Source organism: Sciurus carolinensis, chromosome 3 (genome assembly GCF_902686445.1).
Source record: "Sciurus carolinensis chromosome 3, mSciCar1.2, whole genome shotgun sequence".
In the NCBI taxonomy this organism is placed as follows: Eukaryota; Metazoa; Chordata; class Mammalia; order Rodentia; family Sciuridae; genus Sciurus; species Sciurus carolinensis.
The window spans coordinates 79,478,993-79,600,310 of NC_062215.1; the positions used below are offsets into that span (position 1 = coordinate 79,478,993).

The 121,318-nt window shown below is 40.6% G+C and overlaps 2 protein-coding genes, 1 non-coding gene and 1 pseudogene across 6 annotated transcripts; 1 reads left to right on the forward strand and 3 right to left on the reverse strand.

The window, feature by feature from the left end:
* Positions 1–6,418: 6,418 nt before the first annotated feature.
* On the reverse strand, positions 6,419–11,435 carry Dbi (diazepam binding inhibitor, acyl-CoA binding protein). The gene is made up of 4 exons (XM_047545548.1): positions 11,279–11,435; positions 10,071–10,188; positions 8,065–8,127; positions 6,419–6,713 (listed from the first exon to the last, which is right to left on the reverse strand). The coding sequence occupies exons 1-4, from the start codon at positions 11,285–11,287 to the stop codon at positions 6,640–6,642; spliced, it is 264 nt and encodes an 87-aa protein (XP_047401504.1). The 5' UTR covers positions 11,288–11,435; the 3' UTR covers positions 6,419–6,639.
* Positions 11,436–11,481: 46 nt separating this feature from the next.
* On the forward strand, positions 11,482–74,925 carry C3H2orf76 (chromosome 3 C2orf76 homolog). Of its 4 annotated transcripts, none has more exons than XM_047545547.1 (7): positions 11,483–11,543; positions 42,426–42,495; positions 44,131–44,275; positions 58,152–58,202; positions 62,023–62,060; positions 66,074–66,155; positions 67,091–67,137. In XM_047545547.1, the coding sequence occupies exons 2-7, from the start codon at positions 42,475–42,477 to the stop codon at positions 67,099–67,101; spliced, it is 348 nt and encodes a 115-aa protein (XP_047401503.1). In that variant the 5' UTR covers positions 11,483–11,543; positions 42,426–42,474; the 3' UTR covers positions 67,102–67,137. The 4 variants fall into 4 exon arrangements, with proteins under 4 accessions (XP_047401502.1, XP_047401503.1, XP_047401499.1 ...); XM_047545543.1 differs by lacking the exon at positions 67,091–67,137 and adding an exon at positions 74,756–74,925 and having other exon boundaries at positions 11,486–11,543; XM_047545545.1 differs by lacking the exons at positions 11,483–11,543; positions 67,091–67,137 and adding exons at positions 14,278–14,365; positions 74,756–74,925.
* On the reverse strand, positions 18,658–18,926 carry LOC124980209 (non-histone chromosomal protein HMG-17-like; annotated as a pseudogene).
* On the reverse strand, positions 22,320–22,475 carry LOC124981549 (small nucleolar RNA SNORA29). The gene has a single exon (XR_007108059.1). It is a non-coding gene; the product is annotated as a small nucleolar RNA SNORA29 (small nucleolar RNA).
* Positions 74,926–121,318: the final 46,393 nt, after the last annotated feature.

The window sequence follows — 121,318 nt, forward strand, 5'->3', positions numbered from 1 at the left end:
GATTACTAATCACTATCATGTATTGATGCTCCTGTTGTATATTAGGCACTTTAATATCCTCCTTCAATCCTTCAACTTAGGAATTATCCCTGTTTTATAGACAGAGAAAATAAAGACTTGTTCTAGACACACAAAGAGCAGAAGAGGTTCTGCTGCAGTTTAAACTCAAGTCTGCCTGCAATGCCCACCCCAAATACTGCCTGATAAACTGTTATGGCCACATCCTTTAGGGGTACCTTGGGCAAAACCATGCTAAATGCCGGCATAATCAGCCCCTGCAATCCCCTCCCACTTTGCATTCCCATTTTCTTATGGCAAATCTCCTACTGAATGCTGATGGTTGTGCTGGTGAGTGACTTCCGAGTGTGGCCACACTGGTGGGCAATCTTAGCTCTAGCTCCTTCATTCTTTTTTTTTTTTTTTTTAAACTGGGGACTAAACCCAGGGGCATTTTACCACTGAACTACATCTCCAGCCCTTTTTTATTTTTTATTTTGAGACATATCTCACTAAGTTGCTGAGGCGGGGGTCTTGCTAAATTGAGGCTGGCCTTGAACTTGAGATCTTCCTGCCTTAGCCTTCTAAGTTGCTGGGAATAGAGGCATGCACTACCATGCCCAACTTCTTTCAGAAAAGCTGTAAACTGGGCTTGATAGTGCATGCCTGTAATCTTAGCTACTTGGGAGGTTGAGGCAGATTGATTGCAAGTTTGAAATTATCCTGGGCAACTTAGTGAGGCCCTGTCTCAAAATAAAACTTAGAAAGGGCCGGGGATAGAGTTTAGTGGTAGAACATTTGCCTAACATGTGCAAAACCCTGGGTTCAATTCCCAGTACTACTCCCTACAAAAAACAAAAAACAAAAATACAACAAACAAACAAAAAACAAACAAACAAACGAATGAACAAAAAAAAAAAAAAAAACAAAAAACAATGAAAACAAAGAGAAGCTACAAAGTGCTTCCTTCAAAAGTGCTTTGAGACTTGGGTACAATCGCCAGTTCCAACGGTGGTGGGGGGATGTGCTGTGCGAGATGGAGGAAGAGAGGGAAATGAACGTACTGGGGAAAGAGATTGATCAAATTATGCTACATGCAATATGAATATGGCAAAACGAATAATGAATCTCACTATTATGTAAAATTATAATGCACCATTAAAAAGTGCTTTGAGAAATCGGTTACATTCATGTAACTTTTACTATAATAAACTGTTACAATTGTTCTATTTTATTGTTACTCTCTTCTGTGCCTAATTTATCTATTAGTGTATCACAGGTATGCGTGCATAGGAAAAGCACAGTATCTGTAGGGTTTGGCACTATCCCTGGTTTCGGACATGGGGGTCCTAGAACATATCCACCATGGTTTGGGGGGGCCACTATAAGTAATTCATATTTATAAGCAGAGGGGTTAGGACTTGAATGTGTATTTGTGGGGTGGGGAACACAACTAAACCCACCACAGCAGGGTATCTGGGGGACCTCATGATGACCCCATTAGGCTACTCCACATCTCCACACCCCCCTCTTTAGTACAGAGTCCTGTGCTATCTTTGATACTCAGTGATTTCCCTGGAAAGACTATGGTGCTATCTTTATTAGCTACAGAAAAAGGAAAGTATTTTCAGTTTAGACTTGTGCTCATCTCTTACTTAGCAAGGCTACTTTTGAAAATCACAGGCTGGAGTTGTGGCTTAGTGGTAGAGCGCTTGCCTGGCATGTGTGAGGCACTGGGTTCAAACCTTAGCACCATATAATAAAGGTATTGTGTCCATCTACAACTAAATATTTTAAAAAATTCACAAAACATAAGAAAAAGCTGTAGACTGATTCCTGGTCTTCCAAGCTGTACCAAGGAAAGGGATGTTGCCCAGCAGAGGAGTCTCTGCTTGGAGCCATCACTCCCAGGGCAGTGATGTCACACTGTGGTTTGTGGTTGACAGCTCTTTCAGGGAAGGGGTGCATCACACCCTGGGGTCCAGCAGCACTTCCCTTATCTTTCAGTTTCTTTTTAGCTACCCCACATCCTCTCTAAGGAGAAGTAGAGAGGGATCGAAGAAATAGGTAAGGGAAGAAACACTGAGGCCTTCTCTTCCATGGTGCTGCCAAGGGGGCAGGAGGATCTTGTCCCAACCTAGACCCTAAAGGTACGACTCTGAAAGCCTGCCCCCGCTGGTGGCCTCTCTTGGTTCATCCTCTACCCCAAGTACCTATAATTTAATTTTAAGCACCTTTAATCATATGGCTGTTTATACCACCCCCTCACAACTTCCCAGCCTTTCTATGGTCAAGCCAGTTACCCCAGGGGCCTTCTCTTTTGCTCTCTGGCTTTCCTGGGACACATAACCTTCTGCTCAGTCCCATTTTATTGATGAAGAAACTGAGACTTACAGAGCAGACATAGCTTGCCCTGTGTCTATTTAACTTGGGCAGTGGCTGAGCCAAAGTTCTCTAACTTATAATCCAGTGACTCTTCCATGTTCCTTTGAGATAACTGGTTCTGGATCTTGGAACTACTTTGGTGTGGGGAGGACATCCTTGGATGGCTGAGTCACCAATTCTGGGAGCACTGTCAAGGCAAGGCCCAGCACTGTGAGGCACTAGGCCAGGACTCCTCCAGATGGTGGGGAGGGAAGTATGGAGGTGAGTATGTGGGCTAGGACGACCTCCAGTTCCTGCCCAGTAGGCATTGTGCTAAGTACTTTTCCTGCTTTGCCAGCCCTGTGAGGTACAGATTGCACCCATTTTCCAGATGAGGGAAATGAGATCCAAGAAAATGAGAGATCCAGTACTTGAGAATGAAGTAGAATTCATAAGTAAGTCTGTCAAAAAAGTCATAATTGAGGTAAGACATGCTATGGAGGTGCTGTGGGCTCCTCTCAGTGAAGATGAAAATGGCTGACCCCCCAACTGCAATCTCATTAACTCCCCCATGGCACTCTGGGGATCACCCCTGTGGTCGCCACAGAAGCAGAACAGCCCCTGAGGCTGGAGCTGACGCGCTCCCAGAACACCATGCCAACTTTACTTTCTGAGAAACCAGTACAACCTGAGGTTCTTCAAAAGTACAGCGCACCTGGGCCTCACTCCAGCTCGGAGACATGACCTGCTTTTGTGAGTCGCTCCTCAGGAATGGGTCCCATAGCTGAGGGCAGGATTTCACAAGAACATCTTACGCTACTCTTGTAATCAGACAGACGTGAAGCTGCAGAGCTGAGTGGGAGAGGGAACGTGAAGGGGACTTGCAAGGCATTCCCATCCAGAGTCCTGGGTGTGGACCTCAGACTTAGTCTTCTCATTTGAATAATGGGCATGGCAATCCTCAAGTACACTAGTCTCCCTTATCTGTGGTTTTGTTTTCTGTGGCTTCGATTGTCACAGGGCTACAACCAAGGGCCAGAAATATTGAACAGAAAATTCAGAAATAAACAAGTCATAAGTTTTAAATAACTTACAACTTAGAGTATATTATCATAATTATTCTATTTTTATCAGTTAATATCTTACTGTGCCTAATTTATAAGTTCAACTTTATCATAGATATATATGTTATAGTTTGGATATGAGCTGTTCTCCCCAAAGCTCCTGTGTTAATGTAGGAATGTTCAAAGGTGAAATAATTGGATTATGAGAACAATTAACCTCATCAGTGGATTAATCCACTTGATGGATGAATAATTTGAATGAACGGCTGGATGGTAACTGTAGGTAAGTAGGACCTAGCAGGAGGAAGTAGGTCAGTGGGGTGTGGCCTGAACTATGTCTATGACCCCTTCCTCTCTCTCTCTGCTTCCTGGCTGCCATGAGCTGAGCAGTTTTCCTCCGCCATGCTCTTCCATGATGATATTCTGCCTCATCTTGGGCCCAGAACAATATGGAGTCAGTCAACCATGGACTAAGACCTCTGAAACCATGAACCCAAATGCTTTTCCTCCTCTAAGTTGTTCTTGTCAGGCATTTTGGTCACAGTGACACAAAGCTGACTACACAGTATATCAAAGATAAAACAATTTATATAGAGTTTGGTACTATGTGGTTTCAGGCATCCATGCAACATCTTGGAATATATTACCAAAAATAATGAATGATTACTATATGAGGTATAATTCCCATTATCAGAAGACTGAGTGCTTAAATGCAAGAACTGAAGTGAAGAACTGGAGTCAGAGCCTGGTCCTAGCAGGTCCTCAGTATATCATGGCCACTACCAGACTCCACAGTGGCTGTGGCCCTGACAGGTTTCAGATCCAAGGCTTTTCATTTTTTCATCCCAAAAAAGAGGAGCAACAAATAGTCAAAATAAGGTCTCAGCACAGTGTACCTGGACAGCCAGACTGAGGATTTCCTTAGACCCTTCTTTGATTCTGGCCAGTGGTGAGGTCGAGATTTTGTGCCTGGGATTCAGTCTGCCAGTTCAGCTGCCTTGCACAAGCCATAAAGAGATCAGAAACCTAGGCAGGCGTTTCTGAATCCCAACAATTGTTACCAGTGGAGAGATGCCTGCTCATGGACTAAGTCCTCAATGCATGTAGATATTGCAAAGGTTTCCAGGGACCAGAAATGGTTTGAAATCTGGTGGGGACAAGATTCCTGATCAAGTGCCAACTTGGGTACATACTCCATGCCAGGAGCTTCTCATACTACCTCACTGAACCCTCACCACCCTCTGGACAGGTGTGCTTGGACTGAGCCTGGAGCCAGATCTGGCTAGACAGGAACAACAGCTTGACTCCATTTAAGGCTATTTCTCTTTTAACTTGTTGATTTTTTTGGCCTGGGGAGAGGACCTGGAGCCTTGTGCATGCTGAGCACATTTCCCTCTGGTGAGATATCCCCTCAGTTTACTTTACTTATTTATTTTTTGAGATGAGGTTTTATTATCTTCTGTTGCCTGGTCTGGTCTTGAACTTGGTCTCAAGTGATCCTCCCTCCTTAGCCCACCAAGCAGTTGGAACAGAAGATGTGCACCACTGCACTGGGCTCTTTTGATTTTACTCTTGAAACAAAAACTGAGCAAAGGAAATGATCCAACATGGCCACATACTTGGTAGCTGTGGCTCCCCATTGCTGCCCTTGGAGTTCATGGACGTGCCTGAGCTTGGTGGTGTTGGCAGTCTCACTGGAGTGTGGAGGCAGGTGCGGGAAGAGCAGGGCAGTGGGCTACCTGTCAAACACTCACTCAGCCACATCCATACCCAGGAAGACTAACTTCCTCGCAAATGACACTGCCATTCTGGAAGTTTACTCCCTTGGATGCATGGGTGGGTTTTGGACCTTGGCCCATTTGCTTTCTTGGAGCAACTTCCCATCTACACCTGAGTGGCCGGGCCGGACCTGGGGGCATCACTATTCTCCACAGCTATTGATTTACTCGGATTACCTTTTATCATAACTGCTCCCGGGCACTCCTCATTGCCTAGGATCTAAGTCCATCCTTGCAAGCCCCTCCACTTTTGAGTGCTATTTTACAGAGGGTGTGCCATACCCAGCCACACTAAGCAGTTGTTCCCTGTGTTCCTGCCTCTCTGGAGGTTCAGGCTGGGAACCAGAGTGATCTGCATTTGAAAGCTGGTTCTCAGTTCTTTTGTCACTAGTGGGACCATGGGCAAGTGATTCTCAGGCCCACGGTTCTTCTGGGGATGAGGCTGAACTACTGTCTAAGACCAGGGCATGGGCTATGGAGGGAAGAAGTCTGAGGACCATCCAGCCTCAGACAGCATCTCCTGAATTCCTTTCAACCTCAGCATCCTCACCTGCAAAATGAGAAAACCATGACTCATGTGAGACTGCAGAAGTGGCAGAAGGGAAGCATCTGGCAACTTTGATCTTGTCCACTTTTTCTTCCTCCTTCCTTCCCAACAACCAAAGTCCTCCAAACCCCAGTCTTTCTTCTCCGTAGCCTCCTGGAGTCCTGCTCCTGCTTCTCCCTACTAAGGAATTCCTTGGCTCACTGACCAATCTCACTCCCACTCTTGCTGGTGGCCAAGCTTCTGTAGGAACTAAACCTGGGGAAACCTTATGCCAGATGTGTACTCTCTTCCTGATGGGGGCTCCAACTCTTGCTCATTTGTTTGGATCCGTGGACTGGTTGGACCTTGGACCAAACTCCAAAACTTGTCAACACCACTTCCTTCCAAACCTGAGGCCAGTCATGTCCCTGACAGATGGCTGGAAGTATCTGTACACTGAAGTCTCAGCTAGCCTGCCCGATCTTCCTCAGTGTAGAAGAAGCCACTTCTCAGCCAAGGCTGAGTCCACGAGGGACCCAGGAACAAGTGAGATCACCTGACTCACATTCCAGCAGGATACAGAGGAAGGCAAGGTCAAAGAGCTTCCAGAGAACATCTTTAGAAAAAGGAGGTGAGGATGAGAGATGGGAACACAGTGAATCAGCTCAAGAATCCAGATAACTAAAGACTTCAAGTAACAAACATACTTTTAATAATCTCAGATAAAAACTATTCAGGGAGGGTCAGTCATCAATTCTGCCCCTAATCTGTTAAGAGTCACATTCTGGAAAGCCTTGATAAACTGGGTTAACTGATTATTTTCACTCTTTGCATCATCCAAGGTATTAGAAAAAACAAGGCATTACATCATTTTAGGTTCAGTGTGTGGCTGGCAACTGAATCCAGTCTTTTACATCCCATATTTTTTCTTTAGCTCTTCTACTTTGTCCACGTAAGCTTTCATGGCACTTTCCTTGGAAGTCCCTGGAAGGAATCAACAGGATTATTTGTCAGGGAGGTAGCGTGGTAGAAAAGCAGCAGGCTTTAAGGCCCTTGTCAGCTCTGATTGAATTTTCCAGGGCCGAGTTTCTCTCCTGTATGGTGGGGGTTTACCTACACCTCAGAGACCTGCTGAGAATTAGATTTAACAGCACCTGAGAATTGTGACCCTGAGTTATGCTCTATAAAACACTGAACTCATGGTGCATGGAGAGGCTGATCCAATGCCTGTCCCCCATGTGTCTCCCACGACAGGGTGGCCTTGGCCTTCCAAGTCAGGCAGGCAACTGTTACCACGGCGACTTTACTTGTCCAGTTGATTTCATGCTTGGCTTTATTCAATGAAGTATTTCTGTGTTGGGCTCTTATCTCCCAGAGCTGCTAAGCTGGCAGTGAAAAAGCAAAGCCAGCCACACTCTTCTCACCAGAAAGAAGCTATAAGAGGTTCGAGACTCTGAGCAAAAGCAGCTGATTCTTGAAGGGGAATGAGGCAAATCTTTTTTTCTCCCTGCTGTTGCATAAAGACACTGAATATATCTTCTGAGACAGTCACACCCAGTTCCCTGGATTCTCTGGTAAAAAGAGAAGCCCTCTAGGACTTGGGACTTATTCTGAAGTGCTTGATGAAAATGAATGGTTTCAGGCATTCCCCCTGCTTATAAATCCTAGGAGTATATTTATTGCATTGTGGCCTTTTCTGAATTCATGGACTTCTCATTTGCAGGAAGACAGAAGGCTTATTCAGCAACTAGCTAGTGTGGACACAAAAGCTGCTAGGAGCTTTGATGCCAATTCTGGGTCTTGCTGCCATGGAGGCACGTGATTCAATAGGAACTTGGATACTTGTCGGCTGTTGGGGCTCAGCAAATAATAGCTCCATTCACTGAGCCTACCAGTGGCTGGCCAGGCATTACCTCATCCCCTTTTTTCATGTGCCCTCCTGGCTGGAAGGGAACTGGGGAGGGCCATTCCAGCTAAGGGGTCACTGCCCGGCCTTACTGGAGAGAAGGAGGTGTGGACAGGAATCCACCCTTATTTTGAACACATCCAAAGCCCATGCCAAGGACTTTACCTCCCAGCCTGCTTCTTAGTGGCCTAGACCCCTAGCCCTTCCTCTCCAGATGATACCCTTGTGCAGAGATGGCTCTTTTAGAAAAGACATGGAGAGTATTAGGAGAGAAAGTAGGTGGCCTACTTTTCCCACTCTGGCACGGGTCAGGCTGATTTCCAGTGTGTGCCTTCTGTACTTTGTTTCCTTCTTGACCCCGTGTACTCCATAATGAAGAGTCTTTCATTACCGGGCTTTACAAGGAGGGAAACTGATTTGAATAGTTACCTTTCAGCTGATTCCAGGCATCCCACTTGGCCTTGCCTTTGAAGTCCAACATCCCAGGCCGTTCTTAAACATGCGAAGGAAACACATTATTAGAGTTCTCAAGTTCTAACACAGAATTTATCAGCTTTCTTTCTGTGAAAGTCATCTTTTATTACACGGATTCCTTCTAGGCTCTCCCATGGAGTTTAATGGGTCTTGCACAGTGGGTTCTTCCATAAGAGGCCCAGGTGTATAGAAACCCAAACTTAAAAATCTAAAGAAAATAGGAGGAAAACTGTTCTCATTACAGGACAGTTTCTGAATTGCAAGTTACCTTCAAAATTTATCCTTAAAAAAAAACACTTAAAAAAAATTAAAGATCCATTCACATGGCTCAGAATTAAAAAGCTACAAAGGTTAACACTATCAAAGTTCCTCCTACCTCTGCTCTCAGTCACCCAATTTCTCTCCCTATGCATCGTTGTTATCAGTCTCCTGGGTGTTCTTGTATGTGAACTGTCTGTTCATTTCCTGGTCCCATTGTTCTAACAAGTTGTTAGACTATTTCCAGATGGGTAATCATCTGTAGTTGAGAAACACTCCCTGCTGCCCTGCTGACCTATTTCACTGCCAAGGGGAATAACTGCAGTATCCATAACCTGGAGAACTGTATTGAAGAAAATATCAGGTGCTCCTGAGTGCTTTCAAGGAAGCATTCCGCAGGGGTCCTGAGAAAGTCTCTACCCACAAAGTAGTAATCACCAGAACCCCAGAGCTGCACTCTTTGCCAGTCCTTTATACCTCTGTGGAAATGTACATTAGCAACACCCAACTCAGGAGTCATTTGCCACTTATGGCAACTAAGTTTCCCTGAAACATACCTCATGTGGCTAGCAACTGAACTTTAGACATTATTTAACAATTTTCAGTTCTAATGTAAATAGTTATGTGGCTAGCGGCTACTGTATGAAAAGTACAGCTCTAGAGAAAGCTAATATCTTCAATCAGGCAGTGATAGATGTCAACATACCCACCTTTATATGAGAGCAGGTCCCTTTAGCTCTAACAGAGGCCATGCTCTGTGAAAACACTGTGTGGCAGAAAAGTATCTCAGTTCTCTGGCCACACCCACTTCATCTCTCCTTTCCCTCTCTGGGAGGATACAGTTGATACACCCACTGTAAAACTCAAGTTTGCCACAAGACCTTCCTTAACGAAGCCCTTGATGTGAACCACAGCTTTTGATTTGGCATTGCCCAAGATTCTTCATTCTGGGCATTGCAGCAGCTGGCCAGCTGCCAGCACACCTGCTCCACGCTGCACCCTAGTTCCAATGGAACTGGGGCCATGGTAGCCCTCCTCCTGAACAGTCTGAAGGTCACTTCCTTTGATGCTGACAGGACCACTGACTTTTGAGTCCCTGCATGAAATGCATTTGTGCTGTTGCCTCAGTATCCAACTGTATTTCAGGAACTTGGGGACTGATTAAAAACTGCCCAAGGCAGGAAAGATAATATTGTAGATGAGAGTAGTTACAAAACATAGCTTCAAAATCTGTGCCAAGATTTTTGGATAGGGAACAAAGTCATCAGGAAGGTACAGACTGGTTAGCAGAAACACTTCTGACTATCCCAAGACACCAGGTGCTTCTTGGTTCCTCCATCAGGCTTGGTGGAAGGACTGTCTACCCGGGGTGGAAGCAACATGCTCAACAAAGCTACTTCTCAGATGAGAGCCTGGGCAGATCTCTTCTCCTGGTTTTTTGCTTCCTCCCCAGTAGATGGAAACTGCAGGTGATAATCAGAAAAGTTCTTCTAAAACCAGGATTGGAATTCTGCTACCTGAGACACTGAGGATCCAGGAAGATGGTCTTTGGGGAAATGGCCTAGCTTAAACCTCAAGAATTGTGACCATCTGCACCTGAAGAGTAGGGCCTCTGGCAGTTTGAAAGTGAAGTTCCCACAGACTTCCAATTAAGGACGCCCAGTCACTGGCAAGCCCCTGCTATGATGAGCAGTTCAGCATACCTGTATTTATGTCGCCCACAGTTGCTTGTTTGTAGTGGCTATAGATGAACAGCATCTCATCATCTGCTGGCTGGGTCTTGAGATGCTTAACCTCCTCAGCAGCTTTGTCAAACTCGGCCTAAGTGGGAGGGAGGGGAGAGGAATGAGGGTGGCTTCCAAGTGGGAGAGAGCAGAAGTCCTGCGTGATGCGTGATGGAGCCCAGGGACCAGATGAGAGGATGGAAAGGTGGCACTTCTGGTGCCATGCAGGTCAGGAAAAGCAGCCCCCCTCAAGAGTGTCTTCCATCCCCAAAACAGGTTCAGTAAAATAAAAAGGGGAAGTATATCAGTTTGCTCATTCAATCTACAACTACTATCTGGTGCTCCCACTACAGAAACATCAGGCTTTGAAAATACAGTGGTCAGGGAAGCAAGCCAAGACTTGGCCTGCAGTGGATGGACACTCTGCGGAACAGTAGCACCGCCACAACTGGGTCACACACCAGGGAATGGCTGGAGTCCCCCTGAAGCCCTAACCTAAGGACAGGGGTGGCACACCATGCTAGAAACATTTGATAAAGGGACAGGACACAAATACAGTATTCACGCAGGAGTCTGCTGGCCCCCTTCCCATGGGGCCTGGGAGTTCGGCGCTGACCTCTGTCCCAGTGCCCCGAGTGGGGAGAGGCAGGTGGGAGGAGCCAGAGGTCGCCCCACATAGCTCGGCGCCAGGCAAGGGTCTACACTGAAGGGCAGGGAAAGGCCTCTAGGTCACTTCCACCCGAGCAGCGACTCTCCTCTCCCCATACGCCAGTCACCTGGCTCCTACTTCTCTTTGCATTCCCACTTGGCCGTGACGTCGCTCCCCCACCGCCACGTCCCACCGGGTCCTTCCAGGTGTGGGGCTCAGTCTCCGCGCTCCTTCAGTCCACCCACCCCTCAATCGCCCCATCTTTCTTCAGAGGACCCTAGCCTCCCACCTCTATGCCTGCTGAACCACGAAGTCCACCCCATGGACAACTTTCCAGCAGCTGCGGCGTCGGTAGCAATTTTAGAAATCCCCCAAAGGAAAGTTCCGCTCACAAGGCTCTGTGCAAAGAATTAGGGCTGGGCATGGGTCCAGGAGCAAGAGCAGGGCATCCGTGGGAAGGACTCCGCGAGCCGGACGATCCCAACACTGGCCTCCCGCCCCGCTCCACCTTCGCAGTTTGGCAGGGCTCGCGCTGTACCTGAGACATGCTGGCGGGATCACCAGGATTCCTTGGAATGGAGAAGGCGCGAGCAGGAAACCACAGCTAAGAGCTGACTGGCCGCGCCTTTAAATGCACAGCCTCGGGAGTCCCAGTCCCGCTCGGGCGAGCATCAACAGCCAATCAGAAATCGGTTCTATTTCGGGGGCGTGTCTAGGTCCGTCCCCGGCTCCAGCCCCGCCCAAGCCCACGAAAAGCAGAGAGCGCACGCGCAGGGCGGAGCCGCAGGGGACGTCGGGAGCAGGTGGGGAACGCCTAAGCGTGGGGTGCTTGTGAGGGTTGTAGGTCCGGAGCTGGTTGGGGGCTGCACACGGGTCGAACGGGAGGAGGCTGAGGCCAGCGGGCAGAGGCTTTAACGTTTTTTAAATCTCGTGCCCGGCGCGAGGAGGCCGGAAGTTGCATCTCCCAACAAGTAACTTCTCAGGCCTGGGAATTGCAAGTGGAACCCGCTGCTCCCAGGCTGACCCTCCGGAAAGGGTCCCTGGTGAACTGCGTGGTGGTGGCAAGCTGGACTTGTCCCCAGAAAGGCCAAACTCAGGACTCTTCCTCTGAACTTTGGCACGTTCTTTGACCTCGTAGTTTGCAGTCCTTATTTTAAACGCATGTTTGTGGTGCCATGCTCTATCTGGTACTTTAAAGGCAGGTACAGTGGCTTGTCTTAATGCACTTGGACAGGAACAGGTGCTTAGCAAACCTTTGTGAAGTGAATGACACTTCATTCCCAAATGTTTATCGAATTTTTGTCAGCTAAGTTGCACCGTTCTAGACCTGGTGGATACATCACTGGACAAAACTGATGTATCCCTTTAATCATGAAACCTATAGTGGGATAATAATGCAATAAGTTGTGAGTTTTAAGCGACATAGAGTTGGAAGTTTTAAATTGGGAGGTGTAGAGAAATTGACATTTGAGCAAGTCCTACAAGGAGGGGAGGGAACGTTCTGGCAGAGAACAAGTGCAAAACAAGAAGTGGGCAGGATATAAGGGGGGGAGTAGAAAGGCATGAGGCTGGGGAGGTGGCAGACTAGCTAGATGATGCAGAGGTTGGCCATTCTAGATTGGACCTTCATCCTGATGGAGATGAGAAGTAATCAGAGGGTTTTGAGCAGAGATGATGAGAAAGGGGGACATGTCTTTGCAAGGTGGGTGCAGAGAGGAGAGGCACAGGTGAATAGAAGAGTTTGAGGGTTGGTGCTTTGGAGGCCAAAGGAAGAATTTTCGGACAGTGGTTACAAGAGAGTTGATGAAGGCAGGGAAATGATGGAAAGTGCTTTGGAGATCATTGACAAAGAGAGATCATTCCGAGAATAGGATTAGGATTCTCTGCCAAAGGCAGGACAGAGCCACCAGAGGCATCACCTGGGTGGTGGTTCAGTCTGAGGAACCTGATCAGATACCAGGGGTGAAGGTGGTGTCTCCCCACTCCTTCTAGTATTGCATGTAAGAAAAAAATGACTTGGCATGGTGGCCCATGCCTATCATCCCAGTAATTTGGAAGGCTGAGGCAGGATAGGAGGATTGCCAGTTTGAGGCCATCCTCAGCAACTTAGTTGGTGAGACCCCATACAACTTAGTGAGACCCTGTCTCAAAATAAAAAGGGCTGGGATGTGGGCTGGTGATTAAGTGCCCCTGGGTTCAATTCCCAGTACAAAAAAAAAGATCATTTCTCAGCAATTTCTGATTTGTGTCAAGAGGGCAGGATATAGATCTCACAGATCTCCACTTTTTCTAATCCCCTCTCCCACCATTTATAGGTCTAGGTGTTCAGAAAGGAAGGCCAGATATAAACTTTTAGATGTCGCTTCATAACTTAATGGGAAGAAGTGGAACTTTAATTGTAGGGAATAATTCTAGAATTGTTAGTCTATGAATAATTTTGTTTGAGAAAACATATCTAAATTAACATGAATCTTGGGGTTGAATTTGGGAAATTTACATTCCAGGTGTAAGAAATGCAGGCTTCCACAGTGATTCTTCACCTCAAAACTGTTTTTCTTTTTTGAGGCCCAGATGAATACCTGTGGCATATTGAAAATATTAGATAATCTTGGATGATATTATTTTTCTTATCATTTCTCAAAGATCAGTGGTGTGATTGATTTTTGACTGGAGTCAAATGTAGAAAACAGGCTAGTGGGATTATTGACATAAACTTTGCCATCTCTAGTTCAAGTAGGGTCGATTTATTAGTTGCTTGTTTGGAATCTGCTTCACCCTTCTACAAGGATTTTGTCTACATGATGGTTTTGTGCCCCCTGATGAGTCTACAAAAGTTATTTAAAGTAAATGAAGTATGAAATGAGTGAGGTTTATGGATACCAGGAAGGAGGATACTAAGTGGCCTTGACTAGGAAAAGGAAGAGTGCTTTTGCTTGTTGGAGCATACACCCTAGGCCAAACTTCAAAGTAGCTGGAGGTGTTCTTTTTAGCATACTGTCTGCTTCCTTTCCTTACTTCTCAGTGACTGTTTTTCTTACCTCTGTCTAGGGAAATTCCGATGTAAGCCCTTTACTGGATCCTTATACTCTAGGAAATAGGAATGCATTCAAACTGCCACCTGGGATTTCATCTTTTTTGGGGGGGGTGGTAAACAAGGTGTTTATCACACTTTTAGCAACAGAAGCAACAAGAGCAACAATTGAACTGTGCTGTTTACAAAATTCATTCTTGCATTTTATTCCACTTATGAGGCACAAGAAGTCTGATGGCTTCTGTGTTCAATTCATAAATGGTAAAAAAAACAAGCTAGATGGATCAACTAAGTTACCTAAAATAAGACATGCATCCTGTGTCCTAGGGGTTCAGATACTTTTTTTGGATATCTAACAGTCCTGGCAGTAGGTGTAGGGCTGAGCCCTGTTTCTTCCTCCCTTATGTACACATGGGATTTCATTTTTAAATATAAATTTTAGGGTATATTTGGGGTCAATAGATGGTGTGAGTTTTTTATTCTGTATTTCTTTAGGATTGGAAAGGATCACTACTCTTCATATTCCTGAGAAGGTGCAAGATCTGTCAGGCACAGTGGCACACGCCTATAATCCCAGCTACCCAGGAGGCTGAGGTGGGAGGATTGCAAGTGTGAGGCCAGTCTCAGCAACTTAACGAGAGCCTGTCTCAAAAATTATAAAGGACTGAGAATGTAACTCATTGGTACTGATTCAGTCTCTAGTATGGGATGGGTAGGGAGGAGTACAAGATCCTCAGTTCTGTTTATGTCTCTACGAGCAACTATCACATCTTGTAATTATTTTATTTACAGTTACTTTAATTTTCTACTTTTAAGTTTTCTCCCCTACATAAACTAAGGGAGGATGGGATCACTGTGTATTGGCCATTGCCTTATCTTCAAGTGCCTGGCACTTAGGTACTCAACAAACGATTGTTGGATGAATGAAGTACTTTTCTCTCTCTGATGATTTGTCCCTTCTGATTAGCTGTGAACTTGGAAATCAACTACATTTGTTAGAAATGAACGTGAAACTCTGGGCTTGAGTAAAGCAGATGAACTCTGGTGCAAGATCCACATAATCTCTTTGTAGCACTCCCAGTTTTGGAAGCAAGTGCCTTGAGGTTAAAGGAAGTTAGGAAACCTGCCCAGCCAACTTGTCAGCCAAATGGACCTAGCCAGTTATCAGGGAGTCCATTGTCATTATTGTACCTTGCTGTTACATCCATGGGATACCATTTTGATCACCCACAGGCTTCACTTGCTGACTTTCAGCTTGATAGGTAAGATATGTTAACAGGTATAAGTGGTTCTTGCCCCATGGTGAACAGTAGTTTAATATTAGTTTTCTTGGTATAAACTAAACCTTTAATTTCTAAAAGTATTCTGATTATTAAGAAGCGAACTACAGTTACAAGAGAGCTTTACTGGAAGGAAATGCATTCACAAATGATGAATTATGTTCATTCTGTATTTGTTTTCCTTTTCTTGGAAGTGACTCCTGTGGCAGGGCTTCAGCAAAACTGGGAGGAGGCTTTGGGAAATGCTTCTGGGACCACAGAGGGGAGAGATAGGTGGGGCAGAGGGTTGTGTGAAGGCTGAGGGGAGTCAGGGCTGAGAGTGGTGGGGCAAGAAGGCTGCTTGGCTTTCCTCATATCTAGTGGGAGGAGGCTGGGCAGGGCCCTCTGTCGTTCATATTCTCGTCTTTAGAGGAATTGCAGCAAGGGGCCTGGGATGAGGGTGAATGTGGGTGTGTGGGTGTGGCATGACCTTGTGTATTATTTTTCCCTTTCCCTCCTAACCAGGCAACATGGGCGGAGTGGTAGGATTGAGGAGAGAAGAAGAGATGGCTTGAGGGTGGGAGATTCTGGTAGGGAAGTATCCTAGGCTGACTGGGGGTCAGAAAGGACAGAAGGCTTCCTTTAGAATTGCTTATCCATAGATTGGTCATCCCCTGGTCAGGTCCTGCCTGTATGCTGTAGAAATAGTTATGATTATAGGGCAAAAATAATGTAGTATGATGTAAAGTATTTTGAGTTTAATATATAGTTCTTGTTCAACCTCACTAGTAGCACATATTCTACAATATTTTCTGCATCTTTGCCTGTTTCCTAGTTGCACATGACAAGCACTTGGTAAATGCTTCCAAGCTAAGCTATTAGGGATGAATTTCTCTATCTCTCTCTCTCTGCCTCACACATGTTAAGGCAAGTGCTCTACCCCTAAGTTAACATATCCCTTTTAAATTTTATTTTGAGACAGGATCTCTCCGAGTTGCCCCCAGGCTGGCCTTGAACTTGGAATCCTCCTGCTTCAGCCTCCCAAGTAGCTGGGATTGCAGGGGTCCACCACTACACTCAGCGAGATGAATTTTCTTAGCTCTTTTATTGCTTGCCAACAAGGGAATTAGAAATATTAAATTTGGTGGCAAATGCTTTGCAATACCATTATAAGGAAACTATTTTGAAATGCCATTTTAATTAAACCTAGTTTTTGAGATAACTAGATTCAAATGTAGTTATAAGAAATAATACTGAGAGATCCCTTGTACCCATCACCCTAGTTCCTCCCAATGGTAATTGCTATGGTTTGAATATGATAATGTCCCCCAAAGGTCCATATGTAAGAACTTGGTCCCCAGGGTGGCATATTGGGAATTTGGTCCTAATTGCAGGTCCTTAGGTCATTGGGGGTGTGTCCCTGAAGAGGATTGTGAGATCCCACATGCTTTTCCTTTTCCTGTCTCATGATGTGACCACTAGCTCCAGCATGTCCTTCTGTCATGATGTATTGCACTTGACAGAGCACCAAACCAATGGGGCTGCCCTATTTTGTACTTGTATATCCAGATCCATGAGCCAAAATAAATCTCTTTACTTCATGAGTATGCTGTGTAAGGTATTTGTTATAATGATATGAATCTAATCCAGTAACATCTTGCAAAACCATATATAATGTCTAACAGACTGCACTGATATATTTCTGTAAGACAACAGAACCTTTCCATCAACAAGTATCCCTTGTATTGTCCTGTTAAAGCCGTGCCCACTTGCTTCCTGCCTCTCCTCCTTCCTTAGGCCTTATTTCAAGACTGTTATTTAAATGAAAGCATGCAGCGTGTAACCTTTTGGGGTTGGTTTTCACTCAGTAGTTCTCTGATATTCCTCTAGGAGTATGTCAGTAGTTTGATCCTTTTTGTTGCTGAGAGGTCACCTGGATGAACCAGTTTGTTTAACCATTCTCTCCTTTAGAAGGACATCTGGATTGTTTTTAGTCTTTGACTTTTGTGAATAAAGCTGCAGCTAATCATGCATACAGTATTTTATGTGAACGCACATTTTCCTTTTTGTGGAATAAATGTCCAGAGTGAAATTCTGGGCCATAGGTGGTGATTTCATGTACAGTTTTGTAAGAAACTACCATACTCTTCCAGAATGGTTATGCTATTTTAACATTCCCACCAGCAGTGAATCAGAGACTTAGTTTCGTCACATCCCTGCAAACATGGCGTCATTACTATTTTTTTTCTTAAGCCAAATTATCCAGCTTTATTAAAGATATTTGTCATAAACAATCATGTTATTTCAGGCAGGACACAGGCAGACAATTGTTAACAGTGTACAACAACTTTCAAACTCCCTTCTTGGATGGACTACCAAAATCAAAACCACTCAGCTATCCCACTCTTTGGCCTATACCCAAAGGACTTAAAATCAGCATACTACAGTGATGCAGCTACATCAACGTTTATAGCAGCTCAATTCACAATAGCTAGATTGTGGAACCATCTAGATGCCTCTCAATAGATGAATAGATAAAGAAACACACACACACACACACACACACACACACACACACACAATGGATTATTACTCAGCCATAGAGAAGAATAAAATTATGGCATTTTCAGGTAAATGGATGGAGTTGGAGAATATCATGCTAAAAGATGTTAAGACAGTCTCCAAAAAATAAAGGCCAAATGTTTTTTCTGATAAGTAGATGCTGATACATAATGAGGAGGTGGCGGGGGGAGGGAAGAATGGAGGAACTTTGTATTGTGCAGAGGGATATGAGGGGAGGGGAGAGGGCAGGGAGTGGGAAAGATGGTGGAATGAGACAAACTTCATTACTGTATGTACCTATATGATTACATGAATGGTGTGACCACAAAGTGTACAGCCAGAGAAATGAAAAGTTGCACTCCATTTGTGTACAATGAGTCAAAATGCATTCTGCTGTCATGTATAACTAAATAGAACAAACAATAAAAATGAAATCTTCATTTAATGCTCTGAATAGGGACAGTTTAGATGAGGGTTGATATTTCACCTTTAGCTGTTGTTTAACAACTTCATGAACTGACCCTGACTTTCAGTAGATGAAATGAAAATGGCAGAATTATTAATCTGAAGATTCACAACCTAGAAAAGGAATTGCTGCTCTTTGGAGGGACAATATCTCAATGATGTCACTGGGAAGTCCAGATTGCCCAACACATTGGTAAGACCATTTGGTGCATGTTAGCTCCTAACAGGTCTATGGGTTCAGGAAAGATGCAGATGGCAGAGAGGGAGAGGAGGGCGTAAAGATGAATTTGAGTGTTTCCACACCACAAGGCATTTGTGCCAAGATGGCTATGTGTGCCAACATCAGGGAATTCCTCCTGGGAGCCTTGAGGAAGTCTCTCAAAACCAGAAGGGAAAGGTGTTTTCCTCCTCAGCAATCCAGGTTTGGAGATATTCTATCAGTGACATTGGCTCCTCCCCCACAAAACAAGTGTTCTGTGTGCTAGCAACATAGCTTAAAAAAATAAAAGTAAAAATCTGTACTTTTATAAAGCTTGATAAAAATAGTATTTCAAACTGTATAGTCACCAGAAGTACACAGTTATCAAAAATGCATACACTTCATCTGGCATCTCCAGCACCCTCAGCTTTCTGTGCCTGGTCTGTTTTAGTATCTCCATTTTTTGCAGGGTTATTTGCATCCTTGCCAGTGTCTGCTCTTCCCCTTTTCCCTTTGAGTACCTTCTCTCTCTTCTTTGCAGGGATCTTGGCTTGGGCTTCGACTTTGGAGGAGCAGGTTTAGCAGACAACCTTACAGATTTTTTCTGTGATTCATCCTTCACCTTGGCTTTATCTTCTTTAGCATCTCCTTCAACCTTTCTCTTGGGCATGGTGGCGACGGCAGTGGGACGCAGGCACTGGACATGGAGATGCAGTGGCATATGGTTTTGGTCAGTCCAGGGGTTATTCTCACCTCTTCTTCACACTGCTCCATGACTGTTTTTTATTTTCTGATGGGTGTGTGGTGATATCTCATTGTGGCTTTAATGTATATTGCCCTGATTGCTAATGATGTTGAATATCTTTGCATGTTGTGTTTGCCATTTATCTGTTTTCTCTTGGGAAATGTTTTCTCATGCCTTTTGCCCATCCTCTCATTTGATTTTTTTAAGTTGATTTTTTAGCATCCTTCATATATTCTTACCTATTCATAAAACTCGTCCTTTGTTGTATAGATAGTTTACAAATATTTTCTCTCAGTTTGTAGTTAATCTTTTTATCCTCTTAGCAGTTGTTTCACAGCGCCTACATCTTTAATTCTTTTTCTGGATTGTACTTTTGGTGTTGTCCAAGAGCTCTTTGCCTTGTCCTAGATCCTGAAGATTTTCCATTTTTTGATAAACATTCAGTAGTTTTGAATTTTATATTTTACATAATCTATCTTGAATTAATTTTTAGTATAAAGTATGAGATTTAGGTTACAAACCAGGCACAGTGGTATGTGCTGGTAATCCCAGCCACTTGGGAGGCTGAGGCAAGAGGATCACTTGAGCCCAGGAGTTTAAGGCCAGCCTGGGCAAACTTGCCAGGCTCTTAAACAAACAGAGTATTTGGATTTAAGTTTCTTTTCCCCCCTGGATGTCCAGTTGCTCCAGCATCATTTGTTGTGGAGGTGTTTTTCCTCTGTTGAATTGCTTTGGCACCTTCGTCAGTCGTCTGTCGGGTATGCCTACATGGTCTCTTCTGGGTTCTGTGTTCTGTTCCATGGATCTCTTCCCCTTTCCTCCACCAGTACTGCACAGTGTTGATTACTGGAACTACCACCATGTAATGGAGTCATGGTTTTAAATCCACTCTGCCTACCTCTTTCAGGTGGTGTGATTAGACTATTTAGATTGAATGTCATTATTGATGTATTAAGGCCTGCCATTTTATTTTTTGTTACTTCTGTTTTGTTTTATTTTTCCTACCTTTCTCTCAGTTACTTGCACTTATTGTAGAATTCCTTTCTTATTTGTCTGTAGTGTGTTTGTGTTTATGGGGTCTTGGTGGATGCTCTATGTAGTGTGTGTTATCTGTCAATCACAGTCTCTTAGTGCCATCATTTTATCAGTCTGAGTGAAGTGTAGAAAGTTTCCCTCCATTTATCTCCCTCTGCCCCTTCCACTGTTTATAATTGCTCTAAATATTTCCTCTGTATATATTTTGAATCATATCAGGTAGTATAATAACTACCTTGTATTTACTCTTTTATTATAATTTTGAAAACTCAGGAGGAGGAGGAGGGCCTGTTGCATTTACCCACGTTTTTGCTTGGTTTCCCTCCATCCTGTTGGTTTGAGGCGCCTTCCTTACTGCTTTCTTCTTGTTGAGACTCCTGTAGCCATCCTTCTATGTGCAACGTGCTGGCGATGAGTTCATTTAGTTCTCCTTCATCTGAGAATATCTTGATTTCCCCCTCATTTCTGAAAAATATTTTCATTGGACAAATAAGCCTGGGTTGAGTCTTTTCCTCTCAACCCTCAAAAAGTGTGTGTACAACATTTTGGCCTCCATAACTTATGGTGAAAAACCCACCGACATTTGACTTGTTTTTTTTTCCCCCCCCTACAAGTAATAGGCTCTTTTGCTCTAAGTCCTCTTTCAAGATTTTTCTTTTACTTTAGTATTGAAAGGTTGTGTTATGTTTTGGTGCAGATGTCTTTGGTTTGTCCAGTTTACTGTTCACTTCTCAAGTCTATTGGTTTATATCTGTTAACAAATTTGGGATGTTTTCAGTCTTTACTTTTTTAGGTCCACCCTTTTTTTTCCTTGTTGGAATTTCTTTTTCTTTTAAAAAAATTGTTCTTTTTAGTTATACATGATAATACAATGTGTTTTGACATATTATACACACATGGACTATAACTTACTTTTCTTTCAGTTGTACATAATGTGGAGTTATACTGGTTGTGTATTCATATGTGTACATAGAAAAGTTGTGTCCTGTTCATTCTACTTATTCCCACCCCCCCTCCTTTTCCTTCATTCCCCTTTGTCTAAACCAATGAACTTCTGTTTTTCCCTCTCCCTGCCCCCATTATTATGTGTTAGCATCTACATGTCAGAGAGAACATTTGGCCTTTGTTTTTTGGGGATAGACTTTTTTCACTTAGTATGATAATCTCCAGTTCCATCCATTTACCAGCAAATGCCACAATTTTATTATTTATGGCTAAGTAATATTTCATTGTGTATATGTTCCATATTTTCTATATCCATTCATCTGTTGAAGGGCACCTAGGTTGGTTTCATAGCTTAGCTATTGTGAATTGAGCTACTATAAACATTGAAGTGACTTTGTCATTATAGAATGCTGATTTTGAGTCTTTTGGGTATATACTGAGGAGTGGGATAACTGGGTGAAATGATGGTTCCATTCCAAGTTTTCTGAGGAATCTCCATACTGCTTTCCAATTTGCAGTTCTACTAGCAATGTACAAGTATGCCTTTTCCCCCACATCCTAGCTTACATTTATTGTTACTCATATTCTTGATAATTGCCATTCTGACTGAAATGAGATGAAATCTCAGTGTAGTTTTAATTTGCATTTCTCTAATTGCAAGAGATAATGAACATTTTTTCCATATATTTGTTGACTGATGGTATTTCTTCTTCTGTGAAGTGTCTCTTCAGTTTCTTTGCCCGTTTATTGATTGGGCTATTTTTTTTTTTTTTTTTGGTTTTAAGTTTTTTGAGTTCTTTGTGTATCCTGGAGATTAATGCTCTTCTTGAGGTGCAGGTGGCAAAGATTTTCTCCCATTCTGTAGGCTCTCTCTTCACATTCTTGATTGTTTCCTTTGGTGTGAAGAAGCTTTTTAGTTTCATACTATCCCATTTGATTCTTGATTGTACTTCTTGCACTTTAGGAGTCTTGTTGAGGAAGTTGGTTCCTAGGCTGACATGATGTAGATTTGGGCCTACTTTTTCGTATATTAGACACAGGATCTCTGGTCTAATGCTCTGAGTTGAGTTTTGTGCAGGATGAGAGATAGGAGTTTAATTTCACTTTGCTACATATGGATTTCCAGTTTTCCTAGCACCATTTGCAATTTTCTCCAATGTATATTTATGGTGCCTTTGTCTAGTGAGAGGTAACTGTATTTATGTGGGTTTGTTTCTGTGTATTCTGTTAAGTCCACCCTTTTGCCCCATCATTTTGAACTCTGTGGACAGGAATGTTAACAGTTCACAGGTTCTGTTTTTTTTTTTTGTTGTTGTTGTTGTTTGTTTGTTTTGTTTTCTTTTTCTGTTTAGCTATTTTATATAGGAGAACACATGAAAATCTTTCCTCTTCAGATCATGGTAACTTTAATCTATCCCACAGGCATAGCCACAGGTTCTGCTTATTCATTTATTTTTTAAGTATTTCTTTTTCTCCATTGTTCAGATTGGGTAATTTTTATTGCTTTATCCTCTTGTTCACTTATTCTTTTGTTTGGTCCTTTCATTCTGGTGTTGAGCCTACTACCCATGGAGTTTTAAAATTTTGGTTATTGTATTTTTTAGTTCTAAAATTTCAGTTTGGTTCTTTATAGCTCCCATTTCTTTGATAAAACCTCTTTTTTATTTGTTTCCAGCATATTTGTAATTGTGTGTTGAAGCATTTTTATGCTGGCTGCTTTAAACCTTTGTCACATTATTCTAACATCTCTTAGTGTTGGCATCAGTTGATTATCTTTTTTTGTCATTGTTGTTGTTCAGGTGATTTCCCGGTTTTTAACATCTGAAGTGATTTTTGCCACTTCAAGCCTGGACATTATGGTTAGGCTTCGAGACTCTGGATCGCTTTTAAATCTCCTCTCTTAGGACTTTCTTTGACACACTCTGGCAGAGGAAGGAGATAGCTGATTTGTTATTACCAGGCAGAGACAGAAGTTCGGGTTCTCCCCTTGGCTCTTGTTGACAGCTGAGGTGGAAATGAGAGTTCTGGCAGATTAGATGCCTCTGGGAGGACAGGAGTGCCTTGCTACTGACATATCTTCCAGGGTCACAGAGATAGCTGTGCGAGGGTGGCCTCATCACAATGGGCAGCAGTGTGAGTCTTGCCTCTCCAGTAGGCCTCCCCTGACCCCACCCGATCGTGGAGGGGCAGAGGCTCTCCTTACCTGGAGTCAGGGTAGATGTATGTGCTCCCCGTGTGATCTCCACTGACTCGGGGAAGAGTGGGAGTCTGGCTGGTTATGGCCTGGCTCCCTGCTGGGCCTTCTGCGGCACCACCCTGGCAGGGTCATGGGACCCCTCGATAGGGAGCCTGGCAAGGGTGGAGGTCTCAGCTCCCCACTCAGGCTTTGCTGGTGTGGGTGGTGGTGGGACCACAGTTTTTCCTCATTCCTGACTGGAGTAGAGCAGTTATTGTCTGAGAGTTTTCTGACTTGCTAGGCTGCCCTTTCCTGGTCCTTTGGCTAGAAAGAGCAGGCTTTTGTTGAGGCTCCTCTTTTCTACACCTGTTGGTATTTCCAGTTGCTGATTTCCTTAATTACAATCTGAGACCCAGAAACTCACCACCATGTCAGGTCTTGGGTCTTGAGTTCCCTAATCCATCTGCCTCCTCCTCCTCATGGTCTCCTTAGGTTCATTTTATAACAATACCCTCAGTTTTTAGTTGTACTTCACAAGAAGTACAGAGAAAAGTACATCTTTCTCACACAGGCCAGCACCATTTAAAGTTTATTTTTGTTATTTCCATGAAATACATTGGATCTTGAATTTGTAACTTTTGTTGTGGCTATTAAAGTCCAATAAAGACTCAATGTTTTCCCATTTTCTACAGAACATTAGTGTTGGTGTGGTCATTGGGAAGATGTGGTAAAATTTGAAGATTATTGTCTATTAAATCTAATAGAATTTTTTTCCTTAAAAATCCAAGTGGTCAGACATTTATTGGTTTGTTCATTAAACATGAGTTTTAGTAAAGCCAAATCTAATTTTAGCTAGTATTTAATAAAATGTACATTTTTGAGTAATAGCTGTAGAAATAATTTAAAAGTCATCCTTTCTGGTGTGGGTATTGCCAAAAGAAAGTTTCAAATTTATCTTTCCTAATAGTATTTTCTGATTGCTACAATGGAACCAGTTGTTCTTTATAGTGTGTCAAATACTTTGTTGCTATAATACAGGGAGTAGCTCTTGATGGAAGTCAGAAGACATGTATTTAGTCTTGGCTTTGTTACTGAATTAGCATCATTCCTAGCTCACATGGCTTTCATTTCCTTACCAGTAAAATGGGGGTAATTATACCTACTTTGCTTTATTGTTAAGTGAGGCTTATGGATGACATATCTGAAGCATTTAGCATCATGTTTGACACATACTGCGTAACTGTTATTACCATAATTGATGAAGCTTATTGAAGCTCAAACCTTGAAGCAAACTCAACAAAACTAGGTCAAATAACTTACTCTGGTTCTTATCATAAAGTCATGGAATTGAGATTAAGGGGTTTGTGGCCTTTCTTCATTGATACCATTGTAATTTGTCAGGAACTATTCTTTTTAGCATGGATTGGTATAATAAGATATTTACCTTTTTTTTTTTCTTTTTTTTTTTTTCCTGGAAGGGGGAACTGGTAGTGAGGCCTCACTGTAATGTAGTCCTATTTTAATAGGTTACTTTAAAAAATGAAAGTTTTACTTATTTATTTATTTTGGTACTAGGGATTGAATCCAGGCCTTCATGCTTGCTAGACAAGCAAGCTACCACTGAACTACACCTGCAACCTGATATTTTTAATTTAAATAAAGAAACACAATATTAAAGCTGCCATTCATACTCCTTTAGCCCTCCATCCCCCCTTAGAGTCCTTTCACTTAAATATTTCCAATTTGGCATTTGTGTTAGTTTCCTAGGGCATACAGAACAAAGTCACACAAACAGGATGGCTTGAAACAACAGAAATTCACTGTTTTACACAAGGCCAGAACCAAGGTGTCAGGAGAGTTGTTTCCTTGTGAGGATCCTGAGGGAGAATCTGTTTTAGGCCTCTCCTAGCTGCTGGCAGCCCCAGGTGTTCTCTGGTTTGTGGGTATATTACTTCAGTCCCCATTGTCACATGGTGGTCTATACATGGTTGTTTACTTGTAAGAACTCTAGTCATACTGTTAGTCTATGCCTGCTACTATGACAAAATGCCAGAGACTGGGTAGCTTACAAATAATAGTTTATCTCACATTTCTGTGAGCTGGAAAGTCCAAGATCAAGGCACTAGCAGATTTGGTATCTGGGGAGGGCCTGATTTCTGGTTCACAGGTAGTGGCTTCTAGCTGGGTTCTCACATGATAGCCTGGGCAAGGCAGCTGTCTGGGAACGCAGGGAGATTACAAGGTACTAATCTCATTCAGAAAGCCTCCACCTCAGGACCTAATTACCTCTCATAGGCCCCACTTCCTAGTACCATTACATTAGTACTTAGGTTTCCACATATAAGCTTTGGGGGGAGTTCTCCCTACTGAGTCAAGTGACCACATCCATTTTTAACTCTTTGCATCTGAAACTGAGGTTGAATAGCCATAGCAGACCAGTGGATGTCATTGGATTCCAGCTTAGCCAAGCCACCTGTGAATGAGGATGGTCTAGGGATTTAGAGGAACCTTGGTGAATTAAGAGTCCTTAGGAGACAAAAGCTTCACTTCAGGTGGTGGAGTGTGGCATAAAGCTTTCCTCAAGGGGAAAGCTGTTACTCCTGCACTCAAGCTGATAGGCTGCTGGATGGCCAACTGTGTTCTTGAAGACATCATTTCCATTTGAAAAGTGAGCTTGTCTGGCCCTTCCCACCTTAACAGTTAGAGTACTTGCTCCACAATGGGCATTTCAGGCTGAAGAGTAGCAAGGCTCTGTAGGTTAGTATTGAGTTTTGCCAAGAGCTGGTTGTAAGCTCATAGAAGCTTGTCAGAAGTAGTGATCTTGGTGGCTGTGTCAGGGAGGTGAGGCATCTAAGACCTAAAGGGGCACCTCTAGATGGAAGCTGCCTCCCTTTCCTAGAGACTCTAGTTGACAAAATCATCTGCCACAAAGACTGGCCTCAGAGAGATCATTAGGGTTGAGGGCCACCAAAAGCAGAGAATGTGCCATAGCTTGCTGCATGGCTTCCAATATAACCAGTGGTTTAGACACCATTCAGAATGCTGGCTTGTGGGTTAGTCAATATAAATGACCACATAGAATGTTCAGATGTAGACTGTTGTGGTCAGAGTTCAACTGGAAAAGCAAAACCAGTAAAGAAAAATATAAGACACCTGTACGCATGCTTGCAGGTGTGTAGAATTGGCTTACTCATTTGTGGGTGCTGGCTGAGCAAATCTGAAGTCTAGAGTGGGAGTCACAAAGGGTTGATAAAGAGCAGGCTGTGCCCCATAGGCTGGAGCTGATGTTTGTTGTTCCAGACAGTAGTCAGGAGAAGGACCCAAGGGAAAGGGAGAGAAATGGCAGACCCAGCTATAGTTTTGTTTTCTCTGGGTTAGGGAAGGCCTGTATCCACCTACAGGGTCAAGTGAGTCAGACGTACCAGGATAATCCCCTTTTTGACTACCTTAAGGTCACCTTACTGGAACCTTGAACCACAGTTCCACCCAATCTAACTCTCAGGAAAAAACATCCTTTCTTGTCCACCTGCATCAGAAACACACTAAAAAGTGGGGAATGAGAGAAGAATGGGGGAACTTTAGAATATGTAGAAGGAAATGAGAGGGAGGAAGGTATGACAAATGGTAGAATGAGACAGACATTACCCTATGTACATGTATGATTACACAAATGTATGAATCTACATTGTGTACAATCATAGAAACGAAATGATGTACCCCATTTGTGTACAATGAATCAAAATGCAGTCTGTAAAAAATTAAAAGCTAAATTTAAAAAATCAAAAAAAAGAAAGAGACACACTAAAAAGTGCATTTTGTGGACAGCCTGGCCAAGCTGACACATCACAAAGCCATTTCAAGTATATCCTGTCTCCAGTACCTAAAGAGTCAGACAAGTCTAACAAGGTGCTAGGCTTCCTCCTTGGTAGTAGAAACTGAAGAGACAGCCATTTCTCCTTGATAGTCAGAGGGATTGTGCATCTTTCTACCCTATAGTCCCAAGAACCTCAGCATGAGGCATAGCCGTTGCGTTCTGCTGCTGGAGATGCAGTCACAGCAATCAGGACTGCCAGTTCATGGAGGCTTCTGAAGCGGCAGCCAGCATGTCATCATTTTATACAATGCATCCTCGGGACATTGGAGGGTAGAGACAAGTTCTTTAAATCCTGATCCACCCACTGGTGACAGGTGGCAGGGAGTTTGTCCTACTAGTGTTTCTTTACCTGCTGCTCTTCCTGATTGTGAGAGCCTCTTCTGGATGGACAGGGAAGTGCAAGTATGTTTAACAGGTCATTTCCTACTATACTTTCAGATATCGAAATGGCAATAGTATATTGCATTGGCACAAAAGACCCTGTCATTAGGACATGTTTCCCTCCCTGTTATGGTTTGAATCTTGAGTGTTTCCCAAAGGCCAATGTGTGAGAGAATTGGTCCCTAGCTTGGCACTGTTGGGAAGCAGTGGGACCTCTGAGTTGGGGGCCTAGAGGGAGGTCTTTGGGTTATTGAGGGCATGGCTTTGAGGGGGATTGTGGGACCCCAGTCTTTTATTTCCTCTTTCTTGCTCCCTGGCCATAAATTGAGCAATTTTGTTCTACCATGTATTCCCACTGTGATGTTCCACTGTAGGCCCAAAGCACCAGGGCCAACAAATCATGGGGTGAAATCTCTAAAACTGTGAGCTAAAATCAACTTTTTCTCCCTATAGTTTGATTTTCTTGAGTATTTTTTTTTTATAGGGATGGAAAGTTGACTAATGCACTCTTCAGTTGTGATTTCTATTCAAACCCCATTAGCTGAATCTGAGTCCTTTCCTGAGGCCAGGATAGTGATTTTGGGCCCCTGTCCATAGAACCGTGAAGTCAAGTTCTCTGTGCCCACTCAAGCCCCCCAGCATACTTGGATAAATACGTAAGGCCTCAGTTCCTCTTAGGGACCAGGATAACTGTGGCCCATCCTTACTCATCTTTCTCCTTAAAGCAGATGTCAGGCTAGAGGACAAGGAGAGGGATCAGGGAACATGGAGGAGATTGATTTTGCTTAGTAAGCAAGGCACAGTTACTTTCAGTTTGAAGTAGTCTGATGGCTATTCTTGGCTCGACATATTGCCCTTTTCAATCACCCAAAGATATCTATCTTCATTGCTGACATCATTCATTTCAACTTTGGGGATTCCTATACTCAACAGTCTCATCAAGGGATATGGGGCTTGATGCCATATTGTCATGGTAACATCCCTTCTTGCTCCTGCCAGAGGAGAGTGAACAATATCCACAGTACCCACTGGTGGAGCAGCTTGTTAAATCCTGCCCCTTATTGCTTACCCACTAGACATTAATTAATTTTACTCCCCCAGGCCTACCACTTGGACAAGAACATTTGCTATTGAACCCTAAAGAATCTTCTCATCTCCCAAATCTGTAGACCCTCGCCAGTTCTGTTCTAGAAAACCATCCTTTTCATCAACTGTCAAGAAGTGCGAGGGGTCTGAGATTTTATCCTGCTTGCAAGGTGACAGCTCTGCCTGGCAGTTTACTGGATGCTTTCAGAAGACACAAGACTCCTGTGCCAGAGACAAAGAGCTCTATGACTTGTGGTACAGCCAACAGTGTGAACTCGTTAAATGAGAAGCTTTGGACAAACTTTAACGTGATTTGTTTGAGTAAAGAATGATTCATGAATTGGGCAGCCTCAGAAACAAGAAATGCAGAGAGCTCCACTCTGGCTGTGTGAGCCACGGGCTTTTGTAGGTCAACACACAAACTATAGAAATCTCTGATTGGCTACAGCGAGGTGTTCACCTTATTAGGTATGGTATAATGAGGCATTTCCTTTATTTGAAAGTGATCCTAGGAGAGGTCCCTAGTTGTATAAGCAATCAGCAGGTTGACTGTTCTGTGATGGGCTGCGGCTTGTGTTTTTGTGGTTGTTGTTTTGTTTGTAAAGTTTCCAAGTTAAATTCTCAGTTGTTTACCTAAGAACTCTGGTACAGAGACAACTTTAGGCTAATTGTTTCCCTTATTTGCTTCAACAAGTTTTGTGTTTTATCAGTTCCTCTTTATTAAATCGCACAGGGACAATGTTGAGTGGCTTTGATGGATGCTATACATGTAGTGGGTTTTTATCATGGTTGAAGTGCCTGTATTTAAGTAATCCAGATCTTTTTGTTGGCAGAGGTCATACAACAAAGGACTGTCTTACTCATGGTAGAGCCAACAGCAAAGCTTGTTTGTGTCAGTTCCTCTTGCTCCATTAGTCCCTTATGACCAGCGTAAGGTGACCCAGGTGGCCATTGCACATGCAGTATATTTGCGTTATAGATATAGAGTCTTCAAGTTTAGGTGATCCAAATCCTTTATAAAGGGCTACAAGCAACCTTACCCTAGAGAGAGATATTGTCTTTATTTTACTGGACAAGTAACAAACCTACTCTTGGTCTAGTGGAAGATACTATGTCTTGCTAGGCTGTTCACTATATGTAAACCATTCAAAGAAAGTTCAGAACAAAAGCAGCCAATTCTGCTCATAAGACATGCAGAAGTGCCAGAGGCCCATGGAGCAATGTATCCCCCAAAGCAGGCAGGATTCACACTCTCCCTGATGATTGCGAATCAAGAAAAATAGAATTTATATGCAGCATGCCTTGTTTAACCTGTTATAAGTCCTATTGTCCCAGATGTGGGACACCTATAAAAACTTAAGTTGAACAGTAAATATACCACTTATGGTAACTTTTGAAATAAATGCTGTTTTTAGAGTTCTGTTCTTTTGAGAAAAGTAGGTGAATGAGTAGAGTGTTTGAAAATAAATACATATATTTCATATATATTTGAAAATACATATAAAGGATATGTAAGCTGTAGATTATGATTTTCAGCTTATTTTTATACACCTGGGTAAATTTTGTTGAAAAATTTTCAAAATTAGAAGCTTGGGACTTCATAGGTTAGGATCAAAGCGTATGACATGTTCTTTCCAAATGGTCTCTAACACTTTAGAAAACAGCCTTCCAGAATAATTTCCTGACTTTTACATGCCTGGAGTAGAGAAAACAAATTGTGCTTTGGGGTATTTTCCCCAGATTGTCACAATGAGTGCAGGTTCAGGGAACTGGAGGTAATGGTTGTCACGAGGTGGTATATTCTAGGTGTGGGCAGTAATCATGGTTTATTTATTTAGCATTGATTATGATCCATCCTCAGGTGAGGCTGACTGCTAAGGTACTGTGCAATAAACAAGTAATACATGTGTTAGTTCTCAGATTTAGTTCATATTTATTTTGGACCTGCTGTGTTACTTAAACACCTACAAATAATTTTTTTAACCTGCCTAAAAAATGGTTGAGGTCAAAGACTTTGAAATGATTCATAAATTATTTGTTGAAAGGACATTTCTTAAAAGTTTTATCAAACTGATTAAACTAAATTTTCTAAAATAATGGCACTTTGGTTTGTATTATACAAGTTAAAAAAAGATCAAGAAGTTTTTAAATGTTTATTAAATCCTCACATGGTCCTAGTTTATAAATGTATGTTTAGTTTCGTATATTAAAATTATGCTTTTGAAAAAACTTTAAAGCAAATTCCTGGTACCTTTTTTCTTTTTCTTTTAACCAACTTTTGGTTTCTCATTGTTACCAAGTTCCATTTTTAGAGGAAAATTTTGTTTCCATTTAAGAGTTAAAAGAAAATTGTGCTGTTGAAATAAGGTAGAGTAGATTAAAATGGAATGAACATTTCCCTTTTAGTTGTAGTGTAAATGTGTTGATGATAATTGATCATTCTTTTGAACTTTAAACTGAAATTTTATATAAAGTTATATTCATTTTCCAAGGTTAAGTTCTCTTTAAAAGGTGAACACTTACCACTTACCTACTAGCAGTACGCTGGTTGCTGAATATTTTTAGAAAGGCTAATAAAAAGAATGTAGGTTCTCCACCACCCTGGCCTTAGTCTATTTTTTTTTTCTTTGTAAAATGACATTTGAAAGATATAATGATACAGAACCTAAGGATTATTTAGTCCAAAATCATTAGGGTGTAATTCCAGAGTAGAGTTTTCCTCTCAGCAGAATTCTACTCTCTCTGCCCGGATACCCCTGCCCACACATACACACTTTTTCTGAGACAGGGTCTTACTATGTTGCCCAGTCTGGCCTTGAACTCCAGGGCTCAAGTGATCCTCCTGCCTCAGTTTGTCAAGTCCTTGCAGCTCTAGCTGTGCCCACCACACCTGTAGTCTTTCAACTTTTGTCCCTACTCATCTTTGATGGTTCATGTACCTAATATGAAAGAAAAAAATGCTGTTTTCTTTTTATTGATTTATTTGTCTTTAAAGGAAGGCAATGGACTTTTTGACCTGCAACACTAGTTCCTAACTCTAGAGAAAAAGTTAACATTTAGGGTAAGATGCATGTATATTTTTGTATAAAAAACCTGTGGGTAGAGCCATACTTTTTTGAAAGTTGTGTTTTTTTCATATAGTTAAGACCAGTTTTAGAGCAAACTTTATATGTGACAATTTTGATTTTACTGTACTTAAGGGAGTAGATATAACTTTATAAAATGTTTCAGTTTTTCAAAATAATTCCTCTAGGAGTCTTTTAAAACCCTGCTTCTGTTGGATGAAGGAAGGTCAGCCAGGGTGCTTCCCTGCCCAGTTACTGTGGAAGTTTTCTCCTGTTAACTGGCTGAGTGCTTGAGTGCTTTTCCAGTGCTTTGGTTTCTAATCATTAGCTCATTTTGGATTCCATTCTCAGAGAAAGGTCAAGGGTATGCTTGTTTCACTGGAAGGCAGATGTATTGTTATTTTGGAAAGATAGTCCTAATTATTTGCAGATTCTGTGTTTGCAAATTCATCTACTTAGTAAAATTTACTCACAACCCAAACCCAAAGCAATGCTTGGAGTGTTTTCTTTGTCATTCTTGGACATGTGCAGAGCAGTGAAGTTTGAGTCACCCAAAACCCGCGTTCCAGCTGAGGTCAAGCAAGTCTGCCTTTGACCTTCTTATTCTGGCTCCTGTACTACAAACGAGCATCCATTTTGTAGTCTATGTGGAGCATTTCTTGCTTTTTATTGGCCAGGTGTAGTGCTTTTGAATATTCCTAAGTGCACCAAGGCTGTGATATGCCTTACAGAAAAAATACGTGTGCTACGTAAGCTTTGTTCAGGCATGAGTTACAGCACTATTGACCATGAATTTGATGTTAAATGAATCAACAATATATAGAGAGATACAGATAGATATCTAGATAGATATAGATACCTATATCTATCTAGATATCATAACTAAAGTCTAAACAGAAACATGAATGTAATGAGGTTATGTATTGATTGACTTGAAATGTTGTAACCAGAAGCTTCCAGGAACTTAACCCTGTATTTCCCCTAGAAATAGTGGTTCAGGATTTACTAATTCACTGTTCATAGATAATGACATAGACTATAACTACCACAAATAACCAGAATTGACTGTAGTTACGACTTTTGTTGTTGTTGTTGTTTTTAACTGATAGAGATCAGTCCAAAGTCAAGAATCAAGTATTTTGCAAGCAGGCATGTTTTGTGTTTATTGTAATGCTGGATTCAGAGGTTTTCTGTGCTGTGCTAGTTTTCATCTCTCTGGTTTATGGCTTTTCAGTTGGGAATTCTGCCACCAGGAGAGGATCCAACTTGGGAAGGACAGTAGTTGGGAAAGTTAGGGAGCCTGGTGGCAGCTTGCCTGCTTTCCCTGGTTGCTGAGGTTCTACCACAGGCGCTGAGAACTGGAGGCTGAAAGCCCATCTCAACTGTCCCTACTCCCCAAACTCCCAAGCCGTGTGTCTCTCTTCACCATGCTGGAGCCCCAGCCAGAAAGCACCCTTAATTCCCAGGGAGGACCAGGAGATGGATCTCTGGGCTGCTTTGATGCAGTGATACTGGCTGGGGAGCTGGGAGCTCCATGAAGGGAGTTCTACGTGGATTTCGTTTGTATTGTTTGTTTTTTTATTTGTAAGTGTTTTGTTTTGCTTTTGATATGGGGTTTTCTTCATTGTCCCAGACCAGCCGGGTAAAGCAGCAGCCAGAACAAGTCTGTGGACAGGGAGGTCTAAAGCCCTTCCTACGCCCTAGGCCCTCTTCTCACGGCCCCACCCATGTCATGGAACGTATTAAAGCACGCCCATACCCACATCACATTGAACCTATATTAATTATGAAGAGGGCTGAGTGATGCTGAAATATTATGTTTTGTAGATATTTAATTAAAAAATAATGTTGGTTTTAGAAAATGTTTTCATATTCTGAAGCAGTAAAATTTTTTTCACAAGGTTCAGTCTTTTCTGTTTCTCTATCTTTTGCTCTTTCTTTCATTCTTGCCTGCCTCCCTCTGTCCCTCCCCTGTCCCCTTCTTTTTCTCCTTTCCTTCTCCCTCTGTTTCTTTCATGCTGGGGTGGAACACAGGTCCTCTGCACATGCTAGCAAGTACTCCACCACTGAGCCATACCACAGCCCCACACAGTTTCCTGTGTCTGTGGGGCAGGATTGCTATGTCAGTGTGTCCTTTAGAAAAGGAAGAATTTGGATTTTCCTTAACCCTTTGGTTGCTCATCAGTTCTGCAAACATTTATGGTGCCTCTGATGTGCCTCATGCTACACAAGTTGCTGGGCACAGAAAAATAAACCAAACAGTATGCTTTCCTTCAAGGGCCCATGGGCTAGACCCCTTAGGTGACCTCAGTCTGGTAGCAGACAGAGGGTCCTGTAACTCAGCCTGGGTGATGCGGAAGAGGAGCTGACCTTGAAGGTGTCCTGCAGAAGAAGGTCCTTGGGTCAAGACTTGAAGGATGCTTGTATTGGAAGGTAAAGCAGATGAGGGTGGAGGGAGTTTGGGGAGAGCTTAGGGTAAAAGGTGTGGCACAGGCTTGGTGGCAGTGTGGTAGGTGTGGGGAGTATGAGCCATCACTGCTGTTACCACACCTGGAAGGATAAGTGAATAGTAGATAGTGATGGTGACAAATACCATCTGAGAGTCAGGGAGGGGCTGAGCGTGGAAAGTCTTTTGTGCCATCTTAGACAAGTTCAGACTCCTTCTGGGCATGTGACCTGCTTCTTGAGCCTCTGATTGCTGAATGCTTTGGGGGTTTATTTGGTATTTCTCAATACATAAGGAGTATAACCAACTGGTGCTAAGGACTGAACCCAGGGCCTCACGCTTGCTAAGCAGAAGCTCTAGCTCTGAGCTACACCTCCAGCCTAGGTCCCACCTTCAGAAGGTCCCCCCATCTTCCCCATCACCACGTGAGCAAACCCAACACATGAATGCTTGGGAGACATGTTTAAACTGCATCTAAACCACAGTCCATTGACGCCTTTCACTTGTTAATTTACACAGGGTATTTTATTTTATGGAGTGACACATTTAACTAGTTCTCCACTGATGGACATTTACCTGGATTCTAATTTCATTAACTATTAGAAATATATTAATTCTTTTTTGGGGAGGAACTGGGAATTGAACTCAGGGGCACTCGACCCTGAGTCACATCCCCAGCCCTATGTTGTATTTCATTTAGAGACAGGGTCTCACTGAGTTGCTTAGTGCCACTCCATTGCTGAGGCTGACTTTGACCTCAAGATCCTCTTGTCTCAGCCTCCCGTGCTGCTGGGATACAGGTGTGCACACTGCGCCTGGCAACATTAATTCTTTTTTTTTTTTTTTTATTGTAAACAAATGGAATACATGTTGTTTCTCTGTTTGTACATGGAGTCAAGGCATACCATTTGTGTAATCATAAATTTATATAGGGTAATGTCGTTTGATTCATTCTGTTATTTTTTCCCTTCCCCCCACCCCTCCCACCCCTCTTTTCCCTCTATACAGTCCTTCCTTCCTCCATTCTTGCCCCCCTCCCTAACCCTAACTCTAACCCTAACACTAACCCCTCCCACCCCCATTATGTGTCATCATCCACTTATTAGCGATATCATTCGTCCTTTGGTTTTTTGAGATTGGCTTATCTCACTTAGCATGATATTCTCCAATTTCATCCATTTGCCTGCAAATGCCATAATTTTATCATTCTTTATGACTGAGTAATATTCCATTGTATATATATACCACAGTTTCTTTATCCATTCATCAATTGAAGGACATCTAGGTTGGTTCCACAATCTGGCTATTGTGAATTGAGCAGCTATGAACATTGATGTGGCTGTATCTCTGTAGTATGCTGATTTTAAGTCCTTTGGGTATAGGCCAAGGAGTGGGATAGCTGGGTCAAATGGTGGTTCCATTCCAGGTTTTCTAAGGAATCTCCACACTGCTTTCCAGAGTGGCTGCACTAATTTGCAGCCCCACCAGCAATGTATGAGTGTACCTTTCTCCCCACATCCTCGCCAACACCTGTTGTTGCTTGTATTCTTGATAATCGCCATTCTAATTGAGGTGAGATGGAATCTTAGGGTGGTTTTGATTTGCATTTCTCTTATTACTAGAGATGTTGAACATTTTTCCATATGTTTGTTGATTGCTTGTAGATCTTCTTTTGTGAAGTGTCTGTTCATTTCCTTAGCCCATTCGTTGATTGGATTATTTGCATTCTTGGTGTAGAGTTTTTTGAGTTCTTTATAGATTCTGGAGATTAGTGCTCTATCTGAAGTATGATTGGCAAAGATTTTCTCCCACTCTGTAGGCTCTTTCTTCACATTGCTGATAGTTTCCTTTGCTGAGAGAAAGCTTTTTAGTTTGGATCTATCCCAGTTATTGATTCTTGCTTTTATTTCTTGTGCTATGGGAGTCCTGTTGAGGAAGTCTGGTCCTAAGCCTACATGTTGAAGATCTGGACCTACTTTTTCTTCTATAATCTGCAGGGTCTCTGGTCTGATTCCGAGGTCCTTGATCCATTTTGAGTTTAGTTTTGTGCATGGTGAGAGATATGGGTTTAGTTTCATTCTGTTGCATATGGATTTCCAATTCTCCCAGCACCATTTGCTGAAGAGGCTATCTTTTCTCCATTGCATATTTTTGGCACCTTTGTCTAGTATGAGAAAATTGTATTTATTTGGGTTTGTGTCCGTGTCCTTTATTCTGTACCATTGATCTACCTTTCTATTTTGGTACCAATACCATGCCATTTTTGTTACTATTGCTTTGTAGTAGGGTTGAAGATCTGGTATTGCGATACCCCCTGCTTCACTCTTTCTGCTAAGGATTGCTTTAGCTATTCTGGGTTTCTTATTCTTCCAGATGAATTTCATAATTGCTTGCTCTATTTCTGTAAGGTGTGTCATTGTGATTTTAATTGGAATTGCATTGAATCTGTATAGCACTTTTGGTAGTATGGCCATTTTGACAATATTAATTCTTCCTATCCAAGAACATGGAAGATCTTTCCATCTTCTAAGGTTTTCTTTAATTTCTTTCTTTAGTGTTCTGTAGTTCTCATTGTAGAGGTCTTTCACCTCTTTTGTGAGATTGATTCCCAAGTATTTTATTTTTTTCGATGCTATTGTGAATGGGGTAGTTTTCCTAATTATTCTTTCTGAAGATTCATCACTTATGTATAAAAATGCATTAGATTTATGTGCATTGATCTTATATCCCACTACTTTACTGAATTCACTTATGAGTTCTAAAAGTTTTCTGATGGAATTTCCTGGTTCCTCTAAGTATATGATCATTTCATCAGCAAATAGGGATAGTTTGAGTTCTTTTCCTATTCGTATCCCTTTAATTTCTTTGGTCTGTCTAATTGCTCTGGCTAGAGTTTCAAGGACGATGTTGAATAGAAGTGGTGAAAGAGGGCATCCCTACCTTGTTCCAGTTTTTAGAGGGAATGCTTTCAATTTTTCACAATTTAGAATGATATTAGCCATGGGCTTAGCATACATTAATTCTTAATATCATCTAATACAATGCAAATCAGGACCCAGAAAAGGCCTAAATGATGCATTGCTTGATATATAGCTCTTCTAGTCTCTTCTAATTTAAAAACTTCCTCCCTGTCTTTAGTTCTTATGTGATTTATTTGTTGAAGAAGCTGAGTCATTTCTCCAGCAGGCTTTCCCACCAATTGAACTTGGCTGGTGGCCTCTTTGTGGTATCACTTAACAAGTCTTCCACACCCCTCCCCACATAGCTCATAACCTGGGAGATCTGGAGGCTCCTTTCATTCCTTAGAATTGGTTGGAAAGTTCAGGTGTTGTCAGCCCCTGCTGTCTCCCTTCCAAAGTTCCCCATCAGTCTTCTCCCTGCCAGTTTTCGCACCATCACTTGATGCATTATCTCCATTCCTTATTTTGTTAGTGTTTTCAGAATGATACTTTTTAGAAATGTTTTATTTTGAGATAATTGTAGTTTTACATGCAGTTCTAAGAAATATGAGAGTTCTCTTATACCCTTTACCCACTTTCCTCCAGTGGTAACATCCTGCTTGAGTATAAATAAAGAACCAGGGAACTGACACTAATGCATTCCATGGTCAGTGGAGAAATCCACTGACATTTCACTACTTTTACATACCCTTGTGTGTGTGTGTCGACGCATGTCAGTGTGTGCAAATGTTCTGTGCAGCTTTATCACATGTATAGGCAAATGTGGGTAACACAACAGGTAAGAACCAGAACCAGGATCCATCACGAGGATCCCTTAGGTTACTGTTTTGTAGCCACGGCCACCTCCTTCTCTCCCCAGGAAACACTAATTTGTTCTCCATTTCTATAATTTTGTTCTTACAAGAAAGACAAAGGGAATTATACAGAATGTAATCTTTAGAGGCTGGTTTTTTTTCATTCAGTTTAATTCCCTTGAGATCCATCCAGATTTTTGCATGTGTCAATGGTTTATTCTGTTTTATTATTTAGCATTTCTAACCATGCATGTGTCGAAGCACATTTGGGTTGTTTTCAGTGTTTGGGTATTGTATGTCAATATGCTACTAGCATTCATATACAGGTTTCCTCTTGCATAATATCCAAAAATGGAGGTGCAGTGGCACAGGTCTGTGATCCCAGCTACTTAGAAGGCTAAGACAGGAGGATCACAAGTTTGAGGCTAGCCTGGACAAACTGATGAGAGCCTGTCCCAAAATAAAGAGGGCTGGAATGTAGCTCAGTGGTAGAGTGACCCTGGGCTCAATGCCTAGTGCAAAACCAAAAGAAGAAAAACAAACAAAAAGCCCAAGAATGCAATTGTTGGATATATGATAAGCATGCTTAGTTTTGTAAGATATTGCTGTATTCTTTTCCAGAATGGCTGAACCAGTTCGTATTTCCATCAGCAATGAATGAGATATCTAATTTTACCATTTGGGGTTATGACCGTACTTATTTTAGTCATTCTGATAGCTTCATGAATGACAATTTTTAAATTGTTTCATTTGTTCACTAAGGTTGCAATTCTTCTGTGAAGAACTCTTCTTCATCAGTTATTTGGTAATTCTGAAATAGTCTGTGTAAGAAAGGAAGAATAAAATGGTTTTTTTTGTTGTTGTTTTTCTGTTCCCCTCCCTTAAGCCAATTTGTAGAGGAAACAGATCAGTGCCCTGCCAGCCTCCAGAGTGACTAATTAGCTATATTTTTAAAGGTATCATTATGAAATCATGGATTTTAAAAATATTTGATGTGGTTATCTTCTCAGGGTAAATTGTTAGAAGTTGTCCTGTGAAAGGGTAGACAGATTTAAAATTTTGATATGGATCATCCCTCTCAGTTCCAGAAAGATTATACCATTTTGTGCTCTTACCAATGTATAAAAGTATTTATTTCTCCATATCCTTGGCCAACACTGATTTGACCAGTTTTTTTATTTTTATTTTTTTTAATGTTACCAATCTGATGGTAAAATTGATATCTTACTATTTCTATTGCAATGTTTAGTTAGAAGTGATGTTTTCACATTATTGATTTTTTTAAAAAATTAACACATTGTCTGTTAATTACCTTTACCTGGTTTCTTTTAGGATGTTAGTTTTTTTCTTACATTTTTATTTTGTTACACCTATCAATATTTTCCTTGATGATTTTTGCTTTCTATTTGCTTAGAACCTTTCCTATCCTAAGATTATGAAAATATATTTTTCTGGTGCCTTGCTATAATTTTATAGCTAAATTTAAATATTTGTTCCATGGACAGCTTATTTTTATATAAGGTAAGAATCCAGCATTACATTTTCCCAAATGTCTGACCTATTTCCCAATGCCAGTGTGTTAAATAAGTTATCTTTCCCCACTAACTTTGTTATCAAACCCAAGTTCATTTATTTGCCAGTCAGAGAGAGGCCCAATGTATCAGCAAGGCAGCGAAACCAAGAATATAGTGGACCACTGCCCTAAAAAACCATCTTAACTCTATAAGTATAAATTTCAAGCTCTTTCTATCGGTAGGCATGGGGGAAGGAAGGAGGGCTTGGGTCAGGAAAGGACTGATGACTGGGGACTTCTAAGGTGCCACTCTTGTGTATGGAACAGGATGTTGTGAGACCTTGTGGTTGGCAATCTATCAGTCATGATGCCTTTTTAAATCTTGAAAGTATCTTAGTTACTCTCATTTTGGCATCTTCATCATTGAAGTGGAAAGAGAAAGATTAGGGAAGCTTCAAGTAAATCAGCCTTGTACTACTAATTCCAGACAAAGATTCCTTAAATGACTAACATGCATCCATGCGGAGTTGAGCAGCTGTAGGCTGACCCGAAGGTTAAGGCAGCAAAGCAGGCCGATCTGAAGGCAGAGAGGCCACGCTGTCTTGACCTGTTTCAGTCACCCCTTGACACCTGCGTAGGCCCAAGTGAAGAGTCAGTGCTTTTGACAAAAGCATTCTCCAAGTGCCTGAGAAGGACCCTAGGCCACTGTGCATCATGAAACACACATCAGAGATGTCATCTACAGCAAGGCTTGTGGGGAACTAATAATGCATTGCCCCCCTGTGTGGCCCCCAAATTAGTGATTTTTAAAGTCGGCTGCAAGCAGGTGAAGCTGGAAGGTTTATCCTTGATTACAACTTGAAATGCCACTTTTATGCTCAATTCTCTAATTTTGAGTCTATTTCTGAATTTTCCGTTGTGTTCCACTGATAGGTCTGCCTATGGCTGCTCTCCTGTCACAGTTTATATTACCATAGCTTGATTTTCCTTTAACATTTTTGTTACTGGAATTTATGAAATTTTGGAAATCATATGAACTTATTTATGTATGCCTGTTGCTTTATAATGTTTAATGTTGTTTTTGTTGTTTGGTTTTGCAGTGCTGGGGATCAAACATAGGGCCCTGCACATACTAGACAAATGTTCTACCACTGAGCTTCATCCGTAGACATTGTGACTTGTTCTAATTACTGCCAGTCTCTTCTTTTTTCTTATTTTATGACTTTGCTGGCAATGCTCACAGATTCATCCAAGTGGATTTGAAAATATTTGTAAAGTTCCCCAAATACCTTTTATATTTTATTTAAGGGGGATTGATTTTATAATTTTAAACTCTCATGGTTAAGAATATAGTCTTTCATTCATTTAAATCATCTTTTGTGTCCTTCAGTACTTTTTATTAGCTTATTTCTAAATTTATTATTGTTGGTTTCTCTCCCTTTGTTTGAGGAATGCCTTTTAAACTTGATCAGATTCAATTTTTTTAATGAGGTCATACCTTCTGGGAAAAATGTCAGACTTTATTATCTGTAATATTAGCTTTCTAAGCTGCTCCCTAAGCCGACAAGCTCTATTTCCCACTGTCCTTAAGGCAAATTCAGTCATAGTTTCCTTCTGATAGTCACTATTGTTTAGTTACTGAGTGTAAATTACAACAAATTTCTGAGGAAGATGATAATACATTGTTGACCAAATTTAAAGACGAATGCAAATTTAGAATTTTAAATTGAAAACGTCAATTATTTCATTACAGCATTCAGGCGACTTTTTATTAAGTGACAAAATGAACCTACAATTATAAAAGATTTTCACAAGGCATGTGTCTGCCAGCCTGCCCAGTTTTCTTGGTTGTTCTATTTATAGGATTCATTTTGTTGTACCTGGGAATTTGTTATCTTTTTCTGCTACTTATATGGGCTGTCTTAATGCTCAAGCCTGTTTTATCCCAAGTAGAGTAGTAAAGATAAAAGCAGCTACAACTTACTGAGATTGGCCTGTGTGCTAGGCACTATTTTACATGTTTAATATATGTTAATTTCTTTAATTCACTGAACAGCTTTCTAAGGATTTCTCATGTTGCATATCGGACAGTTGCAGATAGGAGGTAAAGTTGAGAGTGAAGTTAAATCTGTGCAGCTCATTGGGGTCTCAGACTACATTACAGGTTCCTGTTGTGTGTGGGTTTGGGCAGATGTATAAATGTGCCTGCATTTTGGAGGACTTTTTAGTTTAGAGGGGTGAGAGGAGAGAGAAGTGGTCATAGTTTCAGCAAACCTGTTGACTTTGCTCGTAAAACACAGAAGCCTTTTATAATATACCATCTCATTTCCAAGAACTGTTCCTCATTAAGTACCTTGTTATGTTTTAAACTTCTATTTTGTAGATGTTTGCTAAACTGCTATTATTTGGTAGATTCTAGGACCAGTTTTCAGGGGATTTTGTAAACCAGTTTTATTAAGAAATAATATAATACATATTGGAATTATCATAAGATTTGTTAAGGTTATTAACAATAAGACAAGATTGTAAGGTGAATCCTTATTTGAGGGGGAAATCTATTTTCAGTCCTTTAAACCTACTTAATTACAAATAATATGCTAATTATAATTACAAATTATTCATTTTCTCTCTTTGCTTTTCATACATAATATGCTATATATTCTCTTAAACTTAGTAAAATAACTTTAAAATAGCATTCTGTGATTCAGAGAAACTTTCCAGGGCAAATCAATGTGGCTTGTTTTTGTATGCTGTAAACTATTTGAGAAACACTAACAGGCATAAAGATAATATCCTACCCCATCTAACATGTTGTTTGAGGTATAGAATGTTACCTGTATAACTGAAGTCCCTCCATACCACTCCTCAGGTGCATAATTCTTCCTCTGTCTCAGAAATAACAACTAATTATCTTTACAAATTATAGTATATGCTAATTGTTCTGTAGTTTGCTTTTTTTCATTCAACATAATATTTTTGAGACCCATCCATGTTGACATGTAATTCTAGTCTGTTCATTTTCACTGCTGGTAATATTATGTTATAAAAGCATGTCATCATTTACTTATACTTTCTTCTTCTGATGGACAGATAGTAGTTTCCAGTTTTTACACTTAATAAAATGTGCTGCTATCAATACTCTTTTACAGTTCTCTCTGTGCTTATATGTGAGAGATTCCTTGGAATACCTGCCTATGAATGAAATTGCTGGATCAAAAGGTATGTATCTTTTTAGTTTTGCTAAACATTGTCAAATTATCACCAAAGGTAGTACCCATTTAGATCCACACCTTTGCTCTACCCATACCAACACCAGCTATTGTTAAAGTTTAATTTGTCATTGAGTGATGTCTCGTTGTTTTGAATATTCTTGATTATTGCTGAGGCAGACCTTCTCTTCTTATGTTTATTAGTATTAAAGATATTTCATCTTATTACGTTTTCCCTCCAAATCTGTGGGTTCTACATCTGTGAATTAAACCAACCACAGTTAGAAAATATCTGGGAAAAAATGCATCTGTATTGAACATGCAGACTTTGCTTTCTTTTTTTTTTTTTCTGGACTAGGGATAGAACCCAGGCCTTCCACATGCTAGGCAAGTTCTCTGCCACTGAGATGCATCCCCAGTCCTTTTTATTTTTTAATTTTTGTTTTGAGACAGGGTCTTACTAAGTTGTTAAGTCTGGCCTCGAATTCGAAATCCTCCTGCCTCAGCCTCTGAAGTAGCTGGGATTATAGTGAGTGCCACTGTGCCCAATTAGGTAGACTTTATTTTCCATGTCATTATTCCCCAAACAATATAGTATAACAACTATTTACATAGCATTTTACTATATTAGGCATTATAAATAATCTAGAGATGACTTAAAGTATACAGTAGAATATGTGTAGGTTATATGCAAATTCTATGTCATTTTACCTAAGGGACTTCAATATTTTGACATTTTGGGATCCATGGAGTGAGGAGTCCTGGAGTCCATCCCCTGAGGATACCAAGGGATGAATGTACTTACTGTATTGTATATAATGGTTCAAAGCGACATGCGAATTTGAAAGTAGCATATTGTAGCTACTACTAGATAGAACTATACCATACTTTTATCCTTGAAACATTAGCAATTTAGCAGATTCTTTGGAAGATATAATTTAGAGTGGTTTCTTGATCATATCTTTTAAAAAGCATGTACTTTGGAATTGATGCTTGAATTGCAGCTCCATTATTTATGGCTTTATGACCTTGAACTATTTATGTAATCTGAGTGTCTACCTCTTCATCTTTAAAATGGTTTGATGACAAAATGAGATGTCATTAACACCTAGCACATAGGATTAGTACATAGTTTCAGAATGAAATATAAATGCTCCACTTCAATAATGTGAAAGATGGGTGATATCATGGTGTAAATGTGGATCAGTCCTGGTATTTGTCAGCATTTGTGAGATTAAAAGACTGCCTGTTGATAGTTGACTTTAATATAAATGTACTTTAATCTCAAGCAAGGAGACCATTGGCATAGAAAATCCAGAACCATCAAGTTTCTGCACTGGACTGTCCTAGTTTTCCCTGCAAACCCCTCTCACTTTCCTCATCTTCTGTGTCCTGTCAATTTTATGAAGGTCAGAATACAGTGACAGAACTGTGTAGTACCACCCACAGTGGGTGGGTGGGCATAACCTCAGGCCCCTTCTGTATGCCCTGCAATCTGGCTGTATTTGGGAGCTCGGTCAGTAACCATCCAGCATGGAAGAGATGGGCCATGTGCCAGAGAGCCCATGGTGGAAAAGCAGACAGGTCAGTTGTAGATGATTGTGAGTTGGTTTCATTTGGATTGTTCTCATGCCTCTTGCCACAGGAATTTCTTCACATGGCTGCTGAGGAAGTGACCATTACAGTGCGCCTCATTCGTTCATTTGAGCACCGCAATTTCAAGCCCGTAGTGTATCATGGAGTTAATTTGGACCAAACCGTAAGGGAATTTATAGTATTTCTAAAGCAAGGTATGAGATATTAGAGTGATTTTGGTTTATTGGTGTTAAGTCTTTTTTTTTTTTTTTTTTTTTTTTTGCGGTACTGGGGATCGAACTCAGGGCCTTGTGCTTGCGAGGCAAGCACTCTACCAGCCAAGCTATCTCCCCAGCCCGGTTTATTGGTGTTTTGAAAATATAGTTAATAATAATCTTTTTGAAACACAGAGGTACGGAAGATATTAATCTCGGTTCTGAGCCAGGTGGTAGACTGGCTTCTGTCTGGGGCTTGGCATCAACCTGCTCCAAGATTTCTCAATCAGCTCTGTGAGTATCCTCACCACAGATTGTCACCATCAGGTTTGACTTTAAAAAAAAAAAATTAAGGTCTGTGTTTTCATATAATGGACCTGTGTCTCTGGAGGTTGATTAACAAGGAAGTGTAGTGTGGCTAATTGTTTCCCAGCTAAGTACATAGGACCAAGTTGGGGGCGGTGGTGGCAGGAAGGAAGCAGAGGCCCACACAGCCAGATCATGAAACTGTCAGTCATCGTGGTCACAGAAATGGTGACCATTCTGATGGTGGTGGTTTATCATTTTGAACTTAAGAGTAGGCATAAAATTAGTCTTCATTTTGATAGGTCTTTGATGGGTTTCTCACCTCCGATTTTCACTATTGGATCATCAACATTCGATAAAACAGCATGAGCTTTTTTATTTTAACTGAAGTGTCATGAATATGTAGTGCAATGTACACACCTCACTGTATGGTTCCATGGGTTGACAAATGTATCACTTTATATCCAACTTAGTTTTTTTACTTTGACATAGTTTCAGATTCACAGACAAGTTGCAAGAACAGGGCGGAGCAACCCTGGCTGCTCTTCATGCAGATTCCCCAGAGGTTAACTTACATCACTGTTAAATACAATATTGTTAATATAGGTTAATATACAATACTGTTACAGTGTTTTTTATCTCTACTTTTTTCTCCTTCTCTCCTCTTACACTCCTTCCACCCCAGTCCCTAATTTTTTTTTTCTTTCCGAACCATTGTATTAGGTTTTCCTGACAAGAACAACTTAGAGGAGGAAAAGTTTATTTTGGCTCATAGTTTCAGAGCTTTTAGTTCATAAGTGGCTGACACCATTGCTCTGGACCTGAGTGGAGGCAGGACATCATGGTGGAAGGGAATCGCGAAGGAAAGCTGCTCATCTTCTGGCAGTTACAAAACAGACAAAGAGGGAGGAAGGGGCCAAGGGATAAGTTACAATCTCTGGGGACATACCCTCAGTGGCCCACTGCCTCTAGCCACGCCCCACCCAGCACAGTAGCCCTTTCAAATTATTAACCATCAAGTGGATTAATCCACTGAATAGGTTATAGCTTTCATAATCTAATCATTTGACCTCTGAACATGTGAAATAGCACAGGAGCTATTTGGGATACCTCCTGTCAAAACCATGACAACCATTTAGAAGACACTGCTGACATGATTCCCCTTACCTTTCAATATTTCAGTATGTATTTCCTAAAAACAAGGAATTCCCTCTCTCTTATGTAATCATATTAGAGTGATCAAACTGAGGAACTTAATTTTGAGACAATACTATTTCTATTCTTTCTTTTTTTTTTTTTTTTTTTTGGTACTGGGGATTGAATTCAGGGGCACTCGACCACTGAGCTACATCCCTAGCTCTTTTTTGTGTTTTATTGAGAGACAGGTTCTCACTGAGTTGCTTAGTACCTCGCTAAGTTGCTGAGACTGACTTTGAACTCGTGATCCTCCTGCCTCAGCCGCCTAAGCTACTGGAATTACAGGTGCATGCCACCAAGCCTGGCAAGACAATGCCATTTGATCTACAGGCCTTATTGAGATTTCAGTTGTCCCAATAGGGTCTTGTATGACAAAAGGTCACACATTGCATTCAGTTCCTTTAATTCAAAATACTTCTGGAGTCTTCCTTGCGTTTCATCACATGGACAGTTTTGCACAGCACAGGCTGGTCTTTAGAAGCTCTGAAGATAGGTTTGTCTAATGCTTTCGCATGGTTTAGATTTGTGTCATGTCTTTCAGCAGGAAAAACACAGAAGTAATGCTGATGTCTTCTCAGGGCATCACACCAGGATGAGTACCATTGATCAGGCAGTGTTCACCTGGTTAAGGTAGTGTCTGCCACGTTTTTTCACTGTGATTGTAAAGGAAAAGTAACTTATAGGGGTATAGCCTGAGACTAGATGAATATCCTGTTACTTCTCAAACTTTCATCTGCCATGTTGGCTTTCTTTGATGATTCTTGACTCAATCATGATGATGATGACTGACAACTAGTGATTTTTCCATTTTCATCCTTCCTTTTACATACACTAATTGGCTCTCTATAGAGCGTTCTATGTCCTTTCCCTCTTTTATTTAATCATTCATTTATATCACTGTAGATTCATGTATTTGTTATAGGTATTTATTCATTTATTGGTACTGGTGATTGAATTCAGGGGAACTTTACCATTAAGTTGCATCCCCAGGCCTTTTAATTTTATTTTAAGACAGGGTCTTGTTAAATTGTCCAGGCTGCCTGGAATTTGGTGATTCTTTGGCCTCAACCTCCCAAGTAATTGAGATGATAGGTTTATGCCCACCATGACTAGCATGGATTCTACATTTAAAGGACTGTAATTCTTTATTATCTTTGGGAGCCCTTTCATTCTGGCTCATGTGTACTTTTAACTTGTCCCCATCATCTTTGAGTACTTCCTTACTTTTGGTGAAACAAGTTGTTCCAGACTTGGCCTGTTCTTCTCAAACCCTGGGATCAGCCATTTATCTGAGGAAGTCTAATTCTATTATTGGAGAAAGATATTTGAAAATCATGTCTTTTTTTTTTTTTTGTGGTGCTGGGAATTGAACCCAGGGCCTTGTGCATGCGAGGCAAGCACTGTACCAACTGAGTTACATCCCCAGCCCAAAATCAAGCTTTTGATTTGTAAGTGTGCAGTATGCGTGTAGCTTACTATTTATTTATTTATTTATTTTTCAGTGTTGGGTATCAGGGCCTCTCACATGCTAGGCAAGTGCTCTACTAGTTAATCTTATCAAATGTAGTGGATCAATGACTTTCACTTCCTGTTTGACTTTGTAAACAAAACAAAACTCTTCATTTTAACTTTTTAAATTCCCCTTATAAGTTTAGGTAGTTATACTGCCCTTTGTAATACTCCAATAATTGGAGTAAGGAGTAGGCTGAGGATATAGAGCTGTAAAGAAGACTCACATTGATGAATTGGTAACAGAAGGAAAACTTAAATAAGCCCCCTGGCTTCACATGGTTTTATTTGACTTTAAAACTCACTAATTTTGGAGATCATGCAGCTGATCTCCAAATATATTAGTAGATTCCCACTAGTAATAGATGCGAATGACACCTCTGGATGTATGGATTATGAGATAAGGTGGCTGTTGCTTTTCAGAGACTTGAAGGCTCTCCTTTTTTTTTTTTTTTGGTACCAGGGATTAAACCCAGGGGTGCTTACCCACTGAACCACATCCTCAGCCCCTTTTATTTTTTATTTTGAGATAAGGTCTCGCTAGGTTGCTTACAGCTTCACTGAATTATTGAGGCTGGTTTTTTTTTTTATTGTAAACAAATGGGATACATGTTGTTTCTCTGTTTGTACATGGCGTAAAGGCATACCATTTGTGTAATCATAAATTTTCATAGGGTAATGTTGTTTGATTCATTCTGTTATTTTTTTCCCTTCCCCCCCACCCCTCCCACCCCTCCCTTCCCTCCATACAGTCCTTCCCCCCTCCATTCTTGCCCCCCTCCCTAACCCTATTCCTAACCCTAACCCTAACACTAACCCCTCCCACCCCCCCATTATGTGTCATCATCCACTTATCAGCAAGATCATTCGTCCTTTGATTTTTTGAGATTGGCTTATCTCACTTAGCATGATATTCTCCAGTTTCATCCATGTGCCTGCAAATGCCATAATTTTATCATTCTTTATGGCTGAGTAATATTCCATTGTATATATATACCACAGTTTCTTTATCCATTCATCAATTGAAGGACATCTAGGTTGGCTCCACAATCTGGCTATTGTGAACTGAGCAGCTATGAATTTTGATGTGGCTGTATCTCTGTAATATGCTGATTTTAAGTCCTTTGGGTATAGGCCAAGGAGTGGGATAGCTGGATCAAATGGTGGTTCCATTCCAAGTTTTCTAAGGAGTCTCCACACTGCTTTCCAGAGTGGCTGCACTAATTTGCAGCCCCACCAGCAATGTATGAGTGTACCTTTCTCCCCACATCCTCGCCAACACCTGTTGTTGCTTGTATTCTTGATAATCGCCATTCTAATTGAGGTGAGATGGAATCTTAGGGTGGTTTTGATTTGCATTTCTCTTATTACTAGAGATGTTGAACATTTTTCCATATGTTTGTTGATTGCTTGTAGATCTTCTTTTGTGAAGTGTCTGTTCATTTCCTTAGCCCATTCGTTGATTGGATTATTTGCATTCTTGGTGTAGAGTTTTTTGAGTTCTTTATAGATTCTGGAGATTAGTGCTCTATCTGAAGTATGATTGGCAAAGATTTTCTCCCACTCTGTAGGCTCTTTCTTCGCATTGCTGATAGTTTCCTTTGCTGAGAGAAAGCTTTTTAGTTTGAATCTATTCCAGTTATTAATTCTTGCTTTTATTTCTTGTGCTATGGGAGTCCTGTTGAGGAAGTCTGGTCCTAAGCCTACATGTTGAAGATCTTCCAAACAAAAATTGAACAAAGAAACCATAGATCTCAATAACACAATCAATAATTTAGACTTAACAGACATTTATAGAATATACCATCCAACCAAGAACGAATACACTTTCTTCTCAGCAGCACATGGATCCTTCTCTAAAATAGACCATATATTATGCCACAAAGCTAATGTCAGCAAATACAAGAAGATAGAGACACTACCTTGTATTCTATCAGATCATAATGGATTGAAGTTAGAAATAAATGAAAGAGTAAAAAACAGAAACTACTCCAACACCTGGAGATTAAACAATATGCTATTATATGATGAATGGATAACAGAAGATATTAGGAAGGAAATTAAAAAATTCTTAGAGGTAAATGAGAACAATGAAACATCATATCAAAATCTCTGGGACACTATGAAAGCAGTACTTAGAGGAAAATTTATTTCATGGAGTGCATTTAATAAAAGAAGTAAAACTCAACAAATAAACGACCTAACACTACAGCTCAAAGCCCTAGAAAAAGAAGAACAGACCAACACCAAAAGTAGTAGAAGACAGGAAATAGTTAAACTCAGAGCTGAAATCAACGAAATTGAAACAAAAGAAACAATACAAAAAATTGACAAAATAAAAAGTTGGTTCTTTGAAAAAATAAACAAAATTGATAAACCTTTAGCCACACAAACAAAGAGAAGACGAGAGAAAACCCAAATTCACTAAAATTCGGAATGAACAAGGAAATATCACAACAGACACAACTGAAATACAAAACATAATTAGAAGCTATTTTGAAAATCTATACTCCAACAAAATAGAAAATTTCAAAGACATCAACAGGTTTCTAGAGACATATGAGGCTGGTTTTGAACTCGCCATCCTCCTGCCTCAGCCTCCTGAGCCCCTGGGATTATAGGTGTGTGCCACCAAACCTGGCAAAGCCTGCTTTTTTTTTTTTTTTTTTTTTTTGTTGTTGAAAGCACTGACTCTTCACTTGGCCCATGCCGGTGACCAATGGGTAATGAAAGCAGAGTGAAAGCTTGGCATCTCTGCCTTCATGTTGTCTCTGTCCTCTTTGCTGCCTTAACCCAGATTTCTGCTCAACTTTGCCTGTAGCCATGTTAGTCATTTAGGGAATGTTTGTATGGAACTGGTAGTACAAGATTGATTTTGCCCTAAATTTACCTAATCTTTCTCCTCCCACTCCAAACCGAAGGCACTGAGATAAAAGGAAGATATTTTCAAGATTTGCAGGGGCATCATGATCCTGTGATTAAGTGTGTACCAGCCGCTAGGTTTCATAGTGTCCAGTTCCATACCATGTCAGTGGTGCCTAGAAGTCTCTAGTCATCAGCCCTTCCCTGATGTGAGCCCCTCTCTTTTCCCCCAGGCCCAAGAATGGAAGGCACTTGAAACTTAGGCTAAGATGTGTATTTTCCCAGGGTGCTTCCTGGCCTGTCATCATGTTTTGCTGGCATTCTGAATACATCTTTCTTCTTGCCCAGGAATCTGTCCCTGATTCATTGGGTCCTTTTAGAGTGGTGAGTCAACAGACCTAGGTTACAGAACTGGTCTACTTTGTAGTGAATTATTTAAAGGATTTTTTAAAAAGGACATAATTACTTATAAGGCAACTTTATTGACTTACAGAGAGTATGTAAATGTTTTTGCTGTGTTCTTAGGGGAGAATCAACAGTTGTTACTAAAAGGTAATATTGTAGGGGAGGAAAAGTAATTTTTTCTCAACCCAAATAAGTTCTTGGAAGAGACACCATTAACAAAAGACAGGTTAACAAGAGAAAACCAAACAAGTTTATTAACAAGTATATTTCATGTGTACACTGCAGATGCCCAGGGAATGAGTCATTCTCAAAGAGAAGGGTTTGAATTCTAGCTTATACAGCATCTTCATCAAAGAAGAATAAATTAGTAAGTTTTGAAAGAAGTGACACAAATGAAAAGGACTTTGAATCCTTGCGGGTGGCAACTTTGGGGAGGGAGCAGATGAAAGCTAGTTAGTAAGGTTTTCTAAAGCAGATCCCTCTAGTACCATCGCAGACCAGTAAGGGTTAAAGTTGTCTTCAGTGGCTGCCGTTTTTCTCCCTAGTAGAGAAGGAAAGAGGAATATCCTTTGCCTTTGTAAATCTGTGTCCTACTTTTAGATAAATTGAGGAAAAGCAGAGAGCTTTTTTTGCGCTTTCTTCTTAATTGAGACTTTAGCTTAAAACGATCCTTATGCCAAAGAAGCACATTTTGAGGTGGCATTTTCTGGTCCCCTATGATGTTGTTTACAAAGTGTGCTGCATTTGAGAGTTCTTCACCCAAAGCATGTTGAGGTTTTGAACTAAAAACAAATGCCTTCATTTTTATTTCATAATCTGTACATGTACTGAGGGTTACAGTGTTTTTTGGTATTGATACAGCGAGTGCTGTGATGTTCTTGGTACAGGCAGAATAGGTTCCTCTTGAAATCCTTGAGAAGAAGATGTAGTTTCCTAGCTGCTACAAGGGCGAGGGAAGTTTTGGACCACCCCCCCACTGGGAGGGGCCACTGAATGCCTCCCCTGCAGAGCAGCGGTACCCAGCACCACTGGATGCTCGGGCCTGCCGCTCAGGTCTTTCTCCTGAGTTAACACTGCATCACCACTGCTACTTTCAGTTGTGCACCTGGGGAAGCGTGTATTTCACTGACTATAAAAGGTAAACTTCAGGTACAGACTCCTGAGCTGTGGGGCCTGTGACCAAACTTGTCTTTGCCATATGATTTGAGATCCTATGGAACTCAGAACAGTTGGCAGCCCATATATTTGCATTTTATGAATGTGAACATAACAAAAAACAAAAGATTTGACAGTGAGGCATTTTGAAACTGTAAAAGGATAGCTAACATTGCTGGGTCAGGTGCTGGGCCAAGAACTTTACCAGGGTTTTCTCATTCATGTTCACAGTGTCCCCTTAGAGTAGGAATTGTTATTATTCCCATTTTATACATGATGAAACTGAGGAACAGAAAGGCTAAGAAACTGACCTGAGATTACATGGTGAGTAAAATGCAAAGCTGCAAAGTGACCCAGGCAGTTTAATTATGAAACATGTGCTCTTAAGCACTACCCCAAATTGGCCCTCTATCTCTTGTGTGTCACTTGCTTAAGTAGGATCTTTGCAATAAGTAGATTCACTTGGTGTCAAACGAATCTTTGAATTTGTTAATCTTGATCTAGTGTTTTGAATGTTGAAAGCTGGAAGGTTGGTTTGACACTGTGGTATAGCGAATTTTGCCCAGAGATGGAAATCGTCACTGGGATACATGATCTTTTGGGGTTATTTTAGATGCCTTATTGATTTTTCTCACTGTTCTTTGCTTACCCTAGTCACTTTTGTCATCTGTGGCTTAGCCTAGTTAACTGCCACAGTTGTCTGTATTTGCCCTGCAGCCAAGGAGCGTTGGTTACATTTGATTCACTCTCTATTGAGAATCATTGGCCTTAAAGCATCATGCCATTAAACAGGGAGTTGTATAGATACAATAAGTATAAGTGTGTATAGTTATAAGTAAATATAAACATATAAGATGTATTGAGATATATATAATTATATATAATTTTTTTAAAAAATTTGTGGTGCTGGTGATTGAACCCAGGGTTTTGTGCATGCTAAGCAAGCGTTCTACCACAGAGCCACATCCCCAGGCCCTAGGATGAATTTATATAACTAGTAAATACACTAAACCTATTGTTGACATAAGGAATAGATATCAATCAGATATTTTAAGTACAGAGGTACCATGATATATTACCTTGAAAAGATGACTAATTTTCTAGATTCAGAATAGGACACAAACCATTTATCTAGCCAATAAAAAGACATTTTCATTATTCTTTGATTTGAAGCATTTCAGTGCTTTGTCATGCTTGAGGTCTTACTTCTGAATATAAAATCATCTCATCTCTGAAAAAAGAAGAGTGCCCCCGAGGTGCTACCCAGCCTTCTAGCTCAGATTCCTTCCTGGTATCTTCTTCCTCATGCTGCCAGGTTGCTTTGTAAAGCAGTCTTTTCTGTTGGAAAGTGCTAAGTGGCTTGATTTTCTTTTTACCTTTTTATCTTATTATATTTCTTCCTATCTAATGCCTCCCATTTTCCTCTGTTTTTAACAGTGTACATTAGTATGCTAATATTTGTTACAATTAGTGAATCAATATTGACACATTATCATTAGCTACAGTCCATAGTATATTTGGATTTCCTTAGTTTTTACCTAATGTCATTTTTCCATTCCAGAAGCCCATATTCCATTTGGTTTTCATGTCTCCTTAGCTTCTTGGCTGTGATATTTACTCAGGCTTCCCTTGTTTTTGATGATTTTGACAGTTTTGAGGAGTACTGGTCAGGTACGTTCTAGGTGCCCCTCTGTTTGGAATATTTCTGATGTTTGTCTCCTGATCATGATGGAGTTGTCGGTTTTTGAGAGTATAAGATCAGAAAGATAAGTGTGGCTTAGATTTATCAGAACACGTGCATTTCATATAATCCATCTTTTGGCAATACTAGGGATTGAACTCAGGGCCTTGTGCTTGCAAGGCAAGCACTCTACCAGCTGAGCTGTCTCCCCAGCCCCATATAATCCATCTTGATCCTACTGTGTGTACAGGGCTGTGTACTTTCCACATGACTCATGGTTGGAGATATTGCCCTTGATTGCTTGATTGAAGGAATGGAAGGCTTTGCCACTGTAAGGTTACTGGTTTTTCCCTCCTATTTTATACCATGCTTTTCAGAAGCAAGTCATGTGCATAGTCCACAGTAAAAGAGTGGGAGGTTTTGCTCTCCTCCTTTAGGGTGGAACATCTACATAATTTGTAAGGAAATCTTCTGCATGGGGGATTTTATTTGCTGCTCATTTCTCAGTATGCTTGAATTGCTCTTGTTTTGGACACTGGGAGTTCTTTCAGTTGGCTCCTGTGCCCCCTGTCATACGCCACCCGTTTGACATATGCTGAGTGCACGTGTGTGTACGTGCTGTGTGCGTGTACATTCTTCCCTTCTGTTAGGACAGGATGCTCCAGTCTTATCTATTTTTTTCCCCGTTTTTTAAATTGGTACATTACAGTCATACATATTGGTGGGATTTGTTGTTATATATTCATACATGCACACATTGTGACAGTATAATTTGGCCAATGTCACTCCCCTGTGCTTTCCCTCCTACCAACCCCCTTTCCTCTATTCTAATAAACTCCTTTTGATTTTCATGAGATTCCCGCCTTCTCCCATTTTTCTTCTCCTTTTTCTGAACTTTCCACATTTGAGAGAAAATATACAACCCTTGATCTTCTGAGTTTGGCTTATTTCACTTAACATAATGGTCTTGAGTTCCATCCATTTTCCTTCAAATGACATAATTTCATTTTCTTTATGGCTGAATAAAACTATTGTGTACATATACCATTTCCACTGATGGACACCTAGGCTGGTTCCATGGTTTTGTGTTGTGAATTGTGCTGCTGTAACCATGGGTATGCATGTATCACTGTAGTATGATGACTTTAATTCCTTAGGATAAATACTAAGGAGTGGTATAGTTGGGTCATATGGTGGTTCCATGCCTAGTCTTCTGAGGAACCTTCACACTGATTTCCATAGTGGTTGTACTAATTTACAGTCCCACTAACAGTGTAGAAGTGTTCTTTCTTTCTCCACATCCTGTCCAGCATTCATTATTGTTCATATTCCTCCTGATGGCTGTCCAGGCTTACCTTGTGTGCTTTTTCTCCCCGTCCTAGACAGCTGGGGCTGACTGATTACTTTCTTGGGACCTCAGTGCTCTCAACTGCTAGTTGAAGCAATTAAATTATATTTATTCATTCATGAGTCTTTCTGACTGCACGTGATATACCAGGCAGTATTTGAGGTAGTGACATCACAATGAAGAGAACGAACTGTGGTCCTTGCTCTCATGGGATCAGCATTTGTTAATCTGTTCTTTGTTGGACACTGTTCCAGGTTTATAGAATTTATAAATTAGTAGAGAATAGAGACAACAATAGGTAAATAGACAAAATTACAGCTGTAAAAAAATCACAAAGGCAACGATATCAGAGGATACCCCTCTTTAGGCAATGTTCTTGAGAGAGGCCTCTCTCTGGAGGTGACACTGAAGCTGAGGTCTAAGGGAAGAAAGAGAAAAAGAGATCTTGTGTATCCTGGCAATGTTCTCTGAAGTCTCTAGATGATAGTAGCTTCATGGAGTCATCTGCTCTTCACCTCACTCTCTTCTTCAGGAGTTTTCATTATCAAATCCAGGGAATATTAATGCATTAAATGGTTTTACTTCTCCTTTCTGATGTTTAATGAATATTTATTTTCTTTGGTCCATGATTCTTAAGGCAGTAGAACAAGATGGAGTAAATGAAGTGTACATGCTCTGGTAAGTCTAAACCAGAGGTTTCAAATGGGTGCCTGCCAGGCAAAAGCTGTCTCCAGAGTGGTTTCCTCTGGGTACTGGAGATTGAACCAAGGGCCTTACTTATGCATGCTAGGCAAGCATTCTACCACTGAGCTACATCCCCAATCCTGGCCTGTTGTATTTTAAATATTGAGAAATTTCACCTAAACCCCAGACTTTTAGTATTTACAATAATATAGATGGGGTCATATGCTTGTAGCACTGTGATCAATCATAACTGAACAGCAGTGCCCCCATCTTTTGGGGTACATGTCTCAGATCTTGCAGCTCCTTCTTGCTGACCTTTCCTCACATGTAGCAGTACTGACTCCATATTGGAAAGTTGTATTAACCCTAGAAGATAGAGTCTTGCTAAAACTTAATGGATCACCAATAATGTCACAGAACACAGAGCTGGTACAAACATTGCCTTTAAGCAATCTGTGTTCTTGCATGTAGGTGTCAGGAAGCAGATGGTCTGTTAATTTATAACTCAAGATGACCATCTATACTAACAAGAAAGAAAAAAATTACAGAAATCTCAGGAAGTCTGAATGGCGTCAACCAGAGATGCCTGTGATCTGTAATTTAAAAATGATTTCTTTTTTGAAAAAGTCATCCTCCTTTCTCAATACCATGTCTCTAGACTTAATTGGCCTGTGTGTAGCAAGCAGACTGTTTTGGGTCCAGTAACATTGTTACCTGTCTGGTCCCATGTAAATATATTTAACTAAAAGATATTTCAGAAGGATTTTGTTTTGTGTTTAAATATCTTCTGCATATGGATATCTAGTTTCCCCAGCAACATTTATAAAGAACCTATGTGTGTTCTTGGCACCTTTATCAAAAATCAGTTGGCTAGAAGTACATGGATTCATTTCTAGGCTATTTTGTTCCATTGGTCTATGTGTCTATTTTTGTGCTAGTGCCATGCTATTTGGATTACTATAGCTTTGTGACATATTTTGAGGTCAGGGATTGTGATGCCTCCAGTTTTGTCCTTTTTGCTCAAGATTACCTTAGTTATTTGGGGACTTTTGTGATTTCATATGAATTTTAGTATTGGTTTTTGTATTTCTGTGAAGAACATCTTTGGCATTTCCAGAGGGATTGTATTGTCTATGCCCAGGCCCAGCCTGCTATGAGAACTTTCAGGACTGGGAACTTTTCTTGGTAATTGCTTATTTATCCTGTGCCTGGCCTACCTGGTGATAGGTACTTGAAATGCTTATAACATAAATGAATAAAGCACATTTTAATTTGGGTATGTAGTTCATCTCTAAAAGGCAACAGTACTTAAAAAGCACAGGCCCCTGTTGGTTTCCATTGCCCTTGGGCCTGGCGCCCATCATGAGACTCATTTTAAAATATCTGTGAATATGGGCTGGGGCTGTAGCTCAGTGGTAGAGTGCTTGCCTCACATGAGTGAGGCGCTGGTTTGATCCTTAGTGCCACATAAAAATAAGTAAATAAAGATATTGTGTCCATTTACAACTTAGAAAAAAAAATCTGTGAAATAAAAGAATGAGTTATACCTTGAAAACAAAACAACACATTTCCTAATTCAGACAGGTGGGTTTTATTTGTTTAGATGTCTTAGATAACTAACAATTTATGTGGTTTTATGGCCAAAATGTAGAAAGGACCATGATGGAAACTTTACCTCCTTCTGTTCCTATCTGGCCAGCGCATGGGGCTCCCACCACCTGCCTGCATATACAAGCAAACACCAGCATCTATTCTTATTTTACCTTCTTACTGCTTACTAAAAGTGGCTTACTAAAAATAATCTTCTCCTTGTAACTCTTTACCCTTGACATATTTTGAGGATCATATATTAATAGAGAGCTTCCTTTCTTTTTTTTCCCACAGTTGTTTGTGCATATTATAATTTATTTAAAGAGTACCTCATTGAAGGGCATTTGGAGTTTTCTAAGCATTTGCTACTGTGAACAATGCTGCAGTTGGATCCCTTGCTTATATTTCATTATCTCTATGATCAAATCCTTTTATCCTTTGTGTGTGTGTGTGTGTGTGTGTGTGTGTGTGGTGCTGGGGATTGAACCCACAACCTTGTGTACATGAGGCAAGCACTCTACCAAATGAGCTATATCCCAGCCCTGAACAACTCCTAAAAAAGTAGAATGGGCTAGACCAAGGAGTGTATACAGATGTAATTTTGATATATGTTACCAAATTACCCTCTGTAAGGGTTGTGTCATCAGATATTATTAGTTACATATGTGATATTTAGAATATGTTTTTGAAATAATATTCACTCTGTCTTCTTTAGTTTTCTTTGATGAATTAGAGGATTCATGTTGTAGGTTGTTGAATTTTGATAAGAGTATTAAGATTGTTCTAGATCATTGGTTCCCACTAGTGGCTGAAGATCCTCAAGGGGTTCTTGGGTTCACATGCTAAACAAACATCAACTGCCTCACAGATGTATTTTACAGGTTTTAAGGGTATATGGAGACTGTCACATTTACTAGTGTACTGAGCCTTCTAATAGTTGCTGTCTGAGTTCAGTTAGGAACTGCTCAGCAGCTTAGGGATGGTGCCATTGTCTTCCTTGGCTCTTGGATACTTTGATGCCATTTTATCTTTTGTCAGTTTTTTCAAAGTAACCTAGTCTGTGGATGTAGGAGAATAAAACCAAAAGACTATGTGTTCTGTTTGAATATTTTGTAATAAAAATCATCTTTCTTTTGTAGATGTCCCTTTGAGGACCAGCCTACCACCACCATTCAGAAATTATAAATATGGTAACTAATTTTTCTTATGCTTTAAAAATATATAGTAATATAATTTAACTTTAGTTTTTGGTTGACACAAATTCAAATTTGTTTTTCAAAAATTAATTTGTTATCTGCAAATAAAAACCAATTTGGAAGTTTATTTAGGAATATAAGAATCCTACAATGTTGTTAAGGTCAGTTGTAATTGTTTAGGGAAGTACTGTATTGGTGAAGAATAGCATGTTTTGCAAACTATGCTAAGAGGGGTTTCTTTGCCAGGCAATCAGAGAAGGAAAAATGAGGACTAAGCATTTAACATTTTAAATGTTATGTTGTAGTTTTATATGTTGCAACTGGTTATCTAAAAATATAGTAAGAAGCTGGGCATAATTGTTCATTATAAGTATGATATTCAGCAAACTTGAATTTGAGACTATATTGAAAGTTATGCACCTAATACATATTTCTGTTAATTGGTGCAGACATTTTAAAGTATAAATTTTTTATTACTTTAGATCATTTTTTGGAGTGGCTTTTCATTCTGTTCCCATTCAATAGGGCAACTCGTGACCTACAATCCTTTGAAATCACAATCTTCTCCGTGCGTCTGCATTTTAATATCCAGAGACTAATTGTGAGGTCATAAGGGGTAGTCAAGCAGAAGTTGAAGGCACTGAGTGGAAAGTACTTTGATTTATTGGCCCTAAGAATTTACATACTCAATATTGAATAAGAGAAAGGAATAAAAAGCATGATTAAGGTAAATATGAAACTTCTCAATTGTAGCTTTCATGGCTTTTGAAGTGTAATGCCCTGAAATATAACCTTAAACTTGAATCATCCTACAGATACCACTTCAAATTAGAAAAAGTTCCCTTTTTTCATGGTATGCGTTATCTATATGCAAACCTGTGTTCCATGCAAGTTATTTCAAAAGATAAATTTTAAATAATGAAAGCATCTGGGTATCTGAGTCGCTAAGCATCATTGGGGTAGATAATGTCCCTTTTCGCTTATTTCATCTCATTGATGCCTTTTCATCCTAGTGTTTCTATATATTCAGCTGAATTGGCAGAAAAATAAAACTAATACATTTGTCAGAGAAGAAATGACAGAACCACTCATGTTTCGATAAACTTCGGGTGGCTCTTTCTTTGAGTGTGGCTCTTTAACAATCTGCTGCTTTGTGTGGAGCAGGAAGGCTGGAGTGTGGCTTCTCACCTGTCATGGTATGCTGTGTGGCCTGTGGGAACAGAACACTGCGTCCGGTGTTGGGGAGCAGAAGGGTGCAGAGTCAGGTTGCAGTTTTGCTAGTTACTGTCTCTGTGCCCTTGGGCAAAAGGCTGTCTGTCTCGGCCACCCACTGCCTGAGATTTCTCACAGTCCCTCCTCCCATTTAATTGTCATCATCATCTATTATTGATTTAACCACTCATGCTACTTATTTTTAAATCCTTACTACCTAGAAATCATACATTTGGGCACACATTAATGTTGATTGATGTACAGTGTGGCTGCTCATCCCCGCCTGTTTCATGAGGCTGTGTGAAATTAAATTATGCATGTGCCAACTTGTTTAATGCCCCACAAACAAAAGATATTGTAAGATTCTTTTCCTCAAGGAATTAGCATTAAGAAAACAATGCCCACGGATGTTGTTTTTGTTAATATTGAGTCTAAAAAAATATTGAGTCTATTTTTTAAGAAGTCAAAACAAGTGAAGGAGATTATTCAACAAGGAAAGATACATTAATACAACACCCTTTGTTAGCTTGTCATTTTCCTTCCTTGTCCTCTTCGTGGGTCCTGCCAGTTTCTGTTGGGGAGAAAAATCTGGCAAAATTTCCCAGTCACAGCATTTCTTTTTCTATTAAAAAAAAAAAAAAAATGTAGACTTCTTATTGTGGGTTTGCTGGGCCTATTAGAGCAAAGTTATTTCAAATTTAAAGGCTTATTAGCAAAATATGTAGAATACAATTAATATTTATAAGGTCAGACTCTAGTTTTGCAGCTTGATTACAACAGACTTTAAGCCCCTTTTATTAAAAAAATTACTGTTGACTTCTCTAACTTGTCTCAAATAACAAACCAATACCTATTTATAGTGAGAAAAAGAATGTACTAGGCAACTCAGAATAATAGATAATCCAAGTCACATTTGTTTATTTTCTCATGTCCATAGTAAATTTATTTTTAGCATCTGTTTATTTACATTCCTAATGTGCATATTTTACTTAGGTTAAAGTTATTTTTATTTCTTAAGAATATAGTCCTAGGGTGCTGGTCTTGTTTAAAATTGCAATTAAAAAATTGCAATGGATAGTTGAAAATTGACTATTTAAAATAATGGGTAATGGAGAGTGCCAGTTCTTAACTAGGTGATTGGTACTCTATTCTTTCTTCAGAACTATAACAACATAGTTAAAAATCAGGTCTTTTAAAAAAAGAACCTTTTATTTCATATCACTATTGGAATTTCTTATTATAGCATTATTGATAGAAATGAATTTTAGTTTGAGAGTTTATTCAGATAAGTTATAATATAGTCAATAAATGGTTAAATAAAGCTGAGTGAAGAATTGGAAATTTTTGGAATTTGAATGTGTTGAATGACTATGTCTGCTATATAATTAGGGACTGATTGTCTTAGAGTTAGAATTTTACCCAAGTGTGAAGAAATTGCCTGTTGCAAAAGGACTTTGTGTCCTGACTTCAGTATAAACAGATTAAAGAATGAAATTGGGTTTGAATAAAACATACTGGACCATGTAAGCCTGTGCAGTGTTTGAAAACCAAGAAGCAGATCTTGGTATTCTTTAGTCATTAACAACCCTACTCAGATTACCAGTGATCCCAGGTAATGTTAGAAATCTGAGCCACACTTCTTCAGCATGGTCATTTAACCTCCTGCCGGTGTATCCACCCTGAGAGCTTAATAGTTTTTTAAACTGCCTTTATTAATATCTATCATTATTTTATATATAACATATAAATATAATTATATATAATATATAAAAATAAATATATGTAACTATAATATATAAATATATATCCAAACACATAAAATTAAATGTATAGATAAGATTATATATATATATATATATATATATATATATATATATATATATATAATTTTTTACATTACCTGCTAATCTTGTAATTTAATGACTAAAAAAACAAAATGGAGTAATGTGATTTGCTTGTCTTCTGTCCTAAGGAAAAATGTGTTGAGTCTGACACACAGTTGTGTGTCAGAGCCCAAGGCTTTAAAGTATCTGTGTCCTTTTTTTTTTTTTTTTTTTTTTTTTGGTGCTGGGGATTAAACCCAAGGGTACTTTACCATTAAGCTAGATTCCAAACTTTTTTATTTTTTATTTTGAGGCAGGATCTTGCTACATTGCTGAGGCTGGCCTCAAATTTGTGATCCTCCTTGCCTTAGCCTCCCAAGTCACTGAGATTATAGGCGTTTACCACCATACCTGACTTATCTGTGTACTTTTATCTTTGTGTGTGTGTGTGTGTGTGTGTGTGTGTGTGTGTGTGTTTCTGGTGCCAGGGATGGGACCCAGGGCCTCCTACATGCAGGGCTAGTGCTCTACCAATGAGCTGCACTCCCTTAATTTAAATTAAATTTTAAAATTTAATTTTAAATTTTATCTTTAATTTTAATGATTTGCAAAAGTAAATTTCCTTTTACTCTAGAACAGATTTTTAAGTGAATATGATCATAAAATTATAAAGAACTTAGAATTTCTCAATTTCATAGGTACTCATTTGTCTCACTACTAATTTCAGAAGAAATTTGAGCATAGTCTGTGTGAAGAGACAACTTGCTTTTTTCTTTCAGATAAACTGAAGATTATTCACCAAGCACATAAATCAAAGGTACGTTCCACATGTGCAGTATCTGACACTTAGCAGTAATCAGTATTAGTTGAATTGGTGAGTAAGTAAATGTACATGTAAGTGTTTTCCATCATAATAGCATTTTTTATAGGTTCTCTTTCTAGAGCTTTACTTTCCCATTAAAGAATTAAAAAAAAAAAAAAAACCTAAGTTTTCTACCTGCTCGTAGATCCTTTTGTTACTTATCTCCCACATATTTATATAAAATAAGCATAAAACAATAAAAAAATTCACACAAAAAAGTACATATAAGGAAGCCATTTATTATCTCTCGGTCTAGTCTCTTTGACTTTCTTAAGTTCGAGAAGAACTGGACCAGAGGCAGATCCAGACAGTCTGCTTGCCTTGGTGCTAGCTGTAAGAGAAGGCCCAGGACCGCGACTCACGGTACAGAGGGCACTGCGTGCAATTCTGAATCGTCTCCTTCAGCTGTTTGTTTATATGTGTACCATATGTACATCGCTCTTTTCTTGCTTTCTTAGAGTAATGTTTTATTAAGCCACAGTGAAAGGTTTGCTTCTCATTACAGAGTAGTCTTTTTTCTCAGTGGCCTTCTCTATGATGTTAACCATGAAAGGACAAGGGACCATATCTTATTCTGCACACCTCTTGTATCTCCAATACCGAGGGTGATGCCTGGTTCAGAGGAGTTTTTCCATAATAAGTTTTGGATGAAGTATTTATAAAATTCCTTTTTTTTTTTTTTCATTCCTTTTCTGGTCATAGATACACTCCATGACCTCAGGCAGTATTCAAAAAGATGTGTGCCACAGATCACAAAGAGGGGATGTCTGTTGCCTCTGGATTAGTAACTTTGTGGGATTTTTCTTTTGTGTGTTCAAATTTGATCATATCCATTATCAAATGCCTCAAAATATCATGCTCACAGGTGTTAGGGATGAAGTGTGGCATCTTCCTCTCTTTGGGGTACTAGAAAGTTCTGCCACTGTATCTGGCCACAGACTTCGTCCATTTTCCCTTCTCCAGGTCTGCAGTGTTTTCAACCTGGTTTCTAAAATGTAGAGAATAGGAAGTGTGTTTCTATTTTACATGGAAGAAAAAAATGTAAATATATTTAAAAAATATAAATAAAGCTGAAATGAAGCAATGTGTTTTTTGAAAAAGTTGGAAAGCAAAGTGAGTCTTATCATTCTTCATTCAGTGTTGCGTTTCTGTATTGTTGTCCTTGCTCATAAGCTCATGTTTCCTAGAACAAGGAATTGGCAAACTTCATTCTTTGTAATGAAGACCTCGTTCATCATGTTCAAATAATCAATATTATATGTAAAAATGATTTTTGGAAAATCAGGAGATTTTCCTCCTGTAGTTCGAAGGAAAGAAAGAAGTTTTATCTACACTTAAAATGCATGTTTCTCCCTGTCATGTTATATATAGTCTTCATCCCTCAGGATTGGTTCCAGTATACCTGTGGATACCAAAAGCCACAGATGCTCCAAGTTCCTTATAAAAGATGGTATAGCATTCATGTATAACCTGTGTGTGTTCTCCTGTACACTTTGAATCATTTCTAGTTTACTTACAATACTTAATAGTATGTAAATGCACTGTAGATGGTTGTTATGCTCTATTGTTTAGTGGTTAATGTCAAGAAAAAAGTATCTGTGTGTTCAGTATAGATGTAACCAGCATACACCAAAGCATGTGTTCAGTTTCCAGTTGGTTGACTTTGCAGATGACCAACCCTTCCTTCCATACAGAGAGCCAGCTATTGTTTCAAAATTAGAACTTGTTTTTTCAGTTGAACAAATAATTTATTTAAGGGTGGATTCCCCAAACAAATGAAGTCATTTAGAATGTTTCTGGACTCTGGCTTTATAAAACTTCATTTACCCATAATAATTCAAGTCCAGACTCTGTACCCTGGAGATGCTTCTTGAAGCTTCCAAGGGATGCTATCCATTTTTACCAATAGTTTTAAAACTTCAGAAAAGTTTCACCTACATGTTCTTACTGGTGCCTTATCTGACTGCAGGACATTTTTCTCATTTCCAAGTGATTGTTGTTCTTTCATCTTCTGTTCCTGTCTGCAGGGCCTATAGCATCTCTGGCCAAGCTAGTCCGTTTTCTAGGCCAGTTGGAATTTTAATCTCTTTCCTCAGCCAAAGGGAGAGACTTCCAACTATCACTTGGATCTTAATGAACTCATTCATACAAGGGTCTAGAGACTTTCCTAATTGCAATTACCAGGTGTCCTCAGAAGTTTCTTCTCATCACCACAGTAAGAAGGCTGTCTGGATCCCTGCTCACCTAAGCCTCCTGTTTAGACTATGAGCTAAGTGTCTTTGAATGAATCAACAGTAGAATGCAAATGATTATCATAATATGACTGTGTTGTGATTATCAAGAAATTCATAAAAATTGGTATATGTATATTATGAATTATAAACAGTGGGCTGTTTATATTATAGTGAGAATAATTTCTGCTAAAAGATTTGAAATAAAAACTTTATATCTTACATTTTGTGGGTTTGGAAAACAGATAGCTATCCTTGTTAAAGGAAGAAATCATGTCCTGGAATAAACTATAATAATAAATATACAAGATCTTTAAGAAGGAAATTTTTAAAATTATTGTGTTGTTGGGAATTGAACCCAGAGCATTATACATGCTAAGCAAGTGCTCTACCACTGAGCTACACCCCAAGTCCAGAAGAAAATTTAAAAATGCTACTGTCCTTTTCCACCCTCACTACATATATACTTGAAATATGAATCCAAACTCTGGGACTTACTATTCAGTCTCATTAAAGTAAGTGCCTCTTAAGGTCTATGCATTTTATTATGTTAAATTCCACTTCAGTTTAATAACAACAACAACAAAGTGAAATATGCAATGAGGAATCCAAAATAAGACTTATATAGAAATACTTAGGATATTTTGGATAGGAATGTATAATAGTATGAAGATGTCAATTCTTAATTTACAATTTTAATGACACTTCAATAAGGTAAAACAACAGTTGCATATGTATGTAAATTATAGAAGCTGATTATAAAGTTGGTAAGTAAAAATTAATAAGAATAGTCAGAAGAATTCTGAAAAAAAAAGTGATTAACCCTAATATATATTAAGACATTATTACAAAACTCTAATAATTAACTTGGTGTGAACTATCAGTTAAATGACACAGAATTAAAAATCCAGATATGGACTCAAATATACATAGAAATTTAGTGTATAGTAAATATGGCATTTCAAATCTATGGAGAAAAAGATGAAGGATTCAATAAATGGTATTGAAATAGCTGGGTTAACATCTAGAAGATTAGTTGAATTCATATCTTTTTCTTTAAGCCAAAATAAATCCCCTTGGGTTAATGACTTATGTAAAATTTAAACCCATAGACCAGGTTAGAGGAGAAACAGATTGAACCTGAGTTGATAATTTGTTCAAGTTGGGTGATAGTTATGGAGCAGCATTCAATATAGTATTTTGTGTATATCATATGTTTGAAATTCTCCACAATTAAAGGTTTAAAAATGAAATTCATAAAAAATATGAAGAAAACATGGAATTTAAAACATACTCTTGCAGTGAAGCAGGTCTTTCAAAGTGTTATGGAAACTGAGCAATCATAAAAGACTGACATTTTGTCATTCATTAACTTGTTCAATAAAAATAATTTAGCAGGAACTAAAGAGGAAGGTGCATTTCTCTTTCCCCTTTCTAGAGATGAAGAAACTGAACCTTAGGTTATGTAGTTTGTTGAGTACACACAGCTAGGTGCTGGGGGAGTCTGAATTTGAACCCGAATCTAACTGGAAAGCCAGAGCTATCACATTGTCTCTGCAGCACAGTGCACAGTGTGTGCACTTAGTAAGTCTGCATTGTGTATTTCTCATTGCCATCAAGGGAGTAGAATGTGACTTACTACTGTGACTCCAACTCCAGCTCCACCTCTTTGAGAAGTCTTGCTAAATGCAGAAGCCATATGAGTATTGATGAAATTCAGTTTTCCTTTCTTTTTAGACCAATGAACTGGTGTTGAGTTTGGAGGATGACGACAGACTCCTGCTGAAAGAAGACAGCACTCTGAAAGCAGCAGGGATCGGTGAGGAAGGGGCTGTGGTGTTGCTGAAGGGGCACTCACATTTCTGGCCTGTGCGGCCAAGACTGGCTGCATGTTTGATAACTCCCTGTGACGTGAATGCCCCTTGCTGCTCTTCCCACTCCCTGATCACTATTCAGAGGAGGAGGAGGAGAATGCCCTGCATTCTGATCATTTGACCGAGGGCAGTAGTTATCTCCTCACCAAATGTGCAGAATGCAAATAGTTCTTTCAGAAGGTTTGCTCAGAATCCTGCTGAGGGTCATTTTAAATGATTGACAGGTTATTAGTACCATGTCTACTTACTCTCATCAGTGTCATTTGAGCCGATGGTTTGCGAGAAATGGACATAGTAGAACTAATGTGGAATAATGAAATGAGATATTGTTTGTATAACATGCAGCGTGGTTTCTGATAGTCATCCAAGTCACTCAGGGCCGAGCAAGGCACAGAATTTTAAATAGGGACCTAGTATGTGCAGTTGAAGAATTGCCTGATTTAACTTTTCAACCTGGAATGTGCATGTAGTTCTGCTTTTGAAAATCTGTTATGTGACATATCTTGTGGCCATTAGATGTCACTGTTATTCTACTTACTCGGTCACCATAAGCTGATCTGGCAATAGAGGAGTGAAGATTATCAGGGAGCTCTGAGCAGGTGAAGGCATTGTGCCTCTGACACACCTCCATGGTCAGTGACCATGATGCAGTGTCACAAATAACACTTCCTTCAAAACATGCAAGGTGTGTTCCACACGGGGAAGTTAAGTCCACACTGGGAAGCTGCACATTTTTTTTGTTTTGTTTTGTTTTGTTTTTGTTCTGTTGCATTGCCTTTTTTTTTTTTTTTTTTTTTTTGACTGGGGATTGAACCTAGGGGTGCTTTACCATTTAGCTACAATCCCTGTCCTTTTAAAAATGTTTCTTATTTTGAAACAGGGTCTTGCTGAGACTGGCCTCAAACTTGAGATCCTCCTGCCTCAGCCTCCCAAGTTTCTGGAATTAAAGGTGTGCACCACCATGCCAAGCAGGAATTCACTTTTGAAATGATTCATGTGACTAATGTGAATTCCTGACATAGGTCTTTCTATTTAAATGGAATTTTAAATAGTAGGTTGTGAATCTTAGACTTGCTTTTGGTGTGTAAATCTACACTGTTTGCTAGGATTAGTGTCTTTCCATATTATGAATATGTAAGATGGATCATTATTTGAAAAACATTTATTTAACTGGCACTTTTTCTTCAAATGTTATTACATTATTGTGACAGGTGGCATCTGTGTTATTGAGACATGTGGCACCTGGGGTAGCCCTGCTTGTTTTTAAAGCATAGAGCTACATAATGAGTATAACAGGCTGGCATTGTTGTGGGAATTGGCAGATGGCTGTATGGAAAAGGTTGAGAAATGCAAAAACAAACCAAAAAGGCAAGAAAGGTAAGATTTTTACAAGATGATGCTCTTGACATCTCATATAAATGGGGAAATATTGAATTGGACAGAAAACTACATCAGGCCTATTGCCAAAGCATTCAGGAAAATAAATTTCAAAACCTTTATCTGTCTTTATTCCAAAATAAATTCTAGATGAATTAAATGTTATACTGTGAAAGTTAAGAAAACAAAAAATGTAGCTCCATGATATCCTAACTTGGAGGGAAAAGAACTGTCCAAAGGCCAAGGCCATAAAGGGGGAAAGCAATAGATTTGATCAAATAAAACCCCCAAATTATAAACCCTTAAAGGAGAAACAATGAACTATGAAAAATATGTGTAACATAAATGAAAGGTAAAGTTATTAACTAAACTTTTATAAAAAAAAAAGCTCTTGTATAGTAGTATGAAAAAGATGAAGAAATTCTGATAGAAGTAATGGCTAACATAGGAAAATCAGTTCTACCTTATTAGTAATGAGAGAAATTCACATTAAAATAGACCCTGCTTTTTAGCTTGGTCTAATGGTTAAGCATAACAGCCCAGAGCCAGCGTGTGTGGCATCAGCTTTTTACCATCTGGGTAACCTTGGTCAAGCAGTAGTTAGTAGAAGATCAGTAGTCATGAAAAAAAAAAAATAATGGAAGTATCCAAGGGAGCCCTTGGTATAGGGAAATGATATTCTCTGGCACCATTGTTGGGAATGTATATTGCTTCTAATGTTCTGTAGGTCAAGTTTAACATTCTCTTGTATTTGTTATTAAATCAGCACAGTAGGCATGTGCTGCTTCAGACGCTGAGGTTGTGGTCTACCTTCAGAGGGATGGTAGGGGTTTCTTTCACCTTCCCTGATTGTGAATCACTGACACAGGAATTTTTATGTTGCATGGAATCATGTGTAATACTGTTATCATCTGAAACTATATCTATGGACATGTTTGTATATGTATATGGAGAAAAGATCATATACCAAAATTATAGAAATGGTTTCTCAGGGTAGTAGCACTGCTAGTAAACTGAGTTTTTCCTTTTATCTCTGTATTATCTTATTATTGGTATTTACAAAAATTTCCACAGTTTGTAAGTATTCCTTATCATTAAGGAAACAATTTTTAAAAGAATAATAAATTCCTAAATCACTTGCTTTGTGACCTTTGGTAAGCCACTTGGCCTCTCTGAATTAAAATGCAATCTGTATAAATGTGAATGATGAAACCTTTCAGAAGTTTGTCAACAGGTTGAATAAAAGAATGAAGGTGTCCAGAACAAAGCATGTAAGAGGCCCTACAGAACACCTATTTTATTTGGAAACCATTTTGAAGATGGCAGTTGGCAAATATTTTGAATTTACTAGAATAGAGTTTGCCTCATTCTCATTTTTTTCAGACTAGCTTATGTAATGAACCATCTCTAAAAGTGAGAATCAAATCCCTCTTTTTGTCATTCTTGTTTTAAGGCCACATGACTTTGATCAGAACCAGATCCTTTTCATGGGTTTCTCCCCTTGTTTCAGGGTGGTTAGGGGAGCAGATTGCTCCGGACACCGGGATAGAGCAGTAGCCTTGGCCATGGGTGACTTCAGTCCCTGCGAGGAGTGATATCCTCCTTATCCTAGAGCAGTGTTACTGTCTTCTGGCAACAAGCCAAGTTTGACCCAGGGAAAGAAATGAGACTCCTCATAGAGCAACAGGAAATTCTAAGTAGGAGTTGAGTTGCAAAAAATGATAATTGAGGATCAGGCACAGTGGTGCACACCTGCAGTCACAGCTACTTGGGAAGCTGAGGCAGGAGGATCTCAAGTTCAAGGCCAGCCTGGGCAATTTACTGAGACCCTGTCAAAAAATGAAATTGAAAGGCCTGGGATGTATTTAGCTCAGTGGGAGAGCACTTGCCTAGCACTTGCCCTGGTTTTAATCCCTAGTACCACACCCAAAACACAAAGAAACAAAAACCATGATACTTGAAGTGTGTGATTTTTCTAGGGAATTTTCCCTTCCTCCGTGCCGTGTCTGATTAGGTTTCTAAGAGGTTTAAGAGAAAAATTTGAAGTCATTCCTCTTTCCCTTTTTACCACTTGATCTTGCTGGAGAGCTGTCATTCTGCTATCACAGCCAGTTGCCATGGGAATAATGCCAGTGTAACAAATTTATCATTATGACTCTTCTGCAGGAGTCATGAAAGGAAAAGAAAGGCTGGGAGGGGGAAATTAGGGGGAAAACTTGTTTGAAGATTCTTTCATCTGCCCTGCAGATCCCCATTGTATGTTCCACATCTTACATCGGTGCTGAAATAAATAAAAAAGATTTCCTTTGTGGAAGGAAAAGAGAAGAGAGTTTTAAGATGGAAAGATTTCTATCTTGTTTTTAACAATTGTTTATTCTAAGTAACAAATTGCTTGTAAGTTGGGAGAGGGTGGGTGATATTTTCTATTTCATTTTGCTGTGTCCTGCTACTCTTTATCTTTTGAGTCCACTCTGGTTAATGAGGAGGGCAGGGGCAGGGTATGAAAGATGGTGGAATGAGACAGACATCATTACCCGATGTACACGTATGATTACATGCATGGTGTGACTCTACATCATGTACGACCATAGAAACGAAAAGTTGTACCCCATTTGTGTACAATGAATCAAAATGCAATCTGTAAAAATAAAAAAGATTTTAATAAAAAAATTATTATTTAACACTTCCCAAATAAAAAGGTAAAAAAGCCTTAAATTTTTTTTCTTTTTAAAAAGAAAGAAAGAAATTGTGGCAGGGAAACTCTTCTAAAACCAGTTGTGTTTTATTGGAAATGTTTTAAAGCAAGTTACAGTAGGCCAAACCACAAGCACTTATTTGAGGAAAGAGTTGTTGTCAAGCCAACCTCCGTAATAATTCCAAAACTCCCTCGTGGTTTGTTTTCATTTTGCTTCTGTCATCTGTCCCCGACTAGAACCAGGTCCTGTGCATCACACCTCTGGTTATCTCCTATCTATGGCTAAAACAGGATTCTTTTCCTCCTGCTTCTTTATCAGGATGGTGTTTGATTTGTGTCTTTAAGGTTTGGGCCCTTTCCCACTCCTTTTCTGGGTGATCCTATCTTGGGCACCATGTTTCCTCTGACACAGCCCCAGGTGGCTCCCCTTCATGCTGACACTGTAACAGCGATGCCAGTGACTTCAGAACAAGGAGTCAGAACGCACTCCACAGATTGTTTTTCCCTGGCTTGTATTTATTTTTTGCATTTAAAAAAAAATTATCTTTGACAATATTATACATATTTGTGGTGAAAATGAATATTTTGATGCATATGCACAATGTGTAAGGATCAAATCAGGGTAATTAGCGTGTCTATCACAGCCAATATTTATACCGTCTTTGTGGGTAATGTTCAAAATCCTTTCTTCTGGCCATTTTGGAATATACAATAAATTATTGTTAACTGCTTTCACTGTACTATCCTTACCACCTTAGCACTTACTCCATTTATCTAACTAACCTTTAACCCATTGATCAGTCTCTCCCTAATTTATTTCCTTCCTGCCTCTGGTAACCCCAGTTTTACTCTCTAATTCTATATTCTAATTGTATTCTTTAGTTTCTGCATGTGAGTAAGAATATGCATTATTTGTCTTTCTGTTCCTGGCTTATTTCTCTTAACACATTGTCCTCCAGTTCCATCCCTATTGCCACAAATGACAGGATTTCACCCTTTTATGACTGCATAATATTCCACCGTATGTGTGATCCTTCTTCCCTTTTTACTTTTCTTTTGCCACTACAGTCAGGCAAGTCAGTTTTCACCATTGGTTTTCTTCAGTCTGTAGTTTGGAATCTCTTGCCAGTTGATTGTAAACATTTGAAGCAGATATGATAAGAACAGCACAGTAGTGGAGACCGCCTTACTGGATTGTGAGCTTTTGGGTGAAAACTTTGAAGTAGAACTCAACTCAGAGCACCCCTTTGATTATTTTGATTGGGGTTTTGGGAAGCCTGGAAGGATATGGTAGATTCCTAGAGCAGGAGAGATGGTGAAATTTTGTTTCAGATTTGGTCTCAGATTGCCCCACACTCACACCCTGACCTTTACAAATACACATACATATGTGTATATATGTGTGTGTGTGTGTGTGTGTGTGTGTGTACAATTGTGAAAAATCTGCAGTTATTGTCACATGGCAGCCTGTCCTGATCATACCACAAAGCCAGTGCACACATGTTGGTCTCCTTCCTCCTGTCCCAGGGGATGCCCCTTATGTCACTTTGGAGCCAACCAGCTTGAGGCTCAAAGTGCAAGCAACAAACCCTTGCTGGTAGATAAGCTAGTAGATAAGATCCTGAGATAGTTAAGGAGTTTAAAAACATTGCATTTAATTTATTTTGGGATTTCACACTTTAAGTTTTTTTTTTTCTTATTTTCAAGTCATCATTGCTATTTTCCTGTTAATGGGTATGTGTGTGTGTGTGTGTGTGTGTGTGTGTGTGTGTGTTTGTCAGCCTGCCTGCCTGTCTGATCCTTTAGGAAGCATTATAAAATTGTTAATTTTATAGCCAAAGTTCAAATGTCCTGACTTCTATTCATTTCATTAAACTAGAACATCAGCATTAAAATGATCCACAAATGTATTTGGAGGGCTCTGACTTGATTTCATTTGATAGTAAGACGAAGGGATGAAGTGGCAGCGTATTTATTGGATTTTAGATTGCACATTCATTTCAGATTCCCATGCCAAGGCACTCTGCACCTGACCGCCCTGCTGCCTGCAGCACATTTAATTTAAAACCAGGTGCCCGAGGGGACCGGCACATGCGAGACTTCCTGAGGGTTCTACCCCCACCATTTTTAAAGAAGCCATTTTGAGCAGAATTTGGGCAGCAGGAGTGTGAGGGGCAATGGTGAGAAGAGCGATCAGGTGAAGGTCTTGAAAATCAATCCTCTGTGACTTGTTTCCACTTAAACCGGCAAATTGATTTGCAGTATCAAGTTCATGGAAACATTCTCTAACATTTTCAACAGCTTTAGAGAGTTTTAAAAACATTACTACTTCTGTTTGAAGTCTACATTAATAAAGTTTTATATCCATTTCGATTTACTTTTGAATATTTAGAGAAACTCGGAATTTGTATGTTTTCCAATTAAAGGGTGAGCAAGATTTTTTTTTTAATCACCTTGAATTATTTGAGTTTAACCCATTTGTCAATCCAGCTTTCTTGAAAAGGAATGGACTCATATGAAAATAAAATCATTACCCTGGATGATTTCATTTCGAGCCTATGAGAGATGGCCTCAATACTTTATATAAATAACAAGTCGCTCTCTAAGTTAATTAGACTCATCGAAACAAAACTGCATTGTCAGTCTTTGCTTTCTGTCAGCTTATTCTGAACCTGCTCTCCCTGTACTGCAGATCTGCATGACATATTAGCTTCTCAAAAGGAGTACAGATAAATGTCAACTGCAGTAAGTGAAAATTGTAATTACAGGGAGCGTGGCTCGAGCCAAGTGCTGGCCAGGCAAAAACTGTGTAAAGTTCCATCTGTAAATAGCACATCACAGATAAAGCCTCACTCTGTGATCATCAGAAACAAGATTCCTCTTGCTCATTCTCCATTAGAAGGATGGTTAGAATCACTTCAAATGACCTAGGTCTACCTTGGAGCACACCCCCTTTCAAAAAGGAAACCCAAGCTGTATTTAAAAAGGATAGCTCTTTAAGTAACTTCTTTGAATATTGAATTTTCTGATGCCCTCTTTTCAATATGTTGCTGAGTCCAGGTGTGGAGCCTCTTACCCCTTCTTTTAAATGCTATTTCTTGTAAAACTGTCCTGCTCTGGGTTCCACCGTTTACAGCCCCTCCTGTTGGTTCTTAGTCTCTCTGTTGTGTCCCGGAACAGACTCATTGTATAAGAGCTTGCGATCTGATTTTCATCCACTCAGATTAAATTTAATCTTGAAGACATAGTAGGACCTGAGACCATCATTTTATTTTCTTCTCTGAGCATTTGTTTTCTGTACTGAGCACAGTAGCTTATGATGGAGAGATGCTGCATTTGATACTCTTGAAAATGGCAAAAACATTTTTAATGAGATGACATGCTAATCTCGTTAATTTCATCCTTTTGTGATAAATTCTAATGATGAGATTAGAGCTGTAAACCACAGACCAGTGGTAATCCGTGGCATCCTTCTTATCATTGTATTTATTTGGCTTGAAGAGTTTTACTTGCCTGTTTTTAGAGTATATGTTAATTGCATACTCAGTATTCATTACAAATAATCTCATCTGTGTTCTCCTCAAGATTCCAAAGGCCCTTTTGCTCTTTCAGTAAAAGCCAAGCAGACTGTATTAACTTCTGGTTTAATTTAAAAAACCAATGTGGAACTTGTTGGCGCAACACCTTAAAGAATCGCATGTTTAATAAATTGGAAGGCTTTCCATCAGATTTGTCTCCAGTCTGAATTAATAATGTTGCTGACTTATTGTTTTAGAAGACGGAGTCCTTGACCTGCTAGGTTGAAAGAATTGTGACTGCTCTGAACCTTTGTGGGTCCTTTAGCTGTGCCATATCCCCAGTGAATAATTAGAGGTATTTGAAGGTATTGCGGTAGAAGCCAATTTGTGTCTTTCACTTTGCATATTGTTGAAGCCTCATGAATTAATCATAAGCAGGGCAAAAAATTAACTTCTTCAGACACATATTTTGATGGGTCATGAGGGAGAATGTAAAGTGATCTGTAAAATATTCTACTGATCTTCTAACTATTAAATTATTATACCTACAGGCTAATTTCAGGGAGGGGAGAGAGTCCCTCCCCCCTCAGGAACTGAGTAACATATTGGAAAAAATATCAAGGTTTGTTATTTTCTAGGACGTAAAGACTATAAATAAACAATTTCATGATTTTCTGAAAATTCTTAATTCTTGTGTTAACCCTTGATTTTAATTTTGCAGGTTATTTTTCTTTTTATTTTTAAATTATTTGATTTTTAGATTCTTACAACTGCACCTAAAACTTCTTGCTGAGTTGGTAAAATGTATTGTGCCACACAGCGACTGATATTTTTCATTTCAGGCATCTGAAACTATTCCAAAATGCCAAACCCAGGTAATGCGGATTTCCATACTTGTTTAAAATTTAGTTTTACATTAAAATCTGTTTTCCATTTTCTGTTTTTCTTTTTTCAGCCAGTGAAACAGAAATTGCATTCTTCTGTGAAGAAGATTATAAGAACTACAAAGCTAATCCCGTTTCATCCTGGTGAAAACGGCCCGCCTCGGGGCTTCCTCTTTGCATACCTGTATTAAGCTCTTTATTCCACTAGTGAGTTTTTGAAATTGACAAATAAATCTTTAAAAATTAATCCCAGTCTCTGCCGTTTGAACTAAAATTTGGTGGTTTCTCTGTCTTTAGCCAGGCTGGACTGACTGACTGACTTCCTTCCTTCCTTCCTTCTTTCTTTTGATAATATATCATGAGAAAAACATTTGATTTTTTTTAAGTGAAAAAATCGTTATTGAATTAGGGATTCTTTTAGTGGCTTGCATGTTGGATCCTTTCAAAAGAGGTCAAGGTCATACTGTTTATTTTAAAATCCGCATGGTTTCTGACCAGCATGGCTCTCACTGTCTTTGGCTGCCAGAGATTATAAGAGGCTCTTAGGACTGCGGTGCCATCTTTTAGCTCAGGGAGTGAGTGATGCTCCCACCAGATGTGACACTGAATGGTGTTTACATGAGGGAGGTCTTATGATGTAAGAGGGTCACTTCCCATTTTTAGTTATCCTATTAGTCAGCTTTTGTTGCTGTCACTAAAATACCTGATGAGAACAACTTAGAGGAGAAAAAGTTGGGGCTCACGGTTTCAGAGGTGTTGTCCATGGTTGGCAGACTCCACAGCTGGACTTGAGGTGAAGCAGAACAGCAGGGTGGAGGAGTGTGGTGGAGGAAAGCTGCCCAGCTCATAGCCACCTGGAAGCAGAGGGAGTGAGGTGCCAGAGAGAAAATGTAATTTCCAAGGGCTTGCCCGCAGTGACCTGCTTCCTCCAGTCACCCCACCTGCATACAGTTACCTCCCTGTACAGACATCCTTTCAAATGATTAATCCATCAAGTAGATTAAACCACTGGTTCAGTTACAGCTCTACAATCTAATCATTTCACTTCCAAATATTATGAACATTCCTGCATTATCTAACATGAGCTTTTGGGGAGCACCTCATATCTAAACCATAACAATGATCTAGGCCTGTATGAATAACATTGCTGAAAAAGAATTTTTCTTCTGAACTGTGTTTCCTGACTTTTATTGTAGCAAACTCTAATTCAGCCAAACTCAATTTGTTTAGAGAGAGGGGGTAGTCAGCTATTTGTACTTCTGAAAGAAAAGTGTTCATGAACAAGCCTACATCCTGGAAGATACATTCTTTCAAAATAATACAATACTTTTGGTTCTTGAGTGACTGATGACAGGGACAGTGTCTGAGCAGTAGTAGTTCCATGGGGACCTCTCAGCCAGCATGTGTCTCATGGGAACTCCTGGAGAGATTGGTTGGTTCTGAAAATTGCCCCTTTTCCCTCTGAGTTGCCAGTAGGGAGCTAGGCCTTTCAAATGATGCAGAGGACTTGGAACTTTATCTAATAGGTAGCTGGGAGCCGATGGCAAGATTTAAACAGCAAATTACATGATTCAGTTTTTATTTCTATAAAATGAGTTTGGGGCTGGTCATGGTGGTATCTGCCTGCCTGTTGTCTCAGCTACGAGGGAAGCTAAGGCAGGAGGATTGCAAGTTCAAGATCAGCTGGGCACCTTAGCGAGACCCTATCTCAAAATAAAAAATAAAAAGGACTGGGAATGTAACTCAGAGGCAAAGTACCATTGGGTTCAATTCTAATACTGGGGATGGTCGGGGAGTGAGCTTTGGTGGCAGTGTCCAGGTGGTGGAAAGACTAGAAGACAGTTGTCATAGACAAAGGTGAAGACTGGAGGGTCTGGACTGGGGCTCGGACAGAGGACAAGTTGAGGATTGGAGATGATTGTGAGAGTGCTCACATTGGATCGTGCATGAGACAGCAAACGTGGAAGTTAAGTACTTAGCATGTTAACTATTCCTTTAACTTTAGCCACAGCTCTCCAAAAGTGGTAGTAGGGTGTCTATTTATAGATGAGGAAATTGGGAATGGGCAGGACTGGAGCCAAGTCTGCCTTAGAATTCTGACCTTGCCCATTCTGGCCCATGGCCTGGACACCAGGTAGAATGTTTGGGAGTTGGTGAATTCCTGCCTGTGGACAGTGGGGAGGGAGGAGTGCAGACAGGGACTTGCTGGAGTGAGTGACTGGATTAATGGTGACAGAATTAACCCAGACAGGAACTCAGTAAGTCGAACAAGTTTAAATATATTGTTTGTTCATTTTGCAGATATTTAGTTTACATATAGACTTTTTACTTTTTATGTGGCACTAAGCATATCTTTACCTGTTATTTTCTTTCCAAGAAATAATGCAAAGATTTGTGTGTGTGTGTGGTGTGTGTGTGTATAAACAATCTTTTTGTGTGTATTTTCCTTATTATAAAAGATATATATGGACTGTTTTTACTTGTAAACAGACTTAAAATATGACTAAAAGGACTTTTATCAAGAATGGAAGACTGGTTCAATATTAGAAAACCTATCTATGTAATTTACAAAATTTATAAATTAAAGGAAAAAAATAATTGGGCTTATCTTCATAGATGCCAAAAAGCATTTAATGATATTTATCTCCATGCATGAATACAAATTAACAATGGATAGAAATGCCTTTAACTTGATCAAGGTTATGCATAGAAAACTTACTTAATGGAAAAGTGGTTAAACAAATCTATAAATACAAATAGGACAGGGTGACCAGTACTGCTGATGTTACTCAGTGCTGTTCTGTGGGTCTCCCTATAGCCCCGCAATAAGGAAAGAAAATACAATAAGGAAAGTAATAAGAACCACAGCTATGGGAAAGGAGGAGACAAAACAATCATTTGCAGACAAGATGATTGCAAGAGAATCAAGTGACAAGTTATTAGAACTTGGAGACTTCAGGAGTACTAGATAATGAACCTCAAATGAATTGTTCGCAAAAGCTATCAAGTGTTATTAGAGGTCTATAAAAGACCTAAATAAAGAGAGAGGATTATGTATTCATAAATGGAAGATATAAAGATATAGAATTGTACCTAATCCACAAGTTAGTGCAATCTTAATCAAAATCCCAAAGGAACTTTATCATGGAATTTGACAAATGGACTTGAGAATTCATTTGGAAAAGTAAATGTGCAAGAATAACCAAGATCAATTTGGACAAACAAAAAAGCAGGGTGGGGTGGGGTGTTGCTTAACAGGGGTCAAAATATATTTTGAAGTTGTAGCAATCCAAAGAGCTTGGTGATGATACAGAAACAGACAAAAGATCAATGGAATAGAAACTGACCACTGTGTATGGAAACAATAAATAATAAGGGTAGCATTTGTAATCAGTGGAGAAAAGAAAAGCACTGGGCACACAGCGAGGCTTCAGGACGGTGATAAAGGGCCCCACTTCACATCATTCCTTAACATTTCAGAGAGATTAAATAAACAGGAAAAAACAATGAGCTTATTACAATATAGATCATGTTTAAAACCTTGGGATAAAGAAAGCCTTCTCAAAACACAAGATGTGAGTGCTGTAATTTGCCATATTTGAAAAACTAGATTAAAAAGTCATAAAGGCTGAAAGACAAGACTTGGAGAAACTACTCACATATACGACAAAGGATCGATTTCTGGATTATATTAAGAACTCTGACAAATCAGTGGAAGATGGTCAAACATACAACAGAAGAAGGACTGCATTTCACAAAGAAATCCATATGAAAGGAAACAGACATGGCTTACCAACATATGAAACCATGCACATCCTGTTTTTCCAGGAAATTCAAATTGAAGTGCAGGGTACCATTTTTTAATTATCAGATTGGCAAAAAGTGAAGGGTTTGGCAACAAGCGTCAGCAGTGCTGTACCTGCGCTGCTGGCGGAGCACAAACACGGTCACTTAGGAAAGCAAGTTGGCGTGCTATCCACTGAAATAGCAAGTGTGTGTTCCATTGACCCAGCAGTTCCAGTTCTTAGGATTTATTCCAAAGAAACCTCATGCCTGCCGGAGGAGGCGTTTTATAAGGAAACTCACTGAAGTGTTAAAATAGAAAAACATCAAGACAACCTAGATGATATTACTAAGAGAAGCTAAATAAACTCTGGTATGTCTATGTTCTGGATTTCCAATTTAAAATAATGAGGGACATCCTATCATTCATTGTCATGGACTTTGGGACATATTGATAGATGAAATGACAGAGTGACTCATAAAATGTGATGTCACTATTGAAAAGAAAGCACAGAATGGTAAATATGTGCAGATAGAAATTACGTTGTTATGGTCGGAATGTGAAGTTAGGGTGGAAAGTTGGTTCTCTATGAGGATGAGCCCTTTCTAGATCCTGAATTTGCCAGTGACTTCATCTTAGACTTTCCATCCTCCAGAACTGTGGGAAATAAGTGTCTGTGGTTTATAAACCATCCAGTCTATGATATTTTGCTTGCAGCCAGAATAGACTCAGACATGTGAGCATGAATACACACAGTGAAATACGTGTCCACACAAGGACGCACACCAGGCTGATGACACTGATTCCTCTAGGGAGGTGAGATGGTAGAAAGCCTCGTCTATAATGTTTGACTTTACCAGAATGCATTTGTATCCAAAATTTATAAAAACAAACTGATATGTGTGTAGAAATCAAAAGAAGCAGGAAAAAAACCCCATCAGGTAATTGCCGTGAACATTTTGGCATATTTTCATCTAGATTGTTCTCTGCATTTTTAGTGTTTCTGATCTTTTTGATATTTTAAGTAGTAGTTTCTTGTTCAAAATAACTAACTTGGAGGTGGAAAAAGTAAAAATCCTTTCTTTAAAGGTCATTCTATTCCATAACTTGATGTACATACTTTCAGATTTTTTTCTCCATATATATTATTATTTAGATACATAGGCATGAACTAGGTATGGTGCTGCACACCTGTACCACCAGTTCTTGGGAGTCTGAGGCAAGAGGATCACTTGAACCCAAGAGTTCAAGACCAGCCTGGGCAATGTAAAGAGACCTCTACTCAAACAAAAACAAAAACAAGCCTCTCTCTGTGGATATAAAGGATCGTCATAATCTTAAATGTGCAACGTCTAGTTTTTTTCCAGTTGCCATTGTGTGCCACTGCACTGTTCACTGAGTTCTTGCATAGACCTGTGGTGAGCCCTGGGGAAGCTTGGATTCCCCGTGGAGAAGACCAGGGCCACTTAGTGAGTTTGGGGATCAAATGAGGCATTGCCTGCGAGGCACCTGATAGACAGGCCTGGCACAGAGTGAGCACTCCTTACCTGTCTTGTGGTGCTAACAGAGAGCAGGGCAGTGTGCAGCATCCACATCGCTTCTGAGCACAGAACTCTGACCCTCACCAACGTTAAATCTCTGGCCCAAGGCCTGACATCTCTAAGTCAGAGAACAGGTTTCTTTCTGCTGAACTTCACTTTCTGCCACTCTTTGAAAACATGGGGTAGGGGGATTGGAGAAGCATGGTAGGAAGGTTTTCATCCACAGACCAAGAGACAGTTCCCCATTTGTGTGGTCTGGCACCTTTGCATGCATCTTTGTGCTTCTCGATTGCAGAAAACCTGTGCTGTCTTCCTGTGCCAAAGGAAGGTGCAGGCCCCGGCCCACTATCCAGGCGAAGGAATTTCCCTGCTGTGGCAAGTGTGCTTTCTTCCCACTCCAGACACAGGCAGGAGGAGGAGGAGGTCTGCCCCCATATGGGACACCCAGAGAAGTGGCTTGGCCTGGACCCCTTTGGAAAATGCCTGCTGATTGCTGAGGACAGGAAAGAGGGAGGAGTGGAGCTTCCTCATTTTTGCTAGTGCATGTGCTTGTGTGTGTGTGTGTGTGTGTGAGCGAGAGAGAGAGAGAGAGAGAGAGAGAGAGAGAGAGAGAGATTTTGGGATCTGGGATTGCTGGACCACTTCTTTTTTTAGGGGAGGGGGTATCAGGGATTGAACTCGGGCACTCAACCACTGAGCCACATCCCTAGATCTATTTTGCATTTCATTTAGACACAGGATCTTACTGAGTTGCTTAGCACCTCGCTAAGTTGCTGAGACTGAGCTTTGAACTTGGGATCCTCCTGCCTCAGCCTCCTGAGCCGCTGGGATTACAGGGGTGCCCTACTGCAACTGGCTTGGACCACTTCTTTAGTGGGCGGAGGGATCCAAGTATAGCAGTGTCCCAAGAACTGGACTCATCTTTTCATCCCCATGTGTGCACACGTGTGTTGGAGAAGAGCTCTGATTACCGGTTGCTCAGGAGCTTTGCCTTATTTTACTCTTAGAAACTCTCCTGATTAATCAAACTCCCAAAGGTACTGAATGGGTTTGAGGTTAATGTCCTGAACTCCACCATCCAGACAGGGGTTTGGGGGCTCTGCAAAATACTCTGGAAGGTACCCATGTCTCAAGGTGACCCCACAGCATGAAACCCTCTCTGTGCTTCCAGCGTTTCCAGTGGTGTGGGTGTGGAGGAGGAGGGCACAGCCTTGTCGTTTCTTTCCATCAAAGAAGACACATTTATTCAATGAATCAGAACAGAGACCCATTCCTCCCATCCCCAAATGTGCATTTTGGGTTAGAATATGAACATATGAGTTTAGATAATGGCCTTTGGAGACTCATTTTTTGATCATTACTCAGTGAGAGGATCGTATAATGTGTAATGACTTAAAAGAAACATCCAGGACGTGTGTCATGCTGTTGTACAATGTGGTTTTTTAAAGGGCAGCCACCCTTCTCTGTCCCATGCTTGTGTCACTCCCCATGAGTATTCAGTAAACAATGTCATTCATAGGCTGCAAGATTTAAGTTAGAGAAAATCCATCTCAGGTCCCCAATGATGTCATGGGACTCTTTTGAAATAAGTAGAGACAGCCTGGGGAGTCCCACCTTAGAGACTCACGCTTTTTTTTTTTTTTTTTTTTTTTCCTGCTAAAACTCACACTTTTGATTTTGGCCTTCTTCCTGCTAAGTTCAATACACAGGGGAAACACCACCACTGGTAATGATGTTCTGTGATCAATCAAATCCAGTCAATCACAGCAGGGACCAGAGCACTCTTAAGCCTCTGATTTTTTAATATTATTTTTTAGAAGTGAAGATTGAACACAGGCAAGCTCTACCACTGAGCTATATCCCCAACTCTTTTTATTTACTTATTTTTTGAATTTTGAAACAGGGTTTCTCACTCAGTTGCCCAGGCTGGCCTCAAACTTGAAATCCTCCTGCCTCAGCCTCCTGAGTCACTGGGATTACAGGTGTGAGCCACCACACCTGGCAAAGGCTCTGATTCTTTCATAGGGCTAAGGCATGTGGCAGGGATGAAGACTGGGTGGGCTTCTTCCCCTCCATTTCTGTCTTGATGGGGCAGTGGGGATCGTGTTCAATTGTTTGGCTGAAATCAGCCGCCTCACCTGATTTCCTGATCTTGCCCTTCTCCTGCTCTGAGGCTGGCACTGAGCCTCAGGCCTTCATGCCACATCCGTCGCCCCACCTCCCAGGCCACACTGTTGTGGGTGCTCCAGCACCTCCCTCCGCCTGGATGATGGTTCTGTCACTTTCTCCAACAGGACTCCTGTTGTGATTCAGGCTGGACACAGGTCTTATTGTATCTTGGGGCCTCTGGGGTCACTCACAGCTCTATTGCTACATTCTGTCTCCCCTGTCTCGGCCATCTGCTCCCTGGGTTCCACCTTAGGCACAGTCCCTCGTCGACCACACCCTCCTCCCATTATGGCCTCGGCAGGGGGCCTCCTCCCACCACCTCGGCCTTCCCCTTCCTCCGCCTCGGGCCCTCCTCCAGCAGTCCTTCCACCCCAGCGGGCCACCTGCAGTTCATGCCTCCTGCCCTCCTCAGCTCTTCCCCTAGCCTGAGACTCTGGTCCTTTCGCATTGCTTTGTGTAGACCCTCACTTCCAGGGTCCCCTCTGCTGCTCTCCACCTTCCTCAGCCTGCATAGCTGCACATGGCTGGAGAAGGACACGTGGGCTGGCCACGGTGCTGAAGTGGTGCTATGAATCTCAGCCACTAAGCCCCAGGGGGTTCCTGGTGCTGCGCTGTGGCTCTGTCCTCCCCTGGTTCTGTGTCTCCGTCCTGGGTTCTCCGGGGCCCTCGTCCAATCGCCCTCTGCTTCTCAGTCTGAGCTGCCACTCTCGCTTCCTAGTTCACTGGGAATGGAGGGGCCACGCTCCTACTCCACCACCGTGTCCGCTTCTGCGGAGGCCCCTGTGCGCCCTGCCTTCCTCCGGGTGCCACAGGGTGAACCGGTGGCGGTGGCGGTTGTTTCTAAATCTAGCCTTGGTGTGCGCACGCAGGCCAGGGCTCTCGGATGCGCAAGAGCAGCACTGCAGCACCCGCCCTCTCCTGCCTCCCGGGGCTTCCCCCCCACCCCCCGCAGCCTGCGCGCGCACATACACAGCAGGTGCCCCGCTGCCCCCGCAAAGTTCCTTAGCAGAGTTACCCTCACACTCTTTTCTCCATTTTCTCCTCCAGTGATCTCTTGAACTCTCCCATTTGGGCTTCCATCAGCTCTCTACAAAGTCGCCCGTGTATCTAGTTGTTACTCAAAGATGTGAGAATACACGAGGCCATCTAAGGGCTCAATGCAACTAAAGAAGTCGGAGGACCTAGGGGTGGTCCGATGTTTAAAAGTTAAGGAGACCAGGAAGAACCTGCTTCAAGTCCTTCACCCACGAGCAGCTCTTGACTCAGAATCAGTGGACACTCTTTGCTGTGCCAAAAGTTTATGTGTTGGAAACTTAATCCCCAAGGTCATCATGTTGATGGTTTTTGGAGGTGGGGTCTTTAGGAGGTCACCAGGTTTAGATGGGATCATGAGGGTGTGCCCCATGATGGCATTAACGGCTTTCTCAGAGGAAGAGAGACCTTGGCTAGCACACTTTCTCTGTCTTGCTGTGTGCTGCCCTCTGCCATGTTATGATGCAGCAAGATGGCCCTCACCAGGTGCCACGCAGACTCTGGGGTCATATTCTTGGACTAGCCATCTTCAGAACTATGAGCCAAATAAACCTTTATTCTTTGTAAATTACCAATTCTCAGGTATTTTGTTATAGTCACAGAAAATGAACCAAGATACCCTTCATCTTGCAAGGACTTTCTTCACTTGTCTTCACTGGCCACTCCTCATTTCCCCTGCAGGTTCTTCCTGGTCTCCTTAACTTTTAAACATTGGACCACCCCAAGGTCCTCTGACTTCTTTAATTGCATTGAGCCCTTAGATGGCCTCATGTATTCTCACATCTTTGAGTAACAACTAGATACTGTGGACTCCTGTTTCATACCACAGCCCAGATCTCTCCCTTGTGTCCTGCTGGCTACTCTGAGTCTCTGTGAAGGTGGCTATTAAGTATCCACTAATACTGAGCAGCTGAGCATCCACCCCACCATCTGGTCCTTCCTCAGTCTTCCTCCTGAAAGGAAATGACCTGCAGTCCTCCATCTGTTCAGGCCCAAACCTTATAGTCATTTCTCTTTTTTTCTCTTCCCCCACATCCAGTCCATGAGCCAGTCCTATTGGCCCCACCGTCAAAGTCTATCCAGTGTCCATCTTAGACTCATCTTTTTAAACACCATCACCTGGTCTGAATCTCCACCATCCCACCCTGGCTTATGGTCATAGCTTTCTTTCTAAATGGGCTTCTTGATTCCACCCCCACCTCACTATGATTCTCCCCCATCCATCGGAGTGATTCTTCCAGATCCCATCCTGTTTCCACTCAAAACCCTCACCCAGAGTCAGGACCAGTTTCTTGCTGTGGCTTACAAGGTCCTAGGTGACCAGCCTTTACCACCTCTCTGACCTCATCTTCTGGCGTCTCCCCTTGCCCTAAGTAGCCACCTTGACCTCGGTTCTTGCCCAGTACATACCAAACAGGGCCTTTGCACTTGCTCTTCTCTCTGCTTATGAGGCCTTTTCTACATCTATTTGCATGAGCTGTTGCTTCATTTCTGTCAGGTCTCTGTCTGCTCAAATGCCATCAAAAACGCCTTCCCTGCTCACCTTATGTAAAATAGCTAACACGAACCTCCTGCAGGATTTCCTGGTCCTTTAACTCTGTATTACTCTTTAAAAACCTTTTTTTTGCTGGGCATGGTAGTGCATGCCCATAATCCCAGCAGCTTAGGATGCTGAGGCAGGAGGATCTCGAGTTCAAAGCTTCAGCAGCTTAGGGAGACCCTAAGCAACTTTGAGAGATCCTGTCTCCAAATGAAATATAAAAATGACTGGGGATGTGGCTCAGTGGTTAATCACCCCTGGGTTCAATCCCTGCACACACACAATCTTTTTCTGCTGTGATTTCTGCTATTACAGTGTTCCCAGTGTATAGAACAGTGGCTGTTCCTTAATAGGCCACCATATCTCTTGGATGAATGCTGGCCTATTATATTTGACATTGTATTTAATTTTTTGTGTGTGGGTGGAGGTACTAGGGATTGAACCTAGGGGCATTCTACCACTGAACTACATCTCCAGTCCTTTTAATTTTTATTTTGGAACAGGGTCTCACTAAATTCCCCCAGGTGGCCTGGAGCTTGTAACCCTCCTGCCTCAGCCTCCGGAGTCACTGGGATTACAGGTGTGCACCGCGGCAACAAACTATATTGGAATTTTAAAGCAAAACTACAGATTCTTGAAGCTCATTGCATAGCAAAGTATAGCCAGTAGATCTGTGTGGATTGGATAAGTTTATAGTCATTGGATTTGTAAACTGATGTAGACGGGGCTCTGGAATAAATGGGTTAACAGCCCTGTGTTTCAGAGTTAAGGAAATGAGATTAAAAATCATGTTAAAAACTAGTTTGTATCATTCTGAATCTAGTTGTACTATGGCACCTGCATCTTCACGTGTCTGTCTGACAGTGCTTCTCTGCTGCAGCGTTCCTGTGTATGCCCAGAGGCAATCCTGCGCTTTGTGAAGATTTTTTTTTTTAACCAGCTAGTAAAAAAAAAAAAAAAAAAAAAATCTAGAAATCTCCGCTATGGCGGTTATTCACAGTAGGCATAAGTGTCCTACATTGTCATTTGTTTCTGTTTGAACTGTCCCTGGAAAGCTGAGTAGAAAACTGAACAGTGGATTCTACAACTGTACAAATTACAGCAGAATTTTTTCCCCACTTGCCTTCAAGCAAAGTTGCTTGTTTTAAAAGTGACCTAGAAGTGAACTTGTGGTGACATTTAAAATTATACAAATTGGAAAAGGCAAATGGTGCGCTTTTGCATGGGTTGGAATTATTTATCTTAGCGTGTTTGCTTTAGGCAGGCGTGATGAGGAGGAAAGAACCCTGGCTCTGAATCAGACAGCCTGGGGTGGAAGCTTGCACACACCGTCACCAGCTTAGAGGTCTGACCTTGGGCAGGTGGCCCTGCCTCTCCAGGACTCGGTTTCTTGCTCCGTTAAGTGGGGATGATAACAGTGACCTCACAGAATTGCTCTGAGGCTACAGCAAAATGACTTAGCATGGTGTCTAGCATGCATATATTTGATTTTGGGGAGAATTCCTATCACAATGAGAGGTTTTAAAAATTAAGTATTTATTTTAGTACTTGGTATTGAACCCAGGGGTGCTCTACCACTGAGCTACATCCCCAAGTCCTTTTTTTTTTTTTGAGACAGGGTCTTGTTAAGTTGCTGAGGCGGGCTTTGAACTTACGATTCTCCTGCCTTCGTTGATAGTTTGCTATGAGAGAATATTGATCCAATCACTCAGAAAATGTAGATGCTGAATGAGATGTTATATCTCACATTGAATATTTGTAGTGGAGACAACCCTTCTCCTGCGAGGCGGGCTCATGCTGCTGCCTGCCAATTCTTTCTCATCTACCTGTCAGCTTCAGCCACACTGCCCAGCAATGTTCTTGGGACCCAGGAAAGGACTCATTTCATTTTCCAAGAATCCTTCCCTTCCCACTTTCTTTGCTGAGGTGGCTCATTATTGGATGCCAGTAACCAGGAGCATGTTACCTGTCAAGCTTTTCTCTTACATGTCCCTTCTTCCCCTTGGAATGTTTCCCCGTTAGGACTAATGGGTTCATTATCAACAGCAGAACAATTAAGTGTCCTTTTTGTAAGAATAAAGCCACTTCTTCCTTCCCTCCTTTCTTCCTTCCTTCCTTCTTTCCTTCCTTCCTTCCTTCCTTCCATACCAGGGTTTGAACCCAGTGATACTTAACCAGTGAGCTACATCCCAGCCCTTTTTAATATTTTATTTAGAGACAGGTTCTCACTGAGTTGCTTTAGACCTTGTTAAGTTGCTGAGGCTGACTTTGAATTCATGATCCTCCTGCCTCAGCCTCTCTAGTCACTAGGATTGCAGGCATGCACCACCGTACCCCGCTATACCTTTATTTTTTGGGCAAATCTTGCTTCAACCAGGGTAGAATATAGTGGAAGAATGAATGGATACAGAGGAGTCCAGACAGAATCTTTGGGAAGAAAAGTCTTGTAAAGGCTGGTTTTGCAGCCTGAATTTTCCAGATACCTGCCCAAGCACCAGCCAGCAAACGCCAGTGTTTAACCTACAGATTGTGTAAAGCGGTTATTCCTCCAGTATGACAACTTTCCTGGTGTTTTAGCTAATATTCCTTGTACAATAGAGTCCAGGCATGCAGGTCAGGTGGAGTGAAATCGGCTCTGGACTTACCATCTTGTATCAACTTCAACCACCAGGTGGCAGCAGAGTCTGCCGAGGCCTGGAGGACCCCGTGGCAGAGATAGTGAGTCATTTATTCATGACAGTGCGTGGTGGGGTAGGTTTGTCCACCTGCAAGTCAGCCTTGGAATCTGTTAGCTGAAAGACAAAGCCTTCAGCTTATAAATGGTGTGACATGTTGTACTAGTGCCCTAAAGTGATTGTGGATTGCAGCTGCCTAAAATTTTATTGAAGTCAGTGCCTAATTACTTCAAATCCAATACCTGAGAGGTCATTGTACCTCTCTCTTATTTCTAGAATACCAATAATGCGTTAACACTTCAGAGAATGCCCCTGCTTATTTGTTGAGGATTATTTTTTAAAGCTGAGGATTGAAAAGCAGTGAGCAAATTTTAATAGATCTTTTGCTAAATGCTTCCAAATACAGTGCGTTCTATGCAGCTTGCTTTGTTCGGCCTGGGTGGGATGCTTAAATAAATTCTGTCCCAAACCAATTGCAGAATCTATTCCGCACAGTGGCAGAGGGGCTTGGGAGCTGTCTTTTTGCACAAGCAAAGTAAGCCTTCAAGCAGTGGCCTGAGCTTTGGGAGCAGAGTGGCTCCCACTGCAGGGACATGGGAATTACTTTGCAGGAGGGGATGTTCCTTTTCCTTCTGAAGCTTGAATGTTTTCATGTGAGATTAGGCAATGCCATTAACTCTTTGTATAGTACAGAAGACTTTGTGTCTGTTTCCATATTATTTTAAAAAACAAGCCATTTCATTTTAGGTATGAACACAATAAAAATGAATCTGCCACAGTGCAAAATTGTGCCTCCATGGGTTCTCAGCTTGGTTCTGCTTGACTCTGGGCATGATATAGGACTATTCTAGGCAGAGTGCTGAGTTGAGGCTCAGAGCAGAATCTGAGAATAAGTCTGGGGTGGCAGGGTCTCATTATGGCTCTGGAGAGCCCCTTGGTATCTAACTTCAGTCCCCAGTCCTGGCAATGCCACACAGCTATCTACTGCATGCTCCAGAGCTAGAAGTGCTTCTGGGTTAAGATCCTGGGAAGAAACTAGGGTAAGTGTAAAATCAAACATGGAAGCTAAAAAGGAGAGAGGAGAATCATAGTAGGCTTATTTGCAGTAGGTGCAGAATACAGTACACAAACTTCCCCCAGCTCCCTGTTTTTCCAAATTCTTACTGTCCTGGGTTGAAGAAGACTCCTCTGACCTTGTGCACATTTTACACTCTCAAGTTCCCAGTATTTGACAGAAATGTGTTAGAACCTGCTGGACAAAGTTCCTGGAACCCGATCTTCTTCCGAGTTCCCAGATCATGGGGGCAGAGTAGCTTGTGGGACAGCAATTTGCATGTGGTTTTCTGCATTCTCTTCCTGTCTTTCTAAGGAAGTTAGGCTCTTTGGCCTCCTAGCCCACAGGTACTTGTAGGGTTGAAAACTAAAGTAGCTCAAAGGCAAATTCAGTCTTTCCTAAAAACCTTAGCCAGTCAGGGAGATTTTGTTGAGTGGCTTGAGGTAGAGGGGTGGATAGGAGGGACGGGAGCTAGAGTAGTTCCCCAAGGCTGGGAGGGGATAGAGGCCTGTGGGCTCCACCACTGATGGATGTCTGCATTCTGGGGAGGTGGCCTAACCTCAGAGGGGTTTAATATCTGCCCCTATGCTGCTCCCACTCAGCCCAAGACCCCAGGCCTCTGCTTAGCATGTGAGCATGTGAGCAGCCTATGGATTGAGACAACAGTCATCTCTGGGAAACCGAACTGAACACTAAGAGTCTCCTGGAGTATTTTGCCCCAGGACCTTTGCATAACCTGGAGGTGCAGTTGGACAGGGAAACCCAATAAAGTCCATATTGAATTACATACATATTAGATGGGGTCTTGGAATCAGAATAATAATAATAATAAAAAAAAGAAATACAAATTTTCTTTCACACATGTATTTATAATTGCGAATTCATACACAAGGTTCTAGTTGGCCTAACCTAATAGTTAAGGTAGGGCAAGGCAACACATACACATGGATTCACTTTTGAACAAAAAGAATAATTTATTAAAAATGGTGAGCAGTATGAACTTCTACTTCTAAATTATCAAAAGAATCTGCCTCCCTTTTTTAAGAATTAAAAAAATACATTTTTTATGCTTACCAAATTTAAAATCCAATAGGACTAAAAGTCTCATATAATAGTTTTCCTGGGGCTGGGCATATAGCTTATAGTGGTAGAGGGCTTGTCTAGCACGTGCCAGGCAGGCCCTGGGTTCCTTCCCTAGCACCACAAAAATAATAATAATAATAAATAGTTTTCCTGACTTAACTCCTTTACCTGGTCTCAGGGCTCCAAAGCAACTATTTTATACTGTCTTAGTAGTTTCTTCTGCTCTCTCCATATTTTATCTGATACCTTCCCATTGCTTAACTTGTCTATTCCAGGAAGCATCTGTTGACTTCCTGTTATGGCAGGTGACGATTCAGCACAGGCTCTTTTCATAGGCCTGTCCCCTGTTCTCATCCTGTATTTTGAAGGTTTTCAGTGAACAGTCAGTGTTTATAGGTTATGGTCGTCTCTTTTCTTGAACATTTGAAAAATGAGCTTTCCCCCTCACTTGCATGTTGTCTCTATACTTACACCAGCTTTTCCCAGGAGACTGGCCATTAGACTTTTCTTACTTCCCGACCCTCGCCCCTGCCCCCAGCTGTTGAAGCACATCAGAGAGCACCTACCCTCTTTTCTGGAATCTTCTCCTGTTTCCTTCCTTGCTTGGCTCCTGGTTTCCCGAGTCCTGCAGTTTCACTGACTTGTTGTTTCCTAAGATTGAGTACACAGAAGCTACCTGTTTGAAATGTTTCCAGATGTCTGTGTGCTCCTCTTGGACACTTTCGGTGGGTGTTGAATTCAAGGTGGAAGGCCTGGCCCATTTCTTACAGGAAGCAGCTGAGGGGGCCACAGCCATTGTAGTTTCATTTCCTTGTATGTAAACTATTTTTTCTCCTTAGAAGCTTCGAGGATATTCTCTTTATGCTGGGTGCTGAACTATACTGAGGATGTGTTTTCAGGCTTTGAACTTGGCATTTAGTAATTCCTTGCACTCTGGAAACAGGTCTTTCAATTTGGGGAAATTTTCTTATAGAGGTTTTTTTTTTTTTTTTTTTCTTTTTCGGTGCTGGGGATTGAACCCAGGCCCTTGTGCTTGCAAAGCAAGCACTCTACCAACTGAGCTATATCCCCAGCCCCTCTTATAGAGGTTTTTTGATGACATTTTTCTCCTCTGTTTTGTTTCTGGCATTCCTGCTAGCCAGAGGTTGGACTGCCTGAATTGTTCCTATAGACCTTTTAATTTTGTCTTCTAGTTTTCCTCTTCATATAGGAAATTTCCTGAATTTTATTTTCGTATTTTTCCATTGATTTGTAAATATTTCTGCCTTCATGTTTTTTTTATTTTTTTCTAGTTCTCAATTTTTTAAAGCATCATTTGTTTTTCTGGGCACAGTGGCACATACCTGTAAGCCAGTGACTCAGAAGGCTAAGGCAGGAAGATCGAAAATTCTAAGGTCAGCCTGGGCAACTTAATGAGAGCCTATCTCCAAATAAAAATAAAAAGAACTGGGTATGTACCTCAGTAGTAGAATGCCCCTGGGTTCAATGCCTCGTATCACCACCAACACACACACACACCAAAGGAGAAGATCATTTGCTTATGCTTATTTTACAGGTATAATCTCTCTCTCTTTCAGTACTGGGGATTGATACTGGGGGTGCTTAACTACTGAGCCACATCCCCAGCCCTTTTTTATATTTTATTTAGAGACAGGATCTCCCTGAATTGCTTAGGGCCTTCCTAAATTAGAAATCCTCCTGCCTCAGCCTCCTGAGCCACTGGTATTACAGGCGTGCACCACTGTGCCCGTCTATAATCTCTTTTCTAAGGATGTTGTTTTATTGAAACATTTTATTCTGCTCCTTGCATTTTCTCTGTTTCCTCTGGGTTCCTTTTCCCAGTTGTGTTCTTTGGCTTTTTCATTATGTGGTAGAGGTAATCCTCAAATGTTTGATTTACTGAAATGCTCCTTACCAGCTCTGCGTATTTGGGTGTGACCTGCTGATTGCATTATTTGTTTTTATTTTCATCTGCTTCCTGCATTACCTTTATTCTTCTGGGTTCAACTCCACCCCCCCTCCCCCCAACCCCCGCTTCTTTGGTTTAGTACTGGAAGGTTTTTCTCAAAAGTTGCTTGATGCAAGCACAAGGCCCTGGGTTTAATCCCCAGCACCACAAAAAAAAAAAAAAAAAAAAAAAAAAAGAAAGAAAAAAAAAAAGTTGCTTGAGGTCGGTCTGCATATGCATTAGGCGTGAGAGGTGGGCTGGTGCAGGACAGATGTGCTACAGGGCAGTTGGGGCCAGGACACTCCCACCGGGGGTGGTAACCGTAGACATCGCCACAGGCTCCCCTGGCTTCCCCTCTTTCCCCGCCTCCGTGCTCATGGGCGGGACCACGGCTGGGCTTTACCGGATGCAACAATTATAAGCCAATGCGGAGAGTTCTATCTTCTCCTGTCAGTCATGGAAGTGGCATACAGGATGACAGAGCCAGGAGATGGAGCAGCCTGAATTCCTGAGGCCCCACGTGGACAAGGACAGCAGCCCCAGAAAGGTGACCTCTATTCATTGAATGCATCTGATATTAAGCCATTGAGATTTGAGAATTAATCTGTTATTACAGCATAGCTAAGACTAATATATGATCAACTTGTAGATTTTAAATGTTCATTTGTTGTTTTTTTTTTTTCAGCAATTGATCAGTTTCTCCAGAGAACAATTCTTATTATTTATTCACCTTCTTTTTTTAAAATATATATTTTTATTGTAAACAAATGGGATACATGTTGATTCTCTATTTGTACATGGAGTAAAGGCGTAACTTTTGTGTAATCCTACATTTACATAGGGTAATGTTGTTTAAGCAGTGTCAGGGAAGCAGCATAGGATGTACCCCTCTTCTCCAATATGCTCCAATCCTGGAGTCCAGAGGATAACTCTCCAGGCTGCGATCCAGGCGAGGCCTGAAGCTCCTGGGATTCTGAGGGCGCCAGGCTGGCCTCCGGCGGAAGTGGCTTTCTGTCAGCATCGCGGTTGGAGCTCTCAGCTCTCTCAATTCTGACTCCTCCAATCACAGTCAGTCTTCACAAATTATGTCCATTTGAGGAGGTACCTCAATGGTAGAGCACCTCTGGGTTCAATTCCCAGCATTGAAAAAAAAAAATTGCCCTCAAATGTATGTCTGACCTCTTATAAAAAACAAAACCCCCAAACCCTCATGATTAGCCTTGCCTTCAAATCGCCATCTGCAATGTGTGTTTGGCGTGTGCACTGCTGAGTACCCGGCCCTCATGAGGTAAGGGGATCTTGGGTCCTGAGGTGTACATGAGACAGAACCAGAGCTGTTGACCTGCTGAGGACTGAGGTGCCCCACTTGCCAGGTTCCTGCAGAGGTAGGACACAAGGAATAAGGATTAGGTAGAAAGGAGACGCAAGGGAAGGGGAAAGAAACTGTACCTTTAAATCTAGGAAGCTCCGTGAACATCCCACCTTTACTCCCCAAGCCTGTATTTGTTAAAAAAACAAAAACAAAAACTTGAAACTTATTGTGATTCCAGATGATAGATGCCTATATACATTGCTAGTTCGCACACGTATTTTCTTTAGACTTAATAAGGCCAGGGGAAAATATCATTAGAGACTTATGATGTGGGTATATTCCAAACATTGTCTATTGACTGGATGATGTCAACCTAGAGATCTTGAAAGAACAGACCAGCATGACCTGCCCTGTGCCCCGCAGGTAGGCGAGTTGAGCTCACCAGTCTGATGTCACCCCATGTGCTTCCCAGGTTCATTATTTACAAAGTTGCCTTAAAAAGAAGTGCCTGAGACCCCAAGACTGCCTCTCACTCTCCAGGGCCTGCACTCCTCCCTTTGAGTGCGGATCTTGCCCTTTTGTGAATAAATATCTTTGCTTTCTTAAACTTTTGTGCCTCTTCTGACATGTCCTGAAGTTCTTTTCTGTGGCATAAGTCAAGAACCGACCAGGCTGAGTTGAGGTTCTCTTCCCTTCTGGCGGGAACTCCTTGGGCCCCTTTCTAGTCACAGACCTTCTGTGAGTGACAAAAGATGTATTTTAGAATTCCTAATATTTGTCCCACGAGGAAGTTCAGCTTTAACAGACTAAGCCATTGGAAGAGAGCCTGAGGCAAGGCACGCAGCACCTATGGAGTGCTTCCCACGCCAGGCCTTCCTAAAACACTTGTGTGTACAGTTGGCCCTGGGTGTCCAGGGGAATTGGTTCCAGGACCACCGCCCCCATACCAAAACCTGTGGATGCTCGAGTCCCTTTACAAGATGGTGTAGTATCTGCATATAACCTGCGTGCATCCTCTGGCACATTCTAAATCCTCTCTAGTTGATACAATGCAAATGCTATGTAAATAATTGTTGTACTGTTTCATTTTAGGTAATAATGGCAAGGAAAAAAGTCTTCATATATTTGATAGACACAATTAAAAAATCGTTTTCTAGCCATGGTGAGTGGAATCCAGCAATGTGGAGCCTGCAGACAAGGAGGGCCAGAGCGCGTCCTCACTTGGGCTCATGCCACCCTGGGAGGTGGACACTGTTGAACATCATCTCCGCGCCACAGATGCTGAGCCCGAACTTTGAGGTAAGGACCTGCCCAAGGTTACCCACCTAGCGAGCCCTGTTCATACCCAGCTCTTGGGAGGGACTTCAAGGGTGAAGGCGAGTGCCTACCTGTCCTGGTACCAGAACCACGTCCCTAGTTGTAGCTGGAACAACCCTGTCCTCCTTGACCTTACCTCACCACCCACTGGTACCTCCACCTCCCGAGCCAGCTCAAAATCGCCAGGATTAACATCTCCCAAGAGCACCCTCCCCTTCTCTTTCCACTGCCCCTGTCCTGGTTTGGGCCTCCTCATCCTTCATCTTGACCATGGAGACACACTCCTGTCTGCTTTCACTCCCTGCAGACTCACACGGCCGGTCTGTCCTTCATGCTTGCTGCCAGTGCCAACTTTTAAAAATGCAACTCCAACCGTCTACTCTGTTCAAAACCGTCTGGTGGATCCCTGTTTCCTTCTGGATCAAGTGCACACTACAGCAGGGCTTTGGGGACTTCCTTGACTTAATCTCTAGTCAGATCTGCCTCCTTGCCTCCGCCTTTTGTATTTGAGATGGGGTCTGGCCAGGTTGCTAAGGCTGGCCTTGGACTCCTGGGCTCAAGCCAGCCTCCTGCCTCATCCTCCCCTGGAGGTGGGACCACAGGCGAGCACCACAGTGCCCACCTAACTTTTTCTCTTGCTTTGTGATTTGGCACTCCTCTCCTGCCTCCCACAGTTTTCTACTGTCCCCTCTACCTAGTCCTTCTGGACACACGAGGCCATCACATCCTTTGGAATTCTCCCTCTGTCCCTGTTCCTTCAGACTCAACTTTATCTTGGGAGACACTACCAAGGATCATCTCGTCCCTGAGGCCTTTCCTGCCCCATCCTTCCCTCCAGTTCGTGGCCAGCAGACTGGATTCTGCTCTTCTTTGGGTCCTCGTCATGCTCCGGGCTATCTGTCATAGCTGTGACCTTGCTCTCCTTTTTCCCATGGGCTTTGCCTGAGTTTGGGGATCAAGTCTTATTTACTGCTATATCTCCACTTCCTGGCACATATTGGAAATTAATAAATGTACAACTCTATTTATTTGTGTATGAATGAGTGGATTGGCTCTTCTTGTTGCATTGTGTAGTCTTCTAAAAGTTTCTGGGCTTTGCAGAACTTATATTAAGAAACTCAGATACTAGCAATTATATCCAGGCTCAGTCTCTGCCCAAAGTGCTTGATAAGATTATCTCTCCCTCCAGCTAGGACCACAATTGCTGCTGCTTTTTTATTCTCTCTGTGTCCTGATATAGTGTTGGATATGTACTACCTGTTTGTAGTTTATTTTATTTGGGTTGGTTGAGTGTTGGGGAAAGGATAAAAAAGACAGAGGAAGTGTCCTGGCTATGGAGGACCTGACATGTCAGAAGGGAGACGGGACAGATCCTCTGGGGGGAAAAGCCTCATTAAAGTCAATTAACGAGACTTTCCTCCACTGTCCCCAGAGATGCCCACACACATCTCCAAGAAGCCCTTCCAAGTCGTGTGACCCTGATGAAGGTCTTCCTTCACCATATGATTTGTTGCAGTAAAAATAAGGAAGGAATCTGGAAGCAGTTAAGGTCACTTTGTACTGAGGCCATAGCACTATATCATGTTAAATAAATGTCAGTTGATAGTTATTGTGTCATCCTTTCCAGAGGATTTTATGCACAGTAGATAATTTTATCTTTTACATATTTGTATGATTTGGATTTGACCACATTTTCAATGTTTAAGAATTTAGTAAGAACATGTAAATAAGTCTGTATCCCCTACTTAAGAAAACCCAAAAAGGACCTGAGAAGAGTAATGATGCTCTGTGAGGGACTGCGATGGGCTTTTGTCTATGTCCTTGTCTGATCTCCATAGATACTATGTCCCCTCCTAGCAGGTAAAAAAAACCAAAACTTAGGTTAATCTGCCTACGGTCCCTTTCACAGCCCCATGTCACAGAGTATGAGTTCAAATTTTGGGTTTTCCACAAATGCCACCTATAGGTATTCAAATCTAAGTCCATTAGCATGAGGTATGGGTTAAATGTTTTAGAAAATTGTCAGCTGTAAGATTCAGCTGGCTAACATCTGTGACATATTTATTTTTAAAACGCTTTTATGAATGCATGTATATTTCAGTTTTAAACATGAAAAATATTGTAGTTGATAGATTGCAAAAGGGAGAGAGGAAGAGAGAGAGAATACAAAATAAACACTGGCTGATTTACATCAGTATTTCTATTCAGAGACAGTGTGAGGAAACCTGGAACAATATTTTTGGGGTGGAGGTAATTTGGCCATATATACCTAAATCAAAATTACCCAAACCCAGTGATCCATCAGGGCCTCTTGGGATCCTATGTGCACAATGACACCACGGTACTGTAATTAAGGGCAGAGGCCCTGAGTCGCCAGAGACCGGCTGTGGAAATGTTTTCTGCCCTTAACGAGCTGTATGACTGTGGGTAATTGAGTTGGAGCCCCATTTTCATCATGGGTGAAATTAAGTGACTAGTTCCTACTTCCTGAGGCATCAGGATTGAATACTGGGATGTCTGTCAAGTGCTTGGCACTGTTCCTGTCCATCGCGTGTCCTAGCCAGGGACAGGAGCTCTTGTCATGGAGGGATTGCCCCCTTCGTGGTTAACGAGGTGCACCCTCCTGGCTGTGAGGACTGAGGACATGCAGCTGTTGGTGCTGGTTAATCATGGAAGCTTCTGGAACCTCAGTGTTTGAGGCAGGAGAGGATGCGGCTTAGGGGCCTGGCGTCTGAAACTGCTTTCTTCTCACAAATGAGCAGGATGAAATTCAGATTCTGCCAAGAAGCCAACACGGAAGGTCCCAGCGGTGCTCCCTAACGTCTGAACCACTTCATCACGTACTCACTGGGGGCTAGCTTGTACATGGACTTTCTGGGCAGACCCAGGGTCCAAGCTTCAGGCCCATTGTTGAAGCCCCATATCTGGATTTTGGATTTGATTGTATAGCATGTAGAAATGGAAACATCCTCAAGTCTGGGTGTTTAGATGTTTAGAAATGGACATGGGGAAGAGGAAGAGGGAGCCATAGGAGCAGGGGAAGAGTTCAAGAAGGATGATGGAGGGAGGAGAGAATTGGAACCGAGGCAGACCCTGGGCTGAATGCCCAGGAGCGTGGGGAGGTTGCTGCGCTGGGGGGCGGACTCCAAGCTTCCTGGGCCAAGCGCATTACATAAACCCCAGAACAGGAGGGCAGGAGGAGGCCAACAGAGACGCTCAGCGCTAAGCCTGTGTGCCCCGACTCTCAGGCAGCTCCCTGGTGCCCCCACTGGCACCCAGACATAGCCTCAAGGGAGGTGGCATCTCTCAGGCACCTGAGCTTCTCACACAGGGCCCTGTGAGAGACTTCCTGGGATGGGGAAGGGGTGCCAACTAGAGCCCCCCTCACTCAGAATGACCTAGCTAATTATTTGTGCCACCCTCTCAAGGTGAATGGGTTTTCCTGGCTTCTGTGTTCATCCTCAAAGAGAACCTCGGAAGTGGACCTTCTTTGTTTCAGGAGGGAATTAGAATTCTCTCAAGGGCAAGTGAGTTGTTTCCCGTCTCAGCCTGGAGGTTTTAAGAGTGGAAAGAGGGTGCTTTGTGGTTCTGGGTTTAATGCTTTCACCGCTTCCCCATTTCATCACACCCCTCAGTGCTATGAAATCTGGATTATTTTTTAATCTTCCCTTCCCATTTTTGTTGTTCTGGTATTGAACTGATTATGCAGAACTGTGTGTTGATGGCTCTGTGGCACCTGCCCTCCAGGGATGGAGCTCTGCTTTTGAAATATCCCCCTTAATCCTCTTAAGGAGGGAAGATGCACCGGGGTGCTCACCCTGTCCGTCAGGGTGCACCAAGACTGACACATTACAGGTGCTTGTAACGTGGGACATACCAGACAGGAGGCTTGGAAGGGCCAAGATCCCAAATCTGCTACCCACCCCTCTAGCCATCGCCTCAGGTGACTGAAGAATAAATGCATGGAAATGAAGAGCCAGCTCTGTCTGCGAAAGAGAATGGAAGGCAAGGTGGCTGTAGGCTGTCACCTGGAATCACCTCCGGGAAGCGCTGAGTCACCCCAGATCAAGGACAGAAAGGAGGCTTGGTGAGTGACAGTCCCACCCTGGCAGCGCCCAGGACAACACAGCTTCAATTCAAAGTGAAAACAGATTCAACCTCCCAGTGCAAGATATTTCACTCTCAACAAAGGGATGTTAGTGATAAATAGATCGACACAGGATGCCTCCTTTCATTTTTCATTTATATGGGCTACTTAGGGACACCTCTCACTTCACCAACTTTTCACATCTTAATGGCCTTTCTAGAATTTTCCAGAACATGTATTACCTACTCCTAGTGGGTCTGGGGTGATTTGGGTGATGGTATAGTTTGAAAGTTACTCTTGTTTCAATTCTCTTGCAGGTCTTCCTGTGGAGGGAAAAGGCCATCTCAGTTTTGTGCTGGCAAATCTTTATAGAGTTCCCTAGTCTTCTACTTCCTGTTTTATTTTTTAAAAGAAAGAAAAGATCTTCAAGGGTCCCCCTCCTCCATCCCAAGCAGGTAAATACTTAGCTAGACTTTAATTTTCAATAAATTCAAATAACTTTTTTTGGGGCGGGGGGCAGTGCTGGGGATTGAACCCAGGGGCACTTAACCACTGAGCTACATTCCCAGTCCTATTTTATTTTATTTTATTTTATTTTGAGACAGGGTCTCGGTAAGTTCCTAAAGGTCTGGCTAAGTTGCTGAGGCTGGACTTAAACTTGTGGTTCTTCTGCTTCAGTCTCCCGAGATAGTAGGATTACAGGTATGTGCCACTTTTGCCTGGAAAATTCAAATAAGTTTTAAAAATTTATTTTAAGATTGTATTTCTTTTAAGAACTTGTGGCAAGGAATATGGTTTCCATTTACATTACAGAACATACTCTGGGAAAGCTCTGATTTAAATGCTTTCTAAAAAGAAACTATGATTCTTATATGCTAATAACAAGTTCCGCAGTGAGAACTGTAATCATCCTCATTTTCTAGACAGGGAAACTGAGGCAGGGGGGTGAAATCAGGCTAGGAAGGTAGAAGCAGGGTTGAATTTTTGCAAGTTAATCAGCAGCATTGAAACTCCGGCAGCGTAGCTCCAAGCTTTGTGTTCTCTCTACTTTTGACCTTGCAGCCTCTCCACAAGGAACATTCAAGAGGAAAGGGTGAAAGGGGGAAAGTGAGTTGATTGAAGGATCACTGAAAAGAAGAAAACAAGGTAAAGCACCTGGTGGAAATGGAAAGTATTGTGGAGTCCGACTAACATGAGTGCAGGCCATGGCCACGGGGTCCAATAGAATGAGGAAGGATCCAGCTGATTGAGCACTTGACCTCAGACAGCACACACCCAGAAGGGTCCCTGGAGCATCAGATCAACCTTCCTGCAGGTTGAGTCTGCTGTGGAGACGTCTCGTAGGAGTCACTGTACTTGAAATAATCTGTATGTGCAGACACATATACATGCCAGCCACATACACACAGACACACGTACACACTCACACATACACTGCTGCTTTTACTATTAGGTACCAGGAAGTGAGCCAGATGGCACCTCACTTCTGCCAGTCCTCATGAAAGTGGATGGACTGGTTCTTATCAGGAAGCTGGGCTGAGCTAAGCTGCGGGACTTGCCTGGGGCCGCCCACTGACAGGGTGGTGCTGGTCTGGGAGACAAGGGCCATCTGACCCATTGCTCAATCAGTATTAGAAAGAGAACTCAGGTTTCCAGTATTCGCTCTCAAATTAGAAAGTGTTGGGTCTGAACACGACTTTGGACCATGATTCTCAGACTGTGAACTTTAAATAATTAAGAATTTAAATCACAGAACTTTGGGTTACTCTGAGCTTTAATTTACTAAGTGTCTTAATCCATTTGCTTTTGCTCTAACAGAAATCCTGACATGAGGTAATTAAAAAAAGAAAAGACATTTATTGAGCTCAGGGTTCTGGTAGCTGAAAAGTTCAAGGTCAGGTGGCTGTATTTGCACAGCTTTCAGTGAGGGCCCCAGAGCCAAAAAGCGAAAGGGCAAGCGGGCTTGGGCGAGAGAGAAGAGCGGACTCCTGCCACGATTCCCTGGAGAATGCTCCGCCCCTGAGGGCCAGGCACCGCCCACCTCATCCTGACAGGCCGCTTTGAGGAATTCCAATGCATGCATTCCAGGAAGTAAGGACATTAAAAACAAATGGTGATTTCCTAAACGGTAACACGAAGTGCAGAAATCACCTATTACCACTATTAATGCATCCATGAAGGGACACAGAGAGACCATAAACATGTAAGAGTGTGTGTGTGTGTGAGTGTGTGTGTGTGTGTGTGTGTGTGTGTGTGTGTGCGTGTGTGTACATGGATCTCATGTTGCTTAAGACAAATTAAGCCACGTCCAGTGGCGCACACCTGTGGTTCCAGCCACAGGGGAAGCGGAGGCAGGAGATCCCTTGAGCCCATAAGCTTGGGGCCGTTCTGAGCAACACAGCAAGACCCCGTCTTGGTAAATAAATACATTAGGCAAATTAAGTCTTCTTCATGGAAGTGAATTGACAGTGTTTGGGAGCTACTGTCTTAGAGTGCTTGTCTACTATTTCTGCTATCTCCTGTTACCTGCCTTTAATTTTCTTAATTTTAAAATTACCTCCTTCAAGTGATACCAAGAAGATATTTCCTAATTATCCTGAAACTGATGTTCTGATTACAAATTGTCCTGGCTCCTTCTTTTAAAAAGCCCCTTCATGCTCCGCACCATCTCCAGCAGCATAGTAAGTCCAGGGAGCTGTGTGCTTTGGGAGGACAGTGATGGTGTCTGTTTCATTAACGGATCTTAGAATCCAGCACAGTGCCTGGTCCACAAGAGCTGTTTGTTGAGTGACTAACTGGCTGATGAAGGGGGGAATTTAATTTTTATGATTTATATGCAGATCCAATAAACTCTTCATATAAAACACATTCATAAATTCTGAAACATGATAATAAAAAATATGCTGTGAACCCAGCCTATGATGTAAGAAAAACAACCTTGTTTGTAGTTCTTATTGTCTCCTCCTTACATCCCTAGAAATAAAACTGTCTTCAATTTTGAGTCTGTCATTCCCTTTCTTTTATATAGTTTTAAAAATCACATAGCATATTTCTAAACAATGTTAGTCTTTTCTTGTTTCTAAGATCAATATAAAAATATAATAATCAGTATATTATCTATCCTAAATTTTGTGCTTACCAGTCTTGCTTCCTTAAAATATAGTTTTAAAAATCATTTAAAAAGCTGGGCGCTGTGATGCAGACCTGTAATCCCAGTGACTCAGGAGGCTGAGGCAGGAGGATCATGAGTTCAAAGCCAGCCTCAGCTACTTAGCAAGGCCCTGAGCAACTTAGTGGGATCCCATCTCAAAACCAAACAAACAAAAAGGGCTGGGGATGTGGTTCAATTGTTAAGAGTGCCCATGGGTTCAATCCCTGGTACCAAAAACAAACAAACAAAAAAAATCATTTAAAAATTATTATCCCTGGGTTGGGACTGTAGCTCAGTGACAGAGCGCTTGCCTAGCATGTGCGAGGCACTGGGTTCAATCCTCAGCACCACAAAAAAATAAATAAATAAAGGCATTCTGTCCATACACAACTACAAAAAGGATAATTAAAAAAAAATTATCCCTATACAAGGTATGACTCCGGCTTTTGCTTGGTGTCTGAGGTTGATAACAATGGTTTCATGTTGCTTTTTCCCCATCCCCTGCCACATTTCTAAGTTTTACTGGAGCTCGTGAGTTTCAAGCCACAGGTCATTTATTCTCCTTGCTGCAATATCGAGACATCATCTAAATAGTTCCATTTATCCGTGCAGCCCCTTCTGATGGAATCTGGGTTGTTTGCAGTCTGGAGTGATTATGAACAATACTGCTCAGAACACTATGGAATGGCAAGAGGCAGGGAGCGGAGATGGTCAGGACATGCCAAAGACAGAAGAGTGAGGACAGAGGAGGAGCGGGAGGATGAAACTGTAGTGCTTAGAAATGGGAAGCAAGCGGCATAGAAAAGAGGTGACTGGCACAAAGGCCAGGCTGGGGGTGACTCCTGGTGGAGAAGAGAGCTTGTGTTTGGGAAGGGGAGGTGGCAGGCTTACCGGGTCAGGAACAGTTTCCTTTTTATGTGAATGTTTAAAGGTGTTCATCTTTTAATTTCACTAACCTGTCATTTTGTTTTGCACTATGTGCACACATTTGTGTGCGAAGTTATTTTAATAATCAAAAGTTTTTTCTTTTAGTTCTTTGAACATATTAGAAATAGTCGATTTAAAGTCTTCATCTACACACTGGGGATGTAACTTAGTGGCTTTCCTGGCATGCATGAGGGCCTAGGGGGGAAGAAAGTCTGTCTATTAAATCCAATGACTAGACTTCCTCAAACACTGTTTCCATTCATTCCCCTGCTCCCCAGCCGTGGATTATACTTTCTCATTTCTTTACATGTCTCATACTTTTTCTCAAAGATTCAATATTTTAAATAATATAATATGGTAACTCTGGAGGTCGGCTTTGCTACGGTTTTAATGTGTCCACTTCTAAATTCAGTGTTGAAACTTCTATGGTCAGTGTGATGGTATTAAGAGGTGGAACCATTAAGAGGTGATTAGATATGAGGGCTTCTCCCTCACGAGAAGGATTAAGACCCTTAGGAATGCTTCATGAAGCATTCAGCCCTCTTCCCCTTCTGCCTTCTGTCATGTGATGATGTGGTGTTCCTCCCCTCTGGAGGAAGCAGCAATAGGGCAGCACCTTGGAAACTGAGACCAGCCCTTTCCAGATACCAGACCTACAGGCACCTTGATCTTGGACATCCCAGCCTCCAGAACTGTGAGAAATGAATTTCTGTTCTTTATAAATTACCCAGTCTCAGTCATTTTGTTATAGTAGTACAAAAAGACTGACAGGATTCCTGCCTTTCCCTAGTTTATTACTGTTGCTATTTCTTCTTGTTGTTGCTTGGTGATCATTCTGAATTAACTCAGTAAAGACTGCATCCTTTGTTGAACATGAAGCCTCTGCTTGGTTAGCTTAGTTGTCAGTTAATGATTGGACAGAGAATAACTTAAATGTCTGGAACCAATAAATCTTCCTGTCAGATAGCCCAGGCTTAACCCTTGCTTCATGCTTGCACAGTGCCTCAAGGTCAGCCAGAGGGAAGGAATAGGACCTCATTGGGTCTATCATGACATTTGTACAGCCTTGCACATGTCCACAGCCTTATGCATATGTCACAGACTTCTAAATTCCAAGGAACATGTGGAAACTTTTCAAAGCCCTTATGGACATTTTATCATCCAGTTTCTCCTTCTAAGCTTTTTCATTAGTGTCTTTTCTGCTCCAACTATTATCCAATCCTCAGGCAGCCACAAAGTTAAATAATTGCCTGCAACTGTCTTCAGTAATTGTCCCAGGAAGAGCTTTTTTTTTTTTCACTTGGAGTCAGGTCAAATAAAGGCAGTCTTGCAGTCTTGAGGTTTTCATCAAGTTCCTGACTATCCTCCAGGAATGTGGCTTTGAAGGAACTCCACTTCTCTTCTGGGCTCTCCAGTGGTTGCTGGGTGCTGGTTTCACTGTCATTGTGGGCTGCTGATTTTTAAGTGCAGTGTTGGAGTTTCAGGGATGGGAGGAAGACAAGTCAAAATACCACAAAGCTCTCTGTTCTTACTGAGATTCAGCTATTTCCATGAATAAATATTTCCCAGATTGTTGTAGGTCTTTGGTTAATTTCTAGAGTCCAGAAAATGTTGATTCTGCATTTGCCTGCTGCTTGTCTGTCCATTACCTGCCTTTCACCTACCCATCACCCACCGCCTGAGGTTCACCTCCCGAACATCCAACAACACTCAGCAGACTGCACAGACTGCCAGTGGAGCACCAGCTGCCTGCTATTGCCTGAAAGTTCACTGTCACAGTACTTGCAGGTTTGGTTACACGTGGCTGCCGCCATTTGGAGACAACAGCCAGGACTTGTAGGACCCCTGGATGAACTGACTGAGCCCCATCTCCAGGATCCCTCAGCCCAACCGATCACTCCCTGCCTCTGGGGACCTCACATCGACTGACTGTGCCCTACCACCAGGACCCTCAGACCAACTGATTGCACACGAGCTGCAGCTCCCCAAATGCCAGCACATTTGGAAGCCAGAACAGCCATATTGGATAATCCTGGAAGCTGTATCTCCCATCTTTAGGTGGGGCAATCCCATCCTGAGATGCCTGCTGGAGACTGGAAGCTCATTGTCAGGTATCTCTCATGCATCAGGCTACTGAAGACTGGGAGGTTTGAATACTAGATGACTGTTATAGTGTAGATTTTCTTTTTTCTCCTTATTGAAAAAATTTTAAGTTTTTATTTCTTTACTTTTCTTGCTCTCTTTTCCTTTCGTTTACCTATTCCCTTAGTGTCTCCTTCTCCCTTTTCCGATGCTAACAACCAACTTCTTTTGAATACACTGTCACTCTTTCTACAATCTAGAACTTCTATGTAATCTTTTCTTATTCCATTAACAGCTACATCTTACACCTCTCTGCATCCTCTTTGTCCTCCATTAGAAACTGTAGACCTTATTGCAAATCTATTTATTATACTGAAGATAATAATTGAACTCATTCTGTTTATTATGACAATATTGTTAACATCCTCATAGGGGCTATTTGGTTTCAGGTTGCATACTGTCTGAAATGGGCACTGCTAATATTGATCTCCCCCTTAAAGAAAAGGTTTTGGAAAACTATAGGGTCACTATAAGCCTATAGGGGGGAAACTGCAATACCCCAGATCTGCACTGCTAGAGGGGAAGATACATGAACATGAAAAAACAAGGGAAGAAAATGATCCAAACAAATCTAGATTCTATATTAATAGAATCCAGTGACAGTATGATAGAAATGTCAGAAAAGGACTTCAGATTATACTTGATTAAAATGATTCGTGAAGCAAAGGATGAGATAAGAGAGCAAATGCAGGCAATGAATGATCATACCAATAAGCAGTTGAAAGAGCAATTGCAGGAAGCAAAAGATCATTTCAACAAAGAGATAGAGATTCTCAAAAACAAAACAAAACAAAAGAAAAAAAATTGAAATCCTTGAAATGAAGGAAACAATAAACCAAATAAAAAAATCAATGGAAAGCATCACCAACTGACTAGACCACTTGGAAGACAGAACCTCAGACAATGAAGACAAAATATTTAATCTTCAAAATAAAGTTGCCCAAACAGAGAAGATGGTAAGAAATAATGAACAGAATCTCCAAGAACTATGGGACATCATGAAAAGACCAAATTTAAGAATTATCAGGATTGAGGAAGGCACAGAGATACAAATCAAAGGAATTAACAACCTATTCAATGAAATATCAGAAAATTTCCCAAACCTGAAGAATAAAACAGAAAATCAAATACAAGAGGCTTACAGAACACCAAATGCATAAAGTCACAACAGATTCACAACAAGGCATATTATGATGAAAATGCCTAACATACAAAATAAAGATATGAATTTGAAGGCCACGAGAGAAAAGCATCAGATTACATATAGGGGGAAACTAATATGGATAGCAGCATATTTCTCAGCCCAGACTCTAAAAGCTAGAAGGGCCTGGAACAACATATTTCAAGCTCTGAAAGAACATGGTTGCCAACCAAAAATCCTATACCCAGCAAAACTAACCTTCAGATTTGAAAACGAAATAAAATCCTTCCATAATAAACGAAAGTTAAAAGAATTTACAAATAGAAAGTCTGTGCTACAGAATATTCTCAACCAAATATTCAATGAGGAGGAAATGAAAAACAACAATGTAGGCCAGCAAAAGGAGGAACTACCCTAAAGGAAAATCCATTCAAAGGAGAAAACAAGTCAAGTTAAAAACCAAAAATAAGCCTTAATGACTGAGAATAAAATCATATCTCAATAATAACCCTGAACATTAATTGCCTAAAATCATCAATCAAAAGACATAGGCTGGCAGAATGGATTAAAAAGAAAGACCCAATAATATGCTGCCTTCAAGAGACTCATCTCATAGAGAAAGACATCCACAGACTAAAAGTGAAAGGATGGGGAAAAAACCTACTACTCACAAGGGCTCAGTAAAAAAGTGGGGGTTTCCATCCTTATTTCAAATAAAGTGGACTTCAAGCCAAGGTTAGTCAGAAGGGATAAAGAAGGACATTTCATACTGCTTAAGGGAAGCATAAATCAGGAAGACATAATGATTGTAAATATTTATACCCCAAACAACTGTGTATCATGTACATCAAACAAATCCTTCTCAATTCCAGGAATCAGATAGACCACAACACAATAATTCTGGGTGACTTTAACACACTGCTGTCACCACTGAATAGATCTTCCAAACAAAAACTAAACAAAGAAACCGTAGAACTCAATAACACAATCAATAACCTAGACTTAACAGACATATATAGAATATTCCATCCATCAACGAGTGAATTCACTTTCTTCTCAGCAGCACATGGATCCTTCTCGAAAATAAACCATATGTTATGCCACAAAGCAGCCCTTAGGAAATGCAAAAAAATTGAGATACTTCCTTGTGTTCTATCAGATCAGAATGGAATGAAATTAGAAATCAATGACAAAATAAAAAACAGAAATTACTCCAACACCTGGATACTAAATAATATGCTATTGAAAGAAACATGGATAACAGAAAACATCAGGGAGGAGATAAAAAAATTCTTAGAGGTAAATGAGAACAATGGTACAACATATCAAAATCTCTGGGACACTATGAAAGCAGTACTATGAGGAAAATTCATTGTATGAAGCACATTAAAGAAAAGAATAAAAAGTCAACAACTAAATGACCTAACATTACAGCTCAAAGTCCTAGAAAAAGAAGAACAGAACAACACCAAAAGTAGTAGAAGACAGGAAATAATTAAAATCAGAGCTGAAATCAATGAAATTGAAACAAAAGAAACAATTCAAAAAATTGACAAAACAAAAACTTGGTTCTTTGAAAAAGTAAACAAAATAGACAAACCCTTAGCCACACTAACAAAGAAGAGAGAGAAAACTCAAATTACTAAAATTCGTGATGAAAACAGAAATATCACGACAGACACCACTGAAATACATAACATAATGAGAAGCTACTTTGAAAATCTATATTCCAACCAAATAGAAAACACTGAAGACATCGACAAATTTCTAGAGACATATGCTCCTCCTAAACTGAACCAGGAGGACATACACAATTTGAACAGATCAATATCAAGCAATGAAATAGAAGAAGACATCAAAAGCCTACCATCCAAGAAAAGCCCAGGACCAGATGGATTCTCAGCTGAGTTCTATAGGACCTTCAAAGAAGAACTCATTCCAATATTTCTCAAAGTATTCCAGGAAATAAAAAAGGAGGGAACCCTACCAAACTCATTCTATGAAGCTAATATCACCCTCATACCCAAACCAGGCAAAGACACATCAAGGAAAGAAAATTTTAGACCAATATCCTTGATGAACATAGACACAAAGATCCTTAACAAAATACTGGCAAACCATATCCAAAAACATATTAAGAAGATAGTGCACCATGATCAAGTGGGGTTCATCCCTGGAATGCAAGAATGGTTTAACATCTGTAAATCAATAAACACAATCCATCATGTCAATAGACTTAAGGATAAGAATCATATGGTTATTTCAATTGGTACAGAAAAAGCGTTTGACAAAATAAAATACCCCTTCATGCTCAAAACACTAGAAAAAAGAAGGATAGTAGGAACATACCTGAACATTGTAAAGGCTATTTATGCTAAGCCCATGGCCAACATCACTCTTAATGGAGAAAAACTGAAAGCATTCTCTTTAAAAATGGGAGCAAGACAGAGATACCCTCTTTCACCACTTCTATTCAACATTGTTCTTGAAATACTAGCCAGAGCAATTAGACAAACTAAAGAAATTAAAGGGATACGAATAGAAAAAGAGGAAATCAAGCTGTCATTATTTGCTGATGACATGATTCTCTATTTAGAGGAGCCAAAAAACTCCTCCAGAAAATCTGTAGACCTCGTGAATGAATTCAGCAAAATAGCAGGATATAAAGCAACACAAATAAATCTAAAGCATTTTTATACATAAGCAATGAAACAACTGAAAGGGAAATGAGGAAAACAACTCCATTCACAATAGCCTCAAAGAAAACAAAACAAAACAAAACAAAACAAAAAAAACTTGGGAATCAATCTAACCAAAGAGGTAAAAGATCTCTACAATGAAAACTACAAAACATTGAAGAAAGAAATTGAGGAAGACCTTAGAAAATGGAAAGATCTCCCATGTTCTTGGATAGACAGAATCAATATTATCAAAATGGCCAGATTTCCAAAGGCGCTATACAGATTTAATGCAATTCTCATTAAAATCCCAATGACATTTCTCATAGAAACAGAAAAAGCAATCATGAAATTCATCTGGAAGAAAAAAAGACCCAGAATAGCCAAAGCAATCCAGGGCAGGAAGAGTGATGCAGGAGGTATCACAATACCAGAACTTAAACTCTACTATAGGGCAGGAGTAACAAAAACAGCATGGTACTGGCACCAAAATAGATAGGTAGACCAATGGTACAGGACACAAGACACAGAGACATACCCACATAAGTACAGTAACTTCATACTAGACAAGGGTGCCAAAAACTTACAATGGAGAAAAGATAGCCTGTTCAACAAATGGTATTAGGAAAACTGGAAATCCATATGCAGTAAAATGAAATTAAACCCCTATCTCTCACCCTGTACAAAACTCAACTTGAAATGGGTCAAGGATCTAGGAATTAGACCTGAGACCCTTCACCAAATGTAAGAAAAAGTAGGCCCAAATTTCCAACATGTTGGCTTAGGACCAGTCTTCCTTAACAAGATCCCCATAGCACAAGAAATAAGAGCAAGAATCAATAAATGGGATAGATTCAAACTAAAAAGTTTTTTCTCAGCACAGGAACAATCAACAATGTGAAAAGAGAGCCTACAGAGTGGGAGAAAATCTTTTCCACACACACTTCAGACAGAGCACTCATCTCCAAAGTTTGTAAAGAACGTAAAAAACTTTACACCCAAAATACAAAGAACCCAATCAATAAATGGGCTAAGGAACTAGGCAGACACTTCACAGAAGAAGATTTACAGGTAATTAACAAATATATAAAAAAGCGCTCATTATCCCTAGTAATTAGAGAGATGCAAATTAAAACCACCCTAAGATTTCATCTAACTCCAATTAGAATGGGCTATTATCAAGAACACAAGAAATAATAAGTGTTGGAGTGGATGTGGGGAAAAAGGCACACTCATGCATTGCTGGTGGAGTTGCAAATTGGTGCAGCCACTCTGGAAAGCAGTATGGAGATTCCTCAGAAAATTTGGAATGGACCCACCATTTGACCCAGCTATCCCACTGCTCAGTTTATACCCAAAGGACTTCAAATCAGCATACTACAGTGATGCAGCCACATCAATGTTCATAGCAGCTCAATTCACAATAGCTGTATTGTGGAACCAACCTAGATGCCCTTCAATTGACAAATGGATAAAGAAACTGTGGTATTCCTGCCATTCGGCACTAGGATTCACTCTCACTTTCTGTAGTCCCCGGTTGCTCTGCTGTGGTGGTGCTGAAGATCCCCAGGGAGCAGGCCTGGTTTTTGAGAACCAGGAAATGGAAAATGAATATATTTCCTCAAAATAATTTGGTAAGGCGATCCAAAATGGCAGACTAGAGGGTTACTGCATCTCCTGTAGCTCCAGAACCCAGGATTCAAGAAGGGGAAGCATTGAGAGACTTGGACTAAAATAGAGCCACGGGGTGAGTCTCCCCCACTGGGTGAAGCTCGAACTGGGTGGCAGACCCAGAAAGGGGCAGCTTCTCAGAGCAGGGCAGGGCAGCTAGAGTCTTCCCCAGGTAGCCCTGCTCCCTCCAGCGGTGTGTTCCTCCCACACGGCCAGCTTCTCGGAGTAGGCCCCCCAGTGAGAGCCTTTCTGCACAGAACAGCTCCAAGTCCCAGAGCCAGCGGCTAGCTCTGGCCCGCAGGCAGCTTCAGGGACCAGGACAGGGCAGCCAGGGAGTTCCCCAAGCAGCCCTGCTCCCTCCGGCGGCAGGCTCCTTTCATGGCCAGCTTCTCAGAGCAGACCGCCCAGTGAGAGCCTTTCCGCACAGAGCCAGCTCCAAGCCCTGGAACCAGTAGTGGGCTAGAGGCAGCTTTCTTCGGAAGCACTGAATTATCAAGTTCCTCCAAGACTTCAGGCTACTGAAGGCTGGGAGGTGATATACTGGAAATCTACAGGGATACTATAAGCCAATAGAGGAAATCTGCAATATCTCAGAGTCCCACTGACATCTGACCAATACGAGAAAACAAGGGAAGAAAATGTCCCAAACAAACCTAAATACTATATCAATAAAACCCAATGACAGTACAGCAGAAGAAATGTCAGAAAGGGAGTTCAGAACGTACATAATTAAAACAATCAGAGAAGCAAAAGAGGAGATGAAAGAGCAAATGCAGGCATTGAAGGAGGAGATGAAAGAGCAAATGCAGGCATTAAATGATCGCACCAATCAACAGTTAAAAGAGCAAATATGGGAAGCAAGAGATCATTTCAATGAAGCGTTAGAGATACTGAAAAAAACAAACAAACAGAAATCCTTGAAATAAAGGAAACAATAAACCAAGTTAAAAACTCCATAGAAAGCATAACCAATAGGATAGAACACCTGGAAGACAGAACCTCAGACATTGAAGACAAAATATTTAATCTTTAAAACAAAGTTGACCAAACAGAGAAGATGGTAAGAAATCATGAACAGAATCTCCAAGAATTATGGGATATCATGAAAAGGCCAAATTTAAGAATTATTGGGATTGAGGAAGGCTTAGAGAAACAAACCAAAGGAATGAACAATCTATTCAATGAAATAATATCAGAAAATTTCCCAAATCTGAAGAACGAAATGGAAAACCAAATACAAGAGGCTTATAGGACTCCAAATATACAAAATTACAACAGACCCACACCAAGGCACATTATTATGAAAATACCTAACATACAAATTAAAGACAGAATTTTAAAGGCCGCGAGAGAAAAGAATCAAATTACATTCAGGGAGGAACCAATAAGAATATCAGCAGATTTTTCAGTCCAGACTTTAAAAGCTAGAAGGGCCTGGAACAACATTTACCAAGCCCTGAAAGAAAATGGATGCCAACCAAGAATCTTATACCCAGCAAAACTTACTTTCAGATTTGATGACGAAATAAGATCCTTCCATGATAAACAAAAGCTAAAGGAATTTACAAAAAGAAAGCCAGCATTACAGAACATTCTCAGCAAAATATTCCATGAGGAAGAGAGGAAAAACAACGATGCAAATCAGCAACGGGAGGAACTAGCCTAAAGGAGTAGCCCAATAAAGGAGAATCCAAATCATGTCAGAAAACAAAAATGAATCAAATGACTGGGAATACAAATCATATCACAATAATAACCCTGAATGTTAATGGCCTGAACTCATCAATCAAAAGACATAGACTGGCAGATTGGATTAAAAAGAAAAATCCATCAATATGCTGCCTGCAAGAGACTCATCTCATAGAAAGAGATACCCACAGACTAAAGGTGAAAGAATGGGAAAAAACATACCATGCACATGGACACAGCAAAAAAGTTGGAGTATCCATCCTCATTTCAGATAATGTGGACTTCAAGTCAAAACTAGTCAGAAGGGATAAAGAAGGACATTACATACTACTTAAGGGAAGCATAAATCAGCAAGACATAACAATCATAAATACCTATGCCCCAAACATTGGCTCATCCATGTATGTCAAACAAATCCTTCTCAATTCCAGAAATCAAATAGACCACAACACAATAATACTAGGCGATTTTAACACACCCCTCTCACCACTGGATAGATCTTCCAAACAAAAATTGAATAAAGAAAGCATAGATCTCAATAACACAATCAACAATTTAGACTTAACCAACATATATAGAATATACCATCCAACAGAGAACGAATACACTTTCTTCTCAGCAGCACATGGATCCTTCTCTAAAATAGACCATATTTTATGCCACAAAGCTACTGTTAGCAAATACAAGAAGATAGAGATACTACCTTGTACTCTATCAGATCATAATGGATTGAAATTAGAAATAAATGACAGAATAAAAAACAGAAACTTCTCCAATACCTGGAGATTAAATAATACACTATTATATGATGAATGGATAACAGAAGACATCAGGAGGGAAATTAAAAAATTCTTAGAAGTAAACGAGAACAAAGACACATCATATCAAAATCTCTGGGACATTATGAAAGCAGTACTTAGAGGAAGATTTATTTCTTGGGGCGCATTCAACAAAAGAAGTAGAAATCAACAAATAAATGAATTAACACTACAGCTCAAAGCGCTAGAAAAAGAAGAGCAGACCAATACCAAAAGTAGTAGAAGACAGGAAATAGTTAAAATCAGAGCCGAAATCAACAAAATTGAAACAAAAGAAACAATCGGAAAAATTAATAAAATAAATAGTTGGTTCTTTGAAAAAAATAAACAAAATTGATAAACCCTTAGCCACACTGACAAAGAGAAAGAGGGAGAAAACTCAAATTACTAAAATTCGGAATGAACAAGGAAATATCACAACAGACACGAGTGAAATACAAAACATAATTAGAAGCTATTTTGAAAATCTATTCTCCAACAAAACAGAAAACCTCGAAGACATCAACAAGTTTCTAGAGACATATGAATTACCTAAACTGAATGAGGAGGATATACACAACTTAAATAAATCAATTTCAAGCAATGAAATAGAAGAGGTCATCTAAAGCCTACCAACAAAGAAAAGTCCAGGACCAGATGGGTTCTCAGCCGAGTTCTACAAAACCTTTAAAGAAGATCTCATTCCAATACTCCTCAAAGTATTCCATGAAATAGAAGAGGAGGGAACCCTCCCAAACTCATTCTATAAAGCCAATATCACCCTGATACCTAAACTAGACAGAGACACATCGAGGAAAGAAAATTTCAGACCAATATCCTTAATGAACATCGATGCAAAAATTCTCAACAAAATTTTAACAAATCGCATACAAAAATATATTAAAAAGATAATGCACCACGATCAAGTGGGTTTTATCCCAGGGATGCAAGTTTGGTTCAACATCCGGAAATCAATAAATGTCATTCACCATATCAACAGACTTAAAGTTAAGAATCACATGATTATTTCAATAGATGCAGAAAAAGCATTCGAAAAAATTCAGCATCCCTTCATGCTCAATACACTAGAAAAAATTGGGGTAGTGGGAACATTCCTTAACATTGTAAAGGCCATCTATGCTAAGCCCATGGCCAATATCATTCTAAATGGTGAAAAACTGAAAGCATTCCCCCTAAAAACTGGAACAAGGCAGGGATGCCCTCTTTCACCACTTCTATTCAACATCATCCTTGAAACTCTAGCCACAGCAATTAGACAAACCAAAGAAATTAAAGGGATATGAATTGGAAAAGAAGAACTCAAACTATCCCTGTTCCCTGATGACATGATTATATATTTAGAGGAACCTGGAAATTCCACCAGAAAACTTTTAGAACTCATAAGTGAATTCAGTAAAGTAGCAGGTTACAAGATCAATGCTCATAAATCCAATGCATTTTTATACATAAGTGATGAATCTTCAGAAAGAGAAATTAGGAAAACTACCCCATTCACAATAGAATCGAAAAAAATAAAACACTTGGGAATCAATCTCACAAAAGAGGTGAAAGACCTCTACAATGAGAACTACAGAACACTAAAGAAAGAAATTAAAGAAAACCTTAGAAGATGGAAAGATCTCCCATGTTCTTGGATAGGCAGAATTAATATTGTCAAAATGGCCATACTACCTAAAGTGCTATACAGATTCAATGCAATTCCAATTAAAATCCCAATGATGTACCTTACAGAAATAAAGCAAGCAATTATGAAATTCATCTGGAAGAATAAGAAACCCAGAATAGCTAAAGCAATCCTCAGTAGAAAGAGCGAAGCAGGGAGCATCGCAATACCAGATCTTCAACTCTATTACAATGCAATAGTAACAAAAATGGCATGGTATTGGTACCAAAATAGACAGGTAGATCAATGGTACAGAATAGAGGACATGGACACAAACCCAAATAAATACAATTTTCTCATACTAGACAAAGGTGCCAAAAATATGCAATGGAGAAAAGATAGCCTCTTCAACAAATGGTGCTGGGAAAACTGGAAAACCATATGCAACAGAATAAAATTAAACCCCTATCTCTCAACCTGCACAAAACTCAACTCAAAATGGATCAAGGATCTCGGAATCAGACCAGAGACCCTGCAGATTATAGAAGAAAAAGTAGGTCCAAATCTTCAACTTGTTGGCTTAGGATCAGACTTCCTTAACAGGGCTCCCATAGCACAAGCAATAAAAGCAAGAATCAACAACTGGGATAAATTCAAACTAAAAAGCTTTCTCTCAGCAAAGGAAACTATCAGTAATGTGAAGAGAGAGCCTACAGAGTGGGAGAATACCTTTGCCACTCACACATTCAGATAGGGCGCTAATTTCCAGAATCTATAAAGAACTCAAAAAACTCTACACCAAGAATACAAATAATCCAATCAACAAATGGGCTAAGGAAATGAACAGACACTTCACAGAAGAAGATGTACAAGCAATCAACAGATATATGAAAAAATGTTCAACATCTCTAGTAATAAGAGAAATGCAAATCAAAACTACCCTAAGATTCCATCTCACCCCAATTAGAATGGCGATTATCAAGAACACAAGCAACAATAGGTGTTGGCGAGGATATGGGGAAAAAGGTACACTCATACATTGCTGGTGGGGCTGCAAATTAGTGCAACCACTCTGGAAAGCAGTATGGAGATTCCTCAGAAAACTTGGAATGGAACCACCATTTGACCCAGCTATCCCACTCCTTGGCCTATACCCAAAGGACTTAAAATCAGCATACTACAGAGATATAGCCACATCAATGTTCATTGGTGCTCAATTCACCATAGCCAGATTGTGGAACCAACCTAGATGCCCTTCAATTGATGAATGGATAAAGAAACTGTGGCATATATATACAATGGAATATTACTCCACAATGAAGAATGATAAAATTATGGCATTTGCAGGCAAATGGATGAAATTGAGAATATCATGCTAAGTGAGATAAGCCAATCTCAAAAAAATAAAGGACGAATGATCTCGCTGATAAGTGGATGAGGACATATAATGGGGGGTGGGAGGGGTTAGTGTTAGGGTTAGGGTTAGGTTAGGGTTAGGGTTAAGAAGGGCGGTAAGAATGGAGGAAGGAAGTACTGTATAGAGGGAAAAGAGGGGTGGGAGGGGTGGGGGGAAGGGAAAAAATAACAGAATGAATCAAACAACATTACCCTATGTAAATTTATGATTACACAAATGGTATGCCTTTACTCCATGTACAAATAGAGAAACAACATGTATCCCATTTGTTTACAATAAAAAAAAAAGAAACTGTGGTATATATATACACAATGGTATATTACTCAGCCATAAAGAATAGTAAAATTGTGGCATTTGCTGATAAATGGATGAAGTTGGAAAATATCATGGTAAGTGAAACAGGCCAATCCCAAAAATCCAAACGCCAAATATTTGCTCTGATAAGTGGATGATGATATACAACGAGGTGTGGTGATAGGGGGAAGAGAAGAATGAAGGAACTTTGGATGGTGTAGAGGAAAAAGGGGTGGAAGGGGGTGGGGATGGAAAAACAGTACGATGAAATAGACAGTATTACCCTATATATATATATATATGTATGATTACACAAATGGTGTGAATCTACATTGTGTACAACCTTAGAAATGAAAAGTTGTACCCCATTTGTGTACAATGAATCAAAATGTCGTCTGTAAAAATAAAAATATTTTAATAAAAAAAAAGGAAAATGTTGATTCTGACCATATTTGCTCATATCTCCTTGCCTTTATTGAGAGAGAATTTCAGAGGTCCTTATCCACCATTTCCTTGATACTCTTTAGAATAACTGATCCCATGTTTTTCCACAGAATATGAAACTTTGAACCATCAAGAACATTTTTGATACATAATTTTAAAACTTATTTTTGAAGCATAATAAGCATACAGTTGCACCTGGTGCACACCTGTAATCCCAGCAGCTCTGGGAGGCTGAGGTCAGCCTCAGCAAAAGTGAGGAGCTAGCACTCAGTGAGTCCCTGTCCCTAAATACAATACAAAATGGGGCTGGGAATGTGGCTCAGTGGTCGAGTGCCCTGAGTTCAATCCCCAGTACCCACCCCAATACAGATATTAAATAACAAGTTATTGATTCTCTACAACTGTGTACCCCTAATCAACATACAGAACATTTCCTTCACCCCAGAGAGACCCCTCATGCTCATTCCCAGTCAGTCTCTCCCAGAGCTGTCCTCCCTTCTGATTTCTCTCACCCTGGAGTTATTTTCTCTTAACATTTTACTACATATAGGTTAAACTTACCTGTTCAAGAATTCCCCATGAATGGATTCACAGTATGTACTTTTTTGTGTCTGGCTTTTTTGGATTAGCATGAAGTTTTTGTGGATGAACCACACAAGCTGTTTCTGTGTATCAATAGTCCAATGTAGGACTTTTTAGAAGGGTGCTTGCAGTGTTTTTTTCTGGAATTTTCTTTTATGGTGCTGATACCTCTTCTGTAAGCTGTAGTAAAAATACTTTCTTGATTTTGCCAGAAGGTAGCTATAAAAACCACCAGGACTCATACTTCTTTTTCTAATATTCTCTAAATCATTTGTTGGCTGAAAGATTAAGTAAGTCAATGGGAATCAAAGTCTAGTTGGAGTATTTGTGGGGTCATAACAATGAAGCATCTGCTCCCTGGTCAGTAGCGATGAGAGGTGCTATCAATTATAAGCAGCATTCCAATTTCAGAGAAATTAAAATATGCAAAACGTGGTGTCTTAAAATCAATAAAATATGGTGTATTGAGTTTCCATGTCATGCAGGTCTGTTTTTAGGTTCTCCGTTCTATCTATTCCTGTGCTTCTACCATATTGTGTTAATTAGTATAACTTTTAAAATGCATCTTGATATTTGGTAGGGCAAGTTTCCACATCTTATTCATCCTGAGTACCTTAGCTTGTCTTGGGATTTCACTTTTCCATAGAAATTTTGGACTGGGCTTATGCCATAGCCATGTTTCTAGGCTGTATAAACTCAATGCTTTCACATCTGCCTGGCATGCACAAACCTGACACGCCTAATTCTGGACAACCTGATAATATGACTGAGTCACATTGCTCTGGCCCCCTGACTCTCTGTCACCTGTTCCTTAGGAAGACTTCTCCTACAGGGGTGCACTTTAAAAATACATTTAAAAGTCTGTACCCCCAGATATCTCCTTACTGAACTTTCAGTCCAGGTCACTATACACCACCTCTACTCACCTCAGGCCAGGTACCAGACAGCCAGAGACACCCCATGCCCCAGAGCCCACTGCCATCCTGAACCTGCTCCCCTGCCTTGCCTGTTCCAGCCCACAGAAATGTCAGCGAAGGTGCTTGTCCACATTCCCCTAGTCCCACAACCCAGGTGCTTCCTGGAGGGCCCCATGAGGTCTGTGAGGATGAAAACAGCAGTTTTCTCTTCTCCATTGGCTGTGCCAAACCTAATAACGAAGACACCTGTTAAAATAGCTTACTGCTTCTTTTTACAAAGTTTATTGGGTATTTATTGCATTGAATCTATAGATCATTTTAGTGAAAACTGAGAGCTTTAAAGTACAGAGTTTTCCTTTCCAGGAACATGGTATATAATTTTGCTCTTCTTCATCATTTACAATAATATTACATAACTTGAATAATTTTATAAATTTCTCATTATGGGCCTTCCACAGATGTATTAGATTTATCCTAGGAATCATATTTTTATTGATATTGTAAAAGATGTTTATTTAATTAACTAATGTATTTATTTTTGGTACTAAAGATTGAACCCAGGGACACTTAATCACATCTTCCCTTTAAAAAAATTATTTTGAGAAAGGGTCTTGCTAAGTTGCTTAGGGTTTTGCTAAGCTACTCAGCCTGGCTTTGAACTTGTGATCCTCCAGTCTCAGTCTCCTGAGCAGCTGGGATTAAAGGCATGTGTCACTGTGCCCAGCAGGTGTTTATTTTTAATATTTCCTTTACCATTTGTAACTGGTATATGAGAATTCAACGTATTTTAATATTCATTTAAAGCAGCTACCTGTCTAAACTGTCCTTTTACTTCTAATAAGGTTCATATTCTTTTGGGTTTTCAGTGTAGGTAATCATGTTATCTGTAAACAATGACAGTTTTGTGACTTCCTCTCCTGTTCTATCTTTATTTTTTATTAGTTTTTTCTTTTGCATTGACTAGGACCTCTGGTATAATTAAGCAGAAATGGTGATAGTGGCATCATTATCTTGTTCCTGATTTTTGTTGTAGTTGCCAATGTGCTACTGAGGATCAAACCCAGGGCCTTTCACTAGCTAAGCAAGCACTTTACCACTCTGAGCTATGTCCTCAGTCCTCACTCCTCATTTTAGGTGAGCTTCTAACATTTCACTAATTGAATAGTATTTGCTATAAGTTTGTAATAGATTACCTCTATCAGGTCAAGAAAGTTTCCTTCTATTTCCCATTTGTTAAGGTTCTTTTTTAAAAATTTTAATCACAAATGATGTATTAGTCTATGTTCTGTTGCTATAATAAAATACTCATGGCTCAGTAATTTACAAAGGAAAAAGACCTGTTTAGCTCACGGTTTTGGAAGCTGGGAGGCCACATCTGGGCAGCTCCATCAGTTTCAGCTTCATCATGGGTGTCATCACAGTGGCAGGAACATGGGTGGAGGGAGGAATCCCATGGTGAGATTGGAAGCCAGAGACCCAGAAGGAGCCAGTCTTGCTCTTTTTACAATCTGATCTTGCAGAAACTAACTGGGGTCCCACAACAACTACATTAATTACTTCTAAGAGCAATGCTCCCAGTGATGATCCAACCACCTTCCACCTGGCCTTGCCTCTTATAAGATGCATGACTTTATTTTTGGTACCAGTGATTAACCCAGGGGCATGTGACCACTGAGTCACATTCCCACCCCTTTTTACTTTTAATTTTTGAGACAGGGTCACTAAATTGCTTAGGACCTTGCTAAGTTGCTGAGGCTGGCCTCAAATTTGTAATCCTCCTGCCTCAACCTCTAGAGTTTCTGGAATTACAGGCATGTGCCACCATGTCCCGCTGCACCACTTCTTAATACTGCCATGTTGGGGACCAGTTCCAACACAGAAACCCTTGGAGGGCACATTCAAATCATGGAAACCATTAGCAAATGAGCATTGAATTTTATCATATATTTCCCCCTAGCTACTGAAATGATCAAAAATTTTAATGTTGTTAATGATATTTATAGAGTTTATGTTAAACCACACTTGCTTTCCTGGAATAAGTCAAACTTAGTCATAATTTGTGATCTTTTATGTTTATTGCAAGATTAAATTTGCTAATATATTTGTTTAGGATTTTTGGATTTATGTAAGGAGTGAATTCGGCCTGTGATTTTCCTTTATTATACATTTCTTGTTTAGTTTTATTATCTTTTATGACCTTTTAGAATAAGGTGGGGACTAGTTCAACTTTTTTTTTTTAATTCATTTTTATTGTAAACAAATGGGATACATCTTGTTTCTCTGTACATGAAGTAGAGGCATACTTTAAAAGTGTCTTTTGGGAGAGAAAAAGATAGAAGCATTAATTTACTGAAAGTTCAGTAGAATTTTGCTGCAAAATCATCTGGACCTTAGGAGTGTGTGTGTGTGTGTGTGTGTGTGTGTTTTAAATTTCTAATTTAAGTTTTTTAGTGATTTCAGGGAATATTGAAGCTTTCTGTTTCCCTGAGACAGTTTGGTAAGTTATATTTTTGTCCATTTCAAACTTACTTGAATAGTCTCATATGTAATATTCTCATTAACCCAGGGGTGCTTAACCACTCACTGATCCACATCCACAGTCCTTTTTTATATTTTATTAGAGACAGGTCTCACTGAGTTGCTCAGGACCTCACTAAGTTGCTGAGGCTGGCTTTGAACTTGTGGTCCTCCTGCCTCAGTCTCTCAAGCCACTGGGGTTTCAGGCATGTACCACCACACCTCACTTGTTATCTTTTAAATTTCTGTTTATTCTGTAGTCTTACCTCTGTTTTATAACTAAAATTATTAACTTGAGCCTTTTCTCTCTTTTATTTTCATGATTGGCTTATCAAAGATTCATTGATCAGTTTTATCCAAAATCCAACCTCTGACTCTGCCATCTTCTCCATCTTAACTTTGTTTCCTGTAATTTCTGCTCTTATATTTAGTATATCTTTCTATTCACTTTCTCTTGGTTGGAGTCTTTGTGCCTTGATTCCTATCAAGCCTATTGATTTCCTTCTAAGTAGGATTCTTGCTGTATCCTCAACTATTTGAAATGGTAATTTATTTTATTTTATTTTATTTTATTTTATTTGCAGTACCAGGGGTTGAACCCACGGATGCTCTTCCTCTGAGCCACATCCCCAGCCCTTTTAAATAAAAGAGTCTCACTAAATTGCACAGGTTGGCCTCAAACTTGTGACCCTCCTGCCTTAGCCCCCAGAGCAGCAGGGATTATTGGCGTGCACCACTGCACCAAGAAATCTGTCATTGTTTTGCTGGCTGCCTTTAAAAGCTTTTCAGTATGTCTAAGTGTGGCTTTACTTTTAAATTCCCTTTCCCACCTCATGGTATACATTGTGCTTTCTACATTTCTGATTCCAGTCTTTTGTTGGCTTTAGAAAATCCTAAATTTTTGTCTCTTTAAAGTTTGTCCCCTATTCTTTGTTTCTGGAACTCCAGTTATTAGTGTGTTAGACTCTTTCATTTGAACAGCTCTTTCTTTTAACTTTCTTTTTATATTTTCTATCTATATGTCCTTTTTTATATTCTGAGTCACTTGGCTCCATTTTTGAATGTACTGATTTCTTCCAGTCTGCTGTTAAACTCACCATA

Bases quoted from the DNA above. Each gene is read 5' to 3' on its own strand.
- Dbi (XM_047545548.1), bottom strand. The intron at 8,128-10,070 runs GTATGCTGAACT...CGCATGTTTAAG, and splicing joins TGTGGGCGACATAAATACAG to AACGGCCTGGGATGTTGGAC. The intron at 6,714-8,064 runs GTAACTATTCAA...GATTCCTTCCAG, and splicing joins TGCCTGGAATCAGCTGAAAG to GGACTTCCAAGGAAAGTGCC.
- C3H2orf76 (XM_047545543.1), top strand. From the start codon at position 42,475: ATGAAATTGCTGGATCAAAAG. The intron at 44,276-58,151 runs GTATGAGATATT...TTTCTTTTGTAG, and splicing joins TATAGTATTTCTAAAGCAAG to ATGTCCCTTTGAGGACCAGC. The intron at 66,156-74,755 runs GTGAGGAAGGGG...TTCTTTTTTCAG, and splicing joins TCTGAAAGCAGCAGGGATCG to CCAGTGAAACAGAAATTGCA.